Source organism: Xiphophorus hellerii, chromosome 17 (assembly GCF_003331165.1).
Source record: "Xiphophorus hellerii strain 12219 chromosome 17, Xiphophorus_hellerii-4.1, whole genome shotgun sequence".
NCBI classification, from domain to species: Eukaryota; Metazoa; Chordata; class Actinopteri; order Cyprinodontiformes; family Poeciliidae; genus Xiphophorus; species Xiphophorus hellerii.
The window spans coordinates 19,067,920-19,212,098 of NC_045688.1; the positions used below are offsets into that span (position 1 = coordinate 19,067,920).

Consider the following 144,179-nt stretch of genomic DNA (forward strand, 5'->3'; position numbering starts at 1 on the left):
CACAGACTGTGTGAAAGACTGTTCACCCAGTCTTTCTGAAGCTGTGTGAACATGTGTGCCTGGAAGCAAGCCAGAGCAGAAGTTCTGGATGTCGTTGGATTTAACTTACCTAAATTTGTAAGATCAACTTTGTGAGGAGCTCAAGAGAGCAGGTCTGAAAAAGACCTCATATAAGTTCTGGAAATTTGGTCAGAAGTCATCCTCAGTGTAATAGTTGTTCTCAAGTGATAAAAATATTAGCTCATGAATCTGCATGTTCACCCTGTGCATTTGTAGGTTCATTAGCTTTCTCCCATAGTCCAAACATCAATCTTAGGTAATGGGTGTGTATGGTTGTTTGTTCTGTGATGGACTTGCAATCTGTTCAAGGATCAGTAAAGACAAACACCAGCAGGTATGGAAAAAGGATGGACGGACCTTTTCCTTTCAGTTTACTTCAGATTTATCTAATTTTTCTCTACATTTCCTTCTGAATGGTTTATAACATATCAGCTCTTGGCTTCGTCCTTCGGCTCTCGGGACCGTCAGGAATGTTTTGGTTGCTGTCATTTGATGCAATCAAATGACAGCAATATTAAGGTCAACCTGATTTCAGCAATAAGACAGCTCATGAAGCACAGAACAGTAATTAATTATGAAACAAACAACGAGCATTACAAATGATCAAATTCCATCCTCAAAATCATCAAGAATAATCGTCATGATAGTACAAATAGGCTTGGGTCTCCTATAAGTTGGATTTGACATTTTACATATTTTCAAATTTAAACTTTCCTACAAGTTCCCAACTTTCAAAAAAACACAATTTGAGGATTGTAAACTGTCACAATTTTGGAGTGAGACCCAAGCTTTTTCTCTATCTCCACTCTCTCACTCCCATCAGACATATCTCACTCCCTTTAAGGAGTCTAACATTTTTCCTTGGGTGGATCAATGGTAAAGTGAGGTTGTTGCCTTTATGGCATGTCACCAGACTTATCACTACTGTATGTTTCTGTCAGTGACCAGGATGGTCTGAAAATGCTGAAGATTTCAGGATAAGTGAACACTGTATAGGGGACATTATCCACCCTAAGGCATCCAAAGGAGGGTTTTGGGCCCACTGGGTCACACACCACCATGTCTCCCTTCAAGGTCCTCTCAAAGTTGTCAGCCTTGCTCAGTGTTAAACAGCAACAGTAAACTGACACCACCCTTCAACTTTTGTTTAAATAATGCCTAAATACAACCCTTGATAATACAGGTGAAGCTCCTCAGAGGTCTTTCTGAAGATGTGTGAACATGTGTGCCTTCTGCAGCCTGCAGTGCAACGGGAGTGCAGCTCTTTTTCTTTGGCGCTTTGCTCCCAGTCAGACATCTGGCTCTGATTGAAGAGAGGAGCTACTGCTCTGGCCTGTAGCCGTAGCCTTCATCCTCCACACATAATGACTGTATTCCAAGCATGATTCAGGAGGACAGAAATATAAATGCTCCCCTTGCACATTAGCTCTCCTGCTGATTTTTAATGCCACACTAGATCTTACTCAGCAGTTCAGCAAAGCATCTGAGGCTCCATTTAAACGGCTTATTTAGCCCCTTACATGGAAAATGAACAATACACAAAGGACCTCTTAGCTTGCAAACAAGCTATTACAGAAACCTCTCTTTCCCTTCACTCTGTGTTTTTCCTCTTGTGCCCATACCAGCATCACATACTTAAAAAAAAAAAAAAAGCTAAAAAACTAAAACTGAAGTGTGGTCATGTCCAGTTTGTCTGAATGCTCACAGGAAGTCAACCACACAGAGCCTTTGCTTTGCCTCTAGCAGGGAGAAAAACAAATGGGCAGATTTGGTATTTTTGTTCATATTCTGAACTGGACAGCCTGCCTGACTCCAGCCCCGTCGTCTCGCAGTGCAGGAGTATTTATATTCAAAACTGCAGCTATATTTTTACTTGTTTTTCAGCAATGTCTACAATTAGACTGAGCTGCGTGTTTGTTGTTTGCCAAAAGAAGCAGAAAATGTCCGAGCTGGAGTGTTTTTCCCTTGTTAGCCTACACGACAAAACTTTTTGTTCATACTTTGCCATACTTTGTAAGTAATGCCTATAAAATCACATTGTTTGCTTACCCCAGTGTTTCCAGAGGTATGCTAACTGTAGAGTACTTTAATGACAAATGCATTTTCCATACTGAACACATTGAGGATTCAATATTTAAAATGCTTCTTTTATTACCATTTTTACAACTTTTATTTTTAAGTTGTGTTCAGGCCTGTGGCTCATGATAAGCATTTAGTAGTTTTTATGTCCAAAGTCAAGAAATATGTAGAGGATGTTGCAGATTGTGGTTCGTCTTGCACATAAAGGACATGTGGATCAAAATAGAATAGATGGTTATTTTTGCATATTTTATCAAATCAATTCAGTTTATTTATACACTGACAATTCACAATAAATGTCATCTTGAGACACTTTACATTGACTCCATATGTTCAGTTTTGCCACCAGGTGGCATATTACATAAGAAACATGATTAAAGTACTTACAACCCTAAAATACATTGAAAATCAATCAATCAATCAAATTTTATTTGTATAGCACATTTCAGCAGCAAGGCATTTCAAAGTGCTTTACATCATTACAAACACAGAAACACAATGCAACATAGAATCAATAATCAAAACACAGCATTAAGTCAAGTTCCATCAATAAATTTGTAATTGATTACATTTCAAATACAATTCTAAACAGGTGGGTTTTTAGTTGAGATTTAAAAGAAGTCAGTGTTTCAGCTGTTTTACAGTTTTCTGGAAGTTTGTTCCAAATTTGTGGTGCATAGATGCTGAAAGCTGCTTCTCCTTGTTTGGTTCTGGTTCTGGGGATGCAGAACAGAACCAGAACCAGAACCTGAGAGGTCTGGAAGGTTGATACAACAACAGCAGATCTATAATGTATTGTGGTGCTAAGCCGTTCAGTGATTTGTAAACTAACAACAGTATTTTAAAGTCTATTCTTTGAGCTACAGGGAGCCAGTGTAGGGACTTTAAAACTGGTGTTATGTGCTCTATCTTCCTGGTTTTAGTGAGAATGCGAGCAGCAGCATTCTGGATCAGCTGCAGCTGTTTGATTGAAAATGCCAATGTCCAAGTATTTTTTTAAGAACTCTGACATATTAGCGTATAGTTTTTTCCCCATTTTTTCGCATTTCCAATCTCTTAAGAACTTGTCATGTTGAATGTTTGTCATGTGCTACCTCTAGATATCCATCACCATCCAAAATGAATATTTTCTTTTCTTGTCCAATTACAAATATTTTCCAAAAAAACGACGCACCGGCACAACCATAGAAGAAGAATTACCAAAGTAGAGAGCAGAAAGCAGAAGATCAGCTCCATCAGCCTGTGTTGAATGCAGTGAGTAGAACGCTACAGGAGAGTTTAGATGCTGCCAGTGTGGGTTGCTTTACAGAGAATATTAGGGGCTGCTATGGGGTGAAAACTGCAACCAGATGAATTATTTTTCATTTTTGTGGACAAACCAATGATTTCACAATTTTGTTTATTGTACTACATATGACTGGTTTGTGTTGTAAACTAGGGTGAAACTTCCCTAAGGATTTTGTGCTCATAACCATAAAGCTCTATAGCTAAAGGTCAAGTTCTAGCTTCTAAATTGGGTTACAAGTTCACTTTTATTACTATGAAGACTGCCAGTTGATTTTTCTTTACATAGATTTTAGTTTTTTCTCTGCAATAATTACCAACACAAACCATCTCACAAATCTCTTTAAAAACTTCTGTTCTTTCTGTAACTCCGCCTTCAGGAATTCATCACAACATGGCTCCTCTATTAACCCTTTAACAATGTTTTTACCAGCTTTGCGCTGAGAAGTAGCTCCTATAATGAGCTCAGCAGATCCTCAGTTCCACCAGGTGTTTGCTAATTGCTTCTGGCTAGTCTGAAGGAGCTGAGTGGGGCCGAGGGCTGCTCTGTGAGGCCGAAGCATGGAAACTGCAGCTCTGAGGAAGATCTGCACCTCACAGGCAGTGTTTTGCACAGCTGGATGGTTGCCATTGAGATGAAAGGATTTCTTAAACGTGCATGAAAGAATCAAGGCAACACTCCAGGTATGATTTTAATGAGGGAATAACATTATAGCATGTTATAAAGCTAAAACGAGTTGATTTTACCCAATACTGTACCTTTAAATTTACAGCAATACCTCCTGAGTCATCATGTAGCTGCAGGGGACAAATGATTGCATTCTGTTGGTAACTTTGTAGCAATCCCTTAAACTGAATATATGCATGTGGTGAGTGTGGAGACAAATAACTTTGCTTCAACAGGAGTAAACCTCCAGCAGACCCTGCCTCCGTGTGAGCAGCCGTCTGACTGGAAGGTCTGACACGGAAAAAAATCACAGAAGCATTACTGATCCAGGAATACATTCTGTTACAGAACGAGTTAGTGGCAGCAGAAGGCTAAGCAGATGAGCTCTGAGTTTTGAGGATAGGTTTTCTAATCAATGAGGAGTTCCCTATTATTTCTACTGCTTATGTAGACTTACACATGAAGAGCTTCTTCCTTTAATGCTACGTTGTTACTACAGGTTTTTGCTTTGTAGTCAGTAAAACTCCTGCTCCTTCCAAACAAAGCTGCAGTCAGAGCTGCAGCCGCTCTGTTTGTTTCCCGGCCCACGTCTCCATCTGTGCTTCTTCAGCTCCCAGTATCCTCATCGCACCGACCATGCTCTGCTGCACGCCATGTTTTCTCTAAAGCGGGCAAAGTTGACAGAGGTGACACTCGCCGAATGGCGTTAAAAACATGGACGGGAGAAAGAGGAATAAACATTCCCATTCATAGATTAGCAACATATGGAAGATGCTGAAGCTGTGTGTCTCAGAGTGACATGATAAACAGAAACAATAGAAACAAAAACAAATTTGTGGCCATTTTTCCCACAATAAACGTCCAACACGATTATCATTTGAGAGGAAATCCAAGCAAAAATATTTTTACGGGAGAGTTGAGAAATCACAACACAAAGAAAAATAAAGAAACAAATCAAGAATCTGAAACTGAAGTATTGATTGTATCATGCCTGTATTGAACTGATACCAATCAGTCTGCCTTTAGAATCCAATCCACAAAAATATGAAGCAGAAGGAAAGCATGATGGTTTGAGGCTGCTTTGGTTCTTTAGGACCCAAATGGCTTGCCGTAACTAGCTGTGACCATAACTTTATCTCTCTGGCTGCCATCCGCTCACATTGTGTCCTTCACTTAAGGACACTCCAGTTCCACAGCACAACTCTGACTGGCTCAAAAACAAACTGAAGTCTCTGTGAACTTATCTTTACCTGGTAGTAAAATTTGTTTTGATGATCTGAAACATTTAGTGTGGGAAAACCTGTTGTGTCTCACAGCACTGACTCTGGCCACAGTTCACAAAGGACTTTGCTTCGGCTGCAGGAGTCCCTGGAGGAACGCTCTCTCATTATTTGTGCTAACCAAAGAGTCGGCTCAGACCAACATGAAGGACGGGGGCAGAGGCAGGGTTCATCGTTGCCCAAAGACACTTGAACATGTGTCACGGCGGATGGTGGAATGGAACCGACAGTCTTCCGATAAAGAGATGCTCTACGCCAACACTCACTGTAAGCAAGGCACAATGAAATTACAGGGAGCCGTGTTGGGGTGGGTGTGTGAGTGCTGCCACTTGCCTGATGTCTTGTCAGCGCACACACACGCGCGCACGCCGACATGCACAATGTGGCAGGATTGCTCCTCCTGTCTAACCTTGTGGTTCAGACTGAAATACACTGTGGCCTTCCACCCTCTCCAGCTATAAACTCTGTCATTACAGGGAAGCTACAGCAAATTGCCTGTGTGTACGTGTGTTTGTGTGCTTTTCTTTGTCTCTGGGTTGAAAAACTTAATATTTAAACAAAGAAAAAACTGCATGGAACGAACAGAATGCTGGAAGTTTCTTCAGAAACTCTGGGCTCTCACAACAAGAGCTGCTTTATCATCTCCTGCTCACATCACTATAATAAGAGTAAAGGAATCCGGTTAATTATAAAGATTTGGTGTTTGGAAAACAGACAAGGCCACAGCATTTAGATAAAGCTGCTCATCATGCAGGTTTAGGCAGAATGTTCTATGAGAAACAGCTCCAGGTTTTTGATGCTAGAAATTTTCTGGGAACAGATCAGAGTGCAGAGAAAGGAAATCCCATAAACACAACTCCACCAATGAGAAAAGCTGGGCAGGTCATAGTGGATGATCACAGGCTGCGACGAGAACACAATCTCTGGAAGCGTTTGATTAGAGGCTGAAAGGAGGCTTCGAAATAACCAGCATGAGTTCTGACATTAGAATGTATTATATGTCTGAAATGAATCACCTCTCAAGTGATTACTTTAATCCTATTTTGATTTGTTCCAAAGTACCTAAACGTTTGATCATGCATGTTGGCGCCTTTGTCGATTTACTTCTGATCTCATAATAACAACATGCCAACCTGAACAACTTGAGTAATTTAACAATTTAAATTTTACACCACTTCGAGGCTCATACAGCTTTAAAATGCCACTCCTTCATAACCAGTTGATCCTAATATGAACATATACAGTACATCCTCACCATTCCAAAACAAAAACCCATAAACAGCAACACAATTCAATGTTCCACAAAACCAGGCTTAATTTCCTCATAACCAACTAATATATCATGTTAGTTGGTTTTACATATACCAACTAACATGACCAATCAATATACAGTAAGTGGACTGCACCATGATAACCACTATTATTTTTAAAATGACGTTTGTGGGGCGTGCCGTGGTGGCTGAGGGGTTGCGCGACCCACATTCAGGTAAAACGTAGCCTCGACGCGGCTGTCGCGGGTTCGACTCCCGGACCCGACGACGTTTACCGCATGTCTTCCCCTCTCTCCTTCCCCTTTCCTGTCAGCCTACTTTGAAAAAGGGACACTAGAGCCCACAAAAAGAACCCTTGCGGGGTGATAAAAAAAAAAAAAATGACATGTTTGTTATTAATATCTTCCAGCTAAAAATATACAAACATTTTCCAAGCAGTGTTTGAATTCTGACTCTGATTTATGCTCAGTGGAAAATAAATAGTTGATGGCACATGTGACACATTCAGAGGTGAAAAAAGATCTATTATATTTACAGCATCACATCTTAACTTGATTGATGTGTATTAAAGTAGCATAACAAATCATATTCACTAAAACTCGCTACTCATTAAAAGTAAAGACAGATGAAGAGAGCTAAGTTTCAGAAGTTAGCCGGTTGTTCTGCTTCCACTCAGGGTTCCTGACACTGAACCCTGAGTGACTCCTGTGGCTGTAAAGCTGCTCATCTTACAGCTACAAGCTACTGTATGTCCTCCAGTAAAAGAGATGGAATTCAAATATGATCTAAGAAAAGATCAGACAGATATCATGGGATTTTTTCTGTACATGGAGTTGATTTTGTTTCTGGACCCTGCAAAGGGAGCTGAGAGAAGTGGTGTGAAATCTGCACTGTGACAAATAAATCTGCTAACATGATGTTCCGCAGCATCACTGATGCTATCAGCTTTTCCCACAACTGGAATGAGAAGAATCCTGTTGATGTCTTTCATTCAGGTTCTCTATGGCAGCTGTTGAGGTCCAAAACAGACCCAGTGATACATGTACTTCATTGTCATCAGAAATACACAGTAATGTAGAAATACAATCTGGCTTCAGAACCATCCTTATTCTTACAAGCCTTTAACACACAATCTGCAACGTCTCTCAAGCTCTGGTTTGCACTGACCTGATAGCATCCTGCAGTGGCTGTGGTTTTGTTGGCTGCAGGTCTGTGATGCAAATCAGATACCGATCTGGTGGACATGGAGGCCATTAGAAGAAATGAATTGGGCAAGATAAGCAGCAACACTCAGGAAGCCTGTGTTATTCAAACTAAATTCAGTTTAGGCATGGCGGTCCAAAGTGGACTGAGAAAATATCCCCAACACCGTCACACCACCTTCCACTGCCTGAACTGTTGTTCACACCAAATTCTGAAACTGCCATCTGAATGTTGCTGAAAAAAACAAGACACATTGGACCAGGCAACACTTTTCCAGTCTCTCATTGTCCATCTTTGAGGAGCCAGGGTGAGTGTTTATCTCAGTTACCTGTGAGGTGGACTTCTGCTGCTGTAGCCTATCTGCTCCGAGGTTTCAGGCGACATGTGTTCAGAGATGGCAGTCTGCAAATTTGGTTGTAACAAATGGTTATTTAGGCTACCGTTGCTTTTTCACCTTTACTAACCAGTATGCCTGTTGTCCTCTGACATCAACAATGCATCTCCTGCCACACAAATGCAGCTCTGGATATTTTCTCTTGAGCCTTGAGGGATCTAGTAACCTTACTAGATCAGCCATCTCTGAAATACTCAGACGACTCAGTGAGTCCAACAGCCGCACCATGTTTAAATTCACTTTAGTTTCTTTTCTTTCCTATTCTGATACCTAAGTAATAAACTGGTATTACTAAAAGAATAATCTTGGGAGTTTTGACTGAAGGCAACTGGACTTATCTTAGAACCCGTTCTCAAACTGTGCCATTGTCAGAGAAAACATTGGCTATCTTCATGTAAATGTACAGTACAAACACAACAAAACTCTTCCATTTTCACCAGAAACGTTTGTGATGTATACAGGCTCTTATTGTAAAGACGTTTCACCTCTCGTCCAAGATGCGTCTTTGGTTCTAAAATGTCGAAAAAAGCAGGTATGCACTATACGCAGCGCATGGGGCGCTGCGTTGGAGCGGGCACCAAAACAATGACGGAATTACTATTTTGAGTCAGCATTTTCTGAATTGAACAGCTATTTGTGCATATGTGTATGTATGATGAATAACAGAGACACAGCAGTGACTAGGCGCCTCTCCTGCCGCTCACCCATACACTCAAGCATAGTTTCCTTTAAGAACACTTTTTTTTTCATTTGAATCATGGAGCCTTGTATTTTGTAAGTCTGAGACTAAGTCATATTTATACAGCTACACATTGAAACCACCAGACACAGGGTGCACATAATGTGTCCACATACACCTCAGAACGTACACAGTTGGGCTCGTGGTTGAACATGTCAAGCTTATAATCAGAAACCATCACACTGATCAGGTAATAGAGATCACTAATGAGGCAATCAAGACCTCATGGGTCTGTGGCTCTACTCTCTATGTAATTCCGTTAGCGTTGTAGACACCAACCATGACGGCAATGCCAACATGTGAGCTGATTTGGTCACATCTCACAGTGTGAGGTTCTGTGAAACTGTCTGGGGAGACGAGTCAAAGCTGCACTGTAGGTGTTAGAAAGATGAAACCTGAGTTCACCTCCTCTGTTTAGTTGTATTTTCATGATTCATGTCGATGGCTTCTTTCGCTCACCAGCTACCCTGTCCAAAAGGTGCACATTATTCTTTCCAAATGAGTGTCTTTTGTCCTTGAGGCATCGATGAACTGCTGAGTCTGGACCTGATGAGTTGGATCTTCTAACAGGAACTGAATCGGGGTTAGGGCCAGAGATTCATGTGACTTTGATGGCCTTATTAGTGATCTTCATAGTCCTATCAGCGCGATTGCTCCTGATTACAACTCATAAGTCAGATACTTTCAAGCTAAGTTTCAGAACTAAAGAAGCAACTTGGATGAATGGTGAAAGGCCTTCAAGACAGCAAGAGAAGTTCAACTGCCTTCAATCAAAACACCGAAGATTATCACATCCTGGTTGCCTGAGAATCTACACCAACGTATCTGGTACGGTCGCCAGTGGGTGAAGATAGGATTTTGCTGTTGCATTTAAGCACTGCTAATCCATTTTGATGCATTGAGAGGAAAAAACTACAAATCAGATGTAGAGTCTGATTGATGCAGCATCATAAAGTACCCAGTAATTCATTCCAACGATGACATTTTAAGCTGGGAAGCAAAACAAACCCACTTAAGCCAGACAGGTGTGCTCATATGTCAGAAATTTTACATGTTGAAGGTTAATACTGCTGTGAAAATGTCATCAAGCATGACTCTACCAGAGCGCACCCTGGTGGTTAGAAGGAAAGCAGAAGAACAACAGTCCAATGATTAAATGGAACGACCTGTTGATACAGTTCCTTGCAAAAGTATTCATACCCCTTGAATCCTTTCCTGTTTTGTGACATTACTGTTTGTGTATGTTTGGTCAACCCCCTTGAGTTTGTACAACCAACATTTGCTACAGTTTCAGTTGTTGTTCCTTTTGGTATGTGTCTAACAGCTTTCTACATTTTTGCTCAAACTTCTTTGCTAAACAGCTCAGTCAGAATAGATTCTCTTTAAACAGTTTCTAACTCTACATGTGCAAAGTAGTCGGGTCTGATATTAAAGTCTTCATTAATCTAAAACATTTGAATTCTTCAAACTTTTAACAATGAATTTCTTCTTCCTAGCCTTAAAAAAAACAACCTAATTTTTGTATAAGGCAAAACTCATGATTCATGAACAGTATTATGTAAAGATAACGTTTTCTTAGCTTTGTATCATGTTATGATGTTATTCCCTCATCAAAAACATACCTGGAGTGTTGCCTTGATTTGAGAAATCCTTTAATCTCCATGGCTCTTTCGTGTCACAGAGCACCTCCCTCCCCCAAACTTCCCCCACTTGGTTCCTTCAAACTAGACAGCAGCAATTTAGCAAACACCTGGAGGAACTGCACATCAGCTGAGCTCATTATAGGAGCTACTTCTCAGTTCAATGCTGGTAAAAACATTATTAAAGGGTTAATAGAGGAGCCATGTTGTAATGACTTCCTGAAGGCGGAGTTACAGAAAGAGATGGAGTTTTTAAAGAGACAGAGGCCCAATTTCAAGGCGATAACAGTACTTAATTGTGCTATAAAATGGCACTATGTAGCTGGAAAACACAATACTGCCTCTTTAAAAGAAAACATCTACATAGCACAATGTCACAAGCTAATGACTGTATGAAATCTGGCCGTTTCAGTTGTACAGTTTATGTATTACAACAGTTCCTAACAGCTTAAGACCATTTTTCCTGTTTTCTTTGGAGCCAACAACTTTACAAGTCTGAAGTCCTGCGCTTGACTGACAGGAGCCTGAGACCTCTGGAGAAATCTGTTTCTAATTATATTGTAGCTGAAGCATCTATTGTTTCCTGTGGCACCCTGGGGACATGATGAGCTGTTTCATCAGGAGGCTGCTGGCTATTGCTAGACCTCCCAGACTCTCACTGTTACATTAATCATGTTGAAGGTGGCTGCTTCAGCAACGGCAGAGGGATGATTAAGTTTTACTGTCCCTCAGGTCCTGACTTGGTCACCGCAGAACGTAGGCCTAAACCTTCCCTTCACCCTAATGAAACTTGTACATGCAGAGCATTTCTGTAATGGGTAACCTGTCTAGAGAGTCCCAAAGCTGCATAGCTTAACTCAGGACATTCTGTCACTTCACCAAAGACACTCAAAACAACACCAGAATGAACAAGCTGGTGGTGGGAGCTGTTGATCTTTCACAGTGATGAGTCAGAGACTTTCCTGCAAAGTTAAACCTCATCAAGCACTGATGACGAAGGCTACAGCGTCAAAGAAGCGTCTCCTGCCTCGTCTTATTGGTTCTAGGACTGCTTCAGACGTTGGCGTGACAAGCCTCTGAAACTCGGGAGTGGCTACGCATGTGCCATTTAGGAGAACTCGTGGTTTCGGATTTTACAGCAGAGCCATGGAGTCAACACGTTCTGCTGGATCTAACTGCACATTGTCCCTAAAAAACAGAAACAATCCATCATCCTTCTGTTGATAGTCACCTTACTGTGACTTTCAACTGCAGCAGCTTTCTTGCTATACTTAGCGACATTTCAGACAAAAAAAAATAAGACATCTCTTGGTTTGTAAATAATGTTAAAAAAATATTTTTTTTATTTAATAAATATTTTTGCTTTGCTCACCATTTTGCAGTTTATTCTCTGAGTCTAATTCTTCCTTTATTTTAAGCAATCTGTCATTCGTTGCTCATATTTTTGGTGTGGTTTGGTCAACACCTCCCCGCTGCACCACCAGGTCAACTATTTGACTCTGTGTTAGAACCCAAACATGCCAAATGAATGATTTAAGTTTGGGCAGATTATATTTGACAGTGGTTTGGAGTAGTTACTTTTAATGAGGGTTTTTTTCTTTCCCTTTATATAAACCTCCTTTGTCCAGCCTCCATCTTGATGACCTGATTTATCCATGTTTTAGTTGGACACAACACCTCATATCTGACTCTTAAAAAAAAAAAAGTGTCTGCCTAGTCATGTTGTCATGGAGACCATCAAAAAGCATACAGCATATCTAGGAGCTAATTTAGAGAAAGAAGAGAAAGCATTTCAAACAACTTCTGGCTCATTATTCATGCTCTCAGCTGCTGCTTGTAGAATTCTCAGGATGCTTCTCTCCTCCAGGACACACACGCACACACACGCACACACCCACACCCACCCCTACATGCCTACACACACACACTTCCATCCATCTGAGAGCTTTGTATTGATTCCATTCATAACCCAGAAACAGTTCCAACTTTGTGTTCATGGATAAGACACTTGACCCGCCTTGCCTGCCAGTGTTGGTCAGAGGGGCCAACAGGTGGCGCTGGTGCGTGGCGGCATCCCCTCATTCAGACTGCTCCAGGGCAGCCGTGGCTACAATGTAGCTCAACACTATATCAGTGAGTAAATGTGTGCATGAATGGGTGAATGACTGAATGTCGTGTAAATTGTAAAGTTTTTCTGAACAGTAACAACTCCAGCTGAAATGATATGTTTTTAAAACTCCAAATACACAGTTTTGGAGGCAATAAGAGCAGAGACAACAAAAGAAATAGTAAAAAAAAGAAATGAGATGACTGATGAGGAGCAAGCTCACCCCTGTTGGCATCTCTAGAATAGGAGTCAATGGGGTCGAGGATAAGCACTTTGCCTCTCAACCCCAAGCCTCCTGAGGCAAGAGTCACACAGTGACTGAGACAAGACAAATTAAATATTTAAACAGGTTAAGTAGTGTCCTTCTCAACATTCCCAGATCTGCTCTTTAATCTCATTTACACTGGGCTTGGAGATCATCCTATTACCATAAACCTCATTATTATGATAATTATCTGAGCTGTGCTTCTGCAGGGAGCACATTCCTGAGCAGGTTGACTGTAATGGTGGTGTTTTGCTGGTTAAATGTCCCCTAGTCAATAGTGTGATGTTCTTGCAAACACCCAAACTCAAACAGTCCATAAAAATGAAACGAGAAGAACAGAAAGTGAAGCACAAGCAGAGAGAATCTGCACACAAACTGAAACAATGGTTAATAAATCATTTAAACCTGCAACTTTCATACGCCTACAGTATATGCTAAGCATTCATGCTGCTTGGTGACCTTTGACTTTCTGATTTGAGATTTCGACTTCAGGTGGGACTCATGTTGTTTTATAGATTGAAAACTTTAAAACTGCAAGTAGAATGTACCGCAACCAACAGAATCACTTTATAACAAAATAGAAAGAAGATTGGGTCGTTGATATCTGGTCATCGTGAAGGAGAATCATTATGTTTAGGTTTTCAGTCATTATTGGCTTTAAAAAAAATGGAGTGAGAGCGATGGAAACCAAACCTTTTCATTTAAACCACACTGACATTACATGTTTGACCTTAGTTGTCACATGAGAAAAATGTTTTGCCTGATGGATGTCAAGAACAAGCTGTGAGATCTCTAAAACTACGGCGTCATTCTTTTTCTGCAGCCCTAAGATGGATATCACATGTAGTCGTTTTTCAGCATTTGAAAAAATGGCTAGGGTCAGTTTCCAAGAAAATCGATTTACAAAATTGGTTCTCTGCAGCCAATAACTTCCAACACCAGCAGTTCAAACAGCTGTACAGATCCATGAAGACCTGGAATTGTATGAAATCACAAGAAATACTTTCTTTTCTTGTAATGTTCCTATCTGAGTCTTCACTGGAGTTTTTGGTTCAGCTCTCTGATTTTAGATCCGACTTTGGGAAGAGTTCCCAGACAAAGATTTGTGCTGGTCTGGGATTAATAAGGTCATTAAATGTAGACTAACCAAAATCTGCTTTTTGGTCATGATTAAAAGTAGTTGCAGATTCAATATAGTCCTGGAGTAAGATTAAAGCTCACGAGATAATTTTGTGGTTTTAATTAAACCCCACAGGAGAAAGGTTTAAAGTCAAATTAATTCTAGTTGTTGTCAGTAAAAATTAGTTATTACCACTAGCTGGACCAGTAAAAGTAACAGTTCCAACATGACAAAAAAATTATCTTTGGCTTGTTATACCAATGCAAAACTGAAATGCTCCCCTACTCTTCTTCACTTTCAGAGCCATTGCTTACATTTGTCACACAGTCAGTTCTGAGTCCAGGTTGTCTGCTGCTGCTCATAACTTTTTTATTATTTATTTTTTGGCATGTGGCACCTTTCAGAGTGAAGCTAGAGATTTGTGTGATGTCAGTAAACAAACAGTGTGTAAATTCATTTGCAGAATTTTCACCACTATGATGAAGAATCACATAAACTTAATCTGAGCCAACAGCTTGACTGCGGACTCCAGAGATTACAGAGTGCAAAGGCAGACCTCTAAATTACTAAAAGTCAAGTACTGTCTTCAGTGTATGTTATTAGGATTTTATGTGACATAAAAAAGAAAGTCTGGCATTTGCATTCTTGCTGGTAGGAGAACCTTCACAAATGGGTCTCAGTTCTTCAGTAAAAGCTTGATGCTGCCACTGTCATGTTCTATTGAGCATATTGTGTGTTCAAGGCGTTATTATTGTATATAGATCCATTTTTATCTTGTCTGATTAGATGAGAGTTTTTCTAAATGTAAATAGGACATTATATGGCTTTCTGGCTTTCTTCTCGTCAGTCTTTTATTAAGGCCAGATTTATGGAGTGATTGATGAATATTTGTCCAGTCGATCATTTTTCCACCAGAAATGTGGGTCTGCAGCCACCATTGTGATTTGGTGGCGGCAACATTTACTGCCCAGACCAAAAATCACAATGGTGGAATCTGGTATGAACACTGCTGCAGATTCAAAAATCATCAATAAAACATGCATGGAAGTGCAGATTATTTTTTAAAATTCAATAATGTATTCAATTCCATTCACATAAAATGATTTGATGAGCACAAAGAGCTTTACTTATTTCTGAAATAGTTTCTTTTCAAGATTATGTGCTACAATGGCAGCTTTATTTCAAGTTTTAAAAACTATCGCTTAAAATGGCAAACTGCAGTAAACTGGTTTATAATGGAAAGATCAACAATTTAATAAAATATTAAATCAAAATGTAGGCATATATGTTGAATTTCTAATAATGATCCATTTTTTATTTGAATATAGGTTTTTAAGAAAATCTTCGACTACGGGGTCAAATGTTAAAGAATCAAGGTTTTAAAATATAATGGCGCCATCTAGTGACGAAATATGTCAATTCAATATAAAATCTCTAAATTTTCTTTTGTGGGTTAGTGTTGAGTAAGTCTTAACACGCACGTTGCTTAATCACATCATTTATCCCGGGTTAATAAAAACGCAAACAGTAAAACGCTGATTGTACTATCTACATGTTTCTTTGAAGACTATCATAGATTAATTTTGTTTTAATTAACTCTAATTTTATTCCATACAAAAATCTGCTTTTATAGATATTCCTTTTAAATGAATATATCTGACATCATACGTCACAAAATAAATTTAAAATATCAAGTGATATACGTTTTGGCGTGAGCAGGTGCGTTCAATGTTATTCTCAAAGTAGGGATTAAAAAGCAAAACATGGATGTATATGAATAAAAAAAAGCATTTTCAATATTTTGTCATTTTTTATTCAATTCATTTCTCTGTGCGATAAAGAAAATCAGAAAAACGTTTAATTTTACACGTCATTTCTAAAAAGAACTCTTTTTGATTAAATTAAAGCTTTCATATTTCAGTTTTCTAATATCAGAGCTTATAAGAAGTCCTGGAATGCAGCACGGCCCCCTGCTGTCCAGCAGAGGTAATGCAGCCACGGCTCCGCGCTGGGACTGGTCGTTTCGCAGCCATTTTCTGTCCAACCAAACAGCCGCCTCAGGAAGGTAACCAACCAGGGCTTCATTGCAGGTTTGTGCCGGGCTCCGGCCAATGATTGCTAACCGATTGCTTGTTAGCTCGAATGGAAATGTCCGTCACTGAATGATTTTTTCATTTGTTGTCTGAGTGAATGAATGCTGCTCATCAGGAACCCTGTGCTTGGCGAAACTTAAACAATAAGCGTTAAACATTCCGGCCTGGTTACGTCTTTCTCTGCTGTGCGTGACAAAGAGCAGGCCGACGCAGACGCGGGTTCCAGTGGCTTTGCAATAAGAACTTCCGCGAGGAACATTATGTACCTGAGTAATTTACCTTCACAAGGTAATATTCCATTGGACAGTCGCTTTTTAATTTGGTAAAATCGTTGGCTTTTTGGAGACAGTCTCATCAACAAAGCTAGGTCAGGGGTTTTGGCCTGTCGGGAGCTAACATTAGCAGGCTAACAGCTGCTAGCTAGCACACAAAACAACACATTACTGCTTTTAAGTATACACATATAGCTGGCACGTACATACAATTTTCCACATAAAATACAACGCTAAGTACTGTAGAGAGCTCACTGTGTCGTGTTTTCATCAACTAGAATAAAAAACCGGGGAGGAGGATAGGTTGGGAATTTTCCAAGTCAATAGTAAATGTTTCGAGCGCAATATTGCTAGCGTGGTTCTTTAATTGTAATTCCATGTTGGTTACATGCTTAACAGGCAAAATCAATCACCGAATGAACAGGCAGGTCGAGGGTTCAAAGCTAGTCATGGCGTTGTTGAGCTTTGACAGATACTGAAACAGCAACTCAGTTTGTCCGATAGAAAACACACTAAATAGTTCAGAGGAAGATGAACGTAGTGATGTGAAAATGCTCCTCCAAAAAGAAAATGATTTTCCTTTTACTTTATCTTGTCACACTTACATAGTCCAGATCATTCCACTAATTTTATAACCTGAATAAATTCAACATTTTCAGGTGGGGAACGTTTTTCAGAAATGTGTCCCTAACTCTTACCTCCTAATGAGACATTTTCTCTGATAAGTCAGCATTTGGATGATCAGATCAAGATTATTTTGAGGTCATGCAAAACTGTTCTTTATGTGATATTTTTGTCCAGTCTTTGTCTTACTGTTGAATCATGAACAGTGAGGACTGCAGCGCTGTGTGGTGCTCAGGGTTGTCTGATGTTCCTTTTGGAGAAAAAGCCGCAGCGCCGCTCCACAGAACATTCAGAACTGCTCACTGAAAAGCTCAGGACTGGAGCTGCAGCTCCTCCAGGTGCCACGTTGGAACCTCTGCTGGCCCTGATTGAATTAAAACGTTTATCACGACGCTGATTCCAGCATGGCTGTAGAGGTGTGTGACTTGAGACCGTTTAAAGTATGTGTGTATGTTTTTTTTTGTTGTTTTTTTCAGATGGACGGAGACAGCTCAACCACAGACGCCTCTCAGCTGGGCATGACTGGAGAATACATGGCTTCCAGTCATTATGTTCTCCACCCCCAGGATGGTAAGGAGGCACAAAGCTTTCCCTCAGCCCTTGGCTCATGAACAGCTAATAGATTTAGTCTAATTGTTCTTTGCAGATGATGGAGAAGAGAACATGAATGACCATGAAGACAGCGGAACCAAGGAGAACTACAGGGAGCAGGACATCTACCTCCCTATCGCTAATGTGGCTCGCATCATGAAGAACGCCGTTCCACAAACTGGGAAGGTTGGTCAGAGAGGAGAGGAGAAGAAGAAACAGTCCCAATTAATTCAGTTTATTTCTGCTGCGCCATTTCACAACACGTGATAAATCAGCCCAGATTTCTTTCATTTTGGGAGATCAGATACAAGTGAAACCGATCTTATCTCATCTCATCTTTCTCCACAAAGATCTGAAAATCAGCTACTGTGCCCTTCTGCTCTGCTGTGGAAGGATCAGCCCACTGGGTCACATCTGCACCTGAGCGGTTAACAAAAGTCTTCCCACTGATGCTAACCTAGCAACTTTGTAGCTATATTTAGCAATTTTTCTAACAAAGAAATCTGAATCTGCAAAGATTGTCCAGAAAACTGCAGTCGGTGCACTCCTACATGTCGCCTCAATGCACTTTACGAAGTCATTTCCATCCAATAATACATATATCCCAACTACTCCTAGTTATCAAACAGTGCATTAAGTTCAGTTTATTACTCTGATTAGCTTAAAGAGTTTTCTGTCTAAGGAAACCCAGCAGATTGCATCTAGTCGTTGATTCTCCTGGACCAGCAGGGGGCGACAGACAGTCCTTGTGATGTTTACTGTCCAGAAATCCTGGTTCCCGTCTCCATTGGCAGAGCTGCACTAATTGCAATTCCCTGGCCCATCACCGATCTATTAATAGCCTAATCTGCTGGTACAGATTTTATTTTTGTCTGAGAAGTTGCTAAATGTAGCAACAAAGTTTTTAATTTGGCAACAGACGTGAGAGGAGCAGTCAGCAGAGCAGAAGAGGACAGTGACTGATTTTAAGACTTGGGGAGTAAGATAAGATGGATTTCTCATGTACAAAATGTTAAAAATATAAAAACCTGATTGTCAAATACAATGAGAATGCTTTTGAAGTAAACAAAAGCAGGAATCAGTTCAGTCAGAGGTGCAACTTTAAAGAGAAAAATTCCCTAATTAACAATTCAGTCAAAAATCAGAAGAAATCTGTCTAGATATTTTCCACCGACGTCAGAAATGTTCTTCAGATCAGTCCAGTTTCTAATGAACAGGAGACACTAAAGCTCTGAGCCTCTGTTCCTCTTCCAACCCACAGATCGCTAAAGACGCCAAAGAGTGTGTGCAGGAGTGTGTGAGCGAGTTCATCAGCTTCATCACGTCGGAAGCCAGCGAGCGCTGCCACCAGGAGAAGAGGAAGACCATCAACGGGGAGGACATCCTGTTCGCCATGTCCACTCTGGGCTTCGACATGTACGTCGACCCCCTCAAGCTCTACCTGCAGAAGTTCAGAGAGGTGAGGCCGCGTTCGCAGCGCCGCCGTGGTAACGCCTCACTGCTGCCTTGGTAACACGGATTGCTTTTTTCCCCAGGCGATGAAGGGGGAGAAGGGGATGCCAGGGGTGGCAGTTGGAGAAAGTCTGGGTGAGGATCTGACAGACGACGGCTTCGGTAAGAGAATCGCTGCCCTCTGGGTGACCAGCAGTTAGAGCAGGACATTTATCATATCAGTTATCTTTTATCGTAAAAGGATAAGACTTTTGATTCATTGATAAGTTTCAGTTATTGATGACAAAAAACAAAACTGACAAAATTTTTACCGTTTTCTCCACTATTTGTTCCATCAATAAATTTTAAAATCAAAAATCTGAATAAATGTAGTTATTGTGTGCAGCTTATTGACAGAAAGCACAGTTTTTTTTAAGTAAGTGGCATCCTGATGAAGCCTGTTTCAAATGATAATGTTTTTGTTTGTGGCACTATGCAGCCATACATTCAGCTAAAAAATAAGTTTTTTAAATCAGTGCTGCAAAACATGACGATCTAAGTCTGTTTCACCCACTCCTACCAACACCTGAGATTTTCCAGTTCATGCTCCTGTTTTCTGACTTTTCCTCTTTCTCCTCAGCCAATCCGCTTCCAGCTGGGATTATCACAGCAGATGGTCAGCAGCAGAACGTCATGGTCTACACCACCACCGCATATCCACAGGTACAACCCCCAGTTGTCATTTGAAATCATTTGCTATGTGGGGTAAATTGTTTCATTTCACACATTTATTTCTGTAGATTTAGAGGTAATGAAAACCCAAGATTCAGTTTCTGCCACAGTTCTTCCTTCCACTCAACTTCCCACTAATATTAAATTAAGGGGTTTCATCTACGTATATGACAATGAAGTCCAGTTGATTCACTCATTGAGTTCACAATGGTGAATATATAGTGGTGAATACACATACATTAAAAAAATGAAAAGCCTTTAAGTCAGGGGTCTAAAACTCCAGTACTCGAGGGCCGCAGTCCTGCAACTTTTAGATGTGCCTCTGCTGCACCACACCTGAATAGAATAATTAGGTCATTAAGGCTCTAGAGAACTGATCTACACCAGGAGGAGGTCATTAAGTCATTTCATTCCAGTGTTTTGTACCTGTGGCACATCTAAAAACTGCAGGACTGCGGCCCTGGAGGCCTGGAGTTTGAGACCCCTGCTTTAAGTGAATGTGATGTAGTGTAGGTTCATAATTTTATAGCAACAAACAAAACAAAAAAATAATGATTGTGAATAAGACATAACTCTTTCAGTGCAGTACCTGTGTGTGTACAAACCAAACAGAGTTAGGTCTGATCCTTGAGGAGCAGCTGAGTGGATTAAACAATGTTCCCATCGTTCCCATCATTCCCATCTGTTTCAGATTCCCACCGTACAGCAGATCCAGTTTTCATGACGAGCGCCAACACCAGGCCCTCCTGTCGGGCCTTTACCCAGGGCTCGCGCTCACCTGATGACCTCTGACCCTTCCGCTGGGAAAGGCCATCCAATCGGCTGGAAGGGAAGCATCTGGAAAAGCCCTCATGTACAGAGAAATCACTACCTGTTTCGTAGAGTGTGTAGTTTCTAGTTGTCAGGTACCAAACGTTTGGAGAACTTCCAAGTCAGCTGGGAGATGCAAGGCTTTATTTTAAAAACTAGTCCTCTTACATGGTTTAGTGTTGGATTATGTTCGTGCTTGTGTATCAATGTGTTTTGCCTTTAAGCGTTTTTTGATGTGTTTCGGTTCGGGGGGAGGGTTCAGAGAGGGTCTGTGAAGGGAGGGGTTTCTGTCCAGGCTGGTTTTTGAACACCTGCGTTCAGAAGGAGCCACGTTGTTACCTTCACATTAGATCAAGCAGCTCTTTTTGTAAGTGAACACATGTGCTTTAATGTTATGGAAACCTTTTGAATAAAAATTCAGAAGTGATCTTTCAAGCGTCTGTTCTTTAACTTCTGACATTTACCTTGAAAATTAGGGTATCTAAACATTGTCTTTGAATGTTTAGTGGAAGGAAAAAGTGTTCACAGCTGACCTAACGTCTTCATTCTCCCAATCTGGAGAATGAAGACCTTTTATTTTACTGTTTGTTTTTAACAGTAATATGAGAGAGTGACCTTATGCTGGTCTCTCTCATGCTGTAAATTCTGAATAAAATTTACTAAAACTTGTGGCTGTGTCATAAAAAACAAGAAGAAGCTCAATGGGTAGGAGTATTTAACTTCCATCAAGTGCTTCCGATTGGTTCATTTAACACAACTACAGAACAAGATGAGCATATGAATGGAAGGATTCAGTCACCATAAATGATTTAATTTTACATATTTGATGAAATTAAGAATTTAGGGTTGGACAATAAGTCATTTTAACAATCAAATTTTTGTTTTTTAAGATTTTGTTTTAGGAAAATCTGGATTTTCTTTTCCTCACTGATGCATCTCATGGTTTCCATGGTTTCCAGGGCCTACCATCTTGTTTGGCAAGTGTGTTTTACAGCTTCTATTCACTGAGGTCAACTCACAAAACGGATGACTGGGGAAAAAAAGGCCAATTTTCGAAAATATTTTATGTCACTTGTATTTGTTTCTTTCAGCCAGAAAAAATCTTTTAAATCAGAAATTGAATTTGGTGTGAAAAAATCAGCAATGTTATTTTCTAAGCCATATCAACCCAGCCCTAGCATAACGTTCCTAAAAATTCCTAAAAGGTGTTTTTTTTTACTTTATAATTAAATAGCTTACAAAATAAAAATAAAAAAAACATCATTACGCCTGTACAGAAGTCTGAAAGTGTTTTGCAGTCTAACAGCAGCTGCTTGGGTCAAAATTTGTCAAGATAAACTAGACAAGATGTCCGCCAGGCTGAAGAGAGAGATGACTGCAGAACAGAGTGAGGAGGTCAACATGGTCCAGCCATACTCCACTGGGACAAAGCATTCACTCCACAATCCATAAAAGTTTCAAAGTTTCAGATCATCAAACACATTTTGAAATCAAAACAAAAGCAAACTTTTATTTACATAGATTGATACAAACAGACTGATGTCTACAAGCCTTTGATTATGACGATTTTCCGCTAGCAGCTAATAACATATTCAAGGTTCAAATGTTACATCGGACCAATAAAGAACATTTTCAAAAGCAGACGTGGGCTTAATGTAAAGCATGTTTAACACCTACGTTATTTTGAAATGATACTTTTAATCCGACATGATTCTCATAAATATGGCAACAGGCCCATTCAATTAATTGAAATTAATTTCAGGAACTTTATCACCAAGTGATAAAGTCTTCTGTTTGGATACAAAAAGTCTTGTAATGTTTCTGTAACTCTGAAAACCTGCTGTTGGATCAACATGCTCTGATTAAAACACCTTCATCTAATTCTTTATTTCTCCTGTAAATGTCTTAAAATTATGTGAAAGTGAATTGTGGGAATATTAAGAGCAAAATAATCTGTTAGAAGAGTTTCAGTCAGATTTGAAAGCTGATTATAGAACTGAAGGAACACTGGTGAAAATCATGAATAATTCTCTCTTAGAAAATGTAAATAAATTTAATAAAATAGAATATATGTTCCAATAAGGCTCATTTGTCAGAATAAAACCTTTTGAGAATAATAACCTTTAAGCAGGTATTGAATATACTTTTCATCAAATCCACATTTCTGTTTCTGATTTTAAATGTCATGTTTTCATGAGCTGTAGCAGAAATAGAGGCTTTCAGGATTCCATCCGTGTCTAAATGATCTATCTAATGTTTTTCCACTTACTGATAAAGTTCATTAAAATAAATAAACTTTCTCATTTTAATTTATTCAATGTGTACAGGAGATCAACATCTGTAGCTCCTCACATATCTCCTGTCTTTGGTCCTGTTGTCATTCTTGAGACGATAAATTCCTTCTGATATACTCTACATATAAAATGTCAGGTTTCCTGTGGGTGGTCCCACTTCCAGCATTCCAGTTATGGAAGCAACTTCTGTAAAGCCCCATCATTGCCCCGTCAGTCCTCCATCAGGCCCCTGATAAACCCTGTTAGGCCTCCGTCAGGCCCCCGCCCCACCAGGCTCATTTCCTCCTATAGAAGCTCAGGGATCGGCCCTTAGACTTTTCCCCAGGAAGCTCCTGTTGGCTGTTTCCTGAGCCTCTCCCACTCTGTGAATAAACAGCACACTGTCTGCCAGCCGACTTTCACATGCCTACAGAGACGTTCATTCAGGTAGAAACACACACATACACACGCACACGCACATTCATTAACCCAAGAACATCTATCACCTTAAAAAAAATTGATTCACACACAGAACTTGACCGCCTCCCTTTCCTTTTTCTCCCTTCCTCATTGGTCTCCTCATCCTCATCCTCTGACCTCACCCTCCACCTTTACCTTTGTCATAGTGAGACTAGAAATAAGAAAAGACAATACAGGTTAAATATACTGGATGCCACAGAGCACAACTCAACATGACCTTTTTCTATAATGCCACATACTGGAATATATTCCCACATTTAAATCATGAAAATATTTAGATGTTACAGCATCTGTTACAGCATCGTTGTTTCTATAAAGGACCTAAGACTCAAGCAAGTTTTATGAATTACAGTCACACGGTTCCTCACATCTAATCGTCTCTACCTGATGGATTACCAATCGTATCACATGACCGCTTTTTAAAAGTATTCATACATCTGAACGTTTTCACATTTTGCCATGTTATAGCCACACGCTTCATTGTAATTTAAGGGATTTGATGTGACAGACCAACACAAAGCAGAGCATGACTGTCAGATGGAAGGAAAATGATGCATCGTTTCTATAATCCTTGACAGATAATAATGTGAAAGGTTGTTTGTATTCAACCTGGCCATCGTCTCCCTACTCAGGTCTGCTCAATTCTCATCTCTCTTCATGGCGATTTCTGACATTGACCTTGATTTCTCCAGTTGAATTTCAACTGGGCCAATCAGTGAACAGAAGGAGAAGTTGAGAATGATGTCATCGGTTAACAGTTCACTGAAGGAGTCTCAGCCGTATTGCAAAGGAGAACAGACAGAAGTTTGAAGAAGTTTGTTTTTCATAAAAATGAAAACCATGAATTATTATGTTGCTTCTTGACAAATATTTATTACTTGCAGCATACAATGAAGTGATTACTTTAGATAACAAATACATGTTTAACAATAAATAGTCATAGAACTGCTTACATTTCTACATTATTTTCTCATCATGAATGAAGGCATTCAACCTTTGAAATGCAGGGAAGTGATTCCTGTGTTGCCGTTCTCTAGTACTGAGGAGATTACCAATAAATCTGATTCAAATATACGATAAAAAGTTCAGTGAGGTCAGAATGCTGTTAGATCATCAAATAAAATGAGCAGAGAAACTATTAATGTGACTCAGTTAGCAGTGCAGAATGCTTACAATGAGGTGGTGTATGGGTGGAGCAGCTGTGAATACCAGCACCGTTTCCCCAACAGAACATAGCAGTGCTGTGAGGTCATCAATGTAGGATTGGATTTTCATTTATGTCTTTCCCCAAATATAGTCACTTTGTCCAGAATAACATTTGACAGGGGCGTGTCAAAGTTAGCATACATCTAAAGTGTTGTATTCAGCCACATTTACTATAATACCCTGAAATAAAACCCAGACCAGAGATTAATTCTACATCCTGTCCACTATCCAGTATCAGAAACAGCCTCTTTAACACTGAAAAGAAAACAGGAAGCGTATTTAAATGGATACACGACTCTTCAGAAACTGACTGGTTTCTTGAGACTTAAAAATCTGAATCCTGCCTCAGAGGATCAGGATTTTACAGAGCCCTCTAGGAGACATGGGGACTTTTTTTTTCTTTTGCCTTCCCTCGCAATAATGTACTGATTAGTTCATGAGGCATAACTGAATACTGTAAGCCTTTCTTACGGTGGCCATCATCTTTCTACTGTTATATAAGGTTTTCATGAGGTTTTTCCATGTATCTTAATATCTTGTTGTGCAATATCTGAAGTTTTATATCTTTTATTTCAGGATAGAAATGCACCACAAATCTGTATCCTATGATATTCTGTTTAGATCATAGGATATAAATAGAAACTTTCCGTAAGAAAGAAAGAAATAAAAAATACATCCAAACTATTTGGACTATTTCAGAGTTATTATCACAGGGTATGGTTTGAATGGTTTAAAGGGCCGTTTCCATCTCAACCTTATACAGACAGAAACATGCAGTGAATAAATCAATTTTCAATCAATTTTTTCACAAAAGAGTTAATAATAAACTCTTAATAATGAATAATAAACTCAAGGCTCTTTATTTGACATTTTAAATTGACATTTATGACTATATACAAAATACACCAGCAAATATTGCAGTAAGCATATTGCGAGGGAATCGGACTTGAATCAGAAACTTTAAATAAATTGTAGAATTTTGAACTGAATGAAATTCCAGTGAAGGAGCCAACAGCACTGGGCAGCACTGATTTCAAGTTACATATAGAAATCAGTGCTGAAATCAGAAGTAAACAAACTTACAGAAAAATATCACAATTTGCACAGAGACATAAAGAAAGCACATTGCGGACAAATCTAGACAGTTTATCTGCAAACAAAATTGCTTTGGGGTTTAGTTACTTACTGATCTACCTGCTTAGTGTGCTTATCTTTGTGTTTCAGAACATAAATTATTTAAACCGTAGAATATTATTTCGAATGGATGGTTTCCTCCATATTTTTCTCCAAACAGCTGTAAACAAATTTTTATGTAATGTCTTTTGCAGTCACAGTTATTAGACAATATGGGCTTTAGACTATTTGAAACTAAGGTTGGGACTTTACCAAGTTAAATTTGAATAACTAATTCTATTGATTTTAACTTGTTGAAAATTTTAACGTATAGAGTTGCATTTTCAGAGTGGAACTTATGCATTTGCATGTTTCTGGTACACCCGTAAATCTGACGCACAAACATTATTGGCAAACAACAGCGATGGATAACAAAGCATTGTTGTGTTCAAGTTGTTCCAAAAGCAGCAAATTATTCCAGCTTAAAATAGCATCTTAATGCTAAACATGTAGCAGCAGCACAATGCTAATGTTAATGGCTGCAGTCCTATTTTATGAAGAAATTCCATGAATGATCAGGAGTTCCTGAAACTCTGGGAAGATGAATGGACAGAATAACACTTTGCTCCAATCTGAGGACTGAAGAACCTGAAAAACAGACTAAAAACAACCAAAGGCTTTGTTGTTAAACTCATGTCTATATATTCCATGATTTAGCAACAAAACAGGTTTTTGAGTTGTACATGTTGCTTATTTGGTCAATTTAAGGTTTTCAATTAAAATGCAATTAATTATTTATCTCAATTAAATGTTTTAAATGAGTTCCACCATTATTTTAAATTGATTTGAGTCAATTATGTTAAAAAAAAATCTGCTAATTGCAATTATCCAGCACTCTCTGTCCAAAAATCTTCATCAGAAAATACTCTCTCCCATGCTGGGCCAATGAATGGGGTTATATTTCTATACTGATCATTTGTTGTTACCATGGTAAATGCTGTGGAAACAGAAAACTTCTCTGGACCCTGGAAACAGGTCCCTCTATCTTGTAAAAGCCATTGCAGAACTTCTTGGTCGCTACTCTACGAAACGGTCATTTGATCTGTGTTTGGGCAGAGGTCACTGACTGAAGTCGTGTGTGAGGTTGAAATCCTTATTCCTCACCAAATACATGAAACAGTTCAGCATGAGTTTAAAGCTGAGTTTGGAATGGAAATGTGGAGATGTACTTTCCACTGAAGGCAGAGCAGTACTGGTGGAGGGTTAGAGTCCACCGTGTCAGACGGCAATGGATCCTCTCTGTCAGCCAGCCTGACCTCTGCTGTCACTCATTCCTCTGGTCCTCCAAGGACTGATACCTTCCTGTCATTCCTCATGTCTGGGAAATGTCTCCTCCACACACACACACACCCACCCACCCACCCCCACCCCCCACACACAGACACACCCCACCCCACACACACACACACCGTCCCTCATCCTCTCACTCCTTTCTTGACTTATCCTACATCACCTCCTTCCTTCCTTCAGTCTCTGTCTCTGTGAGGGTCCATGGAGGAATCCTGAAAACATCATCTGGATGGATCCGACCCAGCCCCCTTAAAGTTCGTTGGAGTGACGTGTGCATGCCTGGTTCAGGCCGCAGCTCCGCCTGGTACCAGGCTGCTGATAAGAAGGTGTGGAGTGTTCTGTGTCCTATCATATCATTGCTCTCATGTCATGGCGTCTCCCACACGGGACACGTGATGCAGAACAGAGAGGCAAAAACAAGAGAAGCTCTCGTCGATGAAAGATGAGCAGTTCACACGTCAAACCAAGAAAAACTGTAAACAACCCAAGTTTCACTGATGGGATACGCAAAACCTGGCAAATAGTCACAACCTTTAGGTTGTTTTACCATTTGAAAGAAATCTCATTACATTTCATTGAGGTTTTATAAGACTGCATCAGTATCAAGTAGGACGATCATACACATCAAAACTAAACTAAAGTAAATAATCTGAAAAGTGCAGACTGCAGATCACGCTTAGTTTTAGAGTAGTAGGAGAAAGAATAGGAGTGAGGAACAGTTTGTCTAAACCAGGGGTCTCAAACTCCAGGCCTCGAGGGCCGCAGTCCTGCAGTGTTTAGATGTGCCACAGGTACAAAACACTGGAATGAAATGGCTTAATTACCTCCTGCTTGTGTAGATCAGTTTTCCAGAGTCTTAATGACCTAATTATTCTGCTCAGGTGTGGTGCAGCAGAGGCACATCTAAAAGTTGCAGGACTGCGGCCCTCGAGGACTGGAGTTTGAGACCCCTGGTCTAAACCGATAGCAGCATGACCACAGAAATAGCTGAGGATAACCTGAGCCAGTCTGACTACAGGCTTTATCGTGTTTCAGTCTTGTCTTTAAAGCAGGCAGAGTGACTATCATGGACTAAAACTGGGAGCTGATAGCTGAACGCCACAGTCTGCTGATAGCTGGTGCTATCATCCATTATGACGGAACTAATTATTGAAGGTCTTCACTTTTAACTCTACAGTATGATGGAGTTATCATGTTAAAAAGTTTAAGGCAGCAACAACAAAGAGAAGTTAAATTGGTGAGATGTGATTTCTGGTTTTGAGTGGATCTGAGTTCTCACTGCAGGATCTGGAACCTGAAGGTTTATGGGATGCATTGAGCTTCCTGATACTGAAGAACAACAACCTCAACAAATCAAGAGGACTGGTCCTACTGCATCGCTCTGGGACAGTATAGTTCTAACTGGGGTAACACTGTGAAGGTGAACAAAGGAAATCTCTTTACGATGTTTAAATGACACCGGCCTCCTGCACAATTGATGTAACACCATCTAGATTCAGCAGTTTGCTACTCAGGGATTCTGGTCTAAAGTTGGCAACTTTGTTTTGAATTTCTGAATTTGAAAGCAGAAATGTTGAAGTCTTCTGGGTTTTTATGTATTGAAGACATTCTGATTGGATTCACCAAGTTTTACTAATAAATACAGCTGAATATCATCAGCATAACAGCTGATCATTTTACTGTGTAGAAGCAGATATATAGGAAATAGTATTGGACTAAGCACTAAACCCTGTGGTACTCCATTAGTAACCCAGATGAGTGACTTCATCACACAAGTTTTCTGTTTTGTTTTGTTTTTTACATATTTTGGACTCCAACAAGGGGAATAAATGTCCAGAATGTGAGTGTTCACTAAATCACAAGGAGGATTAGTTCCTTATCTCCTTAGAATGTGTTTCCCAAAATGTCAGCAACCTCTGATAGTTGGTGGGTGACGCAGTGAGGAGCGCTGGAGTGGGAGGTTTAATCATGGTGAAGAGGAGGGGATGAAGAGACGGGTACGCTATGTGCCATGCAGAGAAAGGAGAGAGGGGGGCTGCGGAGTAGAGAAGAGTGTGAAGGAGACGGAGAAGGTTCTGATGAGGTTACTGGGGATGAGATGGGGTGTCAAAGGAGGGGTGGGGGGCAGAGAGGGAAGAATGTGCTCCTACGTTGCTGACATTCCTGCCTCATTGTGACAGGCTAATGAAGCTCAGGGATGCTGCATGGAGCCCAGAGACAGAAGTGCAGGAGCAGAGCCTGCTAACAGATGCTGGACTTACAGACTGAGGGACCTGAGAGGAAACAGAGAGTCATCACTGCTCTGATGAAGATGGGCCCATGTGAAAAATCAGATATAAAACACCTACAGGATGTTGTAGAAAAAAAAGAAAGATTTGTTTAGGCTTTATTAATAAACACATGATTTTGTTTCTGGTTTTTGTATTTTTTGGCCTTTTATATTTTACATTTGTATATGTTTTTGCTTATTCTGTTCAATCACTGGTAGATATGGATTAACATTTTCTTGACAAGTTTTCAAAAGTCTGGCATATGAAACTTTGGATTGATATCAGAAGAGACAGTACAGCATGGGGAAATATTTGCATTTCCAAACTCTCTGTGCCTCAAAATCATTTCCCAATCAAAATGTTTACACATGAGCACGACCAACCTGGAGGTGGAGCTGAAGGAAAATGAAAACCTTTCAAATATAAATCTGAAAAGTGCGTTTGTATTCAACAACTGAACCACCTGCATTAAAACGAATATTAACTCCTTAAGAAAAAGCCACAGCTGAGGTTTAAATGTAACTGTAAGGGAATACTGCTGGCCACACTTACAGCAGTAACTTATGAATGAATATAAAAAATGTCAGTTATCCTTCCTCTGAACGGGGCCTCTGATGAAAAAGATCTTTTACATGAAATAAATGTTTCAAATATTTTTATCTTGACCTTGAGCAAAGTTGTCTCTGTCTTTATGAAGGCTGAACTCCAACTTAATGAAAAGGCACACAAGAAACAATTATTTGTTATTCACTATATGCAATTTAAAAATACTAACACCATATGCTAACTTGTAAAACTACCTATTTGGAGAAGAGAATAAAATGGTGGGAGTTCTGGTGTGTAAACTAGTTTTTGTTTATCTATTGTGAAGCAATTAGATTTTTCTATTTTAATAGGTGAATTTATATCTATAAATAGTTTTCCTTCCTTTACTTCTTTCTTTGTGTAGTTTTGCTGATGGTGTTTAGCAGCCGCTTGTCTCCAGTCTGTAGAGCTCTACAGTGAACATCAAAGTGAATGAAGAGCATCCTGCCGTCCTCAAACATGTCATATTCCTGTTAGCTCAGTGACACATCCTTCCCCTTCTCCAGTTTCCGTCTGTCATCTTGTTTTTGATGCGGAGAGCGGCGCTGCTAACCACAGCAGACCCTGTAGGCCCCGGACTTCAGGGGCCCCTGCTGAGCTGAGTGTCTGGCTGAAGTTACCATGTTTGAGCTAAAATCACTCAGAAACAGAAGAAAGTATCCAAAATGTTTAAAGGATGTTTAGGACAAATCTTGGTATATGATATGAGCCGGCATATATGGTATACAAGCTGACTGGCTCAGAGAAGATCTCTCCACTTAGGAACACAGATGGTTATTGGCTCAATAAAACAGACGCAAATTCAACAACGGCCTGATGGGAAATTGTAGCCTGTTACCATCTGCTAACGTGGCGTTCTGTCCTGCAGTAAAGAACCGTTTCAGTTTTCTTTTGCATTGCTAAAGTCGCCCACAAACATGTTGCTGTGACATCGATCTGCTGCAGGTGAGGGAGCTATTACCACTGATAACATCACAAGCTGCATTTCCATTATGTGTGCGCAAACCTTTGTTTATATTCTGTTAATGTAGAAAAAACACAATTTTGCAATTGCTGCGTTTCCATTAAATAAGGAAGACAATTAAAATCACATGTTAATACTTTTGTTGACACAATAAGTCATTAATAATTATTCCGCACCATAATCCTCCAACTAGTTCCTGTCGTCGTCTTCTTCGTGGTTTGCGGCAGTGGCAACACCTGGTGACTCGTGTGACGTGAAAAAATGTTTTCATTACAGTTTTGCAAAATAGACCAATTGCGGTCCTACCACAACACCACTTAGAACCAGAACGTTTTAATGAAAAATGATCATTTTTTAAAAAATTGCCTTGTTTCCATTGTGCAAATTTATTTTTGAAATGCAGTGACACGGTCAACGGAAACGCAGACATAAAGCTCCGGTTCTACAATCTAAGACCCAAACCTGAGGGTGTGTCTGCTGAGCTGAACGATGTGTTTACTGTCTCACGTATTGTTGTCACAGCATGTTTTGTTTTGTTTTTCTATGAAGACAGGATATTTTGGAGTTAACTCAAGAAAAGCACATGGTTGACTCAGAGCAAAAAGACGGACTATATACACGTAGCGTCTGGATGTCTAAAGACTTCTAATCGCTGCCAAGTGATTGGATGATGATGCCTGTCTGTTAGCATGCAGTTTCATACACGTAGTGAATAAAACGCCTTGTGAATGTTTGAGCGAGAACTGCTTTTTGTGAATTTAGTCACACTGAGACTAAAGTAATATAAACACTGAGATTATAACTGAAGAAAACTGATACGCATTACATCCAATCCACCAATAATCACCAAGTGTTTCTTGGATGATAGTATCTGCTATGAATGCAGACATTCAGACTATAATCTAACAGTCACTTCCAGATCTGCCACCCAAGCATGACTCCTGACTTCAAAGGCGTCTTTGAAGCTTCATCTCCAAAACGTTTTATGAACGACTCATCACAGTTCCAAAGGCAGGAAACCCCACGGAGTCTCCCACACCCTGATGCTTATCTCATCTCTCTGCATTCGTCCAGACGTTCCATAGAAGGCCAGCGGAGCTTAAATGACCCCGAAGCAGTTAGCAGTTTCATGCTAACACAGTGTCCTAATAATGAAAGTGTTTTGCTTATGTGCTTAGCATTAAGAAAAGGATCTGGAGGAGGTCCAGTTATTTCCTGTCAGTCAGAGATTTGGAGCCACATGAATGGAAACTCTGCAAAAAGAAAATGGCAGTGGAAGCAATTCCTGGAACAGTTGGAAATATTTGTTGTCATGGATACAAGCAGCCAAATGAACTCAGAGGTTCCTGCAGAGCAGAACTTTAGATGAATTTCATCTGAAGTCAAACACGGAGTCAGTTGAACCAACAAGAACATTTCTGGAAGAAATCACATTGCTGTTGTTTCTGGATGAAAGGCTCACCTTTTAAAATCCATCTGCAGATGAAACATGAATGTCCTCAGTTTAGATCATCACACTGACAGACGGTTCTCCTGACGTGGCATTGTTCCAAAACGCAACTTCCAACTTCTGACCGAATTAAAACACTTTCAGACATTCTGCTGGCTGGTCTGTGAAAATGTATTCGTCTTTCTAAAGCTACATGAACTATTAGCTCAAAACACATTAATGTTTGGTCTGAACCAGATCTTGCTCTGTGTCTTAAAGATACATTCAGAAAGATTTTAGTCTTCACAAATGTTCTTTTTGTCCTTAACTTTAAGAGTTCCCTCTAACATCACTGAAAGATCAAATTTTAGGTTTGGCATAACTGACTGGATTAACAAAAGCAGGTAATTCCTGTCAAGCATCTCGACTGTAGATGAGTCACTGTGTAATGTCACAGGCTGGTGCTGATGCAAGGAAGGACAGTCAGAGGACAAAATTAAAGGATGATTCCTTTAATTTTAATTTGACTGTTATGTTTTTTGCCATATCTTTCTTTTTCTAAAGTTTTGCTGTTTTCTTTGGAAATTAAGCATTTTATATGTGAATATGGACCAATGAAACTCATTATAGCTTTTATAGAACTTAAACCTTTCCACATTCTGTCTCACTACAACCTCCAGCTGTACTTTATGAAATGTTATGTGACAGACAAACAAGTAGCATAATAGTATAGTGTAAAAAAGACAATGTTTTGCTTTTTTTCTTGTTTTTCATAACAACAATTGGACTCAACTCCTGCCAATAAAGAACAATTCAAAGCTCAACAGGAAATTATGAAAGCCATAATTTTGACAGATTATATTCAGATTCTGAATCATAATTATGAGATAGGAAGTTACACTGTTTCTTTAAGAAGACTTGCTAATACATGCAAGCCTTCCAGAGGAGCCAAAAAGTTTGGACTCTTGAAACTCAGGAATTTCCATGTTTTTTTATTTTTATTTTTTATTATTTCTGAGATTAATTGCAAAATTGTCTTGTTTTTTCTAGAAAATTTGCAACTTTTCAAACTCGGATCTTTCCTTGTTTTTCTGATTTTTTTTTTTAGCAGAAATGCGCTCCTAATTTTCATTTTTCCATCTTGGGTTGCTTGAATCCGCTGCCATATTCTCCAGATCGGATCACATCAGTGCTGATGTGACTTCGCCCCACGCCCTGGAGGAACGGACAGTTTTAGAACTGAATCCAAACCAAGGGGAACACATTGTCTCCTGGCTTCCTTTGTTATTCAAAGTGTCCCAGCAGCAGCAGAAAGTCCAGGAGCGGTGGGATTGGACTGCTCTGGGTCAGCCCCTGCTTTCTCATGATAAGGAAGGCAGGGCCGAGTTGCTGCTCTGCAAACAACTCAACTCTTTGGAGGAGAGCGGGGCCGGCTGGAGCACAATACGGGACGGAGCCTCTGTGGGAGAGCGACTGAAGAACAACGGGGCAGCCAAGGAGACCACAGAAATACTCTTCCCCCAAATCCCTAAGTCCGCACAGAGAGAGGAGACAAAGACGGTGCACAGAGCAACAAAAGCATTCTTTGCTTTCAGTCCAGCACCAAAAGAAACAACTAAAAAAAAAAACAATAAGCTGAGCAAGATCATTTTCCCTTCAGAACCAAATTGAAGGAGAAAGGCGTGACAGTTGCATTTGTAATCAGAGAAACATCTCCAAAAACCAAGGTGAGAGCCAGAGGAGCTGTGCTGCATGAAGGACGGATCCATCTGGAGGAAGACGAGCTCAGAGACAGGATGAGGGCGACGCTGACCGTCACCTGGCTACTGCTTTCACTGAGTGAGTACACAACCACACCAGCTACACGGCTCACGTTTCAGCACCCATTCTCCAGAGGGGTCAGGGTGTGAAGGAGCATGCAGGATGTGCATCACTGCTGGGTGCTGCAGCCAAACTCATCCGATGCACACCTGTTGCTGAGGTGTGCATTGGATGAGTTTGGCTGCAGCACACGCTGTGAAGTGTTCCCACAACATCCTACTTCAATCTTCTGACTTCTCATGTCGTCCAAAACAGATTCCCAGTTAAAATTGGACAAAAACATAACATAAAGTACAAGTTTATGTAATCAAAAAACACTTTTTCTGTACATTCGTACTTGGAATCTTACCATTACATTTCAGAAACTTTTACACAAAGTGAAAAGTTTTGGATTAATTCACTTAAAATATGTGAATGTGGGGTTCATCTGAGAGGCTGTGGGTGGAGGTGTGGGAGCAATGCTAACAAGTTGTGATTATTGTGGTGCAGTATCGAGGTGCAGTTGTTTCATAATAAGCATATTGATAAATCTTTCAGATTTTGCAGATGGTTTAATCATTATTGACAAAATATAAACTTTGCAAAGTTCGGTAGAGAGTGGAGAGTTCGATACTAAATTAGTAGTGCTTGATCCTTGCCTTATTAAGCCATATTATATATATATATATATATATATATATATATATATATATATATATATATATATATATATATATATATATATAATGATCTGAAGTGCGGAGTGTATTTGTGATCAGCCTTCCTCTCTAATGATTTATCTCTATCAGAATCACACAGATACTGAAATCCTAGTTACACGGATTCTCTACTGGATTTAGGACTGAACCTTCAGGAATTCGCTGTGATCTAAACTATTCCGTTGTCTCTGGCTGTAAGTGTTGGGGTGTTGTCCTGCTGGTGGATGAGCCTCAGTCCCAGTCTTCAGTCTGCAGCCTCCAGCAGATTTTCCTCCAGGATGGGTGTGTATTTATCTCCAACAACTTCCCATGAGCCATCAGCAGCTCTGTCTCTGATGAGGAAACGCCGTGTTACTTCCACTGCTATGTGCATTGTGAGCGCATAGCAGTGGTGATGTGCAGTGTTTGTTTTCTACCACACATTAGGATCTAGGACAACATGATGGGTCCTCTGTGTGGCTCATGGCTAGTGGAAAACTGTTAAAACTTGAGCTGTGGATCTCTGCAGCTCCTCCAGAGTTAACCAGTTGCTTCTCATTAATGCTCTCCTTGCACAGGGGATTGGTTCAGCTGAACCTCCATGTCTGTGTGGGTTCATATTGGGCCCATGTGGGATGTTGTGTCAGAAGCTAATCCCGCTTTAAGCATCATGATGCTGCTCGGTCAACAGCTGGGTTTATGTTGAGATTAAATGACACACAGGTGGATTATTTACTAACTAGTTGATCGCTGAAGTCAGTTCTGGATTTTAGGCGTTAAATACATATCACATTTTACAGGTTTTCTTTCCTTGTTTGCACAATTACACACTACTTTGTGTTATTCATCCTTTAAAATTTCAATAATACATTCAGGATTGTGGCTGCAAAAGGAAAAAAAATGTTTCTGAAATGTTGGGAAACGTCTGGAATCCTCATATGTCAGGAACATCAGGAATTAAAGCTTTAACTCTGCAGAAAAAATTTAACATTAAGTACAAACAATTAATCTAGTTCTGATTTTTTGTTTGTTTGTTTTTTGCTCCTTGATCACACCATACAGTTAAGTAGGATCCAGACATCATCCCACCATGATGGGATGATGTCCATGGCTCCTCCCTCTGAAAACACACAGACACACACATGCCAAGACCAAAGATCTTGAATAATGATGCCACCCCCCACCCCACCCTCTCCCTTCACCCTCTCTCCCGCCTGAAAGGCAAACGAAGAGCTTTTCTTTAATTATGCACCTGCCACTCTGTCTCTGCTGCTGCAGCTGAATTCAGAGAGGAGGCTTTTATTTTCCCAACATGGAGGGAGCCGAAGCAACATTCTGTCTGAAGGTGGTCAGCACTTTCCTGTGAGAGAGTCAAGCCGGCAATGAGAGCACACATCTGTGAATGTTTGCTTAACGTGGTTATCACATGGAGGTGATAACAGTTCCCTTAAATAGGTAACGTCTCCTTCTCGGAAAGTTTAAAATGAAAACAGAGTCAGGATAACAAGCTGCCTGGTGGAGAGGAAACTGCTACAACTGAAACCAGAAAACTCTCTCTCATTATTCTGACATTTAGCAAATAATTTTTTTTTTTTTGCTAATTCTCACTGACATAAGACAAGAAAAGTTTGTTCTGATTTCATGTCAGACCCGTGAAAAATAGTCATGTATTTTTTGAAACTGTATGTAAACTTCTGGTTTCAGCTGTTCTACATGGTTCAGTCCTGTAACTCTGAGATGTTTTTAGGCTCATAACTATTTTGTACCTTTTAGAACAGTGGCAACATTTTTAAAATACAGTTCAGTGATGTAAGGAGGAGAGTGTGATATGGTACATTATCCTGTTGCTGCTTAAGTCTCACTGCAGTCTTGACTCACTGATAACTGACGTATGCATACATTTTTTTTTTTTACGTTGCGTCTCTTTATTCTGGCAAAAATCAGGTTTTTGAGCAAATATATATTCTTTATGCCTTTTGGACTGTTTCACATAGACAAAAACAAGCAGAAGAAAACTCTGTATTTGTGTTTGCATGTGTAGATGGGAAAATGGAGCTTTAGGGTCCCGCGCATTACAGACTGCGACAAGTAATGCGCCAGTATATCCACATACCTCCTTTGACAAGAATCCAAATCCACATTGCCTCTTTTTTTTATAAACTTCATACTCTAATAGAGCTATTTAGAGCTAGTTCAAACTATATATCTGTCCACATACATGATCCTCCTGGCGCCATGTTTATGTCCTAATCGGAAGTCGTGCTTGTTTTGAAGCAATCTGATTGGCTGACATAGGTTTTAGGTTTGCGCCATACTGCCCCTTATGGGTTTGGCATGTTTAAAAGCAATGGGTGGATTTGTGGGGGTTCACAAGGATGGAAACTTTTGCCAAACCGATCCTTTGTCAAACTGATATTCATTTTTAGAAAGATCTGTCAAACATGGCCAAGGCCTTAGACTGTTTAGCTTTAGTTGAAAATATAGCTAAAGAAAATTTCTAAATCATTCATCATCAACATCTGATGAATGTTGATGATTCATCAGACATTTTGTATTGTAAAACCTTTATTTACACATATTAATGGCAAGTAGAGCCAACAGAACGCTGAGAAAGAAAGAAAGAAAAAAACTGTTTACAATGCAGATTTAATTTTAAATTCTAATAACTTGAATTCATAAATCTAAATACACAGAGCCTGTTCAGGGTTGCATACAAACATACACACAGATATTTTACTGTAGAAAGGATTACTGGTTACAAATATCTTCTGTCTCATTTTGGGAGACTTCATTGTACTAAACCAGATTTTCCTCAACGTTCTCTGCTTCAGCTCAGAAACGGCGGGACGGAAACTCCTTGTTAAACAATGAGCAGCTTCCTCAGCGCTGTGCCTCCCCTCTCCTGAACGGCTGAGTGGTTCAGCCACGGGGTCTTCAACGAGCTAACAGCTTTAAACTGTCTGGGTAACTTATTGTATGGACACTTTCTTTCCGCTGTATCAATTCTTCAGATATCTGTAGCCAACAGCCTGACAAAAAGTTTTGGAAGACAAACTAATTGTTGGTTTTTCATGACTTCCACCAGTCGATTTAGGGTAATACTTTGAATTCATTACCTATGAATAATCGAAAAAGTGAAAATTAGGGATGCATCGATCCGATATCAATATCTGTATCGGTCACAATACTGAAAAAAAAATCTACATCGGGTATCAGTGACTATGTGCCCGATCCGTAAGGACAGATCTATTCAGTATAATTCTATGCTTTGAGCGCTGGGTGATGTCACGCTTTATGTTTTATTTTGCATTATATTTAGAATTCCTAATTGCACTTTCTGAACCATTTGAAAGAAGGTTTGTTGAAGTTTATTTTTACATATTAGGTCTATTGTTTCAGTCAGTTTCATTATTATTTATTTTACATTGTCAGTTCTAATCCTAACTGCTCTGACGGAACAGATGAAAGTTGTTCCGTCAGGAAAGAAACAGGAATTTCTTTTAATGTTGTAAGGTCTGAGTCTTTTTTAAAAATCAATTCCTAGGGTGAATTTCAGTCACCCTAGAACAGAAGTTCTAAGTTGTCCATTGTATTTGGTCAAAATCCTACGTTTTGGTCTCATCTGAACAGAACTTCCTCTTCCTCGTGTTTGGTGTGTTTTCAACATGGCTGATGGTAAACTGAGGCCAGAAATTCTAGTTTTTACTTTGGAAAAATAAAAATTCTTCTTTCTATTGCTACATAAAAGCAGGAGTCAGAAAAAGAGAACACAGGAAGCCGAATTAAACAGGTGAAAATTAAGCCTTGATTGTAAGTTTTAACTTCTAGTCCATAAACATAAGTGTTTCACTTAACTGTTTTAAAGCAAACTTGGTTTTCAGCTGGTTATGTAGCTGAAAAACAAAGGGAAGCTTTGGAGGGCAGAGGCGACTTCCTTAAAGACCCAAGCTGCACCGCTGAACATAAGGTGATGTCATAGCATCAATAAATGGGAAGTAGTGAGGAGTTTGACAACAGAGCAGTGCCATCACTTATCAGCACCTCCAGGACTTCCTAACCCCATCCACACACTCTTTCTTTAGCATCAGCTGCTTCACAACTCATCCACTTCCTACACGATAACAGGCAGCCAGGCTTTACGGCCTGTAAGGACCACCTCCATGATGTTAGGGGGGAGAATGGGGGGTCTCTGACTGGCATCTGTTTAATGGCTGAACTGGGAGAGACAGGGGAAACAATAGAAGGGAGCAGAACGAACCTTATCAACATCCTGACTCCAGAAAAGGAAGGGCGTCCAGGCAGGAGACGACAGTGTGGGCCCAGAGCCTCTCCTTTGATATCAGACACTGCCGGTCACTCAACATCTGCAGCTGATTTTTGAGCTCATCCATCTTTCAATCTGCAGAAGCACCGGCATAATAAGGAGATCAGCTCCTGGTTTTTCCTCCCCACTAAACCAAGTTATATTACGACAAACTGGGTCTCATGCTTGATTAAAAATAACTACAGCTTGGTGCCTCAACTGTAAGTTTCTACAGCTGTAGAAAAAACAGCCGTACCTGTCAGTGTTAACGAACACGAATGAAACCACGAGAACTGAAATAGAGAAAAGGATTTTGTTAACTGAAAGAAATAAAAATGTTAATTAATAGGGAAAAACTGAAATTAGAGCTTTTATTTTTCTATTTATGAATCTGTTTGTTAGCCGATCAAACTGATGTGAATTTTTTTTTTTTTTTTTACACACAAGCAGTTTACGGTACTCCATATTCCTCCTGGCAGTACTGCAAAATTACAGTAAAAGTTGGGACAAAACTTTAATAGATTTTTTGAAAATAGTGTTGAGTATTCAATGTAAACACAAGGCCTGAATAAAACTAAAACTACTATTATAACTAATATAAACTAAATGGCAATATTTAACTAGTAATATCTAATAAAACCATCCAAACCCATTCTAAGAACTCATTAAATCTGACTGAACTGGAAAAAAAGTATCAACAAAATAAAATGAAAAACCCAAAACTGTTTAAACCCTGGTACTTCTTTTTTATCATGTCCAGAGGACTCCAAAGCACTTCTCACAACATTTAGTTGTGATTGTTGGTAAGCTACCAGCCACAGCTGCTCTGAGACAGTCTGACAGCGGCGCCACCTGTTAGGCCCTCTGACCAACACCAGCAGGCAAGGCGGGTGTTGTGAAGTGTCTTCCCCAAAGACAACCACAGAGACAGACTGGGGTTCAAACCGACACCCCATGTGTTACAAGAAAAACTCCTTCCTCCATCTCCATGCTTCTTATGAAAGTATTTTTATGTGCTAATATAGCAGTGATCACGTAGAACGTTTCCAGGCTGTGTCCTTTAAGCTGCTACAATCAGCCAAAACAGGCAAAGTCGGACTCTCTGTTGGAGGATTTATTCCCTGTTCTAAAAACTGCAATCAGCTGGAATGTAAACAAATGACTCTGAGCCCATTAGATGAGCCAACATCCAACCTGACTCTGTGCTCTCTGTGAATTCTCTCCAGTCAGCCTGTCCTGCAGGGAGGAACCGCTGCTATGTGGAAATCACTTTGCAGCGCTGCAGACCTTCACCCTGCAGACCCTTCCTCCACCCGGCATGCCAAACTCCTCAGCCAGGTGGATGCTTATCAGCGCTGCGGCTGGTACCGTCATGGACCCACAGCCTCCTCCTCATTCCTCACCTCTCCCCCATCCCTCACTCCCAGCTCTGTCAGCTTTGGCTCAACCCACCTCCCCACTTCTCAGCTTTTAAGAACAACACGACTGCTTCATTAGCTCTGGGATAATGCATGTGTGGGAGACGTGCGCAACCACACTTTGCTGCTCATTTAGCGTTCGTATATTGCACAGACTGAGGAGAACCTGAAACAGCAGCAATTATTAGGCTGCAGTGGCACAGAGACAGCTGGGAAATGTTGCAGATTTTCAGTATCCTGAAAATCTGTAATTCCAGAGTGGTGCAGAAAAAGACTGACAGCTCATTTAACTTCAAGCCTTCACAGTTCATTTGTTGAATAGGTTGGAAAAACACAGGGCACATTTACAGCTCCCTGCAAAAACACTGATTACACTCCTTCACATTGCTCCTACGGCAACCACACACACATGGATTTAAAAAAAAATTATATGCAGGGATTCACAGATCCACTGTTTGCACTTCCAATGCCGATACTGATATCTGAGGTTTGGTATCGGCTCATGAAGATCCGATACAGATGCAGACAGTATGGATCAGACACATTGTCATGATACCCAGCTAGAATGTTTTTCAATACCAATATAAATATTAATATTGGATCAGTCCCTCTCTAACAATTTTACAAAAACGAAATAAAATCTGAAAAGTGTGGAGACATGATTTTACTTTCTGATTGGCAGTCAGGAAAAAAGTCTGCATCAGTAGAGAAGAGTCAGCAGAAAATAAAGACTGAAGAACCTGATGCTGGGAGGATAGCCATTCTGTCTGGAGCATGGTGAAACACGGTGGTGGCAGCATCATGCTTTGGGATGTCTTTCCTCCAGGAGTAAAGGGAGGCAGGTCAGAAACTGGGCTGGAGGTTCACCTTCCAGCAAGACAAAGAACCCCAAGCCTGCAGCCAGATCCTCTGTGAAATGAGACTTTGGATCAAAGCAGCTTCATGTGTTAAAGTGGCCTAGTTAAAGTCTGGGCCTAAAACTAATTTTGCACTTCTTTGCTTTGGTTTATCATATAAAATCACAATGACTCATTAACGTTTGTGGTTAAAATGTGTAAAGTGGGGAACTGTATCTGTGAACAGGATTGGTTTCAGATAGAAGTTTAACTGGAGCCGTCAGTTAAAAGTACCGACTGTGGAAATAAATGGCTCATTTTGGGCCATTAAGGTGCAGGACAGGAGAAAGATTTCAACATCACCAACAGGGAGCTGCTTTCATGATCTGATGCTGCCAAACGTTAAAGAAAAAAACTTATGAGTATATGACATATTAATCTGTTTTAAGCGACAACAAACTCCTTCCTGTTTCTAAGCAGAACATCAGAGAGCTGACTGCAGAGTCAGAGGAGTCAGACCTGCTGCTGTCTTTACTGTCGACTGAGCAGTTCACTCACAGAGCAATGAAACCTGCTTTCTTCTTCATTTCTTCCTTTCTAATATTTACAGGATATTTACAACATGGCTTTCACAAGAATGGAAAATTCAAGCAGCTTCAGTTCAATTCAGTTTAATCCAATTCAGTTCATTTCAATTCAATTCAGTTCAACTCAAATCAGTTCAGTTCAGTTGAGTTCAGTTCAATAAAATCAATTCAATTTAATTTGAATCAGTTTATTTCAATTGAGTTCCATTTACTCAGTTCAATTCAGTTCACTTCAGTTCAGTTCAATTCATTCAGTTCACAGTTGAGTTCAGTTCTATTTAACTCAATTCAAAAATATTATATTTATTTCTCCCAAAAGGAAAATAAATGTTGCCTCATTTAACTCATATCATCCAAGCAACTTCAAAGAGGTTTTGTAGGTGGTGATGCAGTGGGCAGGAAGAATCTCCTGTAGCAGTCAGTCTTGCAGCGACTCTGAATAGGCCTCTGACTGAAGACTGAGCTCTATGACAGTCCAGTAGTTGTCATGACATGCTAACAACTTCAGGGGCAGAGACGATATTTTACAGTAACATGTCCTGAGTGACTCCAGCTCTGCTGATCCACCTCATTTGCTTTTGCTGTCTCTCTGGCCACATGCTCAGAAAGCCAATTAGAAATTGTGGAATGGAAGATTCCTTGAGTGGAACTTTTCTCCTTTTAGTCACATGATTGGTAGTTCTCAGAAACACTGAAGGTGTGCAGCCGGTGCAGACATCAGAACCTCTGAAGTTCTTCCCGCTCCGCGTTGAGTTTAAACTCTTCCTGTCGTCTACAATTAGCTTAACGAAGCAGCTTCACAACATTTCTCACCGGACAAACCAGCCTGAGGGGAAACGTTGGTCATAACAGGGACCGCACTGTCGGCCATTATCAGACAACAATACAACATGAAGACAGAACTCCCTGCAGTATAAATAAAACATGCTGTTATGTATCCAACTGTAGAATATCATTCATATTCATCACATCCAATCATATATTTCTGTTAATTTTGATTATTATGGCTTACAGATATTGAAAATGTGACATCAATGTTTTTTGAATATTATGAGACCCAAAAAAGAAATGTTGTAATATAGAAATATTATTCCTTGTCCTACACAGTCACACCAGTAACATCAGCTCCCTGCTAAAGCAGCGGATCACTGAGCGCTGTATCCAAATACATCAACTGGAAGTTGAGTGGAAGGAGAAAATGTCATCAAATGTTTTGAGGAGATTCATAAGTTTTGGCCTCCACACATAGAACATCCAGAACATTCCTACTGTGGAGTCGGCAAAATGAGCGCAGAGCAAATATTCAGAGAGCAGATATAGAGCACATACTGTATGTACATTTGGGCAGGCTCATATTTCTGTACTTAAAATCTTCTACTTATTATTGTTATGCAATATTTTAATATTCTGAGAAACTGGATTATGTGTTTTCATTGCCTTTAAGACAATCATCAAAATGAACATAAACAAACATTCAGAATGCATCATTATGTTTAGTACATCAGTATGAGATTCATATCAATTTAGATTATTAAAATAAAATTTGTTTTTTTAAATATTCTAATTTTTTGAAGTGCAATTATATTCTAAATGAAACAAATAAAAATGGGGGTTTGCCTTACTGCTAAAATTAAAATTGTTATATTTTGCAACTCTCATAGGCACCAAAACATAAATTTAAAAGATGGCAGAACATCAGTTTGAATAAAATGTGCTTTTAAAACCCTCTGTGTGCTGCAGAGAAATCCAAAATTAACTGTGTTCACAATATAATTGGCATAAAATATGTTTTAGTCATACATCAGCTTGTGCCATCTACTGGCTTCACATTATTACACTAATATTATAATAAGGATGTAATAGAACAGACTTATGTTGATTATCTGGTGAAAGTCTCCCAGCCCTGCAGGCCCAGCGGGTAACAAGTCCATCCGTCTGTCTGTCTGCGTTCTGATCCAGTGGTTTCCTCTGAACCCAGAGACGTTAACGCTGATCAGAGTTTGAAGTCGAACAAAATCCCAAACCAAGCAATCTGCTTCCTGTCAGACAGCTGAGCCAAGAGAAGAGCCAGAGAAAGGACAGAGAGGCACTTCCCACAGCCAATCAGCTGGCAGGAACGAGGCCAGGCAGTAGCACACAATTATGATGTTTGATATAAGTTTGGTTTTATAATTATCCATAATGAAGTTCTTTGTTTTATTTGATAAAACTTCTTTCTGTGGTGGGATCTGATACAACAGGAAGACTTAGCGACTGTTCTGGATATTTGCTGCTCTTGCACAGCAAACGGAACATTTTCACATTTTGTCTCATTACACCCAGAAACACCAACGTGTTTTATTGGGTTGCTATGTGATGGTGGAAAGAAAATGACAACATTATGACATGATCAACATGTTGCAGCGAGTCGATGTTCAGTAGACGCAGTGTTGGCTGCAGGGTGCTGTGGGGTTCCGCTGGGTTCTCCAGGGTTCTATGATGATCTGTGGGGTTCTGCGGGGTTCTGTGAGGTTACGCAGGGTTCTGTGGGGTGCACGGGGTTCTGTGATGTTCTGTGAGGTTCTCTGGAGTTCTGCGGGGTTCTGTGAGGTTCTGTAGGGTTCTGTGGGGTTCTGTGAGGTTCTGTAGGGTTCTCTGGATTCTATGGGCTTCTGCAGGGTTCTGCTGGTGTCTATCAGGTTTCAAACAGATTTTTTTGCCCACTCTTCTTTGCAGACCTTCTTCTCTGTTTCTCTTGAAACCTTCCCCACAGCATGATGCTGCTATCACCACATTTCAAAGGGGTGATGTGTTCAGGGTGATGAACACTGTGAGATCTCCTCCACTAACAAGTCTTATGATGAGTGTGTTGTTGGTTTTCTCTTCGGGTGCACCGGGTTTTTCCCAAAAACAGAAATATGTTCAGTAGACCCAGCGTCCATGTTTTTTGATACTAAAAATTCACATTCACTAAGTAGGTAACTTTTCTTTTGTAAATTTCTCAAAATTTGTAATTGAGGGGCATTGTGTGGCGCCCTGGTTTGAGTGGCGCCCGCATACAGAGGCTTCAGACCTCAACGCGGCCGTCCTGAGGTGGACTTCCATCTTCGATTCCTTTTGCGTGTGTCTTCCCCTGTTCCTGTCGGATTACTGCTAAATTAAACCACAAACACCGAAAAAGTTCACCCAAACAAATGTCCAGATGATGGGACTGCAGCTCACTTAGTTTTGGGAATTTTTATAGGACTGTAATGAATTTAAAGCCTGAGTTTGTTGTCTGTGTTGTTGCTTCCTTGGCATTAATTTTAATCAAACTCAACACCTCAACCCAAAAAAACTCAACCCAAAAAAGACTTTGGGATCATCTGACATTTCTTCACAAAGGGAAATCATTTTAACAGTAGTGAAGTAAACACACACACACATGCACACCCCCTCAGTGGCTATAGAAACACCAATGACCCCAAAATGGACGCTGGGTTCATTGGACATATTTTTTTGTGGGGAAACTGGAGTGGCCAGAGAAAACCCATGTAAGAACAAAGACAGCAAACACCAGAACTAAGCATATATATTAAAAAGAATAATTTTCTAAAATTGATGAACAAACCCAACATGAACGCTGGTTCTATTGAACATGTTTCTGTTTTTGGGAAAAACCCGGAGCACCCGGAGAGAAAACCAACAACACACTCATCACTCATTAAGTAGGTAACTTAGTTGAACACAAACACCCAAACAAATGTCCAGATGATGGGACAGCAGCCAAAATGCAGGTTTGTTGGATATATTTTTTTGTGGGGAAACTGGAGTACCCAGAGAAAACCCATACAGAGGCTACAGACCTCAACATGGCCGCCCCAAGGTGGACTTCCAAAGAACTGTAGAGGCTGAAATCAATTTAAATCGATGAAATATGAAGACGCTTTCCAAAAGTTGATAAAAGGATAAATTCCACAAATATCAGCTGCCGTAAATCCAGGAAGATGAGAATATTCTCTGTGTTGCTGGGAAGAAGTGGAATAAGGCACAGGTGACATCCGTGGGTGTCTCTCACATCTGCCTTATTCCACTTCTTCAGCAGGTCCTTTAAAATGGCCTTACCCTGGCTGGTGATCTTCTCTGGGCTCATGCTGAGGACTCTTCCTTCAATTTCAGTCCACAGTTTCTCAAACAGACGATCACAGATGGCATGAAATTTTTCTGCATGGTAGCTCAGTCCTGATCTTTCAACAATCCTCCTGATCAGATCACTGACAAGGGTTCTCATGGCCATTTTTTAATCTTCACTTCTTCAGTCTGTCCCTGGTTTTCCTCCTATTTGCTGCCGGACTCTGGAACACGTTCTTCTGATTCAGCCTCAGTGGGAGTTGTCTCTTCAGGGATTTCTGCTGGAGATTTTGCATTTGCACCAGAACCTGACGATGCTTCATCTCCTCCATGATCTCCTCTGAAGAGTTCCTCAACCACAGAGGCTTCAGACGACTCAGTTCCATCCAGGGCGGTCTCATCTTGGCTGACTGCACTCTGCACACGTGGGGTGGCTGTGAACTGAGATCGTTTCTGGGTCACCATCAATTTACTCCCCCTGAACTTCAGCCCAAACTTTCCCTAAGAGCCGTTTAAGAATGGTACCAACATCCCCAAGAGACAAGTGAAAACCGGAAGCTTTAATGGCCTGGGCAATCAGGCAGTGTGTCAACAAAGACAATGAATCTTTCTCGTCTTCCTTTGTTTCCACTGAGGAAGCTGGCTTCTCACCGTCCGTTTTAGTGGCCAGATTTTCAGCTTAAATTCGGGATTTAAAAAATCTCTGTACGTTTCATTGTTGGACTGAATCGGAATTTTTTTAAACAATTTTTTTATTTCCATCCTTTAAAGAAATAAAACTAAATATTTTTTTATTATAACGAAGATGAAGAGAGAGAGAGAAAAAATATCAGCTCAAATTAAAGACGAAACCAAATAATTTTACATATTCATGAACCATATTTTCCACATTTTCAATTTCTTACGCAAAAATAATCCTAATTGAACAATATTCGTCATGCCTCCTGTAAACCAGCATAATGCATGTCCTATATTTGTCATAAACTGTTGTGGTGAGTGGTGGTGAGGCAGACGCTGTAGACCCAGGACGCGATAACAAATGATTTTAATAATGAATGTCCATAATAACACAGTCCAACATGGTCCAAACAACGGGCAGCACGGCCGAGAGGAAACCAGGGCTCGACGCCGGTAGCAACCGTTAACACAAAGGACGAGACGACGGACTGGGAACACAGATGACAGAGACTAGACGCCAAAAGAGACGAGGACCCGACAAAGACAGACACACAGGTGACACTAAATACACAGGAGGTAATTAGGGAACGAGAAACACGTGGGAGTAATGGAGGGGAGAACAGGACAACACGGAGACACAGGAAACTCAAAATAAACACACAGAAAAACACGGAGCATGACAATGTTAAGGCATCCACCAGAACCAGGACGGTTCAGCTGTTTAGATCCTGTTAAAAATAATCTTTTTAGATTAAAAATCTTTCTGTAGCTAAATCTCGATATTTGCAGGACTTCTTCATAAAGCAGCCGGTTCTATAAAGCGGCTTCAACGAATCGTCCATATGCGTGACATCATAAGACTCTGTTGTGCGTTTGATGCCTGTGACGTATGAACGGACGTCATACGTCAGGGTCTGTATTTGCTTCTTCTGTTTCTCTAACCACTTTGAACTCGGTTTTTGCAGAGCCTGGATCACTTTTTGTTGAACAGAAATCTTGAAAGTTTCTCCTCAAACTAGATACATATAGTGATATTATGGCTAGTGAAATTAATTTTGAAGATACGATCACCGTCAGCACCCTGAGGGGTATGATCCACCCTCTGTTCATCAACCTGACCTGGATGGAGTGGATGCGTCTGTCTACTGGAGACCCAGATCACAGAACCACCCGCGTTCTGGTCCAGATTTTTGGAGAAATCTTGGAGCTTTTTACATCCAAAGTTCTGGATTGTCTTCCAAAGGATAAGTGCTCCACTGAAGTTATCGAGGCCTTTGTTGGCAACAAGGTGCCAGAAGCGTTTGCAAAAGTTGCAAAGGTCTATGGAGACTTCAGTACCGAACACACTGACAGGTTAAATCAATTAATCGTAAAATATGTGGTCGATAGAGTCAGTTGCACTTCAGACTCCAGCGACCCTACGAGAAGTCTCCTCATGAATGCTATGGTTGAAGAAACTAAACTCATAGTAAAAGACCTTTTTGTTAGACTGCATGCTTCTGAAGAATCCAAGAGTGTTAAGAAGACTTCCTTCTTCTCAAAGCTCAAAGATCTTCCAGGGAAAATCAGGGGCTTCTTCTCCAATTTCTCTCGCAAACATTTGGCAAAGGTGGTTCCAATGCCAGAAAAACTGCAAACTTCTTCCACCGAAAAGATCCTGACCCTGGGCAGCGAGGTGGAAGAAAAGAGAAAGTCTGCAGGATATTCTGGCATCACACTGAAGCAATACTACAAACCGGCAGTTGAAGGATGTGCCGAAGTGAGAGAGAATTCTTCCCCCATGGCAGCCTTCGTTCATCCAGGGTTCCTGTCAACTGAAGATCTGAAGGAAGAGGAATCAGAACAGCCATGTTTTGATGAAACCTCTCTGGTGGAGCCTTTTGTTCATCCAGATGACCTATCTGATGTTGTCGATCCAGAATACTGTCTCTCCAAAGATTTGCAGGAACAGGTTTTAAAACCGAAGCAAACTTTTGGGGTAGATTTTGTTCTCCCAGGACAACTATTAGATTGGGAGATCGAGGAATTCCAACTGGAGCTATGGCTTGAAGACAGCCCCCCTGAGGGGGGGCTTTATATCATAGCACAACCGGGGGTACAGGAATTCAGGCTGTATCCAAAGTCCAATGACTTTTCAACCACTTTGTCTCCTATAGAGAACGTTTCAGAGTATTCTTCTGATTCATCTGGCATCTCACTGTCTGACGGACGGTGAGAAGCCAGCTTCCTCAGTGGAAACAAAGGAAGACGAGAAAGATTCATTGTCTTTGTTGACACGCTGCCTGATTGCGCAGGCCATTAAAGCTTCAGGTTTTCACTTGTCTCTTGAGGATGTTGGTACCATTCTTAAACGGCTCTTAGAGAAAGTTTGGGCTGAAGTTCTCATCTTCCTGGATTTACGCCAGCCGATATTTGTGGAATTTATCCTTTTATCAACTTTTGGAAAGCTTCTTCATATTTCATGGATTTAAATTGATTTCAGCCTATACAGTTCTTTGGAGGTCCACCTTGGGACGGCCATGTTGAGGTCTGTAGCCTCTGTATGGGTTTTCTCTGGGTACTCCAGTTTCCCCACAAAAAAATATATCCAACGAACCTGCATTTTGGCTGCTGTCCCATCATCTGGACATTTGTTTGGGTGTTTGTGTTCAGCTAAGTTACCTACTTAATGAGTGATGAGTGTGTTGTTGGTTTTCTCTCCGGGTGCTCCAGGTTTTTCCCAAAAACAGAAACATGTTCAATAGACCCAGCGTCCATTTTGGGTTCATTGGTGTTTCAACACAATGAATGAGTGTGTGTGTTTTAGCATTTCTGTCTGTGTATTCATTTGGTAGATTTTCTAAAATCCACCAATTTTAGAAAATACTTCCTTTCAATATTCTGAGTGAATGCTGAGTGTGATATTTGTTCTCTTTGTTCCTATATGGGTTTTCTCTGGGCACTCCAGTTTCCCCACAATAAAATAAAATAAAAATAATGTCAGATGTACCCAGCGTCCTTTTTGGGTTGAGTTTGATTACTTCCTTGAGTAGTTTTCCATCACTCAGCTAAGTGATGGAAAACCTAAATGACAACCCACACAGGCTTTACATTTGGCTTTAAATTCATTACAGCCTCTACAGTCCTATAAAAATGCCCAAAACTAAGTGAGCTGCAGTCCCATCATCTGGACATTTGTTTGGGTTTCAGTGTTCAACTAAAATGAATACAGTATCCTTGTAAGGTACTAATACCTTACAACATTTATAATAATTGTGTGTAAGTTTCCTTTGTTTTGTATTTATTGACAATATTTGAAAAGTTACTTCATTTTAAACTTGTTTTTTGTAGTTAGGTCATTTTATACTTGTTTGTTTAACCTTTGTTTGTTTTTATCAAGACAAATTACAGCTGTGCTTCTCTTGATTTTTTTGTATTATGAACTTTTTTGGTGTTCGTGGTTTAATTTGGCAGTAATCCGACAGGAACAGGGGAAGACACGCGCCAAAGGAACTGAGGATGGAAGTCCACCTCAGGACGGTCGTGTTGAGGTCTGAAGCCTCTGCATGCGGGCGCCACTCAAACCAGGGCGCCACACAATGCCCCTCGATTACAAATTTTGAGAAATTTACAAAAAAAAAACTGTATCTACTTTGTGAATGATGAGTGTGTTGTTGGTTTTCTCTTCTGGTGCTCCGGATTTTTCCCAAAAACAGAAATATGTTCAGTAGACCCAGCGTCCATGTTTTTTGATACTAAAAATTCACATTCACTAAGTAGGTAACTTTTCTTTTGTAAATTTCTCAAAATTTGTAATTGAGGGGCATTGCATGGCGCCCTGGTTTGAGTGGCGCCCGCATACAGAGGCTTCAGACCTCAACGCGGCCGTCCTGAGGTGGACTTCCATCCTCGGCTCCTTTGGCGCATGTCTTCCCCTGTTCCTGTCGGATTACTGCCAAATTAAACCACGAACAGTAAAAACGTTCATAATAAAAAAATAAAATCAAGAGAAGCACGGTTGGATTCATTGGTGTTTCTATAGCCACTGAGTGCGTGTGTGTGTATTTTATTGGGGCTGTGTCATAAGGAATGTGTGGGTGAGGTAAAAACAGCAGCATTGATAAGAGGAGAATCAGTCGGTGCTGTCGCCCTCAACAAAACAGATGCATCAGTGACAGCTGGGGTCAGAGGTCATCCCACATATTAACGCACAGAAAAACTACCTGAGAGATTAATTTCTCAGGTATTTTAGAAGAATTTGAAACAGTGTAACTTCGTTAACAGGATAGATCTGAAGAGGTTTGGAATATTTTAATAATTTTCATATTTTGTATTTTGTTATCTGAATATCAAATCTGAACCGAATTGCAGACATTGAGCTGAGCTGAGGCCTGTGCTGATCCAGAAGCTGTTCTGGGTTCTTCTGGATGAGCCGCCAACATAATTTTGGTAGACCTGCCACTCCTAGAAAGGTTTTCTGACTCTCACTGTTGTTCTCTGGAATCTTACAAATGGATTGTGATCATTTTCAGATAAATCCATCTCAGCAACATAGGGTCTTATTTGTATTGATTCTCTGTAGGCTGGAGAATAACCTTCTGCTTTTAGAAATCTGTAGAGTCTGCTTCGTGTTGTTAGGCAGGTTCGATTGAAAGGATTTCTTCTTCAGGCAGTAATCAGGCTTGAACAGATGAAATGTGGTCAGTCAAAGCTGATTTAGAATTAAAGAATGTGGCAGCTTTTTTTTTTTTTTGAAGCTGCTGTAAAAGTGAGTGAGGAAGCATGAATCGTCCCCGGCAGCTGAAGGCGTTTTCTTCCTTTAATAACCTGAGATGATTTTTCTCAGGAAATGGTTCTGCATAAACTGAACTGTGTTGAATTCTTGGCCTGGTTTCATATTTCCAGGTTGAAAACAAAAACTAAAATGTTTCCATATGCTGAAAAAACACATTTCAGATCCTCAGGAGTTATGAAGAGAAATAAAACATCCTAATGATGTAAATACTCATAAATACTCAAATCTCGAATATTTAAAGCATAAGGTCAGATAACAGAGCACACTTTGATTTATCAAAGGAGATTCTCTAAGTGGTGACCTCTGACCCCTCCCCTCCCTCAGTAAGCGTGTTGGAGCAGCTGATAACTGATGTCTCTGCTCCTCCAGCCTCCACTGGACCCAAACACAATGTCTTCCTGCAGATGTTGAATCCAAATGAGATACAATGTATGGGTCTGAAAATGTTTGCTTTATTACATTTGCCATTCTTTTTAAATTATTTTAGTTTGTCCTGTTAAATCTACAACCTTTAATGTGTTTTAATTGACGTTTTGATTGACTGCACAGTGAAAGAAAAAAAATATACCCTTTTCTTTTTTTCAAAAGAATAATCTGAAAACCATGGCGTGTATTTCTATACAACCCCCTTTACTTCAATAACCTGAAATAAAATGCAGCGTAACCAACTGGCTTTAGAAGTCAACTAATTAATAACTGATAAATGCTGTGGGTGTTTTTTTTCAGCACAGAAAAAAAAGGAAATAAAAATATTTAACTCCACACAGCTGACAGAGTTCAGTGTCACTTTCTTTTCTAACAGCTGAATCAGATAAGAAGCACCTTATCCTGATCCAGTCATCCGCTTCACTGGAGCAGGTGTGCATCAGAGCTCAACAGGACGGAAACTCTCCAGGAATATGGAGTTGGAAATCCCTGGTTTATGTGTCGGAATGGCCCAGTCAAAGTCCAGACCTAAATCCAATTGAGAATTTGTATAGAGCTTTGAAAGTTCACAAACGCTCGCCTTTCAATCTGAGGACTTGAGATATTTTTGGAAGAATATGTAGAAATTTCAGTCTCTAGACGTGCAAAGCTGGTAAACTCAGAACAATTTTAAAAAGTTTTTTTAGAGCAAAAGGAGCTTCTATGAAGGATTGACAAATGCACGCCACACTTTTCAAATTGTCAAATTTGTAAAACAATTTAAAAACCTCTCATTTTCCACTTACTACTTTGTGTTAGTGTGTCAAGTAACATCTTAACAAAACACACTGAAGTTTGTGGCTGTATCAGGAAAAAGGTGAACAGATTCAAATAATCTGAATTCTGTGCCGGCCTATAAGGGCCAATATGGATAGAAAAAAAGGAAAAGTAAATTTCAGCCAAAAACCTCAGAAATGTTCTTGAAATGTTCTAGAATGTTCTAGAATAAGATAATGCAATACTTTGCGTAATTGGTTTCATAAACTGAGGTCAGGAATGTCACAGATTCGTCCTCCTCTTTATAGATATGAGCTTCATATCATTGGAAAATATTTCTGTAATTTTCTAATTAAATGCCAAAACAATGTGGAAGCTTCTTATTGTTGCTTCTAATTCAGAATTCAGACCTGTAGTGGTTTGATTTAGTTTAATTCAATGTATTTCGTTTGATTAGGACAGTGCACATTAATCTACACTACCACAATTCGTGGCAATGATGTTCCTTTTGGAAAGTTCTCCCACTAAAAATTGTCAATTTCAAAGGACTTTCTTCTTAAAGTAAGATTAAACAAGCAAATAAGTCAACAAATAAATAATCTGGCATGACTGAATTATTTTTAAAAAAAATATTGCTTTTTTTGGCTGGGGAAAGGTTCCAGTGTGACTGAGCCACTATACGATGAAAGCCATTGTTTTCTGACCGCAGCGTTGGGTGAGGACTGTTCATGGGTCACTAAAAACAGGTTGTGGTCGTGGGTGGGGCGCCTCCAAGTTTATTGTTTGCAACTTCCTGCTCTGATTGTTCTAAATAGAGAAACAGAAGACGATGGTGAGCTGAGGTTGATGTCCCAACAAGAGGAGAACCTGGCGCCTTAAAATGAAACAGAGTTCTTAATGAAACAGAAGATTTGTGTTAAACATTTGGAGTAAGAGGAGAAAGAGAGACCAAGCCTTTCATTTCTTTTTCACTGACTTAGAAGCTGCAAAGGAAAGGAACTTTTTTTTTACTGACATGACGATCAATGATCAGAATCAAACCAACAATGAATTAACAACGGATAAAATAAGACTAAAACAAACGTAATGTAAATCTGTAGACCACTAATGAATGCAAAGGTGATAATCATTAGAAGATCACTCAGGCTAAAGTAATCAAAGCTAATTAAAGGAATCACTCGCAATGAAATGGACTTTAAAGCTTTGCCTGTCATGTAAAAAAATATGTAGCCATCCTAAGGTTTGTATTTTTCTATTATATTTTGCTGTAGATATTTAATATAAATTTTAACTAAGTTGTTGTAATGAATAAACTAGAACTTTTTCTTATTTATTTCCATCAAGAAATGACCCAAATTTTAGTACCTATCTGACTACAATTTGGCAAATATGCCAAAATATGTATTTGGCACATCATATTAGCTCCACATGATGAGAATGTCATCATTTATCACTTGTTTTGTTCAAACCTCTTACGTTTACCTTGGTGTGATCTGACTGCTCAAGTGTTTAACTGCCAGAGCGAGGAAGTCAATTCAGAAGGAACATCACATTCAAACAAGAAGATGCAAAACTTGTCAAAATAAGAAAATCTCTCGTTTAAGCAAGATGAGTTTTATATCCTGTGAGAACAAGAAAGTTCCTCGTTTATTTAGCAATTGTCAGACAGGAAGGTGGCTCATGAGGGAGGGAGAAGACGTGAGGTAAAGGTCATCATGCAAAGGTCACCAGGCCGGGACTCGAACCTGTAACAGCTGCTTTAAGCCCTCCTTACATGGCCACCACCACAGCCCGTTGTATTTTAACAACATACAAAAACATCTTCCACTGACAGATTATGACGACTTAAACAGGCATAAAGGGAAGGGGGTATGCACAAACCTTCCAGTCAGAAGGATGTAGAGTCCTACTGATTCCCCATCCTCACCCTCAGATATAAAACTCATCACTGGTTTCATATCCTACCCACTCTGGTATTCCCAGCTGGTAATGAGTTTATCTGTTTTACTTGCAGGCATCTGTTCAGAGAGCAGTGGCGTTTCCTTCTCAAAGCCCCCTGAAACAGAGAAATCAGCAAATACTACAGGTGGTTTAACCACTGCCCCAGCCTCACCAGCATCCAGTAATCAGTCTGAAAAGCCAACGAGCGTAGCCCCATCCACAGGAACAATGACTCCGCAGCAACCCACAACAGTCATCACCAAACCTCCCACTACTGCTACGGCTCTGACAACCGCTACTACAGCACAGTCAAACACCAGTGCACAGATATCAGTCATATCTGCCACCAGTTCTGGTGCCATCACTCCTTCAGCCACCACTGTCACCACCGCCATTACGACTGTCATCCGTACCTCGGCTACAGGGTCTCCTGCCAGTAACAGAAATACAGAGTTGACTACAGCTACTGAGTCCAACAGAGGCACTATGTCATCGGCCTTAAAACCAAGTGAAAGTGCCGGGAAAAAGACAAACAACACAGATGCTCCTACAGCTGGTCCACCCATGAGGGCAACGTCTCAGAGGAGCCAAGCAACATTGACGACTGCCGGCAGCAACGAAGGCAACAATGCAGGTAAAGCAGCTTTTTGCTCACAATTACCTGAAACACAACATATGCAACAACTGAGTGGTTGATGTCTCATTTCATGACATCATGTCTCATAAACCACAACTCATGAAGTTAATCTGTTGGTTGAGGAACCAAGCAGTGAAGCTTGAGAAGCTGTGGGCTACAATGGTGTGTATGTATCTTGTGTTCATGAGTCTTTTGACTCATGAAAAACTTTGCTAGTTATTGCAGTTTCATCCACATTATTTCATCTCTGATGTGTGAAGCCAAAGATGTTTATTAGAAAGAACAGGAAGAGACTTTAAAAATTTATGTTTGACGTCAGATTGGAATTGCAGGAAGAGGAGTTCACTAGAGTGATACCTCACAGTTTAGGATTGTCGTGTATTTAGTTTCTTCTCTTCAACAACCTTCCTATGCCTGACAAAGACCACCACCATGTTCACAAGGATGGTGTATTCAGGGTGATGTGCATTTTTAGTTTCCCACCACATATACTTTACTTCAATCAAAGAGCTCAATTCTTCTTCAGGAGGTTTACTGGGTCCAACTGATTGACTCATGGCAGATGTCTTACAGCTTGGTCTCAATGGCTGCTTTTCTCTTGCTGCTCTTTCATAAAGGCCAGATTTGTGGAGTTGTCAGCCAATAATTACTGTGTCATCACAAACCCGAGCTATGGGTCTCTGCAGCTCTGTATTTAGTTCCATCACTTTTCTGTCCCTGCTGGACAACATCCCCACAACATGACGTGACTACTACCATGTTTCATGATGTGGCGCAGATTGTGTTTTGAGAGTGATGTGCGATTTAGTTTGAGTTAGCTAGTTTACCATCTAAGCCAGAATGTTCAGTTTTGGTCTCATTTGACCAGTGATATAAACTTGGACTTTTTATCAGATGGTACTTGAGGGTTACTCGTCTCATCTGTAAATAAATTCTAGCTGAAGCAGAACCTGGACACTGCAACAGGAAATTCACCAAGGACAGGCTGAGAGGTTTGGTCTCAGTGGGGTAAACGTTTTCAGACAGCAGTAGTTTGCTTCATTAAGCAAACTACCACAACTTAGCTATTTGTGGACTGAGCGTCAGAAACGTGACTTTTCTTTTACTCTGTCTCTCTAAATTGTCCCTCGGTGTGAGTGTGTGTCCCTATGTTGCCCTCTGATGGACCGGAGGATGTACCCTTCCCTCTACCCCATGACCTCTGGGGATAGGCAACCCCTTTGCAACGATAAGCTAGTACAGACATTGGATATATGGCATTGGGTGTCTTCACCTTCTCCTCAATATCATTGTTATCTTTTGTTTAATGAGAAAAACAAGTTTATGTAAACTTAAACCACAAGAGGTAACTTAAAAGTTATCTCTTTTCCAGAGATGGCTAAAAATCACTAGACATTAATATCTGAGCATTTTGTTCCTGAAAAAGCTACACTTTTCTATTCTGTCTCACACGACTCCCCTCTCAGGATCAGTCTCTTACCTTCATTTCTTAGTAATACTCCAAGTAGGCGAAATCCCATTTTATCTCTTCCTCCATGTCATAAGAATACAATCTTTACCAATCTTTACCAGTCACTGTCCTTTCTGATCAAAGGTCCCACCACACAGACTATGACCACACCTTCAAACTCCAGCCAGGTCCCAGAGAGGAGCTTCACCTCCAGCCAAACTCCGACTGTAAAAGACTCTCATGTCATCACTAAAAGCCTGACCACTGCAGATACAACACAGGCTGGGGGGACTGAGACAAACACTGAGACATTTATGGTAAGTTGGACAATGCTGCCCTTCATCAGCTGGTTCAATCCTGGACAAAACACACAAATTAACTATTTGCTTGACATATGTCTTTGTTCTCTTGCAGTTTTCTCTGAGCGATTCAGAGGTAAGATTTACGTTTTGACTTGTATCATTAAGCCTTAATCAAACCATTATGATGGTTCTATTCATGCAAATAAAAAAAGAGGCAGTGAACACAATCCTGAGCCATTGTCCCGTCAGCCCACACCCTTCCCACTCTGTTTTTAGGTCTCCCTGGTTTTTGAAGACTTGATGCAAGAGAACTACAGCGAAACAATTCTACATTTATTTGAGAAACAGCAGTTCTGAGTGGCCATTCTTTTCCAGAATGGCCACTCTAAACTTCCATTTTTACTGCAAACATGCTATCTGCATATTAAATCATAAGAGTTTTGCCCAAAGGAGAGAAGTTCATTGGCGTTCCTACTGAGAGGCTTGTTTCTTTGTATGGCATTATCTCCTGAAAAGATAGCTGTTTAAATCCTGGTTCAGATTTTTAGTATTTGAACATCACTGTTGCTATGCATAATAATATAATATGCGGGAGTTATGAAGTACTATAATGTATAATAATGAGCTTTATTTAACCAGATACAAACCTCAATGAGATCTAATATCTCATTTCTCAAGACAGACCTGGCAACATAGCAGCAGTGTAGAAGTATCAGCATTTCCATTCATACAGCGACATATATAAAATCAGCTAATAAAAATCATGTCAGACTACCAGAAGCAGTTATGATCATAACTCTGTTCTTCACGGCCTTTCAGCACAGCTTTTAGCTCAGAGCATCTCTCACTGTCTTGCTGAAAGTCAGCTTATGGATTTTACTTCAAATTCATTTCTGAAGCAAAATCTAAACAGTGGGAAGACATTCAAGTCTTCAATTCTGCGTTGAATTTATAGGTTTGGACTTTGACTGGGCCATTCTAACACATAAATATGCTTTGATCAGAACCATTCTAATGAACCTCAGCCCCCAAATCAGACGTTTTGCAACTCTGGCTTCATTCTGTCAGATCACCCTGCTGAAGACCTCAGAGTTTGGTTTTGAAAAGCTGCCTGATGGTGACAGTTTTAGAAAAGATGGAACGTTTTTTTTTTATGTTTTATAAAAGTTACATACTGCAGCTTTAACGTTCATCCAATAGAGTGGGGGTCCTTAAAACCAGGCCTCCAGGGCCCATGTCCTCAACACGCCTCGATCAGATGACTGAATGACCTCCACAGTGCAGCTTAGTTCTGCTAATGACCTGATTATTTGACCCAGGTGTGTTACCCTGCAGGATTCTGGCCCTGGAGGCCTGGATTTGAGGATCCTGGCTCTAGAGCGGGAAGCAGTGAGGTCTGCTATAAAAAGAATCAAGGTTTCCAACAGCAGGGTGGAAAAACACCTCAGTAGAAACCTTTCCTGCCTGTCTCCAGCTTCCTTTGTTCCCACATCTTATTTATATTCCCAGCCTTGTCTTTGACTGACAAACATACCACAGGACCTTCGCTAACAGAAACAATCTGAACATGACAGCACAGGAAGACCTAACCTCCGCCATCACCTCTGACCGCCCAGTCCTGCCTCTGCCTCTCATTCCTTTTCAGCTCATTCACTGACGCATTGCATTTTCACTTTGCAGTCAGCGAAAAACAAAACTCTGGTGCAATTGTGCAAGAGCTTCATGTCCAGCCTGCATAACGGAACCTGCCTCGTTAAGCTGCTGAACAACGGGAGTAAAATTGGCAGTTTGAAGATTGAAGGTAAAACAGCCTCCACCTGTTAGTCCGTCACAGTAAACACCTTTTATTTAAACTCCTGATATCTTGCAGTCGACTTCAATCTGGTACAGGAGCAACTTTCAAAACTCAACGCAGAAATAAAACCTGCTGAAGTATGTATTGTTTTGTTGGTGTCGTATTCCAGGGCTTGTGTGCCAGACGTAGAAGTTAACCTCTTTTGTTTTGTTGATTTGGAGGAACCGACAGACAACAAAACCCTGACAGCCATCCTGGCCTCGTGCGGAGCCCTCCTCATCATGATCATCATCCTGGGCGTCTGCGTGTCCCAACGCCGCAAGCCATACAACGAGAACCAGGTAGGCGCTAAACGTTTACGTCGCTGTCGCCTGTTCAGCTGACATCAAACACAGAGAGAAAAAACATTCGATTCAACTCCATTAACTGCAAATAACGCAGTGTTAACATTTTTGATGCTACTGTCACACCTGAATTTCCCCAGAGTGGAACCATCGAGGACGTTTCTGTTCTATTCTAAAATCCTGATTTCAGATCATCTGTGGAGAAGATTATAACCAAGACTAGTTTAATAAAAGTAATGCACATAGAATTAACCAATGATTATTGAGTTAGAAAACCAGAAAACCATTCTTTTAATCTATTACTCTTTTTACATTGCTTTATATTTTGGGTGACGCTCATTTGTCTCATTTTCCATCAGAAACAAGTTTCTTCATAAAATTAAAGTAATTAAAAAAAAACAACTTATAACTTATAATTATGGATTTAACTGCCCCTGTGAAATTATCACTGTGTTAAATTTCACTGCTGTGACGGACTGGCGACCTGTCCAGGGTGACCCCGCCTCTCGCCCGAAACGTTTGCTGGAGATAGACACCAGCATTCCTCCCGACCCCTCTAGGGTCAAAGGTGTTAGAAAATGGATGGATGGACAAAATAACACTGTTGTGTAACCAACAAGTCAGGTACATGTTTATCAGACATTCCGTTTACTTGAATGATTTACTTTCTAAAAAGAAATGAAGACTATCGGTCTGAATTAGTGAAGGAATGCTCATCCGTCTTACTGAACTCATGAATTATGTATAAGTATTATCCAGATTTCATCAGATTGTTGTGAAACTGTTCTCTTAATCTGAGAACAATCTGGTTTAAGTTCAAACTGGAGCAGGAGATTTTAGACATACAGACTAACCGTCTTGGCAGTTCCATCACCGACCTCGAAAGCCCAAACATTTTCAAAGACTTCGTCTTCTCCTCTGTGCAGCTGCACCTGACCGAAGAGCTGCACACGGTGGAGAATGGTTACCATGACAACCCCACACTGGAGGTGATGGAGGTGCAGCCAGAGATGCAGGAGAAGAAGATGGCGCTGAACGGGGAATTCAGCGACAGCTGGATCGTCCCCATCGACAACCTGATGAAGGAGGACGCTCCCGACGAGGAGGACACCCACCTGTGAGGACGAGGCGGCTGGACCCGGGTTCCACCCACTCCCACACCACACTGCTGGTGTTTGAAACAGTGGCCAAATCTAACATACTGGATTAAATTGAAAAACTTCACCAAATCAATCACTGTCTATGACATTTCTCCAAAAATCTGCCATGGTTGACATTCTGCTCCCCCAGCCCACCCTGTAGGTATATCAGTGAGTCTCTGACAAACAATCATGCTTTTTGAAAACCACCTAGAATGTCTGCTCAGAGTTAGAAATATGTTATGGAAAACTCACTCATGTGCCGGCCATTCTCACACGCCGCTCTGGGTGAAGAGCCACGCTCTCTCTGCATGTCAAAAACCACCACAGCCCACTCACAAAAGCATCCATCACTTACCGCACTTGTAATTTACAAAAAGCAACGGGACGGAAAAGCCCGGAAACGTGGTTCTGTTCCCGGTCCGGCTGGGCAACCGTGTTTCTGATCTCCTCGGCTGGTCCAGAGTTTTATCTTAGACGAACTCAGGATACTTTAAAGCATTCTGATGATCCAGAAGAAGGCTGAACAGATCCAGCTGAGTACTAACATCTCACCTGAGGAAGCCCAGCCTGTACAGGCATGGCAGAGGAGTCACAGATTACTGACAAGGTCACATGTGAATATTATTCTTTTTAGCTCCTCATTTATTATGTTTTCAATCAATTAAGACAAAACACTGAATATTTAATCATATATTTTATGAAATATTGATGAAATATCTGCTCTCATGCAGTAGGAGTTCATGAGTGGAAGTTGCCACAAAGTGTTCTGCAAATAGAGGCTCGATTGCCAACTTTTGCAATGTCTGCTTGCTTTTATTATATGTTTTGTCAGATTATTTGATAATTCATTTGAAAGTTACAGGGTTTAAAAATCATGAGCTCTCTGACAATCAGATCTCGTTTCAGCTTTGGATGGGATCGTTTTGTAGCACTGACAGACTGAGCTCCCAGGAACGTGCTTTAGGAATTAACCAGTAAAAAAAAAGACATCACTGAGCTGTTCAAATATTCACATAGGATCAAGGTTAAATAGAACGAGCATCAAATTTTCATAGAAATGTAAAATATTACTTTGCACCTGCCACCTTTAGCTGCTGTTGGGTTTAAGTGATCCTGTTGAGCTGCAACGTAACTTCATCTAATACTGCAGATGACAACTACCAGTAGAACCGCTTCCAACTCCACACAGTCATGAATCTATTAATCATGAATGTGATACAGAAACAAAATGGAAAAAGAGACAACACTGAAAAAATAAAGAATTGTTTTACATCTAAAATTATATCTGATGAAGATCCAATGTCAGAACTAGTAAATCTGTGGCCTTGTACCTCACAAATTTCTGAGACGAGATCCGGGTTACATCCTGTTAGGAGGCAGAGCAGGGAATGCCCCAGACCTTTGCTCTACTCATCCTGGCCGTATTCAGATGTCAGTGTCTTATTTTGCCCTACCCACTCATGGAGAACCACTTGGTACCATTCTTAGTCCCAAATTGTTCTTCCTCTGTACCCTTTTCAGCTCTTATTTAAGAAAACAAGATTTTAGTTCCAAAAGTGTCCAGATGATACTCAGTGATGATGAACTACTAAAATTACTTCCAGGTTATAGCATGGAGCCTCCCATTAACTATCTGGAGCTGTTCTCTTTTAAAAGAGTCACAATCTTAGAACGCCGAACATTCTAAGATTGTTGTAAGGGGAAAATCGGGGCAAAAAAAAATTGTGTAGTGTGAACGGGGCTTTAAATGAGATGGATAGTTCAAACTGAGGGTTCTGTTGAGCAGGTAATATCTTACCTGCAGCGGACAGTTCTCTGAACACCTCCGCTGCTGACAGAACGCACCCGAGCCTGAACCCACGTGGTCCAATCGGGTTTTCTACAACTCTTCTGACACCATGTCACCGTGGCATTCATCTGGTATTTACAAGTAAAAATTAATTACACATTCAATTATTTGTATATTTAAAAAAAGCTCCAATTTACCAACAATCTGTACCCACATAATAGTCTCACGCAAAACAAAGTGAAATGAGATAAATTCATCCAACCTGACTAAACTATCCAGGAAGTAATCAAATAAACAACTAAAGTGTCAGAGTGGTTTGACTAAATACCATCTTATTGAATTCATTTTTCTCCAGATGAGGCCAGAAAAGCGCATGAAGAACTCCTTCATGGACATAACTAGAGCTGCACAATATATGGAATGCAAATTCATAACCACAAACTGTTGGGATGCATTTGGTAATGGAAAATACAGGATAACTGTAATCATGACCATCAGTAAAATTCTCACACAATGGAATTAAATGCTTTCCTGACATTGTGCAGTTCTGGTAAAGACAATATGTAATATATGTTGCAAACAAATTTAGAATATAGAATTACCATCAGAATTTTGAGACAAATTGTTCCAAATGGATAGAAAAGCGTTTAGTTTCCAGTGAAAAGCTGACCTGCTTCTGTGTTTATTTAAACTGGAGATGTTGCGAGTTAAGAAATCACCTGCTGCCCACTCCACTGGAGAAGAAAACAACCCATTTTCTCACAATATGAGAAAGCCTGTACATAGCTGTAGGATTCATGTTGTTTTTTAAAAAGATGCTGCTGATATTAAAGAAATCAAATCACATTTATTTGGAGATGATCACACAGAGATCAATTATTTTTTTCTAGTTCGATCTTTTTCAACCAATCAAGAACTTAATGTATATTGACTTTCTAGCTACACATATAGAGGAAAATCAGTCACTTTGGGCTGATTCCGCTCCCATTCCGCTGTTTTTTTGTGTGTAAAATTTCACTTTTATTATAGATGTGCTACTTTCACCAGACTATGTTAGCATTCTTTAATGTATTTATGGTTTGTTTGCTGCTGAAGGCGAACAGGGGTCTGACACACTGGAAACTGTAAATTGTTGATGGCTTTTGCCATCATCTTCTTGTATCTGTTCAGATTTGAAAATAAAAACCTTTTTTTTTTTTTCCTATTTTCTTGTGCGGTTCCTCTGTAATGCCCCGACAGAGCCACCAGGGGGGTAGAAAGTAACCAATAGAAACAGCTCTTGAGAAAATTTGAACAAAATACAATCTTTATTTGTTATATACATTACATACAATGCAATACTACAAGGCTTTCTACACATTCTGTGTGTGCACAGAGTGGTGCGTGTGGATCAGAGAGTACCAGCCTTACACCTCCTCAGACCCACACGGGAGACGGGCAATGACCATATATGGTAATAAGTTATGACACAGCAAAGGTTGTGGGACCATTTCCCCAACACATATCCAAAAGAGAAAACAAGCATTTGGCATTGTGTGGTAAATTAAGGTGTTCAGAATGAAGCTTTCTTAAACAAAACCTTCTTCTGGTAAAAAACTGAAATGCTCCAGTAAAGTGGAGAGTCTCAAACATTATCAGAATACCTTCAATAATCCTTCTTATTGCTTCCTCAAGTATTCTTTTACACCATGAATTCATTCTGTATAGAAGCAACATGGGGGGAAACACACCCTTCATCATCATCCAGTATAAGTGCATTTAAAAGAAAAAATGTGGATTTCACCAAAAGTTTATACAGAGTGGCAAGTATTTTTATTATAATGATTATCTCTTTTAATCCATATTTAAGGCAAAAATCATAAAAAAATTAGCAGAAATGCATCACTCAGGGTGTAACGAATCCAATAAAAGTATCTTCTTACACTTAATTACCGAATTAAAAAAAACTTAATTTATTGACATGTCCCACTCTACTAAAAGAAATGAAATTCCAGATTCATCGCTCTCCTCTCTGCTAAGGCTTAAAATGTCTGCCGCGTTAAGAGTTTTGAAAGCTACGTCTGTTAGCGGTTATTAAAACAGGTGACGCTCCTGCCAGAAAGCAGCTAGCGACATCCTCCAGCTACTTTCACTCAATCCAAGAGAAACAAGAGGAAGAGGAAGCGAGCCTACGTGGCTGAAGTCATTTGATACCATGGTTGTTTATCATCTTCTACGCTTTCAGTGCGTTTTGCTAATGGTGTCCTTTGGTAAGAGAATAGCTGGATAACATTTAGTGATTTCAAATATCAGTTTCGTGAGCAGAGCTCTAATATTCATATGCTACATATGAAGCTTCCACGATCACACGTCTGATGGGGGACAGTGGTTTTTATCTCTGTGCTTAAGGACTGCAATCATAACAACTCGTATCACTTAGTTTGGCAAATTCTTCCTAAAAACACCAGGACTGTTTTCCCGGCGTTCCAAAAGTAGAATCCCACCCAGTTGCAGGTTTTAAGCGAGCTGTGGCGCTCGCCTTCCTGCAGAACTGAAGCAACCTTTGGTTTGGTTTGCAGTAATCCGTGTTTTGCCTTTAGGCAGACTGCAAACAGTTCATCTGTTACTGTTCCTAAAGTCCTAAACTGGGACCAGTAAGGAATGTCTGGTGGGACATGAATGAATATTTAACTTGATTAAAATCTATATTTTATGACCGATAAGTTAAAACAAGCAGTAAACAAAAATATTAGAATCACTCCATACTATAGTGCACCAATAATCTGTATGTAAAAATAGAATGTACAGATTTAAACTATTTAATAGTGGAGGGAGACATTTTATTTAGCCAGATCCAAGTATGTAGCCCGGCAACCACGCCTTTATATCAGCACATTTATAACTGCTGCTTAATCAACTCTTTAAAATGATCTGATCTCTGATTGATGTTTCCTCAAGTGGGATTTATAAACACCAACTGGTGAGTAAAAAAAAAAAAAACTGATGTGTTTAGAAGGTCAGAGGTTAGGAATCTAAGACTGCGAGGCACACCAACCTACATTTACTACGTCAAGAGCGTCATGGAAACAGGAGGAGTGAGAGGCAGACTCACTGCGGCCCATGCCTGGCGGTTCTGGTCCGGTTTGGAGTTTTTAACAACTACGCTGTTGACTGTCCACATCAACACGTCAATGGATTTAGCTCTAAAACTGGAACACCAACAGAAAAGGTTTGACTATCATTCAGTCGTTAAGGTTTTAAATCAGAATCTTAATAAATTTACAGATTTATGCTTCAGTTACAGTAAACCGCAGGGCACAGATTTCCCATTTTCTGTTTAAGGAAATGATTGTAAATGAAAACTTCCCTGAAATTTATCAACTAAAACATACATTCTTTACTGCTTTGTGTTAAAATCTGACACTTTTAATGGACACTTACTTAAATAGGGAGGAAGATTTTTCTTCATAAAGCAAATATGATATGACCAATGATTTCATGTATCGCATGAGGTCCTGCTGATTCTAACCTTTTTTTCTTTTTTAAAGGAGATATTAACATAAAAGAGGGGGAAATGTGATGCAGATTCCATCATGGAGCTTTGTGACAACCAGAATATAAAAGGTTTACAATTAGATATTGGTAAACCAATATCCATGCTGTGTTTGATGTGTTATATAGACTAAAAATGGTTTTCAGTTTTGATGTATTTTATGAACAGGAAAAAGTGATATTTTCAGATTGTGGGCATATTGTTTGTAGATGTAATTCAACATCTACTATCTGATCCACCTAACTGTGAAAAAACGAATCATTTGTGGGTATTTTCCACTCACACGAGGGACTTTAAGGAAACCTATAGAAGGTCATTTGTAACAATAATCGAGGTTCTTAAAGCACTATCACAGATTTTTCCCCTTATGCTGAATATCTGGTACAGGAACTAATGAGCGTCTATGTGTAAACTCAGAACATTTAGGTAAGGTGGGAGACATTCCAGCAGAAAATGCATCCAATCCAGGAAAATATTCTGTATGTATATTTACATATTTTGTACATAATTTCAGCAATTAGAATCAATTGACAGTCTGATAATTGAAGCGTTTAAACTTATATTAGTCAGACCCAAAAGGACTTTTAGATTTCCTGACATACATATATATTCTTTTTTTTTTTTTCCTCATCGCACTCACTAAAACTACTAAAATTGTAAACTACATTTTTGTTTGTGGTTGGTGCGGCTGCGTGTCGTCTAGAAAAAAGTCATGAGCTCCAAAGAAAGCCGAGCAGTTCTTCAAAAACGAAAGCAGCAAAGAAGCCGGACGATGAGCCTGAACGTGTTCCCCAGGAGAGACGTTCAGGAAAAGCCTAAAGAACAGATGAGCTGGGGAAACTTGGCCGACTTTAAAGAAAAAAAATCCACTGGCCTTAAAAGTACTCATTGAACGCCTGTGTGTGAAAAGCAAAGCAGAAGTGCAACAATCTTTTTTTTGTCAAATTAAAACTTTTTAGAGCTTTGAGCAATCGGCTCACACCTAAAGAAAAAAAACAAAAAAAACAACAAAAAAGCACCAAAGGCTTTTAGAAAATCTCACTCATGTCTACCCAGCACAGTGGTGCTGTGTTTTAATACCCTCATCGCCATGGTGACAAAGCCTGTAGAACACAGGTCAGTTTAGTGGAGGTGGACAAAGTGGACTCAGCTGGCCAGTCTGGTGTGTTTTAGGTGTGTGGGGTGCACAGGTGTGTGTTCAGTCGAGTGTGAAAGGAGCAGGATGCTAGAGGGTGATCAGGTCCACCAGGTTGCCCTTCGGGGGCGTCATGCTGTCGGGGAAGAAGTTGACGAGCGTGTCAAAGAGCTGCGTTCGCTGAGCGTACGTCTGGTCTACGTCAGAGAAGCCTGAGAGGAGGAGGGAGCAGAGGTCTGTGAGGACTGACCCCCGGTCAGGTTCAGGCTGCTGCCTGAGGGTTACTCTGCACTAACACTTACTGCTCATTTAAAGTAAAACAGTGAACTCTTAATCAGTACCACATGCAAAATGAAGGGTGTTTAAATCTGATAAACATGATTTCCTCTTGATGTTTACGGTTTATGGGGTAAAGTACCGTATTTTCCGCACTATATGGCGCACCACAATATAAGGCGCACCTTCGATGAATGGCCTATTTTAAAACTTTTTTCATATATAAGGCTCACCGCATTATAAGGTGCATAGAATAGAGGCTACAGTAGAGGCTGGGGTTACGTTATGCATCCATTAGATGGAACTGCGCTAAAGGGAATGTCAACAAAATAGTCAGATAGGTCAGTCAAACTTTATTAATAGATTACAAACCAGCGTTCTGAAAACTCCGTTCATTCCCAAAATGAACAGCTGTTGCTTCCTCCACTTCTGCACCATTGATTGGTTCATGTTAAATTCTCTTGCTGCTGCTCTATTCCCGTGTTCTACTGCGTGACTGATCGCCTTGAGCTTAAACTCTGCGTCGTAAGCGTGTCTCTTAATAGGAGCCATTTTGGGGTCTTTACACAAAACCCAGTGTGCACCGCGCGCTTCTTCTTCTACGGGGGAAAATGAAGACGGCGGCTGCTTACCGTAGTTGCGAGACCTGTTGTGGCTCAATATTGGTCCATATATAAGGCGCACCGGATTATAAGGCGCACTGTCGGCTTTTGAGAAAATTGAAGGTTTTTAGGTGCGCCTTATAGTGCGGAAAATACGGTATTGTCACTAACTGAAGTCAAGCAGACTCAACCTATCCAGTATCTTTATCCAACACATTCAGAGTGATTAGGGTCTTACCTAGAGGGATGAAATCAGAACTGGACTTGAAGAGAGCAGTTGGTAGGAGCTGGAACTGAAATGCAACACAAACACCTGTATCACCGACATTCAGGAGAACAGAAGAGTCAAACAGCCCTACGCTCACCTACTGCTGGGTAGCAGATCCATTTCATCCACTAATCAATTTTGTTTGGTTTATGAAGATTTAATTCAAGGAAAATGTGGATTGTTTTCCACCAATGGAAACCTTCAGGTTCCGTAGTTCAAAGTAGAAATGCATCGATATGATATTAATATCTGTATCGGTCTCGATTTTGAAAAAAATAAATAAATAAATAAATTCTATACAGTAATTGGTAACTATGTTCCCAATCCATAAGGACAAATCTATTCAGTCTAATTCTATGCAATGTGCTCTAAGTGACGTCAAACTCTCAGCTCTAGTCTCAGCTGAACACGCAGGTTGACATTCACTCCAGTTAGTTAAAGTAGTGTGTGTGAACGCTGCAGTACCTCTTTGGTCTCATCGGGGTCAGTGTGGTCCACGGTTAGCGACAGGTCGTTCTGAAGGTACTTCAGAGCATTCAGTGGCTCTGACTGGGCTTTCTCCTCAAACCTACCCCACACAGTCATGGTCAACACAGTGGGCAAACAATGACAGACCACTGTTACAGATTACAACCACTAGATGGCAACATGCTACAACTTTAAGGTTACCTGTACTACTATTTCCCATAATTTACTGTTCTCTAGTTTTAAATCAAAGTCCTGACTGTAGATGACAGAGAAATCTTTGTATCTGCTGTCTTATCATTGACCTGAACATAACAGGTGACGGAGTGACACAGTAAAATCTGCAGACCTGTATTTCCTGATGAGGTATCTGCAGTGGCGCAGCAGGTACTCCTTGGAGGGCCGACACAGTTTGAGGGACCAGAAGTCATCCAGGCGCATCTTAGGGGAACACGACTTCCCTGGGTTTCCTCCAAACAGGTAGTGCACCTGGACATTTTGGGATAAACATGCATGGAACAGACGCTCTCCAACACTTACACAAATTATTCATGAAATACTAAATTAAAAAGAACTCAGACGGGACTGATTGACCTGCAATGACCTCAGTGGTAGGAACAGAAACACAATCTTTTCATCAAAGGTACAGTTGTGAGAAAATAACAAGTGATATCTGTTTGTTTGTCAACATACGGATATTTAATGTTGGTTTTAACAATGCTGAAGAATTCTGGCCAAAAAACAAAGAAAATATATTTTAATTTTGTTTCTGTATGATGTAAGAAACTTTCTCTGGTGCTGAAAGAAATGAGGAAACACATTGATTCTGGATTTGTTGCTGCTCTTGGTCAGGATTTCCTTGAAAAAGAGTTTTTAATCTCAGAGGGGTTTTTTATCCTGGTAAAATAGAAGTTAAATTAAAAAAAATTAAATCCTACTTAACTGAATATAGTTGCATAATATGAGTTGAGAACATCATGACTCAGCATTTTTAAAGGTTGTCTAAGGCCTTCAGAAAGAAGACAACAGTGGTGTCAGAAGGCAGAGTGTTGGTATGTCGCTAACATTTATTTGACTTTAATCAAACAAAAGAAAATGACTCTGAGTGGATTGGTTACATTATAAACACAGTGGAAACTCAGTTTTTTTTTTATTTAATTGAAAGGATGGAATGAATTTGGACCACTGGCTGGTTGAGGTTAGAGGTCAATATATCATCTATGCAGCAGCAGGAATAACTGCTGGTTATTCCATTTCAACTAAGAAACTAGATCACAGTAAACAATCATATTTATCAAATTAGAACCTACATTCCAATGAGAATCACTTCTCAGATTTAAAGTACCGTAATCTTTAAGCATATATTAATAATTCTCATTATGCCCATTTTTATTAAAATGAGCTTAACTTTTTCTATAGAGGAATTCCTCCAGTTGCTCAGCTCTACAGTAAGTTCAGTCATATATCTAAACATCACAAGTTTGCTGTGAATAATGATAAATATAACAGGAATAATAAACCAGAAGTGATTCCTGGTGTTCAAAAAGCTAACTACTACAGCTCCTGCTAGTTTGTGTGAAGTTTTGTTGTTTTTATCTTTATTTTTAAGCGGACAAATTTCTAAGCCCTAGAATATTCATGACGCACTGAGGCAGAATGCAGTCAGAGAGATGTGAGAGGAGGGTGGGGGTATTTTATTGACACTGTTTGGGTTTTGGACATGCAGACTGTGTGGCAGCGTAGGGTAGAAGTGCTACCTTGTGCATCTCATCATAGACCAGCTGGTGTGCAAAGCGTGGACACGGTTCCTCCTCCTGCAGCGTCTTACTCGGGTTTTCTTTTACAGCCTGATCGTTCTTATACACACATGACCTGAGGGAACAAACACACACACACACAGAAGTGATGATGAGGAAGAAGAAGAAGAAATAAAGCTCCGAATACATCCTGAAGCCATCAAGGAAAAAACAAACGTAGCGTAGGATGTTCTGGTTGTGGTAAAAAACACAAACGAAGCCACACTTCCAGAATCAGTTTACGCCAGTTCTTACCATGCGTCATAAATTCAAAAAAGGAACAAATTGTAGCAAAAAAGGAACAAATCGTAGCACATCATATGCTAGTGATGTGATTCACTAGAAGCAGTTGGCCACAGCTTTTCCTGCACATCGTGTTTACTGTGATCCAACTGTTCCCTGTTGAAACGCCTCAAAAGATGATTTCTTTTGTCCGCTGTTATATAAAGACACTGAGTGCTGGCAGCCAGCTAGTGCTGCACGAACACTGAGCCTCTGTGGTGTGATCACGGTGACAGAGCGACGCTCCGCATGTGTCTGAGAACTTCCTGTGAGTGTTGTGGTTACAATCAGAGTCGTCTCTGAACGACGAGGCCTGGCTTTCGTTTCGGGGCCTACCAGTTGTTACGGGCGATGTCGTAGATCCAGAACGAGTTGCGCACGTTCTCCTCCCGTTTGTCCTTGTCTTTGCTCAGCCCCGACAAGACGTGGATCTCGTTGAGCTCCGGGTCGATGGTGGCTCTCTGGGTGAAACCAGTCATTGGAACTGGGAAACGGTGAAAGAACGTTTAATGACAAATATTTGTTGCAGATAAAACTCCAGTTGTTCTACAGGAAGCAGATCCTCCAACCCAGAAGCCATAGAAAACTCTCCCTAAAGTTTGCTAAGCACCCTATTGACGGTGTAGGTGTGCACTGACTGGAAATTTCCGGTCGATCATCAATGTTTAAAAAACCTGAACGGCTAAATGGTCGATACAGATTCACAAAAGAATCTAGATTCTCATTTATTACAATTCAGAACCTCTTTAAAATGTCCCAAATTTGATTTTAAAAAAGAAAACAAATCCATCGTCTACAGACCTCCATTTTGTAACATTGAGACGTTCTGACGTCGCTATGCCGACGGGACAGGAACCTACGAGTGCTTGTATCTGAGCCCAGTCTGGCTTTAATTAACGGCAGCTTGTTAGAGCAACTGGAATGAAAAACTCACCCATCCCAGAATCCTTTTTGGTACCATCAGATATGATCTCTACATGATCTCCGTCCACGTCGTAGCTGAAGAAATCGTTCAGGTACGTCTTTGACCTCTGACCCCCAAACACATAGAGACAGCGGTTTCTCTGTTGACCGGTACAGAGGTAACATCAGTAAGCATCAGGTAACAGTAGTTGGCTCTACCAGGATCCAGTCTGGAGTCAGACTCACGGTGTGGAAGAGCATGCAGTGTCCGATCCGGGATTGAATGTCTTCTGGCCCGGCATTGCACGAGTCTTCCCGTAGGAGGCGCCACGTCCCCGCCTGGCAGTGGAACGCGTACAGACCGCTGAACTGTGGCTCAGACGTCCGACTGTCCTCCACACTGCCGTTACATGTCAGGATGCGGCCGCCAAACGTGTAAATCATGTGTTTCTCTGAGTCCATGCACATCTGCAACAACAGGAGAGGGAAGGCAGATCAGGTTGGTATTCTAATATATTTTGGTAAGACATTAACAGAATTTGGAAGTTAGATTGGCTGGATCACTTTCTAATTTGGGGGTAATTGCTTCTTACTGACAGAAATAATTAGGTGACAGTCACAGTAAGCACTGGTTACCCCACTATTATCAACTTAGTGAATTGTTGCTTTATTTAGTGACTTTTCAGACAGAAGAAAAACTTTTTTTTTTTTTTTTTTAATGCTTGGCCACAAAAGTGGAATCGGTGCAGTCCTACTGATCAGCATGGCAAATACAGAAAGAAAGATTTTTTTTTATACATATAACTCATTAAACCTTGGAACTCAAACAGATTCTGCCTGTAAGCATCAACCAGAGTGAACTTTAATAAACTGCTTATCGTTTGGCAGATTTATCATGCACCTCTAATAAATTTACAATAATAAAAATATTTAAAAGCATGTCTTAATACACCATCACTTTCCAATTTGTGCTGTGACTAACAGGTAGTTGGTAGTTATTGTTTTTTGTAAGTGAGCACCTGACTTGTTGATTATTTGCTAAACAAAATTTGGTCTTAAATTTCAAGAGAAAAAAAAAGACCATTATGGGTTTTTATGAAATATTAACAAACAGGAATTGATATTTGGTTTGTTGGAAGGCCTCCTTCCACTGTTCAGTTTATAGAAAATTAATTTGCAAATCTAAGACACCTGTCATTCCCTGAATTATTTTGGAAGCATTCTACTGGCTTTTGCATGTAGAGATCCACCAGGAAGTGAGTTGGTGACCAGCATCAGAGGATCTCTACATGGAACACATATGGATAATGTTTCTAAATGCTAATGTATAGTTTAATATAGTTTAAATATCAACTCTGTATTCATTTTTTCCTGCGCGGCCTCCTCCTCTCCTCTCAGAATCAGACTCCATCACCGCCCCTAACATTCTGCCCAGTCGGATCGTATCTGTGAGCTACGTGTTTTATAATATCCCGCTCACACACTGATGCATTTGAGTCCTGTTGGATTTCTAAGATTTGATGAGCTACTACTTTAGCTGACATCTGGATCAACATATCAGACATGTCACTTTCGTTTGTTTTGTTTTAAACAGGAAAATCTTGAATATTGGTAGCAAAATGTTAGATCAGTAAATCTCTTTTTGAAAGATTTTTTTAAAAACGAATGCTTTTCAAAATAAAAAAGAATCTCCAATACAAAAAAAAACCTGAGTAAAAACAAAGAGAAGGCAGAGTGAAACAGGAGCGCTACCTGGTGGTCAAACACCAGCTTGGGCCCTCCGTCCGCCGACGTGTCCTCGCTGAGGAGCGTCCAGGTGTTGGCCGTGATGTCGTAGCGGTAGAAGTCGCTCTTCAAGGACTTGCTGTTCCTGACGCTGGAGTCCAGGTAGCGGCCCAGCGTGTAGATCTGCCGCCGCTGCGAGTCGATGCACATCTTGTGGCAGGAGCGGGCGCTCGGGCCGTTCTGATTGGACGACAGCAGACAGGCTTACAGAGCTGCCACCTGCTGGTAGGTTTGTGTAGTCAGGCTGGCCCTCACCTCTTTTTCTGTGTCCCTGGAGATGCAGGCCCACTGGTTCTCCTGGACGCTGTAAGCCCAGAAATCAGCCAGATCCTGAGTGCCATCCCAACCCCCAAACAGGTACACTGTCTCTGCAGGACACACACACACACATTACATCACTATTACATCACTATCGGAGACATCAGAGGAGTGGACATCTGACATTACGTCAGCTCAAATTAAGTTACATCAACAAATGAAAGAAGCAAAGAGTGATTTTCATTCTGCCGTCATAGCATGGGTGAACTCCAAAGCATTAATCTCTGTTTGAACATTTAGCCGCCCTGCCCAGAGAACAGAGGCTACAAAAACACACACAACAGCTTCAAAGATCCACTCAGAAAAAAACATCCAGCAAGAGCAGACCTGTTCCATGACCACATCCAGCAAGTTCAGACATGCCAGAGAGGGAGGGCTTTCTACCAGACATCTATATGTCAAACTATTAGAATCTGATTCATCACTGGGTTGCTGTGATTGACTCCAAAAGTTAATAAACAAGTCCTAAATGTTTTTATTAAGGCCATCAATTGATTAAAAAAGGAATGCAAGAGGCAAAACATGGGATTAGGCCTGTCACCATGACAAATTTTGCTGGATGATAAATTGTCCCAGAAGTTATTGCAATAAATGATCATTTTGTTTTGAGACCATTTCCCAGTAATATAATGGTAATGGCATAGTAATGCAAGAACACATTGTCAAAGGTCAATAAACTTTAAATTCTAATGAACTCTGGAACTGGAAGACATTTTCAATATCCAAAACAAATAAACAAAACGACAAATAAAATGAATTATGAAATCTGTGTAAACAGAATTGTTGTTCAATAAAGGGATTCCGTAGTTAAGACCAAAGCACCAAACTGAAGACTTTTGTCATCCAATTCTTGGTAGAAGGAGAGAAAGGAGAAGATCAATAAATCATGCAAATGGAAATTGAGCTCGTTTTAATTTTTCTTGCGATTGATTCATTATTTATGGCAACAGGGCTACATTGCATCACTTCTCATGTCTTTGATGCTTTTGTATTTATCCACTATTCATGCTTTTTTTGTTCATAGCAGTGTTGCTTCAGCTGTTTGTAGCTGCATGTAAAAAGAGGTTTTGCTACGTTATTTTGTTAACAGTAAAATCATTTCTGTTGCTGCCGCTGTGCTGCAGCGCCACAAAGCAGGCCGAGGAGAGAGGGTGGAGCTGTTCCAGAGGAAAACGTGAGAAAAACAGCTGAGACAGAGTCGGGCGTTATGTCAAAGCTACAGCGAAGATGATTTCCAAAAAGTACAGAAACCTGTACAATTTATCTTGTGTTTAAAAAAAAAACAATGGCTTTAAAATAATCCAGGTCAGACACAAAGCATCACATCACAAAACATCACAGAATCCAAAGCAGATCTATGTGATGATAAAGAAATTTGGCAAAATTAGTAGGTCAGACTTAAAATAGTAAAAAAAAAAAAAATCTAATTGGATTTTTATTATTATTATTATTTTATTTGCCTTTGTTCAACTAGAAGTTCTAGACTTCTGTTATTAGGGGTCTGGATGTACACATGTACATTTCAAAATCATCACAAAATAAAGTAAAAAAAAAGGAAATTGGAACCTTTTTGTAGATAAAAGGTAAAAGATTCCATGGTGGAATCAGGAAGACGTCTGTCTGCTGCTGCTCATCAGCCATGTTTTACCACACAGAACTGTCAGAATGGAGGCCACATTTCAGAGTACGCAGCGTGGAAAATTTGGACACGGTTACTGAAATGATGTAACAAACGGTACAATTTTAGAAGAAATCTTGAAACTTTGTGGCCACAGTGTTACTTTCTTCTTTTATCTACGATGACACCAAAGCTCCATCAAAAAGGCCTGATTGGTTCACCTCCAGGTTAACCTCAGGTTGATGAAACATTCAGAATTGCATAATGAAGCGACTGTCAGTATAAAACAAGCAACCTGAACAATAAGGAGTTTAACTGTCTATTGATTCCTCTTTTTAAAATAAATGGTTCATGGAAGTAAACTGTATCAACTTGCTGATACGCAGTAACTGCTGTTTGGAGGGAGTCGGCGCTCAGGGCTGCAGTGACTCCACCCAGCAGTCTGCAGATCCACCTCCACACATTACACAGGCTTTCATCCCAGCCTCAACAAATCACAACTGAAGTGCTGTCACCGTCAAAGCAGAAGTAGTGATGTGAGTTTTAAACATAGGCCTGAAGGTGGCTGAGGGAGGAAACGAGGCTTAATTTGATTACTCCGAAACAGAGCTTTGCATTTACAATCTGACGTAGGAGGAAGTGACTCATGGCAGCGTCTGCGTGGGTCTCACCAGTCTGGACGTCAATGACCATTTGATGTCCTCCCCTCATCCCGGGCCTGTTGTCATCGCCGTCACCTGGAAACGAGGAGACGGGGAGGAGATAAGGGTGGAACGTGAGGATGGAGGATGAAAGCAAGGGAGTGGGTGGGTAAGGAAGGAGGCAGAAAAACAGAAAGCAGGGTTAGGTTTCCAGCGAGCTTCCAGAGATCTGGAGTGTTTAATCCAACAGACTGGGAGGATTTCCCAGGCGAATAGAAGCTCTCACTGTTCATGTCGTCTCGGCTGGTTTCTTGGCTGCCTGTACCTTTGTTGCACTTGGGGATGATCTGACTCCACCTGGGCTTGTACTCCTGCTGGCTGATATACTGGTTAAACAAACCATCTAGCAGAGAAATGAGATGATGGAATGTTGGGAAAGCAGTGAGCGTCGGCACATGTTCACTTCCAGAGAGCTGCAGAGTGAGGCGGAGCTGGAGCCGCAGGGCCGTACCTCTCACTGCTTTGTCTATGAGCTCCTCACAGGCGTCAAAGTCTCCCTGCAGCACCAGACAGTCGTGCAGGTGTGTGAGCATGGGGTGCTCAAGAGCTATGCGCGTCTTCTTCTGCAACGACTCGAAGGCTTCCGTGTAGTTGTGCTGCCGGAAGTGCTTGAGGCAGAGCCGAATGGCTTCCTGTTCTCTGTACTGAAACGACACGATGAACAGCAACTTTACATCGATTCCACAACCTAATCTGAGCTGTGAAGACGACTTCCTGTGATGTCATGACACTGAATTAGGGATGGAGTGACTTTTTTCATTACCTGTACCGATATCTGAGGTCTAGTATCAGCCAATACAGAAAAACAGCTGAATTTCCTTAAAATATTTATTTTTCTTTTTAATACAGAAATAAATGTACTGACTCACAGCTTCATTTGCTAACTCTGCACCAGTACAGCACACTTCAATACACCAAGAACTTCACAAGTTTGGTCAAACATGTAAAAATAAAACTGCAACAAACCTTTCAAATGGTTCAGAAAGTGCAAATAGGAATTCTAAATATAATGTAAAATAAATAGTAAAGCATGATGTCACTAAGAGCACAAAGCATAGAATTAGACTGAATAGATCTGCCTTATGGATTAAGAACAGGAAAAACTCATTCTGAAGGTATTCGTCCTTCCTTCATTAAACAAGATTATTTCTATGAAGCACCAGAACTGCAAGCAGAAAAATAGGCCCACATCATGATGGTAGCACCACCATGCTCCACAGCTGCAACAGTTCTACAGCGGTTTAGAGAAATTCTACAATAAATTTAAGTTAAAGAAGAAAAAAAAATCACTGAGCTTGTATGATAGTGAAATAATATCAAAAATGCCTTGATGAGTATTTCAACATGCACTTCTTATGAATTACTGATTACTCTAAAAATATTGCCTCTGTTGTGCCAAAAGGGACTGACACTGTAAAAGATATACAGTTCAGACCAAAAGTTTGGACACACCTTCTCATTGAATTCAATATATATTATATATTGTATATATATACAGGGCACCTGAAGGAGGTGCAGTGTATCAGGATGACAATGCACCAATACACACAGCAAGACTGGTGAAAGATTGGTTTGATGAACATGAAAGTGAAGTTGAACATCTCCCATGGCCTGCACAGTCACCAGATCTAAATATTATTGAGCCACTTTGGGGTGTTTTGGAGGAGAAAGTCAGGAAACATTTTCCTCCACCAGCATCACGTCGTGACCTGGCCACTATCCTGCAAGAAGAATGGCTTAAAATCCCTCTGACCACTGTGCAGGACTTGTATATGTCATTCCCAAGACGAATTGACGCTGTATTGGCCGCAAAAGGAGGCCCTACACCATACTAATAAGTTATTGTGGTCTAAAACCAGGTGTTTCAGTTTCATTGTCCAACCCCTGTATGTATGTATATATATATATATATATATATATATATATATATATATATATATACACTTCTAGTGGCATAATAATAAAGAAAGAAATGCCTAAGTTTGAGTTATTCTACAAATTAATTCTCAAGAAAAAAGGTGTTTGAAATAATTACATTTATTTTAGAGAAATAGTGGAAATGTTAGGAGTATTTTGAAAGATAAAGCTTGGAGTTCTGACCTTGCTGTACCAGTTAAGGCAGGGCTGCACCACATCAGGGTCCTCAATGCCATGCAGTTCAATGTACCAGATGCTGAAGTTAAAACTGGGCCCCCAAGACATCAGAGGCACTATGGCAAACAGGCAGAAAAGATTCAGGGAAATGACGGAGAAATGGAAAACCTGAGCAGTGTAAACGAACCCAACCACAGATGGACGCCTTTTACCTATTTTCACAAATCTGCAGGGAAACATCTGCTCATCAATCTTATGCTTTAACGTAAATGTCTCCTTGTTGTAGTCGTTCTTAAGGCCACTGAGAGGCAAGCAGAAAGAAGACGGGTCAGTTCTTAAACACTGTTTTAACTTTCATTGTTGGTTTATTTACTTCACTAAAGCCGCAGTAGAAAACTTGTATAAAAATGCTCTTTACATATTTGATAAAACATAAATAATATGTTTTTCAGGTATACATTGCCATTTTATAGCATAATCTAGCAACAATGCCAACATTAGTCATCATAAAAATGCTGTACATATCTAATTTGACTTCCTAATTCAGCGACCTCTTTAAAAACTCCTGCTCCTTCTGAAACTCCACCTTCAGGAAGTCATCAAAAACATCACTCCTCCTCTATTAACCCTTTAACAATGTTTTTCCCAACATTCTTATGAGCTCAGCAGATGTGCATTTCACCTGGGTTAGCTAATTGCTGCTGGCTAGTCTGAAGGAGCTGAGGAGCTCTGAGGAGGAGACGCACCTAGAAAAGATGGAGAGATCACCTGGACAGAGAAGAGTGACTGTCCAGTGTCGACATTTCCCTTCCTTAGGGTCCAATCCAATCCTGACTTAGAATCACATTCCTTAAGGGTTTTGTTTATTTGGTCAAAGAGATGTGGCATTAAACTGTAAATCATGCTGGGATGGCAAAAAGTGCAAACAAAGACAAACACGCCATATGAAAATAAAACAGCTTAACTTTTTATTTTTCCCCTGGTACTGACGGCTACATGCTGTGCAAGAGACGGAGATCAAGAGATCTACTTTAGAACTGGACTCTGTAGTCGAGAAACTCACCTGGATAAAAGTTCTGTCATGTTCTCCTCACTCATCCCACCAAACACTTTGAACTTCTTGAGGTTGCAGACATGAGTCTTCTCATACTTGCCAAAGGTGATACTCTGAACAATCGCCGGCCTTTCCAACTTCAAGATTAAAAACTAGTGAAGAAGAAACAGAGACACAAAACAGCATGAAGCATAAAAATAGCAAGGCGCCATTCCTTGGTGAAGACTGGCTGTACTGCCAACTATGGTGATAATTTAGACTGTAAATGTTAACTTCTGCAACAGTGCAGTGAAACTGAAGGGGTGTGTGTGTGTGTCGGGGGGGGGGGGGGCACATAGAAAGTAGAGCCACAAAGTTTGCAAAAATCACAAAAAAGGGAGAACCTTTTTCATGAATGGAACTTTACACATTGTGTTTTGGTCAAACTAAAAGACTTAGAATGTAGACTTAAAGTCACCCATCTTTAAGTCCTTTCCCCCCAGGCATGTTAAAAACAACTAATTATCCGGAGAAAAAAAAAAAATCATGTTTTCACTTTAACATGATAAACAACTCATTATTGGCAGTTGACATGCCTACTAGCTTCATCTCATTTAAGACCATGTGTAACCACTTTCCCTTTCTGCTCATCCTTTAGCCTGGCTAGCTACACATGTTCTTTAAAACTCAGGCTCTACTGATAAGTCCAGAAGTTGAAGGCAACCCACTGATATTACAACCCTATAATCTGATGCGGACGATGACATCTTAAGGAGAACACACAACAACTTTGATTATATTTAGAACACCTAAATGCATTTAAACATCCTGTAAGAACAGCATACACAGCATTGCTCAGGTGAATGCTGTGGCCTGTTGGTCACTCTTTGGTCTTGTGATCCCTGCTGCATGATCTAAAAGAGAACACAGTCTATGACCTCAATAAACCAACTGGAAAGGGGTGAAAGGACAAAGTGATCTATGAAGGAAAAAAACCACAGTTGCGTGTTTATTGAGAAAATGTGAACAAGAGGTAATCATCTCTTTTAATCATACAGAAGCAGGGTATAGTTACAGTTATTTGCAGATTAAAATGGAGACGTGTGAGCATAGGGCTCTGTTATTCCCTTATTTGTCCTGAATTTCACATTGATCAGGATATACAAAGGAAATGCGCTTGAATTCATATCTTAATTTGTATATAGGGACATCGTTTTCTACATTTTATAGATGCAACGTCATTGGCTAACTGGATCAGCCTACCTGTGGAGGATAGTTGCTCTCTGAAGACCACCTGGAGGACTGATCGTTAGGTTTATCCACCAAGATATTCCTAAGAAATGAAAAAGATTGGCTTTATTTACCGAGTCTTGAAAGTGACCAATCAAGTTAGCAAGAACAAAGGCAAGGAAAGACTAAAAGAAATCATTACATGACAGTAATTATATAAACTGCCATACGCGTACAGGAACAGCTTCCGGTGTCAGTATGGAATAGATGAAGCACGATAGTTCAATTAGCAGTAGCTAGCTTGATGGTGAAACCGTGAAGCAGCAACAGCTAAAATATAACAGACATACACACTGTGCCCGACATTACCAACACTCCACTGATTAAGCAGTGTTGCCATATTTTAAGCAAACCACGAAGTCTGATTTAGTTTCACTGCACGGGTAAACAGGCTAATTAGCTAATGAGCTGGTTAGCCAATAGTAACAGGACCTGTGTGTATCAGCTTCAGTTATGCCAACATAAACATTTATTTCCACACGTTACCGCACAGCATGCTAATGCAACAGGGTATAGAGTATTGAATTTGAAGTTGTTTAAAATGCCCCATTTTTTAAAAGATAGTAACATGGTTTGTTTTGTTTACGTCGCGACTGCAAGAACTCAACTGCTACTGAGGCTTAGCTACACGTTTATAATACTCAGTTTAACGTTGTATTAAGGGGTATAAATGTTACACGCTACTGAATCAGAAAATCTTTAGAATAGCCAACAAATAATAATAAATAAACCAGCCCAGCGAGCGCCCTTGTCTCAGCTAGCGCTCGCTGTGTTGGATCTGAGACGAGCTAGGCCAAGTCCAGCCGGCTGGACCGTCCACCGGTACTCGGAGCGACAGAAAGCCCTCCATCAGCCATTAACACTAATGCAAACACGCAGCTAGCCAATGTGCTCAACACTCACTCGGGTAAATATGTGGAGGAATATGAGCTCCATTTAAAAACGCTGAAAGTAAGAACTCTGCTCTCAGGAACGGCAGCCATCTTGTTAGAAAATAGCAGCTAACGGGAGGCTGGCTGACTCTCATTGGCCAGTTTTTCCAAGTAGTTCCGCCTTCTCAGTCGAATAAAATTAGACCCGATTGGACGTTATCTCCCGACAGTATTTAGTAATGTTTTATCGTCATTTTTAATACATTTTTTATTTAGTTAACAATAAAAACTGTTATTTTTCAAATTCATTTAATCAAAAAGCGAAATTAATCTATTATATATATTCACTCTACATAGAGAACAATATTGTGAACGTTTTTATTATAATAGTTTACAGCTAATAAATCCCCAAAATCTAGATTATCAGAAAATTTAAATGTAACATTAGATCATTAAAAACGGATTTTTTTAACAGAAATTTCTGATTTCATAAAATGACATGCAATAGAGGTTGGAGGAAAGATGTTAATCTGGATTTTAAACTTTTAAAAGAGAAGGTGAATTTGAATTAAAATAGGACCTGAAATATTTTAATAGTCTCTCTTTTTTGGAGAGAAAAACATTTACAGTCAAACAAAAAGACAAAAATGGCAAAAAAATATATGCTTTGTAGAATTGCTATGTCATTAATGTCCATATTATTCTTTCACATCATTGATCATTTCCTATCAATAATGAATCTCTTTAATATGTAAACACATAGGATGACCTCATCATCTTCCGACATGTTGAGTCATGATTCCCTGCGGAGTGCATGAGTCACAGCGAGGAAAGTGAATGCAGCTTTCATAATGTAAACTGGATGAATGTTCAGTTGTAAAGATTTTACTATCTTATATTGGATTGGTATTCCTGTAACAACTTAATGGTGCTTAAAGCAGCAGCTCTACTCTGAGAACCTTCCTAGATAACGGAGCTTCCGTCCGTCTATCCATTATCTTACACCCTTATCCCCAATGCGATCGCAGGGGTGATGTTGCCTATCTCCAGGGTCAACGGGCGAGAGGCGGGGTCACCCTGGAAGAGTCGCCAGTCCATCGCAGGACAAGGACCCAGCTTTTCACCCCATATTCAAGGGAGAGCCCAGACACCCTGGAGAGGAATCTCAGCTCAGCCTCTACCCAGAGCTTGTGACCACAGATGATGAGGGTAGAAATGTAGATTGACTGGTAATTTGAGAATATTTCCCCTGCATCACTGCAGACACAGCACCAATCCACCTATCGATCTTCTGCTCCAGTTTTTCCTTTATTCATGAACAATACCCCCAAATGCTTGAGGAGCACCAGTCCTGTTTAGGTTTCTCTACTCTAATTTGATTTTGTTTGCCTGGAAAGCACAGAGCATTATGGGTAAATAGAACCAAAAGAAACGTTAGTGTCTATCGTTAGCGGGAGAAATGGCTTGTCATCTTTTGCCAAAAACAAAACCGCTAAAGTCTCACACCTACAGAGTGCAACTGATGACATGGGACAAAAGAAAAAAAAATATCATGGCTATGACTTAATAACTCATGGGAACAACTTATTTATTTTGTGAGAACTACTTAATTATAACAAGTTGTGGCCATGAACTTTATTTTTTCCATGTCACCAGACAGATCCATACCCACCACACCATTTTGTTTACACATTTCATGAAGAAGGAAGATGTGTTCAGTGGGGTGTTTGTGTTTTTGTTTCCTTCAGTAGTTCTTGGTGCAGTGCCCCCACAGGTGAAAGGGTAAATAGGTTTTTCAAAGGGTTTAATTCGTCTGACAGAATGCAGTGTGACAGGAAACCGCAACAGTTCAAGATGTAGCAAAATGTTTCAAATTTGATCCCCTGTCGACCAAATTTTCTCCAACCCAGCAAGGGTGCTTTACCTTCTTCTGGCCAAAGGTCAGATTTGGATGTGCTGTTCTTCATCCTGGAAATTGCTCTGGTCCACTCCAGTTAAAGCTGGAGCTGATGAAACCAACAGAACTACATCATCTGCAAAAAGGAGAGACCCGATGCCACCAAAAGGTGGACTCAGATACCTTGACTGCACCTCCATAAAGATTGTGCACCAATTAGGTGACAGAGGGCAACCTTGGCGAAGTCCAACCGGAAACAAGACTGACTGAGCAAGCTCTGACACCAGACATACAAGGACCTAACAGCAGGTTTGAAGGTGCTGGTACTCCTTCTGAAGTACCCTCAGTAACACATGAACTATCATACCTCAACCTGCTAAGGGTGAAAGTTGGGCCAGCATTCCAAGGCCACCATCTAAAGATGTGAGGATCATTGAACTACGACAGTGTAAGTGCATAACAATGCTACTTGTTGAAGTGCAAAAGCTTGTTTGGGATATTGACACTGTAAAGGTCAATCTTTCAATAAAGATAAATTTTTCACATGCGGTTTGGCTCCACTAATAAAATACTGTTTTCTGGTTGTATTGCTTAAGTTGTAAAATTACAGTTCTGCTTACTTTACTACTCACTGCACTTCTCCACCCTTCTTTCATTTATTTATCCAGCTTTGTCCTCCAGCGTTATATTTCACTGAGGCTGAGATAAAAGTGATGTTGTAGGAAGCACGAGTTGTTCCTGTTCACACTACGTTCCCAGAGTAACGTCACACTGAGTAGAAGAGAAATGACCTTGAGATACGAAATCTGAATTTTCAAACATGTTTTTGACATATTTCCAACATGTACGTTTGATGACGACACCTTAGAGCTGACTGAAAGCCAAAGATGTAGTTTCTCTGAAACATTTAATGCTCCATTAAATCAACAACCAAAAAAGTTCTAAATGCTGTGACTGTTTCATGGCTTGCTCAATTGTGTGCAGCACAGAAGGCAAGCCAGACATTTCAAGGTCATGGCTAAAGAGCCTGACTGTGCAGAGAGAGCTGTATCCAAACATTTAGATGGAAAGTTGGGAGGAAGGAAAAAGTGTGGTAGAGAAAAGTGCACTATCAACATAAGTAGCAACAGCCTTGAGAGAAGTGTGAAGCAAAGGCCATTCAGTGGGAGCTGTGAGAGGTTGGAGCTGAGTCAGCGTTTCTCTACTCAGACATATCCGGGAAATGAGCAACAACTATCAGAAGCTTTGTGAGTTATGTTGGAAGCATTTGTCCTCACAGAGTCTGGAAGGCAACTGCAGATGCACTGAATTCAAGTTGATTGAGGTCCAAAGTGAAGTTTCCACAATCAATAAGGATTTGGGGAGCCAAGTCTAAGGCTGGTGATAGGCCACTGTTTTTATTAGAGTCTAACGTCAGCAGAGTTACCTAGCAGGAGATTTTAAAAGACTTCATGAATGAATGAAGCTTATCAGCTGCATTCAGCTGATAAGCTTCATGGAAATGCTGATTTCATCTCCCAGCATGAGTTGGCAGCTGCCCACACTTCCAAAGGTACCAAAAGATGGTTAAGTTACCACAATGTTACTGTGATGGACCAGCATACTGACCTGACCCGAACCCTTTAGAGAATTTATGGAGGATTTTTATTGTCAAGGGGAAGATGAGAGACACCAGGCTACTAAAGCCACCTGGGCTTCCGTTACACCTCAGCAGAGCAACAAGCTGCTCTTCTCCACACCTGCTTTGATGCAGCAATTTATGCAAAAGGAGCCCTGGCCAAGAACTGACTGCAAATAGTGTACACTTCAGAGATATCTTTTCAGTTTACCCAAATAATTTTTATTTTTTTTTATTTTGCTTTAGTCTAATGTAAATGTGTAATTTTCTGAGAAGCAGAATTTGGATTGTAGTAAATTTGGGGTCATTCTTTTCTACTATCTTTTTTACTATTACAGGAATGGCTACATAAATAAAAAGGAGTCATATAAAGTTACTTCTAGCCTGACTTTAACAGAGTCCAGGGCTCCAACAAGCAACAGTTACTCAACAGCCGAGGATCCACGAAGCAAAGCGTAGAACTAGGGGCTGGTTTTTACCAAGCTAGGTTACTTCTACTATAGGAACAAATTAAATGCATTAGGAATGAAATCAAAGTTTAAGTTGATTAAAACAGCTTTGAAATGTAAATTTTGTAACCTTTGATAAATTTGGTGACCACCTGAGCTACTTAACAATTTATTAATTCAACAGGCCTTTGCGAGTTTTATTCTTGCTAATGTAGAAGCAGGAGATAGATGTCTCTCCTGGACTGTCTGAGCTCCATGCAGCTCAGAGTGAACCCATTTAACTTGGCAGTTGTGCAAAGGAACAAACAGCAGAAGAAAGCTGGGCAGACGGAGCTGAGAGGAGCCTTTTGTTGCTGACAGTTGTAAAACCACAGGGGGTCTTCAAGCCTCAGATACCCCCCAGAGTTCGGGTTTTGTTCTCAAGGATCTGATTTTCTATGAGCCCCTATTATCAAAGGGTTTAATAGAACGTTTTCAATTTTAATTTCAACCTGTACATGTGTTTTTAGGCTTATGACAGCTGAATATGACTGATTTAGAAACTGATCATGGTCCCTGTTTTTGACATCTGATGTTTCACGCTGAAAACTGAGCTTGATTTCAAGTAGTAAGGTTACCTGTACAGCTCTTAAACATCTGGTTAAAATACACATTACATATTATCCCAACAGACTTCCATATATCACTTAACTGGTAGATGGAGCTTGTTATTACGAGCTAAATGAAGTGAACGGGTTAAAACAAAGTGTAATTCAAAAGCTTTCTGATTTACCATCAACTGAAATGAGATCACCTGCTTTCCCCCTAACTGTTAGTCACCAAGCCATGATGTCATGCATACAGGAACTCACTGTGAAATCAGAAAGCTAACTTAATAAGATTATAACTTGGATTCAGGACTATAAGCCTGTGTGATATTTTTCATCAGACTGTTATCGTCAGCAGCAGAAACCAGATCTTTAAGCATTTTTGAGTGTCCTAATGAAGCTCTGCAAAAGTCTGATGTCATTTCATTTCATTTGAAACCAGATATTATTTTGCTCTGTAAATAAAGAACAATTCATTCTCTAGGACAAATGTGTGAATAATGTGATTTTTTCCCCCCATTGATTTTTAAATCAGCTAAAGTTTTTAATGTTAAATAATGGGGGCTGTTCTTGACCTCCATGTTTATGGGACTAATACAGCTGATTCATCTAGTTATTGTCACACCAACATGCTTTGTTCTATTCGTTTTTTTTTTTCAGAAAACGTTCATATGATTTGCATTGTTTATGGGGAGCAGCGCCAACGAAAAATGAAATATATATTTCTGCTTTTATTTTTAATCATGTCAGTTTTCATCCTCCATACAAGGGTGACTAATGCAACCATCAGCTCGGCAGACTTCCCATCCAGCCTCAGTCCTCTGACAGCTAACTTCCTTATTGATCAGCAGCATCAAACTGCTGCTTTACTCCTGCCGGTGCCCGCAGCATCTCGAGCTGCCCGGGACGCGCACCGCCCGCCACGAGCGCGCGCGGTGCGCCATCACAGGAGAGGTCCCTTTAAGTTTCAGCTGAGTGAGACCTTGGTGTGTCACATGGACATGATATAATGAAAAGGCAGGAGCGCTGCGCCGGAGAGCGCACTAAGTTCTCAGCTGATGGAGAACGGGGCGGAAATCTACGCAGTCGTTCTGCTGTCGGTGGAGCGAGCGTGGCCGACCCCAACCGAACCGGGCCGGACCGCGGGCGGACATGGGATGGGGACTGCACCTGCCAGCGTTGGCACGCAGTTAAAAACAGAGAGCGGGCCCGAAAAGGAGGAGCAGCCTTTAACGTGAGTGAAGTTATTTGTCATTGCTGTGCTGAGCGTCGCTGCCGCAGGTGCGTCTGCGCGCCGCTACACTGCTGTAGGGACAGCCCGCATCTGTCGGCTTGCCCTTTCCTTCTCTCTCTCTTACAGTTTTCAGGGAAATGCGCAGTCATCCTGCGGGACAAGAGCTTTATAATGCTACACACTGACCGCATGAGTGTGTGTTGTCGCTGACTCTGTGGTCGCCAGTGTCCGCATTCCAGGTGCTGTTGCGCAGATAGAAATTGAACTTGGAGTAAACAACTGGGGAGGGGAGAGCGGGAAACGGTGGTGGTGGTGGGGGGGAGCGATTCAAGAGAAGAGCTCCGAGGCGACGCTTGTGGCTGGACTGGAAACATTCTGCGACTCGCTACCAGCGTCAGCTCTCGCAAACTAACAACAAGCCGCTGTCTCCACTTAGAATGAATGGCCGAGGCGGATACAGAGACTGCAAATGTAATCATTTTAGTTGTCAGCCAGGGCCGTCGGAAACACTTTTAAAGGGACAGCCGCTCAAAGCTGAAATGGTATAAATGCAACACAACCAGAGGAATTTAGACCGAGCTGGCTCAGTTCAAATTAGTTTTAGCCTCCTTATAAATGATAATTTTGACAAAGTTTATTTTTTCCCTGTATTTAAAAAATAGCTAGATGATTCATTATGCACTGTAATGTATTCAAGCAATTGTTTCTTTTAACTTTTCTGATGATAGCTTAGTGAAAGGATCCTGTTTCTGGACGTAAAATTGTCCCCGAAAAATATTGCAATAAATGCAATAAATTTAGTCGTTTGGGACCATTTTTAACTAATGCATTGCTAAAGCCATAATAATTCAGATGCACCCTCTCAAAGATTGATAAATTTTAATTTCCAAGGAACATTTAACTCTGTAACTAGAAGGCATTTTGAATATCCGAAATAAATAAACAAAACAGAAACAATAAATTAAATGGATAATGAAGCCTCAACAAAATAAAAATTCTCCTCAAAACATATTAGGCTCAGACAATTAAAACATGTAAAACTGCCAGCTAGGACTTAAATATATAGATTAATAAAACATAAATAAATAAAAGTGGAAATTAACTACTTTGTGCTGTGTGTCAAATGTTTGCACCTTTATTTCAAACGGCTTCTTTTCAATAATATTAAAGGGCAGCATAGACTAAGCGAACTACACAAACCATCCAAATGGAGATGATCAGGCTCATTTTAAGTAAATTTTTCTGAAAATGAAGACCAAGAAGAAAATTATTTTTTTGTTAAAAAATTGAAAAGCCTGGCATCTGTTCTGTCATGTTTGAAAATCCATGCAGTACCAGAATAGAATGATAACAAGCAGCATCTGGTAGGAGCAGTAAGATTCAAACATCATGGTGAACAACAAAATTCTAGACGTAGAGATACAAGTGAAGAAAACTTCCCTAAAGAGCAATAAACAGAAAGAGGATCAGGCCTAAACTGGAGCCTTGAGGAAACCCACATGGGTTAATTAATTGATTTGCTTTAACTGGGCCATTGCTCATACACCTGAGCAAGTTGCATTCAGGCCCCACGGAGGCCCAGGAACCAAGGACTGACCAACCAGGATCTCATCATTTTAGACCCGCAAACCCCATATTTACCCTTACTGCTACAAAAATTAAAAATAAATTTAAACCTACTTGTCCCTTGGAACAAAGTACCTTACTTACATTGTAATACGTTATATATTTTATTAGATTTTATAAACTAATATACTCTATAAATCTTTGTTCCAAAATGTAGCCAAAATGATTTATTGCATTATTAGTTTTTTAAATTTTATTTTACAGTCTTTTAATATAACTTTTACAAAGGAAGACAAACCTTTGGGGAAAAAAAAACAAACCTAAGTTTATCTTAAATAACATAAAAGTAAATATTAGCATCGACTGTAAAACTTCTATACAGATATTGCACAGAATAATACAGAAAACTGATAAAACCATCATTTTCTATTGCCATTATAATTAAATCATTGTTCATAGCTATATAATTTTTTTCAAATTTATTAAGTCAGAGAATTAAAGAGCCAATACCTCTGAAGCTGCAGATTGCAGAGTCCTGATTTATCATGTAAAATCCCAATAAATGACAGTGAAGCCTCTAGTCGTAATGTGATTAAATGTGAAAAAGAGACTGGATACCCCACACAGATCAAACAGTACTTCCACAAAATACATTTTGTGTCAACTTAAGTTTCTAAGTAAGTTAAACAAAGACTAGAGCACTAACTCTTCCTTATACTGCACTCAAGGAAGATCATTGCTGTCAACAATCCTGACAGCAACATTGTGACGCGGCAGCAAAAGCTCATCCCTGATGATTTGGGATGATCATCAGGGATGATAAACCCAAATCATCCCTGAACTGGTTAGCTGGAGCCAGGCTGCTGTGACTTTTCATATTTACATTTTGTACGTTGACTCATCTCTTTCTTTACCATGACCAACCAAAGCAGCGATGGCGTTAAAGCTGACAAAGCATCTCTTGAAGTTGGAAACAAAACCAGAAGTGGTTTCTGTTTCTGCTCAGATGACCAGAGACTCCCCCCCCAAAACTCCTGCTGCGCACTGCCAGTCAGCTGGTTGGAAGAAGCCTGCTATTTTTAGTTTGTCCTGTCACTCTGACATGAGATTCACTTGGCTGTTTGGAAATATTTAAGGTTGCAAAAAACACAAACAGCGCCACCCGTCACCGCTGTTAGGGAAGTGCTCTTTAAAATCTACAGCTTGCGAGCCACAAGACAGCTAAAAGGCGGTTGTGCAACGTAGACAATGGAACTAAATACTTTCACCTAAACACACGCACAACTGTGAAATTGTGTGCTATGAGCTTTATCATCCAGGGCAGATATTACGTAACTCTGCACCGTGAAGGCATAGCGAAGCTCTGACAGCGTATTTTCTCTGAATGCATTACATCAACACGGTGACGACGTTCAGCCTTCTGATTCTCCAGCTCTTCGTGCTCTGGCTGCTCGTTCTGCAGCAGAAGCTCTGTGGTTTGCATCACCTCTCCCCCTGCATGCTGGTTTATGTTTTTCATCATTTGAATGTCGTTCCCCTCGTAAACAAATCCACAGCTGTGTCCTGACAAGCCTGAGTGAGGCAGAACACGAGTGACGGCGCCTCTCCAGCCCTCATAACATTAGCAATAATCCTCAGTAACAACCATTAACCAGTAAATACTGCTATGTTAGATCTTATTAGGGAGGGGAAATCCATCATGCTTTTGAAGCAAACTTTCACACCTCTGTGGGCTGTCACTTCCGCTCTCAGCAGCAGAGTTTGGGAATATTAAACACAGAGAAAGCCAGAAATCTGCCCAGAACTCAGATTACTGACACGTTTGGAATAGCTGGAGTGTTTCAGTGGAGTCCAGAAGCAAAGAGCCTCTGCCTGTTTGACTTGTGTTCCTGTTTATCTGTGTGTGTTTTTGTGGCCGCTAGCTTGTGTTAACTGATCACAGACTTTCCAATCTGCGTCACAGACTGTGCAGCACGCTGGGTCAGTGTTTGCTTCTCTATTGTCTCAGCAAATAGAGCTTTTTCGTTTGAATGTAGATGGACATATGAGGTTTTATTATTTCCTCTGCTCTGTTGAATGTCAAATGGGGCTTTACTTTTGTGTGGTTATTTACGTACATCATGATTGGAAAATGTAAGAGTAAGAAAAATTATATAATGGGTTCTTGAACCTTTTCATTCCAGATACAGTAAATGCTTTCATAGTGGTTCTCGTGTTGATCATCTTAAATTTTTCTTTGTATTTTTCTTCTGAGCTTAAAGCTTCAATCTTTGTCTAAAAACAATGTTTATAGTGACAGGCAGAAGGTTGTACTTTATACATTATTTTTGCAATATTGTTTTTGACCAGATCAACAAACTTTAGAGCATTTGACTTTTTAAATGACTTTGTTCACATTGTTAATTATTCTTGCAGCTCTTTTCTGTATTTTCCACAAGTTCTGCTTTTATGTCAAACATCTATACATTATCCCAGATAAGCTGCAGTAAGAAAGAAAAAAAAGTATTTGGAAATAATATTGATTTATAAGTACTTTAGCTTATCTGTAATTAAAATATTCCTGGATACATGTGGTTTCCAAACTAATATGGTTTTCACACCTAAAAAATATATTTTCACAAACTATTTTAGATATTACATTGTCATTTTACATTTAATTCTGTTAACTTTATTGATAGTAAATGACATTTTTTTCGATTAAACCAGGTCACTGATGTATGTGTTTCTTGTGTAATCATCTCCACAAATCAAAATAGTTGTGTCATCTGCAAAAACAAATCACTTTTCACTTCGCAAATATCATTAATATACAGAATAAACATATTGGGGCCCAACACTGATCCCTGGGAAACCCCTCAGGAAATGTCTAAACAAGGTGATTTATTCTCCATTTTCACTAATTTGTTTTCTTAGAAACTTTTTTCTCCTGTGTAGTTTTTTTTCTTCTTTAAATGTTTCAGTTCATCACATTTTAAGAAAAGACTTATCTTGTCAAAATAACAACTTAAGGTCCCGAAGTCAACCCAACCTTTCAAATGTAATGTCCAATCCCACGAGATTTAGTTAATTGTGAATAACTGCAGGGCTTTTCTAAAAATATTTTGTCACATCTGAGTTCAGTTTTACTTGTCAAATCCAGGTTTGACTACTGCCAGACTAGTAGAATCTAGAACAAACAGAAACTCTCTGATCACATGAAGCAGGCTGAAAGATCTCAAAACCCAACACATCATGAGCCAATCTCAGGAAATTCAACCAGGTTACTGTCAGACGGGAAATCTCACAAAACCTCTCAAAACCAAACTAGAGTTCAGAGCAAACAAACATGGCCGACTGGATAGAGCCAGTGACAATAGTTTGTGGTAATACAAAAAACAAAACAATACAAAAACATCTCTGCCGCCAGAAAGCCTCCACCAGACTTTCTGTTGCGCCATGGCCGTCGTTTTGTCTTGTATGTATTTTCGATTCCCCTCCATGCTACATCTTTATTAAATCAACATTTGAAACCTGCATTTTTAAAATGTTTTCAGGTTCTCTTTGATATTAAAATCAGTTTGATGATACAAAACGTGATGAAAAGGCAAAAATACAGCAGAGTAGTGTTTTTGCAGTGCTGTCTTGCTGTCGTCAAAAACACTTCCTCTCCCATTCTTTATAAAACATCCCTCTCTAAAACAACGTTATTGAAAACTCATGAAAGAATGAGCTTGTTCTTTTTTCTGAATAATTAAAACGAATGGTTCCCACTTAATTTTCTCCCTGCGTATTGGTGTATGTGTGTGTGTGTGTGTTATTGCAGCTCAAAGAGCCAGCTGTGAAAGTAGAATTTCCGCTGGGTTTGTGTGGTCATAATTAGCAGCAGCCATGTGACTGAGTGTTTTTGTACATGTGCCTTTGAGCTCATATGTCAGCGCACGCCTGTGTGCAGGGGTGTGTTTGTGTTTACATGACAGCTGACTGGGAGGGGAAGTGACGCAGGAGGCAGCGCAGGGCTGAGGGGAGCTGGCATTACACTGCTGCAGAGCGAGGGAGACGGATATAAGGCGAGGAGCAGAAAGAAATGAACCAAAGGAACTAATGAGCCGACCGCTTTCTTGGTTACTGGGAGGTCGTTGCCCTTCCGCAGCTGCTGGACCTGTCGTAAACAAAGCCGTAAAAATGACGGTGCAAGTTGAACAACAGCACGTTTTGGTTATGAAACATGTTTACCCACCACTGTGTGTAGCAGTAGTGACAGACACAGGCATTTGTTTGTCCAGCTTAGTCTCTTCTAACACGGACCTCATCTTTTTTGGCTGACCGCCCTCTCTAGCTGGAGGAGATTTATAATTTCATAACAGCTCCACTCCTCAAATATTTTCTTTGTGAACTTTACCCTCAATTGAGGAAGGCTAGTGGCTGGAGGTGGGTGGACTCTTGAGGCATTTTGTCAAAGGTTCAGTGAGCTGTCTAATAATCTGTAATATCTGAGAGTAATGGTGGACGAACAATCTCCTGAAAATGAGAGTGATCTATTTCAAGAATTTGTTTCAATTATATTTGATCATTATGGGTTACAGTTATTAAAAACCAATAAACTCGACTCTAACGTGAGACCAGTGTGGCATCTAGTAGTGGTGTATAGTCACTCTTATTTTATTATTATAAATCAAATAATATATTATATGACACATATTTTTATGTCCCATTGACAGTCAAACTACTATACAATCATGCGAAAAAGAAGTTCAGTCTATTTCTCAGCAACGTTAGTAACAAGAATAGGTCATAGACAAATAGGAAATATCACCCAGAGCAGGGAGAATGTATTACTAATGAAACTAACCCATATTCACATGCATTTACTGATGAAGAACATAAAGCAACAAACTGGGTTCACACAAACATGTGTCCGAAAAGCAACAAGGAATAGAGATTCTACAATGGAGCCCCAGAGTTCATGGGGGTTAGGGACCACAAACAGCTGAAATCTGAGAATACTTAAGACCCCTTCTGAATATGCTTCAAACTGCCTATTTAAATAGTCAAAATGCCAAATATACCTTTAATACACACAGTGGAAACAGTAAGAGATATTATGTTTTGTTTTGGGGTTTTTTTTCTGGCTGACAGCTGTCACCGTCTGTAGGACTGGGCTTGAGTTTTGATACAGTTTAGGACTTAGGATTTTGTGGTCTTGTATTTGGTTATTTTTGCGTTCATGTTAAGAAATTTAGTTTCACCTGTGCCCAGAACATCTGGTTCATTCTGGGGAAATGTGAATGCAAACTTGAACTCTGATGAGGACCAAAGAGGAAAACTCTGGTTCCCCTGTAAACCTTGGTCTCGGTTCGGTCGAAGTGAACAAGTCCATTCGCTTTGAATTTCTCAAAGAACTCAGTAGAAAAAACATACATATTCTGTTAATCCTGTTTAAATTCTATGTGTGTTCATGGTGATGTGTCCTTGTGTGCCTCTGTGTTGCACTGCGTCGGACCTCCATGGCAAGTTTAAAATAAAAACCTCTTGCACCTCAAGTCAGGGTTTGGATGATTCAGGTTTCAGAGAAAGCCAAGACAGTGGGCAGCGCCAAGTTGATCCCAAGTTACTTCATCAGTACCTTGAACCATTCCTTTAGATATGGATGTGAGATAATTTGGTCTTATCCTGTGTGTTGCTGTACTTTGGATGTTGATCCACCTATCCTTGTTACAGATATCTGGACAGCTTTCATTAATATTTACTTCCCTTTTTTGCAGATGGTTTTGGTTCCACCTGGACACTAAACTGCTCAATAGGCTAGGAGCTATCAGCAAGCTGGAGTCTACTACAGCTTTGTTAAGTAGGCCAAAGGCATCAGGGAGTCACATGAACCAATGCAGCTATGCTACCCATCCTATAGTGTCTTGTTGAGAGCAGGACAAAACCCTTAAAATGCATCATGTATCCTATGGTGCACCAATTCTTGTGTGGTGTTCAAAATGGTCATTTCGGTCCATCCAGAGGCAACACTGACCTTTTCTTTAACAAACAGTGATGTTTGCGGATGGCCAGCTTTTAGCTCCTTCTTGAAGTCACAGATCACCACAAATAGCAGCGGAGCACTGACATCTGTTGGCAGCCTGACACTTCTCACCTCCTCCTACCCTAATTCTTGGTTTTCAGGCTCTGTGTTGTCAGGAATGGAGTCTCTGGGCGTGAATGGAAACAGACTGGAATGGGAAGGATGGATAAAGGCTAAAAGAACAATTACTGAACAATCAGTCAGTGTCAGTGATAGAGCTGAGTCTGCTGGTCGCTGTTGTTTCTTTGTACGTCATTTCAGTGATGTCCTCTATCATTTTTAAAAGGAAATCTTTAGTTTTTCTCCCAACTGCTGCCAAATGAAATGGACTAGCTGTATTTCTGTGTGTATTGGGTTCAAAAGGTATTAATATCAGTTGAACATTTTTGCAATTTGTATGTTTGTTCTTACTTTTTTCTTTCTTTACCTTGGGACAGTTATGATTTAAAGAAAAGGGGCAAACGCAAATGAGATTGATTAGCAGTACTTGCCAGAAACTGGTTGTGTCGTCCAGGACGTGTTGCTTGTAAATTGAACTGTTAGCATGTTGTGACATTCATGAGACTGTCACACAGCAATGGCTTTCAGTCAGAGGCTTTTTTTTAATTAGCAGAGAAGTTTCGTGTCCCCATCATTACTGTCCACAGCAACTCTTTGAACACCTTTGAGTTACAACAATGTTTAATTTTCTTTTGGGAGAAATAAATATATTTTTTTATTGAATTGAATTACAAACACAAATTGGGAATAGTTCCATTTCCCAAATTCGTTCCATTTCAAGTATGAAATGGAAGGAAAAGTATGCATGTTAATTTTTTTAAAATTAAAAACTAAATGCACATATAACCCAATGTCAGATTGCAGGGTTATGCTCTGCTACAAGGCTATTCAACTCCAGTTGTCAATGGCCGTTGTTCTGCAACTTTTGGATGATAAATCAAATGGGTGAATTACTTCCTTGGTATGTAGACAGGCTCTCCAGACTTCTGCTAACGACCTGAATATTTGACTCAGGTGTGTGTAGAGGATTAAAGTTAAATACCTACAAATAGACCACTATTTGGTCTAATCGCACACTATTGCGATTAGGTCTATCACACATAATCGCAATAGAATCCATTGTGTGTCTATTGTGGCCCCGTAGTTTGCTCCGGGGCTGTATCGTGCCAACGCGTTGTCTTTGGTTGCTGCGTTTTCACAACAACAACACGCAGAATGATTGCTTTCTCAGAAAATCTCTTGATGTGGGTAATGTGTTTCTTAGACCCAGAAATACATAAAAGGACACGTAGTACTTCTTCATCTTCTGTCAGCCACTTCCTCTTGTGTACGTTGATAAGCAGTGCAACAGCTCCCGTCTTCCTTAATGGTTTTTACGTCATGCTGACTGTCCTAGATTGAGCTGAAAAACTGACCTGGGACACTTGCCATTTATAGCTCTTTTCCTGTGCCTCTCCCTGATGTAACAGCAAGAGACGAGTTTCCCTGAAAGGAGCTCTGCCCTTTCCAAGATACAGAACAATAGAAACTGCTTTTAGAAGCAAGGCCAGTTCTTTTTGCTGGGCTCTCCGTCATTGAAAAGTAAAATGTTATTGCCTACAGATGGCAGTGATATCAGACAGTCCGGGGCCTCTGCTGCCCATTCTAGTTGGTACTTAAGCAAATACAATTGAAACTAGAAGCTTACGTAAATTGTGTGAAAAGAAAAAAAAATGTTTTCACATTGTCTGACTTTAAATTAGACCCACGTCTTATTTTGGGATGGCGTCCTATGTCTTGCAAACTTCTTCCTTTTTATCCAAATGTATTGATGTATTATAGCCAATCACAATAATCTTCCTCATGAGACCAAAAATGAAGATCTTTAGCTGTTTCTACTGACCATAAAATTGTACAAATTGGAAGAAATAAATCAAATGGATTGCTTAATGGAAACATGCTAATTTTGTGTATCCATTTTATGTTTCAATAAAATCAAATGTTTTGCACTTGGATTAGGTGTTTTTTCAGCCTTATTGAAATTGGTGTATTTTGCAAAATTGCAGTGGAAAGACTTTTTATTTTTGTGTGTTAGTGGTTTGCGTACAGCAGCAACTCACCTGTTTACAGGCACTGTAACAGGTGAGTTACAGTGCCTGTAATTCACCTGTTAGGGTTAGGGGTTAGGGTTAGGGTAAGGGTTAAGGTTATGGTTACTGGCCCTGGGCACTGGCCTCACTGGGCAGCTGGCTCTCAGCATCACATTTCTTCAAAAGTTGAGCTTCTCATTGAAAAGTGTTGAATCCATAACTCTTGTGTGAAATCACTGACTAAAATCTCTCCAAAATTCCGCATACATACATAGCAGCACCCATGCACAAGGAGCTTGTTGCTTCACTGCATCAATAAGACACCAGCGTCTCCTCTGATGGCTGATGATGAGCGCTACTGATGAAATATTAATAGACTCTTCTCAGACTTGTGTTGGTCTTCCTAATACACTGCTTATTTGCTTTGGGTTTCCCATGATGTCACTCAAAGAACCAGAGTGTTTCCATTTATCTTCAATGCTATTTTAATTAGAAGTTTAAAAAGTCATCTTCTGGGATTTCCAAATACAAATAGTTTAGAAAGGTTTGCTGCTTTATGACTTGAAACAATTGATGGAAGCTCCAGTTTTTCTCTAAGCAATAAAATCCTAAAGGAGAATTTCCAGCCATCAGTTTCTGATCTTCATGTTTGGGTTATGAACCATGACAGTGATACAAAACATACCAGGATAAAAATGTCCTATTCCAAGGACCAGAGCTAAATAGAGGAAGTAGCATTTACTGTAGTTTCCGTTCTCCTTTCTGGAAGAAACTCCCTGAAAACCTGATATGTGCAGAAACTGTTGGCTTCTTTAAGTCTGGACTGGAAACATTCTTGTTTGCTGCGGCTTTCCACTAAACCATCTCACCAGTGAGTGACTGAAGCTTGAGATCAAACTTAAATTAGCATTTTACCATTTTTTCCCTTTTATGCAAAGCTTTTAAGCGAAGGACAGACCGAGCTCTCTTTTTAAGACAAGATTAAAGGATTTTTATTTTTCATTGTATTTCTTTTGATTGGCTGTGAAGGACTTTGTGCATGAATGGCATTATAGAAATTAAAGTTCCCTGCTTTGGCATGGAAATGATCACAGTGGAAACTGGTTTCCTCCTCTTTAGAGGTTAATTATGGTTCCAGTTTGTTTTTTCTGCTCACAGACCTTCTTAAACCCAATTCTTTTTTTTTTTTTACCATTCACTCACTTGCTCTGACTTCTATTTCTTAATCATATATTATTCATTTCAGTTTACTTCCTTTTGTTGTGCATTTCCTGCTTCCTGGATAGTGCTTTGGGGTTTCTGTCCAAACACTTTGATCCTTGCTCTGTCTGGAGTTTTTTAGGGTATTTTATGTAAAGACAAAATGTTCTGTAGCATCAGATAATGCCACTTGTTCCACCCTCAGGTAGGTAAACAACAGCAACTTAATTTCTGTGCCATTTGACTTTGACACTTCGGAGGAAGGAAGAATAAAAACCACATGAAATCATTACAAGCCTGCATATTTTTTATCTAGCAATTTGATCCATTATTGAAAGTATTTCCTATTTGATGCACTGAATTTATTTTAGGGATGCAGTGATATGAAAATGTTGGCAAATACCTGTTATTCATACATTTCTCTATAGCTTTTGAAGCCATGAAAAACATTTTGACATGCTGACATTGCTTCTCTGCTTCAGTTAAACTCCACACCGTCCTGCACTACACGACACTCACTGTCATACGCTAAAGGAAACACCACAAGGCCAACTCCTCCCCTTCCCATCCCAAACACATGTTAAGCAATGTTATGGAAATAAACATCGGCTGTTAATATTGGCCCAGTTTTACGTTTTGATACCGATATGTCGAAAATGTTCTACCGTATGCCGATGCTAATGCCAACATATCGTGCATCCCTTGGACTGATTTGATTATTTTGTATTTGTTCATTTGAAGCAAATAAAACATTAAAATAAATGAATAATTTTACCATGCCTAAATCCTTTAAAATTCTAAAATATGTAGATAAAAATATGAAGCTTAGGGAGAAAATCTAACTCAAAAGTTGTGGGTTTTTACAGCTGAACTGTTGTTCTCTGTAGGTTACTTACTTATCAGATGTGTTTATATTTCCAGTAATAAGATGGAGTCATAATCACGTACATGCAAATTATTCAGAGCAGCAATTGAAATCTTTCAAGTGATTGCTTTGACTTCACACTAAAAGCTTTATATTTGTCTCTCCTTGTATGCTTCCCTCTCTGTCTAGTCTGTCATTCCTCTCCACTATGCTCCTTGCATCGTTTCCATGGCAGCGCTTGGCTCTCGGTTACATAATAGCTGTGTGTTTGTGTGTGTGCATGCTTGTGTGTGGCCCTAGCCTGGGGAAATCAAACACGCAGCTTTCAGAAGTGAGTTTGCTACTATTAGGGTTTACGTTTTCGGCACCTGGGGGGATAAATATACCCCGCTGTGTGTTTCTTCTCGTTTCTCCCCCACCTGCTATGTGTTTTACCACCACTAGATGGGAACGGCGTGCAAAAAAGTAACACTAAGTGTTCATGCAGACTCATTTGGGCAGTGTAAGGTACTAACTGTGTAAGTTTTAAGAGCTAATAATTACACATGGCTGGCTTTCTGCTCCTTCACTACACCAATAAAGATGTAGGGAAGTGTGTGTGTGGGTGTGTGGGTGTGTGTGTGTGTGTATGCCTAGTCTTTGCTATCTGTGGTGCTGTGGATGACAAATTAGCATCTGATGTAATGGTGAGCTGGAGGTGTGTGAGGATGTTAAACAGAAGCTGCATGCGTACTTTGAGCCGTCAGATGACCTCTGACGGCACCGGGCAGACCATGGCAGAGGGAGGATGCTTATTTCAATTAGCATCATGTCAAGGACTGTTCCCCTGCTGTGGCGTGGCTTTAATTAGGCTCATTTTAAATTTATGAGTCAGAAAGCAATGGTAAACGAAAGAAGTACATGAAGACTTTTCTCTGCTGCTCCCAGTGGAGAAATCATCACGAAAACTGGCTCAAAGATGCTGTGTGTGCAGATTTCTCTCCTAGCACCGCAGTCGGGCTTTACAAGTAAAATAAAATAGAAGAAGAAGAAATTAGACTCATGGGAGGTTATCAAGTTTATCTGCATCTGTGGATGTGACAGGAGGAAACAGCTCTGATTTTAAAGGGATTCTGGTTCCTTCCAGCTGATGAAGCAATTCCTCTCAGCTTCCAGTGAAGAGGTGGACCTAGAAAACAAACAAATATCCTTAGTATGTTATGAACCTGTCAATTTAATGCAACACACAAGTAATAATTGCACGTTCACCCTCATTGTTCCCCCTGACCTCACTGGTCCCCCTGACCTCACTGGTCCTCCTGACCTCACTGGTCCCTCTGACTTCACTGGTCCTCCTGACCTGTCTGTTCTTATTCTCTGGCTCATAGTCTTCATCATCCTCACTGTCTAATTGCAAAGTTGCAAGCTCTTCATTTTCTTCATCACTAAACCTAATTCATCCTCACCACCATAAAAAGGAACTGCTAGTTTGGTTTTCTTCCTAAGAAATTATAAAACATTGTTGCATTAAAGATGTAAATGGAAGAAAGAGTATCAAATATAGTCATATGCAATATGGAAAGGACTCACAAAATGCATTATTATAGCAGACTCTAGAAGATCAACATGCGAGGGTAGCAATACAATTGTAATCTTAATAGTACAGTGTCGCCATATGACAACATCAACATTTTAACAGTTTATCATTATTAAATGATCAAATACAGCACAATAAATAACAGAATAGTGAACTTACCTCATTTATTGTTGAGTATGTATTTTGTTCCTGATCAAAAAAATGTCATAAAAACTGCTATTTCTTCTCATCTCTCTTTCAGTGCATTACATTGTAAAATTGGAGGTACTGTCTGTGTGGTAGGGCTTCAAGTGACTTGTTGCCAAATGGCAACATTATACCACGTCTCCATTGTCAAATCTCACTCCAGCTGGTGAATGTCTGGTTAAGTTCTGGCCATGTTGGGTGTGTCTCCACTTGCAGTGTGCTTCACACTGTTTTGTGGGTGTAAACATGGGCAGGCCGTAAGTGTGCAGGAGCTGTGGTCGATACTCCTATGATGTCATGTGTCTCGTGTACCCTTAAGCGGCCAGTTTCTCCGAAGTCTCTCTGCGTATTTGTTCATCTTTGGTTGCACCGCAACCGAAGATGGACCTGTGGAAGATCATGTGCTCTTCCACAGGTCCCGTCTTCACTCATCTTGTGATGTAAATCCACAAACCAATCAAGGTATGCAGTCTGCTGCCAATCAAATACATTGTGTACAATACCTGCTAGCTCCAGCTAGCTTCCAAAAAATGCAGAGGAGCCACGCAGGATTTGCAAATCAAGACAAATATGAACTGAACTGGCTATATGCCACGTATAAAAAGACAAAAGTTTAATTGATCATGAATAACAAGAGTTTTGGTTGAAGGTAAACATTTTTTCTTTCCAGTGTGATATTAATGGAACTTGGAAGTGAGATATTTTTTAGATTTGGAACCACTTCCGTATTGAAGAGTGACAGGGATGGTAGTGACCTGGGAAGGCGCGTTATGGGAGGAGACAGTAAGCGACAGGGCAGCATGCAGCCAGAGCTGATCAGTGAGAAGCAGATGAAAACTTCTCAACTCTGTCTCCTGATCTCGCTGATCGACCGGCTGTCTGACTTGACCTCGATCCGCATGTCTTTTTCTGACTCAGTCCACTCAAAGAGGAACAAGCTCTGTCTTTTATGTCGGGTTTCCATGGCAACTACACAGGCAGGTCAGGTGCCATTGAAGCATACAGGAGCCATTTCCTAATAAACTGGCTCGTATTATCTAGCTGTGTGTTTGCTCGCCCTTAGATGACGACTGCTCTCATTTCCACCAACATCTAATGCTTGATGGGAATTCACTTTTCTTTCCCAAGAATAAACTGGCTTCAAAGTTTTTTTTTGTTTTGTTTTGTTGTCTTTTTTTCACAACAAATCAAAAGAAAACTGAAAGGCTTGTTGGCGTCAGCTGCCTCTTTACACATTTAGTAAAAATTAGTAATTTAGTAGAAAATGATAATACCATTTTGAGGCTAATGTTAGCCTGACTCGCGTCTTATTTTCATGATTGATCAAAAAAGACACACTTTTATGAGGATGAGATTTACATACATTGTAAAAAAAATACAAATAATATATTTCTTCCTTGGCTGAATGTCCAAACAGTTCAGGAAGGAGATGAGGTCTGTGTCTCAGAGATGATCCTGTGTTGTTGGAAAATGTATGAATCAACTGCAAAACTAAAGCAAAGCAGTTTAAGAGAGTCCCATTATCCACAGTGAACCAAGTCCTGTATCAACATGACTGAAAGGCCACTCAGAGAGGAAGACTTGAGTGTTTCCCAGTATCAATGTGAATCATTTTCCCCATTTATAAAAAGTGAGTGATTTTTAATTTTCCCACATCCTGTTTTGTTCCTGTGAATATTTTGTCTCCTGAGCCAAATGTATCAATACAATCGTACAACTAACGAAGATATCTGGTGGAGGTTCCAAAATATACATATCAGTCCAATAACAAAGGGAAAGCTTGTACTTTGGTGAACAATCTGATGATTAAATTTGAACTGTAAAAACACAGGAAGCAGACAGCTGTGGCTGCCTTTCAAGTCTTGGTAAAAACTGGGCAATAATAAAGTACTGGTCACCGTAAGCAGATTTTTTCCCTGAACACTTTATGACTCTACTTGATGTTAAAGGATCAAACCTTCATCATGTCATGGAAATTTGTTGGCATAGTAAGAACAATAGCATCGCTCCAGCAGTGATTGGTAAGACATTTGTGGGATGAGAAAATATCATTATATAAAAACTTAAGTCAGAAAGTTGGTGTTCCCTTTACTTCTTCTATGTAATATATTATGTACTTCAAGATGTAAAATTTTATTCTGGGTGCAAACACAAAGCTTGACCAGTGCTGTTCCAGTCCAACCAAAGCTGACCCTAAGGTCACCTATGTCTTGTATAACTTTTATTGTCGAAATCCTTTGAAATAAATGCTAATGCTGATTATATTAGCATCACACGATCCAGTATGTGTGACTATAGGCATCTTTGGTGGGTGAATGCAGCTTGGATTTAAATACAAATTCAATCAGAATTCACAAAGTCATCACTTGGGATGTCCATTATGGTAAGATGACAAACAAGAAGTTAAAAAGTCACTTGGTGCTCCCTTACTGCTGCAACTGCAGTTGGTGGTTAAAGAGGTTTGGTGATTGTGGAGCCTCCCACAACTGCCAAACTGAAAACCCAGTTAAAGTCCTGCCCTACCCTTTACTGTTCTTAATCTATGCATGAAAGTTCATTTTTGTTTGAAGTTGGTGACTTCTAAGGTCACTTTCATTTTGCCATGTGTTTTCGGTTTTGAATTTAAAACTCTGTGCAATAAGTTAAAACCAATAAATTGGGCAGTACGGGTCGGTGAGGTGTGGTCTGCTACTTTGTGGTCCGGCACATTCAGTAGAGCGTTTGCACTGCTAGTTGAACTCTGACTGGGCAGGCGGTGGGAACTCAACGCCTAATGGCGCCACACGCTGTACTCGTGCAACAACAAGCTTGGACAAGCACTGCTTGGACAAGCACAAAACATACTAACAACAAACTAACATACTAACAACAAACACAAAAACATACTAACAACAAACATCTACTAACATACTAACAACAAACAAACATTAGTATGTTTTGTGCTTGGACAAGCACAAAACATACTAATGTTTTGTGCTTGTCCAAGCAGTGATGCTTTTCTGTCCCCCAATCAATGTTCTGTGTTGTGTGATGCCTCCACACTAACCGTACCATATCATTGTCCTATGGACCTACAGCAGAAGGAGGAATGATGCAGCACTGGTCAGCTTTATGAGCCACTTTTACAGTGGAAACAGACAAATTAGAATAGCGAAGTGTACCAACCAGTGCACACGATGAATTAGACCCAAAAACCCATCTTGGATTGCATACTATCTAAAATCAGCAGATTTTAGATATGTGACTGTTTCACATTTAGACTTCGCTGACCCAAATACAGAACCGTTTACAGATTGCTTATTTTAACAGTGCTCTCTAGAATCTATCAGCTACCAAGGTTATGTTGATTGTTTCAATGTATTGAACTGCATCTTTCATTGTAGTCAGTTTGAAACTTGTCCTCAGAACATCTCTAACGGCAGCATTAACCTCTGTGAGCCTGTAATTACTGGTTAAACCACAGACGTGCTCGCTCCCTACTCTGCTAAATGAAAAAGTACACGAGCTGCTGATGTACCAGCAATCTAAGACCATTATTGAACCTCTTTCACTCGGTTTCACTCTTGCTCATAATGTGTCACTGAGAGGCTTTTATTGTTAATATATCCCCTTGTGAAACATGAAAGAGGTCTCATTTTGTTTCAGACAACAGCCTGCTTACTGGAAGGTTTTATTTCCCTCTTTGAGAACAGAGAATGGTGAAATTGCTCATGTCTACGTATTGAAAATGTGAACACAGAGTAGAGAGTTTCACTTCTAGTCAGTTCTTATGTTGGACACTTTTGGTTTCGTGTTATCACTGAACTAGGGATGTTGGGAGGATGACCTGGAAACACCCAGTTAACACTATGAAATTGAGTTAAATTAAACCACAACATTATAAATTCTTTTCCCATTTTGAAATCCATGTAATTCTCTTATTGCAACCACAGGAAGGACATAATATCAGTTTCACTTAATATGTTAAAGCCTTTTTAAGCTGTTTAATGCAGTCAGGATTTATTTAGGAATATTTATCAAGATGGTCATCATCTCATAGATCAATGAGTGATTTTCGATCATGATATTACTGTCTTGTAACGTTGCCAGGAACACTGCTCTTATATTACTGTAAGTAATTGAGAGGGAATTTTCTAGCACTATATATTTTTTTGTCACATAAAATCCCTAAACATTACATTAAAGTTTGTGGTTTTAACGTGGCAAATTATGAAAATGTGTTTATACTTTGACAACGTACTTGTGAAAAGTTCTTCTGAATTTGTTGCCTTGCTGTTAAACAGCATCCTTGTACGTGCAGTTTAATGAAGTCTGCCGAGTTCAGCAGCTATTTCGGTTTGGCTATATTTAGCTAGTCTTGCGTTCGCTTCTTTCAGATATGTTGCCAGTTTAATTTATGTGATGTACAAATGACGTTTAGCAGATCTATCCTCGTATCCTCAAATCGCTCTGATAATCCAGATCTGCTTCTCAGTATCAAAGTTGAGCAAAAAGGCTAATGAGAGAAATTAACTTTCATGTTCAACAATCAGCAGGCCATGTGGAAAAAACTGAGATGTGCATCAAGAACTCACAAGCTGACATGACACATTCTGTTGGTGTAACAATCAGACGATCTACTCCGCTCACTCAGCCATCGAGGTCTGCTTTAAAGTGATGAGGATAGTTTATAATGTGACTGTTGGCTTGTGGTGGATTTGTTCAGTTGAGTTGCCAAGCAAGCTCAGCATCAGTGTCTAAAGTAATAAGAAAAGCTTTGGACGGCATGTACTTTGCCAACATTGTGGAGGAAATGGACTGTAATAGGATGGAATGCTTATTGAGAAACTGTCATTCTTTGGGTGTGTCCACATGTAATGGCTGGATCCTTCGAAGGCTGGTTACGTCACAGAAGTGCAACAAAAGCTGTCTAACTTCAAAGGCTCCTGTAAATGCACCCAACAAGCATCCTTCATTTCCTGGATTTAAAAGTCTGGAACAGCTCACCCTAATCTGGTAAATATCAGTCCCTAGTTCTATGCTTTGCCTCGTCCAGACGGCCTGGACTCTCGGTTATTAAGAAATAATTGCCTCCTGGAGGAGTGGACTCCCAGTCACTATGTAAAGCATCAGTTCAACACTGTGAAGCCTACACGAAGTTGTCTGCGCTGTAAACAACCATCCTCCACTGCGAAGCAGGAAGTGCCATGCTGAATAAGGCAGCTGTTTTCTTCAATACTACTGCCAAAATATAGGCAGACTATAATTCTATAACATTACAGAAAATCAACATCACTATTCACAACTTCTGTTCACTGATTGGCACAGTGAAAATTTTATCGTAGAAATCAAACTCAATGGGAGAAAGCCGATACGGAGAAGTGAAGTAAGATTTGAATCAAGCAGAATTGCACGGGAAGACTGAGCTCACCTGATCCCAAGATTCACTTTGGGCCAAATGGCTGATTTTTGTTTTTCTATCAATGGTGGACAAATCTGAAGACACAGCAGGAAAGGAACAGTTTTAAATGTTTGTTCAAATCTAGAGGCTCAAAACTTAAAAGCTTTAAAGATGTTGTGCTGTTAGGCTATAGTAAATTGTTTAGATATAGTTTTTGTAATTTACATGCTATATATTTTTATTTTATCCATTCATTTAATTATTTACTTAAGAAAGCATTAAGTAATTAATAAAAGAAGAATTCTGCAAGAATTTGAGCTTGAGTTTAGCACCGCCATGGTTGCTAGACGACAGGACCGGGACTTGATTTATAAATCGGCCTTGATTTCCTTCATTTTGGGAGTCACCCTACTGTTGCCAACTTAGCCACTTTGTTGCTATATTTTCTGACTTTTCAGAAAAAAAAAATTGATATTGGCCAAAATCAGAATTGATAGGTCAAGTTTTTTAAAGATTGCTGATCGACTGGAAGACCTTAATGAGACAGGAGAAATCTGAACAGTAGACCATCCAGTGTCAGTCGCTCACATCCGGCCTGGTTAAGGACGGATTACCCCCCTGAATTTGGACACATTGATTATGATTGTAGCTTTTTACATATCACTTCTTACTCAGGTGAAATTGACAAAATATTTCTTGGATTTCAGTTTGCTTTATTATGAAAATTTCAATTAGATTCTTCTCAAAAATCCCACCAAACCCATCCAACAGCCTATTTTATGTTTCACCAATAAAAGCTTAGATTGCCTGGATTATCTCTGACTTATATTCTGACAAGCTACAGTCCAGAGAACCTGGAGACGGTTCTGTGAAGAGTTGAACTGAATGTTTTCATTTCATGAACTATAGATCTTTAGAAAATGCAGAAATCAAAATATGAAAAGATTATTAAGCTCAGTTTGTTCAAAATAAACATATTTTTTCTAAGGTTACTGCAGTAATGCAGAGTGGCACGGTGACAGTCAGCCTGTGGTTCTGCTGAGCTGGTTCTCCATGGGGTTTGGGTCAGGCCTGTTTTTTGTCACTTCAGCACAGTGATGGCATTTTCACTGTGCTGAAGCAGGTACTGGGTGGACTGGTGCCAAGTTCTGCTGGAAAATTCAATCTGCATCTCTGTAAACCTGTGGTTATCCCTGCTGCTTTTGCACCTTTTTCTGGAACATTTTTTCCTTCCACTTAACTTGCAATACATGCTCTCGAATAAAGGCACTGCAGACAGTTCTTTAGCAAAGACATTCGGTAACTTAACCTCTTTGTGGAGGGTGTCAATAACAATATTCACCCAGCAATCTTTCCTATGATTGCACCTATAATATTTCTGTATTAAAAATCCTTTATCCTATAGATGTTATATTTGCAGTTATTTGCAGTTTTACTCGTTTTAAATAACATTTCTGCTGGTATTGCACATTTCTGTTTTCCTGCACAGTTTTTATTTTTCATGTATTAGTCTGTGGTCTTTTTAATACACAGATTCACATCCACATTATGTACAGATAATTATACTAAGTATATTATACTATACTGTTTATCCAAGGAATGGTCAGTCTGATCCATTCCTTGGATCAGATTGTCTGTATTTTGATGTTGCAATCTTATCCTTACTGTACAGTAAATTAATATTATAATATATTTTAAATAACTAACTCTTTTGAACATTGTGTGAACCTACAGTACATACCTTCATGCCTCTACTCCCGAATTTCCCCACTGTGGGACAGTAAAGGATATTTCTGTTCTAGTCTGTTGTAATTTCATATCCATTTGCATTAATGCTTCAGGTGCTTTATGACTGAGATCATCTCTGACTGTTTTTCTGTGGTAAATTTTTTGAACCTAGTAAATCATGAACTAAGCATTAAAAAACATCACAGGAAACCCAAAGGTTGTGGAGTTCATTATCTGATTTTAAGCTCCTGTTCTTTAAACTGCTGACTCCTCAGAGATCTGCGCTGCAGCGGCTCCACACACTTGGGAAGTTTTCTTTTGAATAATCAGGAGGGGAATTATTCAACTTCAATCATGGTTGCTCCATATTGAGAAGGTGTCTGATCTGCCTGTTTCACCATCAGACTAACGACGGCTCTTAACAAACAGCTTTATTCAAGCAATGGAATGTTGAGTGGAAGAAAAACGTCCAGTTGAAGACAGTGCACAGGCTAAAGGGGAAACAAACTCTGTTCTACATTCTGGTGTAGACTACATCTCTAGGTATCCACGACAGTTAAAATGTAATCTGTTAAGCTCTGAAATAAATGAACGCTGACTTTATGATTTATTGAGATGCAGCTGCGTGTCTTCCCATTCGCTCTCGTTTCTCTGTAACTGGTATTCACATCCTGACAGCTTTCTGTAACGCTTTTCATCCATGTCTTTCTTTTTCTTCTTTGTGCCACCTGACATCTAGCTGCCAATTCTGACAGTTTCATTTCTGTGCTGATGTGTAAACCACACCTTATTGCAGAAAAAAGATTCTAAAACTATGACTAAGTTTAGGATGTTTCTGCCTGACTCCTCCCTGCCTGAAGCTTGTTGGTCCTGGTATCAAACGGTGATGTGATAGTGTCGGTGTTCTTGTGAGGTGGTTTTGGAGGATGCTCTCAGCGGTTATTCTAAGAAGAACCTTTGACAAAGTGGGACTTTCCTCCCTTTTGAATTCTCTGGTGAGATCTACTGATTTTTTTTCTTTTTATTTTGAGTTTTAATTTCACTTTGTTCGCAAGTTGGGTTTATTTCAACATCCATCTGGAAGGTAATAACAACAAAATCCGTTTGTATGTTTGTACGTAGGGTTGATTGCGCGTTCCTTTACTTCACTGCCATCATTTCCTCTCCAGAGGTAAAACAATAGTAATATATTTACATGAAGGCCTCTGCATATGTGTATTTGTGGTTGGTGAGTGTTACTGCTATCTGTGACTCATGTTCCTCTTTTCATTCATGACTGCACAAAGCACAGACTGAACTCTGATGTCAAACGCCACAAGACGAGGAAAGTAAAATAGGGAAGGAGGTAGAAGGAAAACAGAGAGAACAGCTCAGGCTGCCGGAGTTTTTATTCTCAGCCAGACTGGTTCTAGACGGCAGAGAATACCGTCAGAGTGGACTGAAGTGTCACTGTGCGCTTTGCTGCTTCTCAGGTTGGTAGTTGAGTGTCTGGTCTACTGCTGGATTGGGCTTCTATGTGTGTGAGTAATATTATTCCAGTTTTTTTCACAAGGGGCGCTGATGTTGTAGGTAAAAGTTTGAACACGCAGTTAGTTTGTTCCTAAACTGCAACACAGAAGAAGTTGTGAGTTGTATCTGATGAATGATCGGGTCTGAAAGTTCTGCTTCTCTTATTTGCACGTTTGTTTGTCACTGCTGCCATTTTATATAGAAATATTTACTTTTTCACATTCTTAATGCTCATGTTTATGCTCATGCTAATGCGTAGCGGTTGTGGGGATAGGTTACAACTCGGCTCATACATTTTTTTACTTTATACATTTTTTGACTAAAAATGTTTCCAAACAGTCAAATTAGTTCATTGTAACAAGGGAAACATGTTGGAACCATTTCTTTCAGCCAGCTGATTGGCAGTGAACAGTATCACATGGGCAAGAGGCAATTCTGTTTTACTCTATGCCCCATAAGGTGGGAAAAGCTCCTAACTGTGGCACTTTCTGTGCCAACTAATTTAAAGGACGAAATGTACAAACCGTATGACATTTTAAAACCATAAAGATTTTGTCATTAAACATTTATCAAATCCATAAGATCAAATGATCTCATTGGCAAGATTACAAGCATTTGGTTCTTTGCTTCAAATTTTAAGTTCCTGAAAATGCTGCTAGCATCTCGAAACGTGCTAGCTAAACATCTGATTTTAGAAATACTGACTGATCTCCACATGAACTACAATAATAATAATAATAATAATAATAATAATAATAATAATAATAATAATAATAAAATGATATTAAAACACACCTAACATGTAAAAGTGCTATAGAAGAGCTAAGGATTTGTATGCTTTTTCCCTGCCCTTTTAATATTTCACATTTTAAATCTGCACCCAGCAGATTTCAGCAGTTTTTGTCGGCTCCACTTTATCTCTTAAAATCTAATGGTACCTATATATAAAAACGAACATCCTCATATCTTTAAGCATAATTCCGGCTCCACCCAACAAAACAAACCTAGGCAGCGCTCTCTTAACCGAATACCGCGCCCATCTACAGCTTCCGTGACAAACTGAAATAAAAGTTCGAAACTTTTTTTTTGTTTTTCTGGTGGCATGTAGCTTTCTGAGTTCAAGTGAATGGAGATCGTCCTTTGTGCTATGTGACACACTGCTGGTATGCCAATGAGCAACAGATTATACCAGTCTCAGTTTTCATTTGAGAACGCTGTAATTAATTTGGACATATCCTGTCCTGTGTCAAAATTTGCCACATTTTTTTGTATCACTTTCTTTCTCTAGAAAACCCCACGTCAAAGGGACTTTTATCTGAATCCCTTTGAAAGTAATGTGAAAGCAAAGCAGTAACTGGACAGTAACTGTCCATTAAGGTCTGATAAGGCTCCTTGTTGTTTCCAAACCTGGTTCAACATGTGGAACCAAAACCAGAGTTGTCATTTTACAATTAAAGCATTTTGCTGTTTGGTTAAAGTCAATATTTTCCAACCATGTTGTTAATTTTCTCATCCCTTAAGAATTATTTCTTAAGGGATCCTAACCTGAGTAAAGATTCTCTAGGTGTTTAGCTAGTTCTCGCGCACATTAGACCTGAAATCAAAATCTGAAACTAAAACTCTCTAGGCAAATAAAATGACTAAAGATAGATGGGACTTCCCTACTCTAAGCCAAAGCTTTCAGATTTCTGACGGTATAATCTCAGTGTCAGGAGATTGATGTCTTACAGTCCTGACACTTAAAGCGTAATCTTTTAAGTTAACTAATGGAAGGTAACAAATAGAGGTAACATGACAAAAATAGAGACTAAGACAAAACACTATATTAGAGGTTAAGGTATTTATATTGTCTCTCCAAAGTAAATTCAACTAAAAGTCAAAGCAGTGTGTATTTGAGAGAGGGAATATCACTTAAATACCAGTCAGGAGTTTGAAATGGTATGCTACCCATTTATTACTTCCCTAAATTTACAACAAAAAAGGGGCCAAAAAACAGACACAATGCTCTGTCATGCTACAAACATTTCATCATTTAAGGAAACTAGGGTCTTATTTGGCATTTATTTAGCCTGGCCGTTGTCTTCCTGTGCCATTCTACTAAAAGAAATTCTTACTTAGAGTCTGGGCTCTCTCCTCTTTGCTTGGATTGTCTCCAGTAGGTTTTCTACTGGGCCAATAAGCAAACAGAAGGAGAAGTTGTAAACCATGAAGTTGATTTTCTGCTCTGTTTTAGAATCGTAGTCTGCCTGTAGTTTTAGTGATGGCAAAAACTACAGCCAGGTGGTGCCTGTAGTCTTGATAGTTATGTTTCCAAAATAATGAATTAACATTAACAGTAGAGTCATTCGGATTGGCTCTTCTCTCTTCGTAGTGCAGGATGATTGCTTACAGCGCAGGCAACTTCATAGCATCGAACTGGTACATTACCTACATTACGGTTACAGATTGGGTCAAATTTAAAACCTCAATATGAGCCACGCCTCCAGGAAGTAATTGTTTTCTCAACAACCAAGAGCCCAGATCCTCTGGATGAAGCAACGTGTAGAAGAAGGGTCTGGTTTTTACCAGGCCAGCATTCATCAACGCCAGCAACCAAACATGTTCACGTTTGGTTGCTGCATCATATTAATCTTAAAGGATCACTTGAGCTTTGACAGTTTCCCTCAGCCTGCTCCCTTTCTCCCCTGGGCGTGGTCGTTGCCTGTCAAAGCCAGTGGATGAATGTCTCTCAGTCCAAGAGCAACATGAGCAACACTGCATTGGTTCTGTGTTGCTTTGCTTTTGTGCTCGCCGCTGCCGCTTCTTCTCTGCTGTAGCTTTATGCAGAGAGTAGTTCCACCATATTGAAAAAAACATGAACACTTGTTATGTGTTTAGCATGTGTGCTATGGCTACAGGCCAACAGTCTGCGTTGTTGCATTGCACGTTAACGAGACTCGTTCAATGCCAGTGGCCTGAACTGGTGACACGTTGCACCATGTTCCAGTTAGTTTTCTCCATCAGTTCTGTGGCTAGCTGGTCTCATGACTGCCTGTCAGCCCCACTTCCCACCTTTCAGACACATTTACTGTACATAAGCCACTCGTTCAGCTTTGTCACTACCTCCCTCAGTGACTGAAAACATAGAACAGCATCAGGTTGCCGTCAACCCCCCTTGCTGCTTCGCTGTTTCTTAATCAGACAGTTAGGCTGAATGCCGTTAATCCAGGCTTGAAGATGTTTTTGAAAGTGCATCACTGCCTGTGAGCTGGTGCCCAGTGACGTTCTCTTTCCGCTCTATTAATACCTGACTCAGAGATACAGTCTACAATAAAAGGTCCACCTTCTTTCTTTCTTCTGTGGCTCAGATTCAGAGCTTAAAAACAAGAAAATCTACAATCTTGTTTGAACAGCAGCTCAGGTCATATTATGTAATGTTGCAGCTAAACAGTAAGAGTACTGTAAATAAGGAATACATTTATGAAACACTATTCACCCTGATATTTAAAACTTGTAGAACCATTTCAGGTGCAGTAACTGGAGGTTCTTGACGCCTGCATGATCTTATCACTTTCTGTCTTTGCTTTAGAACTGATTCAGGTGTGTTGGAGAGCAGATGCATCCAAAAACTTCAGGAGATTTAATAAATTTTGTTTTAAATAAATGCTGTATACAGCAACAGAACATTCTCTTTCTAACCTTAATTCTGTAATAATCATACAACCACATCCCCTCATCACACAACCCAGGACTGCTGCCAATCCAAACAGAACATCACAATTAGAAGTAGAGTGACTGAACCATTCATTGAATGGTTCTTGTTGCCATGCCACATTGTTGATGCCAGATGGGCTCATCTGAGTTTTTCAGAAACCGCCAAACAGCTGACATTTTCACACACACACAACCGGAGCAGCTGGTCAACTGGGCATGGTGGTTGTTCCATATTTTCCTATATTTGCTCCCGGATTTATAAGCAGATGGGTTGCAGCAGACCACACCTGCTCCTGTCAGCCAAGAACAGGGAAAAAGAAAATGGCTACAGTTTGGACCAGCTCAAAAACAGACAGAAGGAAACGAAAAGAAGAAGGATATGAGAAAGGAAAGAAAGAAGGGACGGAAGGAGAGACGTAAGGGCTGTGTAAGGAAAGGAATAAATAACAAAAGCAGTCTTAGTAGAAATAAACCACATAAAGAAATAATGACAAAAGGAAGGACAATATTTAAACAATAAGTTGGGGAGTGAAGTCTAGAAACGAATACATTTACACACATATTTTGCACCTGATATCTCTAACATGCAGAGGCTCAGGACATGTTTTCCCCTATGTTAGCTGCTGCTGATGCCGCTTGCATTGCATAGGTTAAAGGGAAAGTCAAACTAAATACTTGCACACTCTGTTGAGGTTTTATGCCTAATTACTCAGCAAATCTCCTTCTTGCTGACACTGAGTCATAAAAATGCTGCCAGCTCAGTTTGAGCTGCTGTAACTATGTGATGTATGAAAGTTGGCGAAGCTGCAAGGCAAAGGTTTCTGGTCCAGTTCTGAAATTAGTCAGAAAGCTTGTTAAAAACACACTTAACACAGCGGGAGTGGATTTAGCCCAGTGGTGCCCTCTGGTGTCTACATAAAAGTACTGCTCTAGTTCAGTATTAACACTCATTGGCAACTGGTCTCGATGGATGTTCAATCTGTGGTTTAACTTTGCATCAAATGAGAAATGTGACTCAAAACGACGAGGATGACATTACAAAATCAGAAACCTAAAAATTAAAACAAATTTACACTTTGTTGGCCTTCCTCTGGCTTTTTTGAAAGCCAGACTCTTTCAAAGCATTGTGTTCAATAAACTCATTAGTCTTCCACAGAATATTTGAACATTCAAAATTAGTAAATGACATATCACTTTTGCAGTATGGAGGCTTTTTTCAAAAACTTCCATCATAAATGGTTCGACTGGATTGAGATCCCGACTGTTTGCTGGGCACTGAGAGGATCAGACAGATTCAGTATCATCATGACAAACGACTTCATCATCAGCAAATCTACTGTGTATTGGTGGAATATGACAGTGGAAGACAAACTCCACTGACATCCAATAGAGATAAACTCCAGATCATCAAACCGTGACAACATGCTTGTCGACAGCTGACTGAGAACAATCAACACCATTTTACCTTGAGCTGTGCTGCTTTACCTTTCTGAAGGGATTTGATCAAACTTTCCATTGTTTCAGCAGACAGTTTTCTCGTCTGATACACGTCTCCACTCAATTATAACAGTGCAAGTCTCATTTGGACATTTAGTTTTGTTCAGGTGTTTGTTTTAGAATATAAATTACAAGTTGATTCATATTTCCTTCCTTTGCTTGATCTGAAAAAGGTGACAGAAATTGCAACAATGTAATAATTATAGGTTAAACCAGTTTAGCATCTTCCAACAGAACTGAAAACTTGGCATACGGTAGATTGGTTGTTCTCAAAGTTTACATCAAGACCTTCACAAAGGATCAAACATCAATGAGCGTGAAGACACCAGATCCTCTTCAGAAACCGAACTAAAGAAAAATAGTAAAGGTAATGTTTATTTATGCTATAATAATCGATTAAATTTATTTATATAAAGCATTTATCTCAAATTTTATTGACTTAGTAGAAATGCTTTCATACTCCACCAGTAGAGGTCCCAGGTCTTCTCCAGTGTTACTATGTGGGTGGAAAACTGAGTGGTTCATCAAATGAAGAATTCTGCATGGCTGCACTAGACGGCTTCTTTTTTCAAACCCAAACACTGACAAAGCACTTTGTGAGGAGATATTCTTGGGAAACGTACACAAGAGGTAAAAGTATGATGCAAAATACCTACGAACTTCGGGAAACACCACCTCAAGATTTACACACTGACAAAACAGAAATGATGAACAAGTTGGAACCAGTAAAAAGCCCCCAGAAGCTTTTTACTTGATTTGCTTGCTTGATTTAAATACCCTGTGGAAGTCACGCCCAGGCTGATACATTCAGTCATCTACTGGAGTTTTAACAAAGTAAATAATTGCCTTAGTTTATAAAAGTGTAATGTTTATTTGACTCAAAACAAATGGAACAGCTCAGTTCCCTAATAATCAGGTCACTGAAAGGTTTGGAAACAAAAGAAACAAAGCCTGGGGAGGAAGCTCCTCACAGCGTGGTAACTGGACAGACTCCTTCATCAGCCAGAGATCAGAGTCTTTGATCAGCTCTGATCAGTTATCAGGAGGTAATCCATCCATCCATCCTACCTACAGTGGTCAGTGGGTGAGAGGTGAAGTACACCCTGGACAGGTCGGTAGTTTATCACAAAACTACACAGAGAAAAGGCAACCATGAACACACACTCATACTTAAGGGCAATTTAGAAAGATCAGCTAACATAACAGTGATGTTTTTGGACTATGGGAGGAAGGTGGAGTAACTGGAGCGAACCCACACATGCACAGAGAGAACATGCAAAAAGACATGAGGCCAGGATCTGAACCTAGGACCTTCTTGCTGCTAGGCAACAGTGCTACCAACTGTTGATTTCAATGTTGCGACCTGGAGCTCATGCTTTTGTCTTTTATGTTTCACAGTCATTGAAAGAAAATCAAACCTGGTTAAAATCAGAGACTCTTGGTTAGTTCTCCAAGAGAACCGTTAGTTGTTAAAACAATCTAAATGATTGTACAGAAAATAGTTTTATAGAACAGCAAAGAGGACAAACTGATTATCTCTTATCAATGTTAGTATTTTATTTGTCATGGTAACAGGTGAGGCAGTGCTTGAGCTGCCTCTCCTGCTCTGCTTCCCACAGCCACAGTCACTTTAACACTTTTTCACAGCTTTTCCACTGTGGTACCTAACAACCAGTCCATGTCTACCGCAAACTTAACAGGCTTTTTGTTTTTAATGAGTCTGTGCATGAACTCTAATGTGAGCTTGTATAAACCAGTGATGAAATAAAGACTCAGCCCTAGTGTTAATCATTAGAACTTTCTCCTGCTCACTCTGGTCAAATCAACATCTGCTCCACATCATATCACTTCAAGCTCACGCTCTCACTCTCTGTGAACTCTTTGCAATGCGCAAGACTCTTCAGCTAGAAAGGAAAGACAGCTGTTGATACACTACTAACAAGTCAAGTCCAAAACCTGTTCAGGAAATGTGGCCCAGAAACACACAGAAACATTGCCAAGTTATTTGAGTCCCCAGGTTCTTGTTGTACCTTGTTTGCAGAGCACCTTTCTTTCTCTCTGCTACAGTAACATTATCAGATTTCTCATTGTTCTAATTCAGAAATCAGGACACATTCTTTTGTTTTCATATCAGTTCAAGTCTGTGTACTCTATCTGCTTAAAGGCTCTGCAAACCATCTTACTCTTTCTTACTTGTTCTGCCATGGATTGTCTTCCAACCTTCTGCGGTGTTTTGTTTGTAACCAAACTCAGAAAGTCTTCCTGAATGCCTTCTGATGTCAAAAGTTGCTTGAATAGTTTAATGTTTTTATCCACTCTAATATTACTGTGCTGTACTGAGAAGTAGTGAAAGTTTCTTTGAAATTCTAAGAATGTGTATCTAATTAAATCAGTCCTACACATTGTACTGCACAACAGTAGCTTATACACACTCTTTTGGTATTTGTGTGCATAGAAGAAAAGTAACACTTTAGCTTGTGTTGTCTATAGTTCTTTACCTGATCACAAGAGCACAATTCTTAGTGAATCCCACTGGTGCTCCAACTAGCAGGTGGGGAGGTTTTAAAGTATTTTTTCAGATCTACACACTTGATCAGTCAGTCTGGGTTAACATCCTCCAGTACAGAACATTCTGCTGTACTGATGGCCGACAAGCTCAAGGTAGAAAGTGTACTGACCAAAGAAAATAGTTCTGCGACTCTGTTAGATTGCAGTGCTGATAGACAGGTTTACTGTCCTCTCTGCTATGAATCAGGGTAAAAGCATAAAATTCATATCTGAGGTGGTGCAGAGGTGCGTGTTATTTATTTTTTTTATTCTCAGCATTGAAAGCCTCAGCCAGTATATTTGTGATGATTGCTGTTTATGTAACATCTTCTTCATTTCATTTTTTTCCCCTTCTAGATTGCTCAAGGTCAGTCAGCAAAGAGATGCTGTACATTGCATGGTGAGTTCTTACGTAACCCTGGTGTTGCTCACGCACTCTTCTTCTCTTTCTTTTCCTCTCCAGGATTCAGTTGGATTTAATGTATGCAGCAGAAGTTCACGAGTTTCTAATCCTCAAACAAGCGGAACGCGGCGAACACACGTCTAGCAAGAAGGTTCGTATCGCTCTCATCGTGTACTGTGTGTGCTTATACGTAGGCTCTGTTCAAAAATTCTTGCAATCATGATCCCTATTAATAAAAATAGATAAGAGATAGATCATCTTTAAAGAAAAAGATGATCTCTGAATATGCAAGGAGATGGTGAAGTTGTGATTAGGTAGTCCAGCAGAAAGGAAGTGGTCAGTGGAAGTGCCATGTCCAGAAGCGTTCGTGTAATGTCTGATTTAGAGACACTGTTCATAGCACTGTAGAACGTTTCTGGAACAAGTTGTTGTGGTCAGCTGTGTTGTTATAGCAACCCATCAGTTTATAATTATGAAAGGTTGGATGTTAGCTTCTACATGTTTGACATTGTTGACTGAAGTTGCTATGTATTCCAGCCAATACTAGTAATTTTGGCACTATTTTTAGGAAGCTACAGCATTTTGACTAATGTGCCATGAGCTGAGGATGCAATTTAAAAACATCTACATTTAATATTATGTAAAGGTTTGATTATTTAAATATAGATAAACCACAGAACATGAACGGTTTTCCGTGTACTCAGATGTCAAAGTACAGGCCAACCTTAAGAAAGAGGAAGCATTTCAATTTTTATGTAAACACTAAGAATCACTCGAATGACCCTGAAAAAGCTGGTTGTTACAAGGCTGTAAATATTCAAATTAGGTAAAAGTTGAGAGCCGAGAGCAAAGTATTTTTCTCACAGAGACACACACAATTTTTTCTTATATGAGTGGGTTTAAGGAGAAGTTGTTTTTGTGCATTCAACTTGAAAACTGGAGAATTCCTGGTCTCAGACTCACATCCTACTCCACACTGACACCTGTTTCCTATGTACACATCTGTGGCAAGCGGCAGCATGTGGTTAGACCTCAAGCATGTTTACTTGTTGGTTTGTGATTCAAGAATGGAGGGAAAGAAATGTTTGTCAGAAAAAGCCTCCTCCTATGTAGATGACTTGAAAATATATTTACAAGGCTGGGGAAAGGAGGCAATGTTGTTGAGTCATGGTTGAGTCAGAGCAGATATGATGACACTTCTAACGGGATTGCGGTGTGAATGAAACTCAAACACACTCATATACACAAACTAGTCTGCAGCATTACAGAGGAGCAGCTGGAGGGAACAAGCACAGGAGCCGTAGGAGCCTTTCAGCTTTAGCTGTGTGTTCTTGGACCTTTTTATGGCTGTCGTTTCTTGTTAGTAAGTGCCTTCAGGTTTCATGTCACTTGTTGCTCATGTATTTAGGGTGAAGTCCAGACTGTAAGTTAGTTTAATCTTCATGAATTTAGGAGAAGCATTTTCTGCATTGTGTGGTGATGTTAAAAAAAATCTAATTACAAAAATTGTCATTCTTAGGGATTTTATTATGAACCGGTCAAATGATTTTTAGACTTTGTTATACTTTAGTCCCCTCCAAATGTATTGGAACTGTGGAGTCAAATTCTTCATTAGTGTTTAACCTACTGGCAATCACATGAAAGATGAGACATTAAGCCAACATTTCATCTTTTAATTTCAGCCGTTAGATCCAGATCTTATATATCACTTAGAAGATAGCAACATCATCTTTGTCGCTTCACTCCTTAATGTTCTTCTATCACATTTCATTTTAATAAACAGATTGAAGCTTCTGGTTGTAATGTGACAGAAAGTGTTAAAGTTGAGTGGGTGGGAATACTTCTGCCAGGCTGAATTAAGGAAACATTGCTGTGGGTTTTGTCTTTGCTGAGTGGTGTGTTCTGTGAGCATAAAGAGGGACAGGTTAACTCCTTAACTTTCCTTTGAAACACATTTTTGTTATCTGAAGTGGATGTGGGGAGAGTTCTCTCAAAAATAACATACTAAGATCTTTCAAACACATACTGGTATCACGAGTAGATGTGCTTAAGGGTCCAGCATGGTCAGAACGGGGTGGACCTGTCGACATGTGGTCATGTGGTCGCTGGATTTTTTTTTTTCACACTTCAAGGTCCACTTCCAGAGACACGCTGAGCCGAGCTCCTGTGTCATGGAGTTTTGTCACATGTGTGGTTTACAGCCGTACAGTAAACACACATAGAGGCAAAGAGGAACAAATATTTCGAGTTCACAAGTTCAGAGGAGGAAGGAATAATAATTTATAATCTGCAACATCTCATTTTATTTTCCGTGTTTTTGAAAAAATAAAGAAGGGAAGGCATTGGGGGAACGTTCACCCGTTACATCGGACCAACCCAGTCAGAGGAATTCAGTGTTTTGGTCCAACATTAAATACAATTGGTCCTGAGAACAATCCATCACGCAGAAGTTACACGTACCGATTTCGGCAGTTTGGCCCAACCATGCAGTCTCTGAAACTGTCATCCCTCCTGTAGGATAAAACTTATTAAAGGTGCTCCTTATTTATTAATTCCTTCAGACATTGCTGATATAGTGCACAATCTTAGATTATAGTCAAATCAATACTGGAATCACTTTTTTAAGTTGCCTTGAATATAACACCTGTTTACAAACTACATCTGCTTTGCCCAGTTAACTGAACACGTCGTCATTCTTTGTTCTGCCAGAGCTACAGCGCTTTAGAAATGCTGAGAAGGCTAGGTGTGGCACTGCTGTACCTTTGACCTGCACTGTCAACGAGACATTCAAAGGAACTTTATCTCCACCTTCAGAAACATTATTGCAAACCTTTATCTGGTTGTGCTGACAGGAAGGAACCAGGTTGTTGTTGGGAGTCCAGTTTGTCATAGTTACAGTCCTAAATTAACAGGCACACACCTGTGAGTGTGTGGTGTTAATTAGTGTGTGAGCAGAGGCCTCGCTCTGTCAGAGGTTGAATCGCTGCAGGAGGTAAACTGGAGTTTGGCTTCATTAGTGAGAAAACTAGTCCCTGTTCAGGTGACTCTCTGTCTTGAGTAATTGCATTAACACACACACACACACACACATTGGTAAAGGTCCAACTCATATGTGTGTGAGTCCATGTGTGCTTGTGGCCATGCATCATGCTCTCTAATTGGAGCTCCAGCTCTCACCTCTTCTGAGTGAGCAGCTGTTTATGTCCACTGTTGTGTCCTACATTTATGCAACTGTTCCCAATCACTGTGGTTGCCAACAGAGGCAACGCTTTTCAAAACCACAATTATACTTTAGTTTAGAGCTAAATCTAAGGGTATAATATTGAAAGATATGTGCATCTCAAGGATATTCATGCTTAGCAAAATTTTGTTGAATAGGTTGAACGGAAAAACACAAACCGCTGTACCTGTCTATCATAGTAAAGAGAGAACTGATCCTAAAGATGAAGCTCTCAGTTTACCGGTTTATCTACATTCCCACCCTGATCTATGGTCACAAGCTCTGGGTAGTGACCGAAAGAACGAGATCCTGGATTCAAATGGCCAACACGGGTTTCCCTCCATGGGGAGTCTGAGCTCTCTCCCTTAAGGATAGGCTGAGAAGCTCTGTCATCCTGGATGGACTCAGGGTGGAGCTGCTACTCCTCCCTGTCGAGAGGAATGGGCATCTGGTTAGGATAACTCCTAAACACCTCACTGGTGAGGTCTTTTGGACATGTCCCACCAGGAGGAGATCCAGAGGAAGACCAGGACACATTGGCCTAGGAATGTTGGGGGCATTAACCTGGACGAGCTGGTCCTAGGGGCTGTGGAGAGGAAAGTCTGGGTATATCTGCTTAGATGGCTGCATCCATTGCTTCAACCTGGATTGGATGAATGGACGGATGGATGGACAGATGGGATGGACCCCTCTATGTGACCCTCACTGTTCATTTCCACAATGGGGTCCAAAACTGGGTGGTTCAGGTCATTTCCCTGCTGATGCTGGGAGAGTCTAAGTACTCCATGGATGTTGCTGCCTCACTCTTCTGTGAACCCAGATCTCTTTACAGACAAAACGTTTCACATAATTGTTTATAGTTAAATAAAAAGTGACCAGTTATGTGTTCACTTTTCAGTAATTTACGTCCTGCCTACGGACAACAGATCAAATCATCTTCAAACTGTCTTGGCTGACAGGAAGTTCGTCCTGCATTTTCATTCTTTGGATAGTGACTTTCTAGGATAACGTTGCACATGAAAGCAGATTAGTAAAAGACCAAAGAAAAAACATAAAAATGTGTTTCAACCACAGTCCAAACTCAACCAAGATTTCTTGGACAGCACTCTGAAACCAGTAAGTATCTATTATAAAATTCTTGGCACCCATTTTCTGCATATTTTACTTCATATTTGGGCTTATTCCATGTTAATGTTAAGAACTCCAGTACCCCTGACCTCTGACTTTCATGTGTTTGATGGTTGTGTGGATAAAACCTGAATCTGCTCCTGGTCCGGCTACACTGGTCCGTAGGGCTACACCTCTGATCCATGTGCGGCAATAATGAGACTCATACCCCACAGGGAGGGTGTGAGAACCGCATCCGCTTTCCCACAATGTCTTGTGTGTACAGAAAGGAGGGAGCCAAGGCTGTGACTCGGACACAACCTCTCTTTGCCTTTGGCATCGCCATGGAGACGGAGACTCTTTATATAGAGTCCCTTGGCTGCTCTCATTCTCCTGCTGCTTATCATTCCGTTCGTATGTTTGAGGCTAACGGAGCACAGTTTAGAAGCTGCAACTTGTTCCAACGCAGAGCTAGAACGGTTTTATGTGTGGCTCGAAGGGCAGAGCAAGGCACTAACCCCTCAAGGGTGTCAGTACAAATCTACATAGAGTCAAAAATGTGAGTGTTAAATCAGCTGCTTTCCAACGTTCCCCTGGTCTTCTCTCTCAGTTCTCATCCTTCTGGGGTTTCTGGGATCCTGGCCAGGTGGTAGGAAAACAGTTTCACTCACACACACGAAACTCACAGGAAAACACTCTTCTGCCTAGAGGGGCAAATTGTGCTCTCTGAAGTCAAGGAAATGACACAGAGTGGGAATGAACACACACACACACACACATACAGCCACAATATTTAAGGGCTTCCTCCATGTACTCATAAACACATGCGTAAAGTCCTACAGCACAGCAGATCCATAGTTCACTGGCATGTGGGTGTGTGCTTCGTTCGTGTTTAGCACATTTTTTTCTGAGCCTGTTTTCAGGAGACACACCCACTTTTCTGTGTAGGACAGGACACACACAGAGTGAAAGAGAAACAGGAGTGTGCACCATAATTCTGTCACTGTCAGGAAACTCTTAGCATTAGGCACTGAATCAGAGGATGTTGTGAGGTCAGACATAGTGACAGGGACGATGGAATACTGATGAGTTCACTGCTGAGATTACATGGAAACACTTACTGTGCACAGGGTATGAAAAGCAACATGATTTTGCTTTGAGTGGATTGCATGAAGATCTGTAAGGAGGCATGAGAAGGAAACGAGCCAACTGAAGCAAGTGTGTGAAACGGTGAGTTAAAAGGAAGCAGAGTAGTCTTTGAATGTAAATTTGATCCTGGCAGTGTTTGTCTTGGTGCTTCTTTACATTAGTGTCTACATAAGTGGGTGTGTATGCAGAGTCAAGTAATACTCACCAGGGTTTGCTTACTTTACCTGTGTGTTCTTCCAAGAACTTACGTCATTGGATAGGAACAGGATCCACCAAGCTCTCATCCGATACGTCTGCCATTAGCCGCTCGCCCGCTCTACCTTAGAGCACTCTTGTTTTCATCTGTTAGAGAGCACAGAGCAGTTCCGACTGCTAGAGACTGTCTGTGTGTTTCTGAATGGGTGTGTGGGCCAGAAAGAGAGGCCAAAGTCTGGGAGTCTTGACTGGATACCAAATGCCAGTAAAAAGTGAAAGTTTCCAAAGTCAAACCAGCTCCAGGCTAACAGATATGTACAGGATTAAGTGAAAGAATAGCTTGAATGTTTCATGTGGGTGTGATCTATTTATTATTATCACAAACTGACATCTAAATTCTAATTAAAGTGGAAAGTAGTTTTTTCCAGTGCCAACAGGAAACCGCAAGAAGTATAGATTCATCAGCAAAGTTGTAAGGCTTCTGTGTACAACCTGTGAAGTTTGAAAAAATAAAGGCCTTAAAAGTGATCCTTGAGGAACGCCACAGGTTACTAGAAGGCTTTAGGAAATGATCATCAACAGCAGCAAGTAGCTATGAAAGGACAAACATAAAGGCAACATGTTTCACAGACAAATTAAGAATTAGATGATTAGGAAAATCGGAGTAAATCTGCTGACAATAGTCCTGTAAACACCCTGCATGTTACTTTTAAGGACCCTCATTTCTATAACTAGAGTTTAATACAGATGTATTTCCTGGTGGCCTTCATAACAGTCAAGATGGGGTCAGCAGGAAACATTTTGCTTTACTTGTAGACTTCCTTGAATTCCTTATATTATGTTTCCTGCTTCAAACGCAACAAATGCAAGAAGTCGAGGAACAAAGCAAATATTTATCTATTTCTTGGTTGTAAGACGAGTAGACTGAAACTTAGTGTTCTTTCACTTCTGTCAAACCATCAAAGAGGGAATTTCCACCTGTAACATGTTAAGCACATGTTTTTAGTTCGTTTGTCAACCTGCCCAACCTTAATACCTTTTCTTACATCCACACATTCCAACCACTGGAAGAATTTGACAGCTAAACAGGTTTTCACTGACCTGAATGAAATCTGACGTCTGACCATACAACCTCAGGGTTTTGATTGGACTTATATTTTCTATCAATATGCACTTCCAGTAATCCAGTTCAACATTTTTCCAGAAGGTTATGAAATCTCCTCCAAGTTTCAAACATATCCTATGATTCATAACTGTGGGTAATGAGTGAACAAACGAGGATATGAACACAAGCTGCTGAAACTGAGCTTCTTTCTTAGATTGGCCAGATATAGATCAGAAGAGGAGCTCAGCTATTCTGAAGTAGCTTCTCTTCTTCCTCGCAAAATACCAGTTCAGGCTGTTTTGCCATCTGGCAAGGCCCTCTGGACACAACTCCAGGCAGGTGTGTCCAACAGGACATGTCCCAAATGTTAGAGCACATCCAGAATTTACAGGACCTCAACCCTGTCTTGTAATAGAGTGAACCCCAGGTATTTGAGAGTAAGGGACCATAAACTCATGGAATGGGACACCTGGATGGGCTGCTTTGCAAATGCCAGTGTGTAAAGTAGAATTATGTGTTTGTATTTCCTTTTCCCAAATTGACTTTTCTTTCAAATATTTGAACTTTTCTCTCTGTTGCCCTCTGAGAAACCTGATACTTAGGTTATTCCCCCATCAGTTTGGTTCAAAGTGCTATTCTACCCATTTAGCTTTTGAGTGTTTCAAGAACCTGAGATCATTCATGCAACTTGAACAAATCTTTAGAAATGTGGACTCTGGATGCTGATGTTAGTGTCGGGATGTTTGTGCCACTGCAACATGTTTAGCAATGAGATGCTCTTTTAGGCTTGAATAGCTTTGCTAACTCCTTTGAGCACAACTTGAAACCAACAATGGTCTTTTCCAGTGTCCCATCAGATGTCTTTTTGAAGCCCCATGAACCCCCAGCTGGCCTGGAGAAGCAGTTTTGTTGCCCATCGCTGTTGTTTGCAGATGCCACTTGCATCAGATTTGTGTATCTACCAGAAACAGGCAAATGCAAAAGTTCTGGCTCTGATCTTCTTAAAACAAACAAACAAAAAATGCAATTAATAGCAATGATAGCAATAGCCAAAAACCCTGAATGTAACCAGAGTGTTTTGAATGTTGGAGCCTGAGCCTTCAGTAATCCTCCTTACATACCAACAGACCAATGCCCAGCTTTCCTAACCACAATATAAGATAATCCAGATAGGTTTTGTTTCAGGAATATAGTAGATCCCCAGTAATCACAAAATTATGAACCATAACGTATAGCAAAAATACACTTCCTCTATAAATTCATATAGCTGCTTACCTTAATTGTTCAACACCAAATACACCTTAATATGCATTAATAAGCATAGTGGCAATAGTATTAGCCTCACTCCAAAACCTAATATCTACAGTCTTCCTTATTTTTGTTCTAGGAGGCACAATCAAACTAGCACCAAGGAAGAGGAATGATGCTCCTGAGTTGGCTATAATGACTTCTCCCCTGTCCTTGCATTTACAGATTTCTTGGTTCCTGTAACTATTGTTCAGGTCAGAAAGACTGGACTCACTCCCCACCTGATCATAGTCAATAGCCATTTTCTGTGAACATGATGTAGCATGAATGAATAAAGCCACAGATCCTGTTTCTACAGTGCAAGACAAGCCTGCTTGATTCACTTGCACACACAACACACCCTCCCATCTTAAATTAGACACAGTTATGTTTGACACCAGTTTGGACTCACTCTTTGTCATACACAAGCAATGGAACCGGAAAGTCAAATCTCTGGTCATTGCATGTGTTATTTAAATAACTGCATGAATTTAGCCCACAAAGGTTTCTGAGAATATCATAAGTTCCTCTTTGGGCTTTTTGGGTTTCACTATTAGAAGGTCAATTACCGGTATATAAAAAGGTTACTTTTTTTTTCAAAAAAGGGCTCTTAACATCCTAATGCCTCCACATTTTTTCATAATGAGGCATATTCGATACAACATACAACCAATGAAAATGGATAGTGGCCCCATTTCTGAGTCGGTAACCAGCCAGTTTTGTTGTTTATTTGGTTGAGGCGGTTCAGGCCTGTGCAGAACAGCAGTGGGGACTGAGCACCTCTATATGCCACATTTGATGAAGACTTTTGTAATTTGTAATTGGCTTGAAATTGACCTCTTGGATTGTTTTCCACAGCCCCATGAAGTTTGCATCAAAGGTTCTTATTGTTGTTGACCTTCTACAGCTTCAGGCATTCCAAGATCCACATTTGGGTCTTTGAGTGATAAGCTTTCTTGTAATCAAAGCAATGAACATGTTTGTTTCTCTGGCTTTGCGGTCTTTAGTGAGGATTTTGGCTCGTCTGGTAGTGCTCCCAACCTTTCTGTGCCTGTGTCATGTATTGATCTATGTCCCTGCTTGTCTTAGCTGGTGTGATGCTTGACAGAAGCTTCCATGTTGTAGAGAAACAGGTTATTGGCTGACAGTTGGGTGTGATTGTCCCCCTTCTTGGGTCCTTTCATTCTCTGGACGATTTGGCCTACAGCCAGACATTCAGGGTTGGTCCCATCCCTCATCAGTTTGTTCATTTTTGCCGTTAGGTGCTAGCTGACGCAGGCTGCATGCTTTGATGCAAAAATGCAAGAATGCAGTATTCTTGTGATTCTTTGTTCTTATTTTCTATTGGGTACAAAACTAGTATCTTCATCATGGAGCTAGTATGACATTTCCTCTAGTCTGAAATTGATATCAACCAGAAAAGGCCTGATCTGGCTATCACTGATAGTGAGCTGCTTGCACTAAGCTTTCTAAACCTTGATTGTTGAAAGCATTCAGAGTGTGACAGTATAATAGGCTTGATTACAGTGTGTGTAAAATCCAACAACTTGTCATCTATAAGAAATTGATTAAACAAAGCAAAATAAGACATAGCAGAGCTTTTTGGAAGCATGAACACATCCTGATCTAAAGGGGGAAGTACAGCTGGAAATCCATCATGCCTACAATAGTCCAGGATGACTAGTTCTTACCTGTTGGGTTTGTGGTAAAATCTGCAAAATACATAAAAGCTCACCAGCATGCTAGCATTTTTATCCTTAATGAATATAAATCACAACACAAAAATGACGTGATTAAAGAGATGTAGGACGATAAACTGCTGCCAACACGTTTGAAAGAAGACTCTTCAGCTGCACACAGGCTGCTAGCACCACTGCCAGCAGACAGAGGCTTCTATCTTTCACTTTCATTTTATTAATTAGCCTTCACATTCCAACTTAACACCCACTGTCACATATTAGCAGAGCTGGAGAGGCGTAAGGGTAGGGGCGGTTAAAGAGTCATGATAGCCATGTTTTTCACCAGACTGAATGCAGAAACGTGAGCACCTTTAACCGTAACACAGCTGCTCATTCGAGGAAGCTCTCCAGGAACCGAGCCAAGGGGAAACCACAGGATAAGCTGTACATTTAGAGGCTGACGCAGGTTTTGACGCACTCTTCTGAGGGCGTGTGCGTGTGTGCCTGCATCTGAAACACATTCATCACATGGTTACTGCATGTCTGCCTGGCAGGAACGCCATCTTTTTTTGCACTACATTGCCTGGAATAGTTGTTCCACATACTTTCAGAGTAAGCTGTGTGCGCGTGGGGGTGTGTGTGTGGTGGCGGGGTGCGTGCATGTAGGGGTGTGCGTGTCCAAAACAATCCAGCCAGGTTATTAGGACCATAAATGTCTGTGTGTGTGTGTGTGTGTGTGCGTGTGTTCTGGGGGCTTGGGGGGATGAGTGGCTGCTCTTATTGGAAGAGAAATGACTAATCTGGTTTACTGTAAGTAGAGGATGTGTCATGGTAATGTCAGCCAGCATTGCCGGAATCCCACCTCGTCCAAATTTTTTGTAAAACAAGGGCAACGTCTGAACGCTGATATTTTTCTTTGATAACTTCCTCCCACTTCAAGTGAGGAGTGAGAAGTGAAACCTTCCCCTCCTTCCCTCCTAAATAGATGTTTTCTGGTTAACGTCAGATCTATAAACAGCTCAGTGCTGCTATTTTTATCTAGCTTCAAATTGGCCTTTTACGATTGTTTATCTGCGTACCGGGAGGAAAACCGAGCAGCTTCTGTTGCTCTGGGAGGGGACTGGAGCTGTGAACTCTTCCCAGAACTGAACTCAAACAAAGCCAGATGTCTGAAATTCTCCAGAAGGAGATGATTGTCTTTTAGTGTTTTTCTTTTCTTTTCTTTCCAAGAAGGAGATAGGATCCGGAAAATATGCCGAGCTAGTTAGTTTTCCGGAAATCCGGGACTTTTGAGGCTTTGGGTCATGTGGACTTGTTTTCCAAATCATTAATGACTTCTGAGTTCATCTCAAAGTGTTCCGCAAGTTGGGAACATAAAATTCTCATTAAGATTTTCTTTCACTGGACTTATAGGGCCAAGACCATCACCTAAAACTAGTATCACGTCGTAATTCTCTCTACACCAAACTTTACACTTGACCCAATGGTCAGTGAGGGGCCAGTTGTGGAAAGTTTGAAGATCAAGTTTAAAAGTAAATAGATGTAATTTTGCAGTTTGTTTTTTACAGACATATTGTTTCTAAAACACATGCAGATTTACAGTACATTTCAAAAAATGAGAGTAATTTTTAAAAGTTCATTTATTTCAGTCAGTTTAATAAATGAGACATTATATATGTTAATTCCACACAGACTGGTGTTTTTAAGACCATTTCTGTCAACTGAGGATTTCCTCTTACAGCTGAACTTGACATTTAAAACTAGAAAATTACATTGGACCTATTGGCATAATAAAAAATATGTTAAAGGTAACTTGAAAGGTTCTTATTTTCAAAAGGTACTTTTAATCTGACAAGCGAGCCTCATCAGAACACATTCTAATTAACTTAGATGTGCCTGATTGTGGTTTATGAATGTAGAAAAACAATATCCAGCAATTTGTTGTAATTCTGATTTAAATATCTCTATACTAGAATTTCTTTCCTGTTAGCCCCAAACAAAATCACAGACAGCCAGTCGCCTTCAGCAGTCATCTTGTTAGTAAATAGAGTTCAGCCGTGTCTCATTTAGTCTCAGTACAATTTTTATACTGTATAAATCCAGCTGTTGTTTTTCTGGCCTCGCAGGTTTTTAGAGAACTTTAAAGAACCGCAGCAGACGGGTCAGGGAGAACTCTGTGGAGAAGATTAAGGCTGGCTTCTTTGGTGAGATGTTTAAAGCAATATTCTAAGCTTTAAACGTCACTGAGCTCTGATCCATACATCATCTGAATATTGAGAGAGGTCGGCGCGAAAACAAACCCGCTGAGATATGTCACCTTAAAGGAAAGGCTGGGCAAGAGGCTCTGGAGGAGCTGCAGAGATCCTCAGCTCAGGTGGAAGACCCTGTTGATTTCATTCTGTTATGAAGTGGTGCGGTGTAGGTGATGGTGAGGCAGACGCAGCGGACCCAGGTAAGATGATTATGGTGATTTAATGGCGAAAACACAGTCCAAACAACAGGCAGGAACGCACATTAGACGCGACACTGAATTGACAAGCGACATTGACGAGGACCCGACGAGGAACAAGGAACACAGGTGGAGTTAAATACACAGCGGGTAATCACAGAACGAGACACACCTGGGAACAATCAAGGGGAGGACAGGACAACGAAGAGACTCAAGAACACAGAAAACTCGAAATTAACACACAGAAAACACAGAACACAACACATTCAATGTGCCCGCCACAAATCTGAAAAAGAGAAATCTGGTGTTAAAAAGAAAGAAAGCTTCCAAAACAAAACCGTTTGTCTTAGTTCACCTTCCAGCAGGACAACAAGCTGACATGTAGAGCTTAAGCATATTAAAGTATATTCATGTGTTATTACAGTTCAAAGTCCAGAGCTTAATCTAAATGAGGGAGACAGGGGGGACTTACAGACACATGTCACACTTATCAATTTCTTCTGTTCAAAGGCTTCAGAGTTTAATATTTTTGTAAAAGTACGAGACAACCAACATCCGTCTGAGAATAAATTTAAACCTAGGAAGCAACACTTAGCTTTCAGACTGCTGTAGGTAGAAAACATTCAGCTCACTATCCTCACTGGTTTTCTCTTTAGCCTCAGCAGTTAATTGTTCATAATATTAACTGCTTGAAACAAACTTATTAAATAGGGTTAGGGGTTAGGGGTTAGGGTGAGCCTGATGTCAGGACCAGTCTGACCTGCGTCAGGCTGCATGCTGGGATCATGCACGTCTCCCTCAGGGATTTCACTCTGCATGTCCTCTGCCTGAACAGAGATCCACTCTAAACAGAATCTACATTCTCTCTGCAGCTTTAAAAAGACCAGCCAGATAAGATAAACCACATTAAATCTTAAATGAAGATGATATTTAGATACATGCCCTGCCCTGCTGTCCATATCCATCTATTTATGACCACATTGTACTGTTGGCTCCTTCCATCATGCTACAAAGTTCAAATAACCCAACAAGTTTGTTTTCACTTTACAATAAGTTCCCTGCACTCCACTGTTCTCCACATTCACCATAGATGTGTAGTCAACGCATAATGTAATCATGCCTATGTGGACCAAAATCTCTGAGGAATGTTTCCAACACAATTTTGAATCCATGGTGAAGAGAAAACCTGTTAATGTTTGGAGACAGATTTCCTGCAGCCCTGGAGTTGAGTGGGCTGTCACTGGTATACGTCCTTCCTATAGGAAACTCATCATGATTGGACACAATGAGATGTATATTTCTATCACCCCCTGCTGTCCTCGCTGCACACAGAGGACTTATTCTTGTCCTACTTGCCACCTGTAGGTTCACCGATGACGCCTGTGGCAGATGATGCACACTCTGCTGCCGCGCTGTGACTAATAGATATTGCTGTGAGGCGAGAGCAAGCTGCCCGTCTCCTTGATTAGTATCTCTCTCTCTCTTAAAATCTCTCTATTGATCTTTTTTTCACGTCTTCTGCAGTAAAAACTTTAAATCTCGCTGAGGACGTGTTTGAGAGCAAATCATGAGTCAGAGATCTAATTGGAGTTTGTTTAGTGTGACACGGCAAAACTGAAATCACGAAACAGGAGAACGTGTCCTGACATTAGCTCGCTTTGTGTAACGTCACCTCGACCTCTCTCCTCTACAGAGGCAGCAGGAGGAGACGGGCAGAGCGACCAGCAGGGTGACATCATCGCTAACCATGGGAGCCTGGCCTGCTGGTTATGCCAGCGGTGCGACTGCGTGTCACTTCCTGGGAGAAAATGGAACAGGAAGCCAGAGAGAGAGAGGTGACAAGTGAGAGCTTTAACTCCATAATGAAGCCGTTCTCCAGTAACAGGGAATGGAGTCCTGCTAATGTGTGTGTGTGCGTGTTCAGCTCTGTGTAAGTGTGTTTCTCACACACTTTGTTAGCTCAGAAACCTCTTTTAAGCTTTTAACAGCATGTCAACACTTTATTTTGACTATGCAGTTACAGCAGGAACTCCGTGGAGAAAAGGGCCCAACGGCCCCTTTTTCACCGAGTCGGGGATTTCGTCCTCTGAACAATTTTTTAAAAGAACAGTTTGGAGCTGTGGTGTGAGATAGAGAAAAAATAAAATCCAAAATCAGGAGCTGTTGATGCTGTTTGAGTTTGGCTAAGCTGATCTGCAAAGTTAGAGCTTTTTAGATGGCCTCTCAGTCAGTCATTTGGAATATTTTCAAAGATTCAGATATTTAAAATATTATATAAATTCATTACACACAAATGATTATGTGTGTAGTGAATATTTAATACCTAATTGTGATGACGATGGCTTACATTTCAGAAACATCCTAATTCAGTTTATCGTTATGTAATGAGCAACAAAGTTCATGGGGAAGAATCCTGACTCGGCATTTTCCCTGCAGATACGTAGTCTGGTAGAAACCACCTCTTAATTCTACAATTTTAAAATTCAATGAACGTAGTTAATATAATTTCTTGAAATTAGGTTGGAACAACTTAAAATGGAGGGATTTGGATGAACTGATGCCCTCTTCTGTCCAAATGTAAAATTACTAGATTGAAGTTGAAAATTCAACAAACTTTTGGGTCATGAAATTAAAGACATCTTATTGTGAAAAAAAAGGATCAAGAAATAATTATTTTTTTTAAATTAAAGAGAAATAAAATAATACAAAAAGAGACAGCTTATTGTGATGTCATTCCAGCTGGTTCCTCCTAGCAATAGTTAGATAAATAAAATGTTCAGCTAACTCTCCCACATTCATAAATGTTATCGCTTTGTGAGATTAAGCTTCACATCTTTTTTACCTGGATGAAATGATTCTGGAAACCTCCAACAACTCATCACCTGACACCCTCCTGAGACAAACGCAATCTGTTTCTTTGTTGGCATGGCAACCTGGCAACTTACGTAAGAACAGGGTGCCTTTTCCAACAAACAGCAATGTGTGCACAGGTCTTTGTGCTGCGATGTGAGACACACACACAGTGCTGCATTCCTCAGGCGACCTGGTTGTAACAGGCGTAAAGCCATGGAATCCAGTGGAACCCAGCACTTCCTCTTCACTCTTCAGATACAGCTGAGATATGCAATCACAACTACAGCAACTACCCTAATCGCTGATGGTGATGATGCAACATGCTGGCAGCTTTCTCAGTGTGAACCAAGCAAGGCGACGGTTTTGGATGTAGAAAACAGGACGCAGATCAGTCCAGCCAACAGGGGTATTCTTCCTACAAACATGGCATCTTCACACTCACAAATATAGAGTAATGGTCTTAGGCCCTAGAGTAAAGGCCTGGGGCCTAATGTCATCAGCTAGACAGGAAGGTCTTGACAGCGAGAGCTTCCCACCTTCCTTCCTTCCTTCCTGTGTGTTTGTGATGTCAGATCTATGGCTTGAGTTCAGAGCTGACAGCAGCTGCTAGGATTTTCTTCCTTACATGCAGAACCGTCATGAGTTGTCAGCCTGGTTCTGTTGGAGTTCCTCCCTGCTGCTGGAGGGCAGTTCTCACATGCCAACTGTCTGTGACACTGCACTGCCATGACAACAGCGCTCATGTTTAAAGTCTGAAGGATATTTGCCGTCACTGTAATTTTCCCTTCTGAAGCAGCGGCTCAAACAGCAACACAAAACCATTCAGTGTGAGAACATGATTGACTCCATATGAGTGAGTTATAATGTTTCCTCACTTATAGCCTCCCAGTTGGTCAGACTACCTTAGAAGAGCTGAAATAGTATATTGAAATGTAATATTTTCAAATTCCATATTTGAAAATAGTGTATTTCTTTGATATGTTATTTTAAAGATAGGCCTGTCGCGATAAACGATAAATCGATTAATCGTACGATAAATTAAAACTATCGACGTCATTTCAATTATCGGCATTATCGTCTCTCCCGACCTTTTTCTCTTTCTGTTAATGACACCGAATGAAAAAAGGCTCAACTCCGGTGCTCTCCACTGACTCCTCCCTTCCTCATTTCCTTAGTGTAAAGCCCAGCGCACACTACACGATCTTAGAGCTGTCGGCCGTTCGATCGGGTTCGTTCCTGCCGTGTGGTGTCCAACAATGGGCACAAAATAATGGCTACAAGTCCAGTGAACTAATTTTAAAACCAGGTATTAATCAATGCTTTACTACAATCTACCTGCAATGCATGTGGCTAGTGTCAGCGTAAAGTCCTGACTGAATGAAAATCATTATAACCTATTTACTTCACGTTAACGAAGAACAGCTGAAAAGTTACCGGGTTTATCAACTGCGGTAGCAATTTCGCTCCAACTCCTCCCATTGTCATTTCTATATTCTTTGCATGTTGAATAAACATTAATGTTGTTTCCACGTCGGCTGGACTTCGGGTTGCGCCGTGTCAGCTGTTTGGGATTCCCCGACGTAATTTCCCCTCAGAAAACACGGAGGAGAATCCTCGCTTTCTGATTGGCTACCTGTCACATTCAACAGGCTGCGTTAAGATCCCAGTCGGGGAAAACCCCTGATTTAGATCAGAGCGGCAACGAGGATCTACCTTAACACACCACACAATCTTAGGAAGACCAAAGGTCTAAGATTGTTGTAAGGGGATAAATAGGAGCAAAAAATCATATAGTGTGAACTATTGCATCAGGTAGTCTATGTGCCCGTCTTCTCTATTTAAATCTAATTATTACTGAAAGGCAACATAGTATACAGACTTCATAATCTGCACTCTTTGGGTTGAATGCAGTATTTATTTCCACTTTGGCTTTATGTTGTTTAGTTTTTATCAAGTACATTTTTTGTTAATGGAGACTGAGAATCCATTTTGTTTTTGGTTGTTTTGTTTATTTAGTTTATCAGCTCCAGTGTTAAATATTCTTTTGAAAATAAAGTGTATCTATCTTTGGCAGGAAATCACATGCATTATTACGTCATTTCCATTAAATCAGTGTAAAAAGGTCTTCAGACAATATTATCGTTTATCGCAATAATTTTTTGAGACAATTAATCGCTCAGCAAAATTTGCTATCGTGACAGGCCTATTTAAAGAACATTATTTTCTTGTGTTTGTGGATTTATCTGGTTTTACTAAATGTGAGCATGTTTTCCAGAACAAACATTGGCTATGTTCTCATTACAATTGTCTGGAAGTCTTTGTAGACATTCTGCTCAAGTCGAAAGAACACTGTTTCACAAATGCGATGCTTCCATTAAATAAGAAATAAAATTAAAATTACACGTGAATAAGAATATTAGGAATCATGGCAGCAGTGAATGTAAAACAATTACATAAAATATATTTATAATTCAGCCGTAGCAATAGCGCTCATCATATATCAGCCAATCAGAGGGACCACCGGCATTGGAGCAACAAGTATCTTACATTTGGGAGTGGCAATTTGGGGAAATCGTAGTTGTTACGGAAGAGCTATGGATTCAACACACAACTTTTTATGAACTGTGATGATGTGAGAACTCTGCTGGAGACAGCTGCTCATTGAAAAAAAACAAAAACAAACCATCTATTTCAATACAGTCAAAAATAACTTTTTTTTATAATTTCAATTTGCATAATTTAATGGTTAATAGAAATGCAAGCAGTGCCCTCAGTTAAGTAAATTAGTCCACCACACTTGAAGCAAGTGGCTGAAGGCTTGTTGAAGGCGAGACACATCTAACACCTGCTGCACTGAACCATTCAAACACACATCTTTAATACAGAAATGTTGGTGTAATGAAAAATATGTTTGCTGTAGTGAATCAGCGTCATTTCAAATGATTTTCTGCTGTAAAGCAGCACTGGAATGTAAAATAGTAGAAAAAGACTGAAAAAATTATTAATGACTTTACCACAGAGGAAACTGTCATTTTAATGAGTAATTTCCACATTTAATAACTTGAATATGTTTTAGTTAAATATTAGGTCATTTAAAGTATATAACAGTTTAATACATTTGTTAACATTTTGATGTAAAATACCACAAATACATGTGCTTAATAATCCATGGTATCTTGGATTGTGGCTCTTTTGGTCTTCCGTAGAGCTGCTCTTGGGAAAGCTGTACATAATTTAGAAGAGCTCTCAGACTTGGACTGGACTCCTCCCAATCAGATGCCCCAGTGGACACACCTGTGTGACCATCAGCTCAGCTCCTGAGGTTGTCTGACCAACTGGCAGGCTTTCAGCTGAATCTTCTCCCAGTCTGTTGGGAGGTGAGTATTAGTTTATTTGCACAAGTAAAATGCTTTTTTCTTCATCTTAACTTTATTCATACAGACTGAAGGTTTCTTTAACTGCCTGTTTCTTTAAGCTGGTCATGTTGCTCTGTTCTTGTTTAATCAGTTTTTTCACACAATGCTTAAGGGGAAACTCCATGAGCTCTGCTGTGCTCCCTGGATCAGGTTGGTGGGTAGAGTTGATCTCCTGGCTGTAGCTGAGCTCACAGAAGGCCTTCTCTAAGAAGCTGGTTTCACGTGGTGGTTTAGATGTTTGTTCCTGTTGTCTAGCACCATATGAAATCAGTGTTCTTGGGGACAGAAGGATCGCTCTGGCAGCAGGCAGGCAGCCCAGCGCTGGCCTCTCCCTCTAAGTCGCCACTAAAAGATAACTGATTTCTTCTGGTGCTTAGAGCCATCTGCAGCCTTCTAGCACCATTTGAAATCGGTTATGACACTGTGGATCACTACATCTGAGGCTTAGCAACTCATCTGGAGACGACTGGAGAGAAGCACTGTTGCATGGATTTGTGTTTTGACCCCTTTTTTTCTTTTAATGTGGCTGCAGTTCACAATATTTGCCACCAGGGGTGCCAGAATTCATAAAAATACAGATTGTCCCTAAAATCCAAATGTCATTGTGCCTGTTTGTATATGATAATGAAATTCTGACGGTGACGGCTGTTTCAAAAATTAAAACCGACTGGGGGACAGTGGAACTGTTCTGGAGTTCCAGTTACCAAGATTGAGCAATTGGAGACCAGAATATATTAAATTAATTTTATTCACATTTTAATGCATTGTTGGCTCCAGTCAGGATTAAGAGAGTGGAAGAACTTTGAATGTAATATCAAACTGACCCAGAAAGAGTTGCTTCACAAAATCCTAACATTGTAAGAAAACAATGAACCGCCTATCAGTGAATGCAGTTCAAACACATTCATTAATAATGAAGCATCCTGGACTAGGACTGAAATGATTCATCAGGTCCATCTATTACTAAAATAATTGTCAACGAATTTAGTTAACAATTAATCACTAAGTGGCGTAAAAATACCTCTCAAATATGCCATTTGCTGAAAGAACAGTAAAAGCAGTAAAAAGGGAAAAAACAGCAACAAAAAAAACAACGTACATTTACATTTAGGATAAAAATGTAAATCTGTTTTATCTTGAAATGGGATAATTTTAGCTTTACCTGGTTAAAAAGCCCATATTAAGCAATTTTTACTATCCAATTATTAAGTGTTTGATCCAAAACTACTCACCAGATCCGCTCTACACTTCATTGTTGTTAACTACAGATGCATTCTGTACAAATGACCAAGCATTCACTAATTGAGTGTTATTGCAATAAAATGTTAATTTTCCTTACTTAAAAATGAAATTAACTGTTTATTTGCAACTTTCAATGTATTTCTAATATTGTACATTCAGAATGAAGTTTGGCCTGCAATGGGTCAGTGTGTCTGTGTGTGTGTTTGAAATAAATCACAAATATTACTCATAAAACTTATTAAAAATTAAGGCTGAAAGTATTGCAAAATCTATGCTGTTTATGCTTTTTTTTCCTATAATGTTGACTTTTTATAGCCATGCTTTTATTACATGAACTGCGATGCTCATTCCCATTCATTGTTTGTTCACCTAAAGTAACTGAAGTAGGCAGTGTGAAGAAAACAAGAGAATTAAAACACTTCCTCCTCTGCCTTGCATGTTTTAGCTGTTTTTGCTCCATAATGATTCAAATGACTGCATGACCTGCTCTGTGCTGCAGGATCCCATAAGAAGGGAAATGCCTACAACATGCAGGCAGTTGTCCCTGAGGACCAGAATGTAGAGCACATGTTATAAAGCAATTAAAATAAAATCTAAAGAAAACGTAATCATTGAAATATCAACATACATCTAGTATCAGCCGCTAGCTGATAAACGGCTACAAAATACTAAGATGTACATAGTGCCAGTTCAAATGAAAATCGTTTTGACATGCATCAAAGCTCTCCAGGTTGATAATCAAACCTCAGACCACTGCAATAAAGCACAAGACCATCATTCAGCTGTCTTCAGTCAGAGGCCTCTTACTTGTTGAAGCTATAGTTGCGAGACTGGCTGCTGCAGGAAATCCTTCCTGCCCTCATCACCACCATCCACTATGACTCGTTGAAGACAGTTGGATGAGTTACAACTTTTAATGTGTTTTTGGGACAAGATATTTTTTTAAACTGAACTGAATCTACATAATGGTAATGTATATAGAAAAGGAGCCTCATGTTAAATTCTATACATTTATTGTGGTTTAGTTTTCTTATATACATTTATACATCCATATAAAAAATACTAAAAAGTCAGGTCAGGAGGAACTATTGAACTCCTCGCTGTAGCCTGGCAGCACAGACAGCACTACACTCTTAGCACCTGCAACAAAACAAAGACAGAAATGATCGTCAGTTTTTTATCCATGAACATGTGCTGGTGTCTACCTCCAGCAGAAAAACATTCCTTTTGTCTCTAAGAGTAAAGAACTACAGTCCTGGCCAAAAGGTTTTGTTGTGAAAAATGATCAACTCCAAGGGCAAAAAAGAAATTTCTGTAAAACTTTATAACATCAATACAATAGCATGCCATTTCTTACAGTCAAAAAGATACTCATGACTGTGAAAGTATGCAAGTTTTAAGAAATGCTGAACAAGATAATGTAAATCAGATCCCAAAACCAAATTACATTCATACAGTCACTATAAAATGTAATTTATAGTCAGTTTTCCACTATCTGCTGCATGTTTACCATTAAGATGCTACTTTAGGCTTGAATAGCTTCAAAAACGACCAACCGCTTTTAGCACAACTTTAACACAACAATAGTCTTTGCCAACGTCCCATCATATTGCTTTATTGTAGCAGAAGTTAACCCCACCATCCATCGCTGCTGATGGCAGATGATCTTTGTGCGTCAGATTTAGGGGTGTACCAGAAACATGCAAACACAAAGGTTCCAGCTCGGGACTCTTGTATGTGAAAAAATGAACACATTAAAAGTCCCTTCATAAGCCATTGTCTGTAGCCACTTATCCTTGACATTTCTCATTCCTAACACTTTTGGCCATGACTGTAAAAACAGAAATATGTGTCCAAATTTATTATGCGTTCAAAGTAAATGACCTGAACTGGCGAGGCTGTCATAAAACTGCTTTATTTCCTCCGCTGTGGCAGGTGGAACTACAGGTGTAGACTGTCTTGAATTCTCATTGATGGTCTGAAATGACACACACCATGTTCGTATGTCGCACCACATCACAAGTCATTTTTCCGATTCTTTAAAGGAAACAGAAATGCACCTTTCTCCTCTTATTTGGGTATGAAAAGTTGACGTCATGCACAGGTTCGACACTCCGCCGGTTACGCGGAGAGTTTGGAAGGGCAGGGGATGACTTCTCCTGCTGTATGCGCACACCTTAAAAAAAAAAAAAGATCAGAACACTGTATGTAAATATTCAGATCCATATATATATATAACAAGCACTGCTGGGAAAACAGCAACTTACATGCATCAAGTGCAAACAGGGTGGCGGCAACATGTGAACAGACCACATCTGCACTCGTCATACATGTGCAATGACCAGAAACGACGAGGCCACTGGGCTCAATGATGGTCCACACAGGGTGAGGATTCTCAGTGAGGCCTTCAAACTGGATCACCTGACAGGAAAACAAAAGAGCAAATAGGCTTTAAATGTGACATTTTATACTGGTAAGAGTAGATGGAGGAAAATGACCACATAAATTCTTCAACTTAACTAGGAACCAACAGGCAACACTTGGACACCACTGAGTGGTCCAACAGGACATTGATCCCAAACACACAACCAAACTGGTTTTGGAATAAATAAAGCTGCTAATAGACATGTTTGTGGACTGGAGGAAACTGCAGTACCAAGAGAGGACGCACACACGCACAGAGAGAACAGACAAACACAGAAAGACCCCAGGCAGGGATTCAAACCCAAGACCTTCTGCTGCAAGATAACAATGCTACCAAAAGTGCCACCATCTACCTAGGTAGAAGCCAAACAAGAAATTCTACCAGTTCTTTAAAGACCACTTAAACGGCCAAATGTATTTTCAACATGGAGGTGGCAGCATCATGCTGTGGGAATGTTTTTCTTCAGCAGGGACTGGGAAGCTGATCAGAGATGAGTAGAGCTTCATCTTTCAGCAGGACAACAACCCCACATCAAAGCATATTCATGGTTTGAATGGCCTAGTTAAAGTCCAGACCTAAATCCAACCCAGAATCTGTGGCTTGACTTGAAAATCGCTCTCAATCCAGTGGAATCGGTTTGCAAAGAAGAATGGACTAACAACTGCAAAGTGAGTGTTGCTAGCAGTTCCTGCCATGGCGACTGATTGGGTAAATACACTTCTACAGAGCGTCACTTCTAGTTTTCAGTGAAAGGTACACAAACGAAATAAAAGCACAATGATTTATTATTAGTTTTCTGACATTTCAGAGTTTCCTTTCGCTTTACAGTTATTCTGTGCTTGGCTTTGATTCCCAGCAGGTTTTCCAGTCTGTCTCACCTTGCTGGTTATGATGAACTTGTCTTTCCTGGTGCACAGCATCAGAGATCTGACCCAGCCACGGAGGAAGAACCGATAAGCGTCCAGGCTCTTGTATGCCTTCAGTGCGCCTGCGCTGTACCCTGCATGCAACACTAACAGTTTACAGACTATCTGCCGATTATACAGTCCACTATAGGAGCCAACGTACCTGGTACTTCGATGAGAAACATGAATATATCAGGGTAACACAGGCCTGGCAGCTCCTCGATGCGACACTCTCTGGCGGGTTTTTGCTGTGTTGGGGGGATTAGATACGGATCTTCACCCACAGCGGAGATTTTATCATCATAGCGTCGCCTGGCAACACGGTTCAGTCTTTGGTAGTAATCTGACTTCATAATAGTTTCAGACCGGCGAACCTTCTTTGTAGAATGTGGCATGTCTTCCTCTGTTTCTTGTTTATGTTTCTCGTTTGCTTCTTCTTCTTTTGTTGTAATGGCGGCTGGCAGCCAGCATTGGAGTAGTGCTGCCACCTATTGAGCTGGAATGTGAGTGGTAGCCTATATGAATAATGAAGCTGTTCTCTATTTTCACATTACATAACCCTTATAACATTACTTACGTTACACCCGATATCTTTTCTTATTCCATAATCTTTTTTGCTTTCTTCTTTTTTATATAATTCCCCCCTCTCTCACTTTCTCTCTCGCCCTCTCTCCATCTTTTTCTCTCACTCTCTCTCTGGTGTTCAATTTCCTATTACATATGTCTAAGATACACTTTTATTATTTTTTGTAAATCTGTTTTCCATATCGTTACCATCCTAAAATAATGCAAGTATTCTTCACTTATGTCTGACCTGTTATTAATCAGGTTAAAGCTGTTTGGCCACGCCCTTCCAGTGAAGGTTCTTGTCTCTCATTGGTTAATTTTTGGTCTTCCGCCATGTTCAAAATACTACTGACGAGCTTCTCATGTTGTAGTCATTGTATTATTAAGATATTTAAACAAGACAGTTAAAATTGGGATGCTCATTACGGTGAAGTGGAAAGCGCCATGTCGCCGTCAGAGAAAGAGAAAGGGAAGGAACAAGCAGCCGACATTAAGGTGAAATGTTCCGCGGGTGAGGCAGAGTCCGACAACAAGACGCTAAGACGGTGAGTCGCTTAAACTTGGTTTGTGGACCGAACCAGGTTAGAACCCCACTATTATTAACACAGTTAGTAATACTGAGTCGCCATGTCGCTCTCATGAGACATGAGAGCGACATGGCGATTATATGCAGACCAGCAGAATTGCAATGGCTGTACTCGATTAAAAGGACCAATTCTGGCTGGACTAAGTGCAGTGGCGTCTCAATGCCACAAGATGGCAGCAGGAGACCACTGGGATGCAAAAATAGTACGTGTATGTGCAGTTTGTCTTTTAGTTTCTTATATTTTTCTATTTGTAATATTAATGGGATTATTGAGTTATTTGGCACAGAGCAGGTCATTGTTTTTTTTATTTAGGTCTTTTCAGTGTTAGTCTTATGTAGGAAAAAACTGGTTAAAGTCCTGCCATGAAATGTAGAGGATGTAAAAAGTACATAAGGAAGATATTCCGGAGTTATTAATACCTTACAGTGCTTAACAAATCTGAGCCCATATATAGAAACCAACAAAAAGAATGTTGTTCTATCACAGATGTGTCTTTCATAAGAAACAGGTAAAATATCTGTCTTGTATGTGTACAGTTTTTGACTCCCCTTCCTACAGGTCTGTAGTGAGACTATTCTCACATCATCCTTGTGATGGAGTCCTCCATCATCCTGAAAAATCCACAGATCATTGCCACATTTGAATTGTTTGAAGAACTTGCATTTGATTTCATCCTTTATTCAGGGCAGTGTAGCTCCACACATGGATATTTCTCTTTTCTTATTGGTCTAATTGGGGCTGATTTTAAAGTGGCAACATAATTCTGTAAAAACTCCTCGTATGCTGGACACTCCTGACATTCTTGAATGATTTTTATTTAGCTGGAGTACATTTAGCTGCAATGTCCTGCATGTGTTTATGTGTAGACATGAGAGTATTTTGGCAATTTCTTAATGATTTGTGGATTATTTAAAAAAAATAAGAATTTATCAATTTCAGTTATAATGGTATGAAATGGCATTTAATTTTTATTTTAAAAAAATAATACTTGACCTAGGCACATGGAAATAGAGAATATGGTTTCACGTGTAGACATGACCATTTGTCTACATATTTTGGTAATTTTCTGATGATGTTTTTGTTAATTAATTTGGGTAATTATGTTCTAAAATCGACTCACTATGCACACAATGAGGATGACTCCATTCTGCTTTTTTTTTTTTTTTTTTTTTTTTAACGTAGCCAGCGCTAACAGCCAAGGATTTCAGTCTGTTCCTTAGAGTGATGAGATTTCTGCTGGACCCTTTAACAGCTTCACATTTACAGATGATATAATTATGCTAAGATGCAGATTTCTAATCAATGCACCAATCAGACTTGTGACTTGGTGATACTGATTTTCTGTTTTCTTTAGACTTTGACCTGTTGAATATCAGTTTGACTGGTTCTATTTTTTTCTCAAAGGATTGTAACAAAAAAAATGTCTGCATGATCTACAGAGTTAGTACTTCCCTTCATTGTGTGTTGAAGCCAACAGAAAATGAATGTTGCTGTAAGCTTTTTCCTATCTTTACCTAAAAACATTTGTCCATCTAGCCTTTATCTGAATTTTGTTCAATTGAAAATAGTGCATTAAATATGCATGGTGCAGCTTCTGTTTCAGCTTATTTACATGAAAACGAACAAACTCTTGCAGAGAAAATGTGGGTAAAAAAACTTTGGGAAAACCAAGTAGAATGTAGATTACCAGTATCCCCATTTTCCAAAGATGATTTTAAAAAAAGTTAACACTGATTCATGTGCCAGCATATTTAATGATTCATAGTTTGAATCTGGTGTTTCCCATGCTTTTAAATGAGTGGTAAGACATTAGTTTTGCATTGACTATTCTTAACTGGTAACTGACTGGTAATTACTGAGAATGGGATCAAAGCCCAAGCACTGCTGATGTAAAGATTTTCATCTTACGTTCAACTTTAGAGTGCCTTAGTACCAGCCATATTTAGTTTGCTTTAACTCAACTCTAGTTTGTCTAGAAAGTCCGGTTTGTTTGGGGAGGTGTGAATGTGTAGTAGAACTCTGATGCTGACCAAAAGAGCAAACTCTGGTGTGCCTGCAAAACTTGGTCTGTTGGGTTGGAGGGAACTCTGATGCGGTCCAAATGTGAACACCAAGTAGACCAGAGACTGCTCCAAAAGCGAACTATAGCACAAGACATTCTGGGTAAATGCATCCAAAACAAATGCATGTGTGTAGTCCTAGTGAGGAAAATGGCTTGTGGTCTTTTGAGAAATCCTACAACCACTAAAATCTGACACCACTCCATCTTTGCTTACATTTTCATCCTACCTGAGCTCATGAAGGAAGTTGTGTAAAGTGTCTTATGAGGTTTTAATGTCATTTCCTAAAGTGATTTTTGATGCAGCACCACCGCATTCGAAGAGGTGAACAGGTTTCTGAAAGGGTTTGGTTCATTTGACACAATGCAGTATGAAAGAGAACCACAGCAGCTGAAAATGCAACAAATGTTCCAACTGAACATTTTCACTATCTGATGGGAAAACACCTTGAGTTTCAGTTTGATTCTTCACTTGTTGGAAAAAACTGATAGAGAAACCTACCCTAACCTACCTATAGAAATAATAAATGTGTAACTTTCACCAGCTGAAACCACAGTTTCAGCTTCATCTGATTAAAGATGATAAAAAATAAGAAACAAAGCTAAACTGCTAACCAGTTACTCGAATACCTACCAAAACAATCAGCTTTCGTCATATGGAAGTAACTAACACATAGGTGTCAAACTCTGGCCCGCGGGCCAAATTTGGCCCGCAGTGTAATTATATTTGGCCCGCGAGGCAATTTCAAATTAATATTAGAGCCGGCCCCTCCGGTATTATACAGTGGCTACGCTGTGACGCCGCATTCACCACTTA

At 40.1% G+C, this 144,179-nt stretch overlaps 4 protein-coding genes across 5 annotated transcripts; 2 read left to right on the forward strand and 2 right to left on the reverse strand.

Annotated features, from left to right (window-relative positions):
• The first annotated feature begins 16,073 nt into the window (after window positions 1-16,073).
• nfyba (nuclear transcription factor Y, beta a) lies at window positions 16,074-21,091 on the forward strand. Of its 2 annotated transcripts, none has more exons than XM_032589854.1 (7): window positions 16,074-16,199; window positions 17,575-17,668; window positions 17,745-17,875; window positions 18,951-19,148; window positions 19,225-19,303; window positions 19,761-19,843; window positions 20,544-21,091. In XM_032589854.1, exons 2-7 carry the CDS (start codon window positions 17,575-17,577, stop codon window positions 20,574-20,576), a joined length of 618 nt encoding a protein of 205 aa, XP_032445745.1. In that variant the 5' UTR covers window positions 16,074-16,199; the 3' UTR covers window positions 20,577-21,091. The 2 variants fall into 2 exon arrangements, with proteins under 2 accessions (XP_032445745.1, XP_032445746.1); XM_032589855.1 differs by lacking the exon at window positions 16,074-16,199 and adding an exon at window positions 16,206-16,490.
• Window positions 21,092-33,633: 12,542 nt separating this feature from the next.
• On the forward strand, window positions 33,634-63,213 carry podxl (podocalyxin-like). The gene is made up of 8 exons (XM_032589035.1): window positions 33,634-34,171; window positions 54,712-55,272; window positions 56,870-57,042; window positions 57,140-57,160; window positions 58,708-58,828; window positions 58,898-58,959; window positions 59,044-59,163; window positions 60,093-63,213. The coding sequence occupies exons 1-8, from the start codon at window positions 34,129-34,131 to the stop codon at window positions 60,285-60,287; spliced, it is 1,296 nt and encodes a 431-aa protein (XP_032444926.1). The 5' UTR covers window positions 33,634-34,128; the 3' UTR covers window positions 60,288-63,213.
• A 172-nt stretch (window positions 63,214-63,385) lies between these two features.
• Window positions 63,386-81,206, reverse strand: mkln1 (muskelin 1, intracellular mediator containing kelch motifs). The gene is made up of 18 exons (XM_032589034.1): window positions 81,099-81,206; window positions 80,169-80,238; window positions 78,936-79,078; window positions 78,085-78,173; window positions 77,879-77,988; window positions 76,230-76,422; window positions 76,005-76,121; window positions 75,749-75,814; window positions 73,397-73,509; window positions 73,109-73,321; window positions 71,603-71,824; window positions 71,388-71,517; window positions 70,790-70,937; window positions 70,133-70,247; window positions 68,725-68,864; window positions 68,376-68,478; window positions 67,881-67,935; window positions 63,386-66,976 (listed from the first exon to the last, which is right to left on the reverse strand). The coding sequence occupies exons 1-18, from the start codon at window positions 81,176-81,178 to the stop codon at window positions 66,855-66,857; spliced, it is 2,229 nt and encodes a 742-aa protein (XP_032444925.1). The 5' UTR covers window positions 81,179-81,206; the 3' UTR covers window positions 63,386-66,854.
• Window positions 81,207-137,815: 56,609 nt separating this feature from the next.
• On the reverse strand, window positions 137,816-140,604 carry LOC116737116 (uncharacterized). Its single transcript, XM_032590111.1, has 6 exons — window positions 140,313-140,604; window positions 140,123-140,244; window positions 139,087-139,240; window positions 138,880-138,995; window positions 138,704-138,797; window positions 137,816-137,959 (listed from the first exon to the last, which is right to left on the reverse strand). The coding sequence occupies exons 1-6, from the start codon at window positions 140,542-140,544 to the stop codon at window positions 137,895-137,897; spliced, it is 783 nt and encodes a 260-aa protein (XP_032446002.1). The 5' UTR covers window positions 140,545-140,604; the 3' UTR covers window positions 137,816-137,894.
• Window positions 140,605-144,179: the final 3,575 nt, after the last annotated feature.

Coding starts and splice junctions, on each gene's coding strand:
- nfyba (XM_032589854.1), top strand. CDS start 17,575: ATGGACGGAGACAGCTCAACCACAGACGCCTCTCAGCTGGGCATGACT. Junction 19,149..19,224: donor ACCTGCAGAAGTTCAGAGAG/GTGAGGCCGCGT, acceptor TTTTTTCCCCAG/GCGATGAAGGGGGAGAAGGG. Junction 19,844..20,543: donor CCACCACCGCATATCCACAG/GTACAACCCCCA, acceptor CATCTGTTTCAG/ATTCCCACCGTACAGCAGAT.
- LOC116737116 (XM_032590111.1), bottom strand. CDS start 140,544: ATGCCACATTCTACAAAGAAGGTTCGCCGGTCTGAAACTATTATGAAG. Junction 139,241..140,122: donor AGTTCATCATAACCAGCAAG/GTGAGACAGACT, acceptor TTTTCCTGTCAG/GTGATCCAGTTTGAAGGCCT. Junction 138,798..138,879: donor ACCCAAATAAGAGGAGAAAG/GTGCATTTCTGT, acceptor GTGTCATTTCAG/ACCATCAATGAGAATTCAAG.
- mkln1 (XM_032589034.1), bottom strand. CDS start 81,178: ATGGCTGCCGTTCCTGAGAGCAGAGTTCTTACTTTCAGCGTTTTTAAA. Junction 77,989..78,084: donor CTGCAGATTTGTGAAAATAG/GTAAAAGGCGTC, acceptor TGTTTGCCATAG/TGCCTCTGATGTCTTGGGGG. Junction 76,423..77,878: donor GCCTTAACTGGTACAGCAAG/GTCAGAACTCCA, acceptor GTGTCGTTTCAG/TACAGAGAACAGGAAGCCAT.
- podxl (XM_032589035.1), top strand. CDS start 34,129: ATGAGGGCGACGCTGACCGTCACCTGGCTACTGCTTTCACTGA. Junction 57,043..57,139: donor CAAACACTGAGACATTTATG/GTAAGTTGGACA, acceptor GTTCTCTTGCAG/TTTTCTCTGAGCGATTCAGA. Junction 58,960..59,043: donor CAGAAATAAAACCTGCTGAA/GTATGTATTGTT, acceptor GTTGATTTGGAG/GAACCGACAGACAACAAAAC.